We start from the raw sequence: 142,894 nt of genomic DNA, 5'->3' as shown, positions 1-142,894 counted from the left end.
GTTGACATGATTTCTTCACGCATTTCTTCTAATTCTGCAGATTTTTCAGGAGGAGCCTCTGAATCTCCTGTTCTACCACATTCTGCCAAAGGTGTTCAGCTGGACTGTGAAGACCACTGGGGAACACTGAACTCATCGACCCTGTTGACACCTGGTCACTTCATCCGTCTTGAGTGTCAGGATATACACATATCGTCTCTGTCCAGTGCTGCACCTTTAGGTTGGAAGGTGGGGCAGTTGTGGTCAGGAAGGGATGCACATGGTCCCTATGATACTCAACTCGGCTATGGCATTCGAGCATTTGAGCAATGATTGATTGGTACTAACCGGACCAAAGTGAGCCAAGAAACCATTCCTCACACCGTTACACCACCAGCCTGGACTGGACGGTTGACACAAGGCAGGTTGAGTCCATGGATTTATGCGGTTGGTTCTGTGAGCCTCAGCAGAAATCGAGAGTCATCTGACCAGGCTACGTTTCTCCAGTTTGCCTACTGCAGCCTCAGCTTTCTGTCCTTGGCGGAAATGAGTGGAACCCGACATGCTCTTCTGCTGGTATCTGCCTCAAGGTTTAACATGCTGAGCATTCTGAGATCTTTTCTTATGACTGGAAACCACCCCAAAATGAGCGACAGCTGGAAATGACCTTCTTCAGGTCATTTTCTTGGAACATGACCCATAATTTTGACATAAAGGCCGATAACATGCAAAGCTCATTCTAACCATGGCCGATTGTCACCATGGCCAATATAGAGACAGCCAAGTTGTATTTTGCACGGCTTGTGTGCTTTCCTCCCATCAGCTGTTATGATATAGATTTGCCCTGTATCGCCCCCTTGAGTACTGAGGGTTTTAACCACCACAGTAACGTAAGAACACACATTGAGTTTGTACAGCAGGACCGTGTGTTTGCAGAGCGTTGGTGTACTTGTGTTGATTTTGGGGGGTTTTTTAGGCCTTAGAGAGAGGTTTTATAAACTAGGCTGGAATAAGGCTAAGCCTGATCCTAAATTAAATGATACCGCCAGTGGAGACTCTCTAATCTCATTTTTAGGTATTTAATGGGCTTTTGCGCTTGTATATGTCCATGTCCTAATCCGTTTCCCTTGCATTTATTACCCTGTTATAAATACTGTAATATTTTGGTCAAATAAAGTGAACGGGTGGTAATTAAATATCTCAATAAACAAGCATGTTAAGAGGGCCACACCCAGCAAAAAGACATCACCCATCTTAGCAATTGAAATCCTGTTAAATTTGACTAAACTAAATAAAATAAATATCTGACATTTCTTATTTTTACATTTTTACAAAAAATATGATCAAATTATTCAGCTAATTAATCATATTTTTGATGTTTTGAGTAACTGTATCTACAGAAAGTGTCTTATTCCACTGGTGTGCTACTTCTAAGCATTATTTCTGGACAGAAGCTGAAGTATCTACTATTTCTTAAATTGAGCAAAATGATCTGCCAATAGAAAACAAGTACAAAGGAGGAATGCAATCATCTCAAATGAGAAATATCAGCTACATCTCGGCTACATTTTGCGAGGAGCTCGCTCACACACATACATCTGAACATATCTACAGACCATGCAGTCGACAGCATTCTTCAGCTGGATTGCCTTAAGGCGCTGCTCCTCCAAGCAGCAAGACCAGACAGCTCCTGGACGGCTGCCGTCATATTTTCTAGCCCTTTGGTGTAGAAATGAAAGCCAGACGCATCCAAAGCCAAACACAAGACACAACCCTCTGCTCTGCACACAGTACAAAGCTCTTGGTGTTTACTCTGAACATGGCATGTCCATGCTAGCACCCTAACTGAGAGTGCTGAGACTTGCTCATTAATATGCAGATGCTAATTGTACTGGATTTTGATGAGCTTTTACGGAAGAATAGTGAATAATAATAAATATACACCAGGGGTCAAGAGGTGATCACGCTATGATGCCTGTAGGCCTTCGTTACCATGCTGCTACCAGTCGCCGTCCAGTTTCAGGATTCAGGCCCACAGCGTGTCTGAAAGAGCTCAACTCGACGCTGATCATATCGCATGTTCTTCAGGAACGAGTTATAAAACTCCCAGAGAACACGCTGTACCTAGAACCGCATATTTAGAGAGTGCAGCACTGTACTTAGCAATTAGCGCCCCTTAGCAAACCTACCGGAAAGTCTCTGCCTGGCCGATAAGACGAGCGATGACCATTTACTGGTGCATTCCTGGCCGTATGTTTGGACCGTGTACCATGTGCTCCTTTTTTGGTCCTTTGAGCTAACGTCAGAGAGGACCCCGGGACCCCGGCTAGAGGAAAGGCCACGGTTAATGGTCCAAATAGCTTTTTGAATTCCACTGAAATAGCCCAGATTACGATGTAGCCAAGATCTGGAAGTGATTTATAGAGCACATAACAAACAAGTGTACGCACAGCGAGACATGGACAGCGTTTCCAGCGGCGCCCCTCGAAAAATTGTAGACAGAAGTCGGTAGACTTAAGAAACGGGCCTGCGTTGATCTTAGTAAACACTAAACAGCGAAATCCAAAAAATGGCCTGCATCATGCTGAGCTGAGAACATAGCTCTTGAGGCATCATCGAGCTCAGGAAAAGAAAACAACTGTGGTCAGAAACTGTGAAAGCTGATGTGAAGTGCTGTGGTTTACCTTTCTTTAGCACTACTTCAGAGTTAGTCTCCATTTAACCATAACTGGAGGCTGCTAATCCTAACTGTTTACTTATTTGCAGGGGCCGTGGCGGTTCATCATCTCAGAATTAGCTCAGTTTTATCTGCAGAACTGCAAAAGTGATGAAGTCACAGCCAGGAAATGAACGAGTAAACAGTGGACGCCGGCAGTGGCAGGAGCCTGCTATATAGCATTTACTGTACATACACTAGGCCTGCATATTACACATATGTATGCTCGACCAGACATATACACCAAATATATATGTGTATATATATGTGTCATAGTTCCACAATCCACCATCTAATGTCCAGGCTGATGTTGCAGCAAACGTGGACAGACTCCCTATTACTACCCTTGATTTCAGCAGAAATGTGGAGAATTGTGGGTGAACAGGTGTCCACAAACATTTGGACAGGTTTTTTTTTTTGTTTGTTTTTTACTTTTTTATTTTCCCACCTATATTCCTAAAGGCCCCACCTCCTGCACTGTGATTGACTTAGTGGTCCACCAAGTCCACTTATCATGCCCTTTTGGGCGTCAGTCCAATCGCGCCCATGACGATGGTTCTGCTCTCTGACTGGTGTCAGTCCAAACCAGGGGTGGTCATAATGTTCTGGTATGACTGTGACTTCTATCTATCTATCTATATATAATGTCCAAATGTTTGTGGACACCCCTTCTAATATATGCATTCAGCTATTTGAAGTTGCACCACTTGCTGACACTGATGTGCAAATGCACACACTTGCACACACTGCCAGTAGAATAGGACGCCCTGCAGCAGATATGCATGAACCTATGGTCACCATGCTGGTCACCATGCTGTGGTGAAGACCATCCAGCATCCTGAATGCCTCTGAATGCAATCAATCAAATCCTCGCAGCAATGTTCCTCCAGATCCAAAATCTAGGAGAAAGCATATAGACAGCCTATAGGCTAGCAGATAGGCTCGTGCGTCTGAGCTCTTGGGCGACCTTACCGTAGCCGCCTACCTATCTGCTCCTGGCCAATAGCGGCGCAGAGGAGGCGGGGCTTGCCGGAATACGGGTGGAGGGGACGCGCACGCGGCAGGACCAGTTTAGCAACTCCGTCTCAGTAGCACGAGAAGTCGGAGCAGAGCAGAGGAAGTAGACGTTTGTCTCCGGAAAACGAGATGTGTCTTCACTTGATGTCCCTTTGTCCTCTCAGGACTGCTGTTTCGGGACAGGGATGCTAACTGGACATTTCCAGCCGCCCACGATCAGACGGACGTTTCACGGTCAGGGAGGAAAGTGGAGGATCGCCAGTCCAGCCTCACTGTCAAGCCTTCACGAGCTGGGTAAATATGAACCTATGAACTGTTATCACTCTCATAGATAGAGCTTTATTCTTATTGGCTGCATATGCAGACCTGAGCCCCCAGTCAATCTCTGGGACGACCCCCCCCCCCTCCCCCCCTTATTATTATAGCACCTGTCTTACATTTAAAGACACATCAGAGACTGGGTCACTGCAGGGATTGGGCTGTGGTGGACACCGTCTGGGTCCAGACCTCTCCCAGTTGGAGAACTTGGAGCATTATTCTCTGGTCTGCAGTCTGGTGTCTGGTTGGACTTTGGTCTGTGGACCTTTGGTCTGAAGCTGCAGGATGTGAGAACCTGTTGCTGAACCACTTTCAGTTCTCAGTCTGCGATGTTCTCCATTCTTCGAGCAGATGTCTGGCTCTTCTGCTTCCCTTCCTGTTCATATGTTGCACTTATTCAGGGACCTTCTGTGATCCTTCTTCTGTCTTGCGGTAGCTCGATTTGCATCTTATCACTGACACTATCGACAGGTGTTAGATCTGATCTATTAGGCCTACAACCACAGGATAAGGTGGTGCCGAAGTAAACATCGCTGGAGCAGAAGATATGTCAGAAGAAGCAATGGAGCATTTCTTTTCCTCGAATGTCGAAATATTTTGCATATGTCCTTAGAGACTGTTTTTCTGTTCTCTGCAAATAGACTATGTGCTCATATGTTTGCGGACGCCCCTTCTAAATGATGGATTCGGCTACTAGAGACGCTAGAGGTGTGTAATGCCGCCCAGTGTTGAGATCTATGTTCTCTGGAATGTTGTTTGGTTCTCCACCCAGGGGGTGGGGGGTGGTGATCGTCATCCAACATCCTGACCTCACTAACAAACACTCAGTAAAATCCTCACAGCAATGCTCTAATGTAGAGACAGCTACTCCAACAAAGGCAGGAGAAACATTGAATGAACCAGTGTCCCAATACTTTTGTCCGTTTAGTACCTCTCCACCATTTAGGAGTTTTATAAAAATTAGTTTTAAATGTACCTGAAAACCTTGGTAAAACATATCTCAGGTGTCCGGCGTCTGGGTGGAGTTATCACTCTCATAGACAGGGCTTTATTCTTATTGGCTGCATGCAGACCTGAGCCCTCAGTCGATCTCTGGGACGACCTTCCCTTGTTATAGCACCTGTCTTACCTTTAAAGACATTTGAGACTGGGTCACTGCAGGGATTGGGCTGTGGTGGACATCTTGTTGCTGACTACAGTAAAATCCTCATTGAATTGAATGAACATCGAATGAACCGGTGTCCCAATACTTTTGTCCATTCAGTAGAGAAGCATTTTCTCTCCAAACCAGAAGCCTTTATTTTTACCAGTGCATCATTACTGATCACCCTTGAGTTACTGCAGTTGCTAACCAAGTATCGGCACAAATATAGCCTACTGGTCAGTGTCGTTTACAAAGGAACCATATTTAGAGACTACTGAAGGCGAGGTTGCTCGTACGGAGCAGCTCCAGAAGCTTCTGACTGGCCTGCAGGTTTGTTAGATCCACAGGCCCTGGTGTGGCTGATCCTAGTTGGGTGAAGCAGCACTGGAAACATGCAGGAGGTGTGGTTGTACCAATATGGATGCCTCCGAGGGATTGGGAGGTAGAGGTTACGGTAGGTCAGGCCGATGTCTTGCAGAGATGCAGATGTCTTTGCAAGGGAGAGGAGCTTTCAAGTTGATATACCCCACACACACCAACACACACAGGCTTCTTGGTGGTGATGGTGGTGGGGTCTGCACTGATAGACCTGGTTTTCCTTATAAAGTCAAATTGTACCATTCAGTCCCAGTCCATTCACTTTCTACATTGAGCTAAGCTAAGTGAATTCCCTGGTTTGTGATGTCATGAAACCTGATACATTTACATTTAGCCAGCCAATCAGCTTACAGCAGTTTAGCCTCACCCATTCACCAAGTCTTTCAGTCTGGTTTGCTGGGAATTAGTTAAAGCAATAGAAACCTGTTGTAGTGGATCAGATCAGTGCTGCTCCAGGCATGTTTTCATGGGTCGGGTATTGGCTATTTTAATCCCAATCCAGTCCGATTCTTTGTTTTAACCACAGTGTTGAGCAATGATGGATGGAGCTCCATCCAGTACGTTTTGGGCTGATTTGAAGGAGTTGTGGATGAGGTGGGCTGGTGATCATCCAATATCCTGACCTCACTAATGCTCTTGTCGCTGAAGGCAATCAAATCCACAGAGCAATGCTGCTCTACAACCTAATACAAAGCCTTCTTCCTGGACAGTAGAGACTAATACTCCAAGAAATTGACTTCAGAAAAAAACAGTGAACAAGCAGGCGTCCCAATACTTTTGTCGACCAGAGAGCTGCATTGTTTCCAGCACTGTTTGGTGAGCTGTTTGAGAAATCCTTGCACATGTCCCAAACTTTCTAGATTAATGAGACGTATTGAAGAAGAGAAATCACCAAACTATGCTGAACACCAGCCCGCTGCGACCTACACTGGGCTCCTGGGACTTATACAGGCCTCAGTTTTTCTCTGCTATTGATGTGCTGATTTTGCGGGCGGACGTCCTCTTCCTCCTTCCCGTCATACAATGAGCCCCTTTCATACACTATGAAAGTTATACTCTATGCAAACTATCCAAACGTCCAAATTAGCAGTCTATTAGTTGGCACCAGTTTGTTTAGGCCTGTCGGTGGGCCAGTACCACTTTTAGGGGGCTAGAATTTCTGATAACTGGTAATATTGGCAAATATCATTTTAGAATTTCAGAGTTTTTGAATTAAATTTGTTCAATTTAGGCATAGAAACTTATATCAGATATTGTAGCAAGGAGGTGGAGCTTCCCATAATCCTCCACCCAACCCCTAAAATATCGGTTGTACCCCAGCCCTCGGTTTTACTCTGGAGCTAATGTTGCTAACCTGGATGCTTGTACTGCAACTCCTCCTCATCCTCTCTGTGTTTGCCTTCTCTACCCTTCTCTTCCCCGGCCTTGGTCCAGCACCGCTTGCTGTAGATGGTCTGCAGGTGAGGGAGTTGTGTCCGAATGATGTGCTGATCAGTCTTGAACTTGTCCGCTCTTTCCACCGCAGCTCCTCTCTTGCTGTGCTCCAAAGTCCAAGCTGACGTTGAGGAGCAGACTAGTATCCTGGCCCCAGCTCTCCAGGTGTTCAGTCTTCTCCAGGTAGGCCCTCTTAGCGTCGCCAAGAGATCAGACTGACCTCAACAGTGTCCTCACTAATCTTGCCAATGGTGGTAGAGCTAAAAGTCGCAGTTATTATTGTATAGTGAAATCAGCAGGGGGCTCAGGAAACACAACCCTGGGGGGCTAGGTGGTGAGTTCACCCCTCCTAGTGTCCAGGTGAGTCAGTGTTGTGTGGAGCAGATGTGTGATGGCATCATCTGTAGAGCTGTTCTGGCGGTATGGCACTCAGTGGGCGTGGCCGCAGTGACCACCCCCCCCCCCCGCCACTTTTGTACATTGTGGCCCACTCTGCTTTCAGCTCCACTGTTCATAAACAGTAGGTGTTGGAATGCTCTGGTCTTTTGGAAGACTTTGGAATCCTTTGAACCCTTGGGTTTGAGCATGACCAGACAACACGTGCACGTGTGTGTGTGTGTGTGTGTGTGTGTTCTCCTGACACTGCTGCTTTTGGGGCGGTGGCTGATAAACGGGGGGCTGCTCCCTCTCTCCCTGCTGCCTGTGTATATATTTATTGTTACAGATCCTGCCTTTATGCTCACAATCTCAGCAGGCAGGACGGAAAACCGGGAGGGCGAGTGAACGCGCCACTAACGGCCTCTTTTGTTAACCGCCATTCATCGCACACACACATTCCTGCTTTCCAGCTGATTACAGCAGCCGGGGAGGCTTCTCACAGCGGCGAGGCGCGGCGTTTACTATTGCTGTTGTTTATTTGTCAAAGCCATCTTGAGCACGTCAGCCATGATTCCAAGGCAAGGAATCGTTTGGAAGACCACAGATCCACTGAGGTTTTGAATAGACAAAGCTGTGTATCCAAATGTTTGTGGACACCCCTTGTAATGAATGCAGAATTCAGTCACTTTAAGTTGCACCCATTGCTGAATGGCACGGATGTGCAAATGCAAACACATGCAGCTCGTCTAGACCCTGTAGAGGGGTGCAGGGCTTTATAGGTGCCAATAGGTTTATGATGTTTATCTGCTCCAGAGAGTCTTATTCTATTGGCAGTACTTCTCTACAGGGTGTGCATTTGCACATCGGTGTCATTCAGCAACAGGTGCAACTTAAAGTAGCTGAATGCATTCACTAGAAGCGGTGTCCACAAACATTTGGACACATGGTGTAGATATTGCATGCTCTACACTAGGACCCAGATGATGATCTTATGCCAGGCATGGGCTAGTGGAGGGGTATACAGGCCCCCAGCGTTGAGCCATGGAGCAGTGGAAGTGCATGTACATGCAGTACTTTTGGATGGGATAAGTTGGGAAGTTGCGGATGGATGATGCGGATGGTCATCCAACATCCTGACCTCACTAACAACGCTCTTGTCGCTGAATGCAATCAAATCCTCACAGCAGTGCACCTCCAAAACTGAGTAGAAAGCCTTTAAGCCTTCCCCAGACAGTAGAGACGGTAGTTACACCAACAAAAGCAGGGTGAGCTATTTCTTTATACCTTTGATTGGCAAGAAATGAATGAGCAGGTGTCCCAATACTTTTGTCCGCATGATATGATTCCATTTTTGCATAGAAAAGTGTCTGTTTTTGGGTAGGTTGGGTGAGTAATGCCCCCTAATGTTCAGAAATCCCCCACTGTTGTTTCTCCATTGACTTTTCAAACGTCAGCACATTCATGAAGCAATGACGAACGCTCTAGAAAACATCAGCTGGCAAACAAATGGTTTACCTCTTAGCTAGAGCGCTTCGTCAGAACAAATGAACATCAAATGACTTACAGATGTGCTTTTTTTGAACAGCAGAGCGGTGACAGGAAGCGTAGCCATTTTTGCGGCTTTCCCAGAACATGCTGTTCATCTTCTAAATGGTCCTTTTCCTGTTTCTTGGAAAGTCATGCCTGTCCTGCCATTTCCCCAAGTTCTAATGCTGATGCTATCAATAGCTCCAAGTGCATTGTTTGTTAGCAGAGGGCTAGTGTTATTAGCGTGTACTGTAACTCTAGCCTGGGTGTCAGAATGCTGGCTGTAGAGATGCTGACCAGCGCTGACCAGCTGGATGTTTCCGTTCAACAACTGTTAGTTGTTGTGAGTCCTGATATGAAGTGAGTCATGCCGGCTGTTTTGCCAGTTAGCGGCCTAACATCTGTAAAGAATCAGGGAGAGGAGGTGGACGAAGGCTTCAGAGCGTTTAAGAATCCGGCTGTTTCAGCACCAAGAACGTGGATAGTTTGGTAAAAACGTAGAGTAAAGTTTATCCCTTGCGCCGTGTCTGCTAATGTAGCTAACCAGTCCTGCTATGCCAGTAACAGTAAATTAAGCAGACTTGCTTATGAGTATGCTTATGTGACCAACATCATGACCTCACTAATAAACACTCTTGTCGCTGAATGCAATCAAATCCTATGACGACTTTTAGCCTATGACAGTAGAGACGGTGACTCCAACAAAAGAAGAATTCACTCTCTTTTTACATTTACATTTATGGCATTTAGCAGACGCTCTTATCCAGAGCGACTTACAAGGTTACTTGTATTACAGAGGAGGGTCAACCTAGTGTTAGGAGTCTTGCCCAAGGACTCTTATTGGTGTAGCGCAGCTCCCACAGTCACCCAGCCCGGGAATCAAACCCCAGTTTCCCACGTGGTGTAGTAGCTCACTGGCAGGTAGTGTTGTTACCTGTTGCGCCAGGTACCCTTGATTTCAGAAGAAACAACGAAAGAGCAGGTGTCCCAAAACTTTTGTCCATACAAGACTGTCCATTTTCCATCTTATTTTCTTCCTCTAAACGTTCCATCTCTCTTTCCATCTCCAGTGTCTCAAAATTCCAACAGTCTTCCCAGTTTTCCTGCGATAATATTGGACCGTTTTTTATTTTCCAGCCAAGATAGCTACGAACGTCTGACTGTTGACGTCTGCCTAGGTTGTTTTCGGTCAGTGGAGCTCCTGTATTCCATTGCTGAGACAGCAGTACGGCAGAAATTGACCCGACCATTTCGAGACCACAACGCCCATCAGCGTACATCAATTCGCAAGCAGTGCTGCTGTAAACACGACATAGACGGAAGGCGTGAAAATAGACTGTTAGCTGGGTGTAAGATAGTGATAGGCATCACAACACTCTTTGCTCAGGGTGTAAGATAGGGCCCATATGCCCATTTCCTGCAGAAGAGGGCTGGTTAGTTCTCACTGTGGGCTTGCTTGTTGAGTTCTGAATATGAACAGTCTGTTGGATGTATTGCTAAGTGTTATGCATATTGAAATGAGAGGCTCGAATTAACCAATCAGAGTCTCTAAGTGTCAGACATCTCAGTCTAGCGGCAGTATCTGTCAGTTACAGGGATGAAGTCAGCCATTCCAAAGTGCAAGGCCAGGATCTGAGCGCACTTCCAACAATCTGGCACAGAAGCCTCTGGAGCCACTGTTTCACTCCCTTACACCTCTTTAACACGACACCCCTGGCTTTCTCTCTGTTTGCAAAGGATGCAGGACTAGCACTGGTGGGACTGTAGAGTGGACAGAAGGTCAGCGGTGCCATGGCTCAATTCAAGCTGCAGAACGTGGAGGATTTCTATGAGATCGGAGAAATACTGGGCAGGTAGGTTCGACATATGCAGCCACGTTCTTTTTAAAATGGGCATTGCCCTGCATGTTTGAGTGGTTTTCCTGCTTTAACACACCCAGTTTAACTCAATGGGCTGGTATTCAGATGACTAGTTGGGTCGGGAGTGTTGTGGAGCAGGGGGGCAGGGGGGCTCCAGGACCAGGGTTGAGAAATACTGATTTTTAAAGATCCTAGCTGGAAAAGGGAGGCAACAAGATCACCCCAAATGATCTTTTACACAATTAAGTAGTTAAGAGGACTTTTTTTCTTTGATATTTTGGAAATACAAGGTTTTTGAATGATAGCAATGATATAAAAATAGCATTTGAGGAAAGCAGGTTGGAATCCTAGTTCGGTCATGCTGCCTGCCATCAGCAGCCGAAGCCAGAGGGAGCACAGTTGGCCTTACTCTCCAGGTGGGTAGATGGCCCTCACGCTTCCCTCATCACTTCAGTGTCATGCTGGCCGGCATGGGCGTCTCTTAGCTGATGTAATAAGCCTTTCTGCAATAAAGGGGTTCAAATCAGCTATACAACATGTCCAAATGTTTGTGGACACTCCTTCTAATGAATGCATTCAGCTACTTAACGTTGCACCCATTGCGGACACAGCTGTGCAAATGCACACACATGACCCTATTGGCACCATGCTGCCTAATTGCCAGTAGAGCTAGTGGGCTAGTAGAGGGGTATAAAGCCCCCCAGCATTGAGCTGTGGAGCAGTGGAACTACTGTATTCTCTGGAATGATGATTGGTGCTCCATCCAATACGTTTTGGACTAGTTAGGCAGTAGGGGGTAACAAGGCAGGGTGGTGATCTTCCCTAGTCGATAGAGACAGTGACTCCAACAGTAGCAGAACAAACTCACAGAATGAGAAACAAAGAATGAGCAGGTGTCTCAATACTTTTGTCCATACAGTGTATGTGTCAAATATGAAGTGACTATATTTTCAGAGCTGTTTCCCCTTACATTTTTATTGTTGTATGGATGTATGCATTCTTCTTACTGGTGTAACCTCTCTGCATGTTGCTGGCAGTGGTCACTTCGGGCAGGTACGGGAGCTGCGAGAGCGGGCCAGTGGAGTGTCCTGGGCAGGGAAGTTTGTGAAGCTACGGCGGAGCGTGAGCAGCAGGCTGGGCCTGGAGAGGAAGACAGTGGAGCGCGAAGTGGAGATCCTGCAGGCCCTGCAGCACATCAACATCATGGCCCTCAAAGACGTGTTCGAGAGCAGGGCCGAGGTGGTCCTCGTCGTAGAACTGTAAGTGTGTGTATGGAAAAGATCCAGTGAGATCCAAAAGCGTCCAGTGGTGGTGAGCCTGTGCTGAGCCGCTGCAGCCTCAGCTATCTGGTCTTGGCTGATCGAGGCGAAACCTGACGGGGTCTTCTGCTGTTGTAGCTCATCCTTCTCCAGGTTGGACTTGGTGTTGTTTGGCTAGAATTTGGGGAACGCTCCACGCAGGTGTATTTTTAGCGCCTGCGCCCTCTCACATAGACGGCTAATCTTTCAGTCAGACTATTACTGTAGATTAGTGTTGGGACGGGATAAAGGAAGGATCGGATAGCAGCATGGGACACGTCGTAGCCTGATGAACATGATAGGAAGCATGTAGGCTTCAATTTTCCACTGGAGAACCTTTAGCCGGGAGGACCGGCATGCTCGTGCACAATGTAGCCGATACCAAGGGGCCGATGGGACTGACTATTTAAAGACAAAGGATTTGTCAGTGGTGAATGTGTTTGTGTGTGTGTGTACTTTATGTATCACCTTCTAAAAAAACATTTGAAAGAGTGTGTTGATGTGATGGTTTTACAGCGAACGTCTTGAGGCAGTTCAAGTGCAAGTGCTCCTGGATTGTTTGGCTTTGTTTGTAAGAAGTTTCTATGTCCTTATTTATAAGGAGGACTGTTTATAGCTGTTGCTGACAACCTAAATCTAAACCATCTATGGTATCCCGGGGGATTTGTGGACGTCTTGGCTCCAGAATGCATCTCTCGGGGACAGTGGGTTTGAGATAGTAAAGATCGGCCTTCTTATTTTGCCTTTGTGTGACATTCCCATCAAAGTACCATCAAAGACGGAAGGAAAAGCGGCATGGGACTGTTGACTCGGCGTCCGGGGACAGGGTTTCCGTCTTTTCTGTTCATTTTTGGCTGATGTTTGATATGCAGAACCCATCATGTGTGCCTTAGGGATTAAAAGGTTAATGGTGGACCATGAGAGAAAAACACCAGAGTAAGGTTTTTATGGGGGGTTATCCTTTACAGCTTATTCCAGATCTTCCCTCAGGTTCAACCTTGTCATACCTGCCATTTCAACAGCAGTCCATTCAGAGTCTGTTTAGTCTCTTTAACTGATTACAGTCTGCCCCCAGAGCAGCCGATGACCTGCATGTCCACAGTGGTCAGTAAAACAGATCAGCTTGTGGAATGTGAAGCTTATGTGAGCTACTGTGTGTAACTCTTACACTGTATGTAAGAGGCTCCATGCTGTCCTTATTGTTGGATGTCCTGCAGTATTTCGCCTACATTTACCTTTTACTTAGAAAAGAAACCTTTAAATATAACTTAAGTTTTTTTTAGTATATTGTATGTAATGTGTGGTATGTATATGTTATTTATTATACATTATTATTGAATATGAATGTATTTGTTTTTATAGTACTTATAATACCCTTTAAGGTAATTAATTATTTTATTATCGCATTGATGTTGCAGAGGTCTCAGAACCTGGAAAATGTATGAAATATGATGAATCTAGTAAATAAAATGGCCAAGAATTATTGTTTATATTTGTTTTAGATATACCAATATCAGATTTTCTAAAATCTGCCGATATTGAGTACCGATCTCTGACTTAAATACCCCAAAGATGGCTATAAATCCTGATGTTATATATTATATTACATTATATTTTATTATATTATATATATTTTTTTTATTTTATATATTATTATATTTTAATAACTTGTACTTTTTTATATCTTATCCCAAATAAGATAAAAGCTTGAAAGAGTAGGGTTTACTGGTTGAGGAACTGAACATTTTATATCAGTATCAGTGCAACATTTGTTAATTTGGTTTATATTTGTTTATTTATTTATTTTTAGTTTTATATATGCTTGAAGAGTACTAATTTCTGTTTACGCCCCCTCTTTTAGAATCCGAGGTGGGGAGCTCTTCGACTTCATCGCGGAGAAGGAGAACCTGACAGAGAACGAGGCCATTGAGTTCCTGAAGCAGATCCTGAAGGGAGCTGCCTTCATGCACAGCAAACAGATCGCCCACTTTGACCTGAAGGTGAGCAAGGACGACAGTCTCCTCCTGACGTTTATTACAAACCTCAGCACATCACCTCTAAGACGTTCACAGAGCGTGAATACAGGTTTCTTAAAAGTGCAGGGACACTGAGTACCCTCACTGAGCCCATTTAGCTTTAGCCTGATTGAGCCTGATTACAGCCTATGGGCCGCCGGCGAGGCGAAAGTGTTATTACAAACCTCTATTACCAAAGAATAGCCTCACCAGTTTGCACATGTGTCCCTATAGTTACTGAGTAATACACCTTTTCAGTGTGTAATACGGCTTTCTGCATTAAGGGATTATATATATGTATATATATATTTCTGCATAAAAGCACTTTTATGACTTGATTTACCCCAGGAGGTACCACAGGAAAAAGCCTTAGTAGTGATAACCTGCAAATGGATGTGCTTTCAGCTTTAAGCTTTGACCTGGGACCTGGAATGTTTTGCACATCTGGCTTTTTTATGATGTGAAAATGAGTTCACGCTGTCTGCTTTCTAACAGCCCGAGAACATCATGCTGTCAGATAGGAAGGCAGAGCACCCGGAGATTAAGATCATTGATTTCGGACTGGCCCAGCGCCTCACCCCAGGAGAGGAGTACAGGAGCCTGTGTGGAACTCCTCAGTACATTGGTGAGAGGCATTTGGGTGCATTTCTGGGTGTTAGTGTGGGCCTAAATGCTTCTGTGAGCCCAAATGGTTTGTTTGGTTACTGAGGTATTGGTCAATGGAAAACCCCCAACTGAGTGTCTGACTCAGAGGTCTAATACTTAGTACAGAGGAGAATTCTGCCCCAAGTACAGCTCAACGGTGGCTCTCGTCATTACACACCAACACACTAGACATAGCGGTTGAGAAAAAAGTGTTGCATTGTTAGCAACCAAGACCAGCATTTAGATATGATCTGAAATTATGACTGTTATGACTGTCGACCGCCCATCTTATTACGACTCGAGCGGCAATCATCAGGGGCCCAAGCACTATGCACCATTAGAACACCATTAGAGCACACATCATTTCAGCTGGGGTGGAACAACAAAGACTCAAACTCAGAGGCAGAGCCAATCAGAATATCCATTTTAGTTGGGGGCGGGACATCAAAGAGTCACACTCAGAGGCTGAACCACTTACAATTTTCCTTTTAGCTGGGGGCGGGACATTAAAGGGTCACACTTTGCGGCTGAACCAATCAGAATCTCCTCTTAGCTTGAGGTGGGACATCAAAGAGTCACACTCAGAGGCTCAACTAGTCAGAATCTCCATTTTAGCTGGGGGCGGGACAACAGAGAGTCAAACTCGGGGGTAGAACCAATTAAAATCTCAATTTCAGCTGACAGCAGATAGTCGAACAGACAGAACCAGTCAGAATCACTAATTTAGTTGGGGGCGGGACATCAAAGAGTCACACTCTAGAGGTTGAACCAGTCAGAATCTTCCTTTTAGTTGGGGGCGGGGCATCAAAAAGTTTCGTCTATACTTTTCTAAAATCGTACAGAACAGAGCAGTACCCATCGGAAACCGTGGGGGGAAATTTACCCAGTAGTTCAAGCGAACACAACCACTGCCATATGGGCACGGACATGTAACCTTTACACCGTTTTAGCCGTTTACTCTACTGCAGCTTTCCCCTTCTTTGTAGTAATAATCACGAGCCCCTCCTCCGTCGCCATGCTTGTTAATGTCTTCAGAAACGCTTGACTCTGATCTGCCCTCTAGTGGACGTGGATGCCAACATAAGGGACTCATAGAGGTATATGGACTCTGCTTCGTTTTCACCCTTGGTGTGATTCGTTTGGGCAGGTGTGAACACAGTAAATGCACTCTTATACGGACCCTAGCGAGGAGGCGGTCTCGGCCTGGTCCCAGTCGAACTCTGGAGCTCAGTCTGGCCCAACTGTCAGGTGTTGACCTGATATACTGCCCATACAATTACTACAGGACCTTCTTCCTGGATTTACTTTCTTGCTCCCGCCCCCGGACAGGTCTAACCAATAAGCAGAGAGAACGCTGCCACATGGTTTGTTGTGACACCTTTAAAACGCTCCAAATTTACAAACTCAGCAACTGATTCGGACCAGAGGAAACCAGCTGCAGGTGTGAAAACGCCCTTAGTCAGTTTGTCAGCGGCCCAGCTGTCTTTTATTAGCCTGAAAGTTGCCATTTGCAACACTGTACTGTACTATTCAGCCTGATATGCCTAGCCTGAAATAAAACTTTAAGCTGTGTTTAGAAAGAAATGGACATCGTGTTGGGTTTTCTAACTCTAAAAGGTCCGGCCCTTGACCTCATGCTGTATGTAATGTGGCCTGCTACCTCAAATGAGTTTGCCACCCCTGCTCTAGCATGTGGTGGTTTAGGACAGGATGTAGCAAGAGTCGAAGCGAGCGCAGTTGGGGTGTTGTAGTAGGGACAGCGATGAAACCACAAGGCATCGCCAGTGAGAGTCCTCTCTTTCAACTTCTACAGGAAGTTGCAACAATAGTTGGCTGCAGCAGCAGTGAGGGCCCACCAACAGCCCGCGAACTCGCCCTGTGCATGATTACTCATGTTTTTGTGCAGCTCCCGGGTCACGCTGCTGCTTGGCCTTGCTCTCTCAGGGGTGGGTTTATGCTACCTGCTCCCCACATCCCTCCAAGCGCGATGTTGGTCGGCACAGGCGTCTGTTAGCTGTTGTATTGGAGCTGGGGAGCCACGCTTTTTCCTCCGAGAGCGCTGGGTACCTAGCGATGCGACATCAGCAGCTGTTGGAAAAGAGGCAGGGACTGGCTTCACATGTGTCGGAGGAGACATGTGGTAGTCTCCAGCCTCCTAATGCTGGGGGCATTGCTTGTGATAGGTGAAGTTCACATGAACGGGGATTGCGTAATTGACCTTCCAAATTATGTAGGAAAAATGGGGTGTTTAAAAATGTGGGGTTTTTTATATATATTTTATTTTATATAGAAAAAAATAATTATTAGGATTATTATTCATTTAGGATATCATTTTGTTTGTCAAGTGTTATTACAAATATTGTTGTATATTTTAATATATAAATATTTAATATTTTAAAATATTCTAAAAACTTTTTTCCAAATTTGGTACTGCCAGTTAACCCACCAGTTCCTAGCTCCCCCTAGCACTAGCAATGCTCAGAGGCTATTCACAGACACGTGTAAAGCCAGCCACTTGTTTTCAAACATTGTCGGGTCCCCAGCTCCTGTGCCGGCCAACATCGCTTTAATCATCGGTTCCGAACACGCTTTTCGGTTTGGTTCAAAAACAAAGAAAGGCATGTGGATTTTTTTCTGATGATATTTATATCAACATAATAAAACATTACTGTTTCATTGATTACAATTTTAATTACTATTTCCTTTGATTATATAAATATATTTATATTTATATATTTTTTTACTACAATATTTATTATAAATACTAATATAAATAGTAACAGTATTAATATATCTTAATACAAAAAATATATATTTGTAAATATTAACATAATAAATGTTAACATTAATATTATTATTCTTTTTAATAGTTTATTTATTATGATAAAAATGATGAAAAAGAAAAATAATAATGCCTTAAATAGTATTTCATTTGATTTGTTCATTTTTGTGTTATTTAAGCAGAGCGTATCTGTGATTATTTTATAAAGGGTCAGATATTATGGTCTGTTTTCATGTTCCACTGTAAAATAGCTTCACACTTCAGACTCTCAGCTCCTTTATTTACCTTCTGAGAACGTCCGCACTGCATCAGCCGGCTGGGGATAATGTCCATTTGTGGCGCCTTAAGGACACCAGAGGACATCGTGGTTATAACAAAGCGTGGGAACTGGATCAGGGATTAAAATAGCCGATACCCGATCCATTACAACATGCCGGGATCGCCCCAGTCCTGATCCACTGGGTCAGATCGGAACATTCCTATTACTGTTATACTATTGAGGTTCACTAGAGCTGATATACATGTGTACATTGTGGTCACACTGTTGTTCTCTCTCTCTCTCTCTCTCTCTCTCTCTCTCTTACTCACTCACTCTGTCTTTCCGTTTCTCTTGATTTGGTTTCTCTCTCTCTCTTTTCTTCTTTGTCTTCTTGTATTTCGGTTTCCTCAGCTCCTGAGGTGATAAACTATGAGCCCCTGAGTTTTGCCTCGGACATGTGGTAAGCAGCCTTGCACTTAAAACCCTTGCCTTAAAGACAGCCTATGCATACACTTCATAACACATGCATAAGTACTGAATAGCATTTTTTATTTTATTATTATTTATTTTTTCATGAACTGCTTATGCCTGTAATCACAAGATGACGTTGGATTCACAAAAGAGGCCTCAGGCTAAACTGATGAGCATTGACTCCATTAATAACACTGTTATGAAGCATCGTTACTAAGTAATGGGACGAATAAGGCTCGAGGCCTCTAAATGAGCATGTCATTTATTTCATAAGGCATCCTATGTCATATTGTGATTAATAGCATAAGCTGTTCAGATGAGTATTGCTTTATTAATGTGTCACTCCAGGCTTATGCCTGCGTTATTATGAAGTCCTTATGTAGGAAGCAGAACGGCTGTGTATAATGGAGATTTCTCAGCGTCGCAGATTTCTATTCTGATACCAGTGCTTCTGAAACCTTGAAACCCACAAAGCTTTCTCTTCCTTTACCATGAAGCGCTTACACACAGACTGCGACACAACTGTCGGCTGGCATGCTTTACTTTGCCTTTTGCTACAAGCTAGTTTGTGATTTTTCAGGGTAGATCTGATTTGATCTAATCTTCTATTTTGGGAAATCCAATTCAGTGTTTGCTCACTGACTGACCCACGTGTTTGTGTTTTCTCATAGGAGTATCGGCGTTATCACCTACATCCTGTAAGTTATTCAGTGTGACAATGTGATTTTTACGTTATACACTACATGGACAAAAGTATTGGGACACCTGCTCATTCATTGCTTCTTACGAAATCAAGGCAATAAAAAAACAAGTTTGGAGTAACTGTCTTTACTGTCCAGGGAAGTTTTTTTTTTTTTTTTGGGGGGGGTGGGCATTGCTGTGAGGATTTGACTGCATTCAGCAACAATAGCATTAGTGAGGTCAGTATGTTTACCAGGATGATCACCACCACACCTCATCCTAAACCAACTCCTTAACTCATCCCACCCAAAAGTGTTGGACGGAGCATCACCATCCATCATTCCAGAGAACACTGGAGTTTCACTGCTCCACAGCTCATTGCCGGGGGGGCTTTATACCCCTCTAGTCCACGCCTGGCATTAGGCAGAATAGTGCAGATAGGTTCATGATTATTATTCAAGTGGTAGTACCTCTCTACAGGGACTAGAAAGCAGTGGGTGCCGCATCAAGTGAATGCTGAATGCATTCATTAGAAGGGGTGTCCACAGACTTTTAGGCCCTTTATGAACCTTTATAAACCTTTATGAAGCCCTATATGTATTTGTATGCACTTTGTAACAGCCAGTCCTACTCTCGTCTGTATAGATTAAGTGGCATGTCGCCGTTCCAAGGAGACGCGGATGAGGAGACACTACGAAACATTGTAGATATGAAGTATGAATTTGAAGACCAGTACTTTAGCCAAACGAGCGACATGGCTAAGGACTTCATTCAGAAGCTGCTCATTAAGGATCCCGGGTAATCTATTTTATGCAGAAATGTGCATATTTACCTCATATTGAGCATAAAGACTGATGGTAGAACCTGTGATGTTCTCCACACAGTGAGAGAATGACTGCTGAAGAATGTTTACTGCACCCCTGGATCAAGGTGAGATGTGATTTTTACTTAGTGAACCAGATTGCTCTCAAATTGTTAGCACATTTTTGTGGATGCTGCTAGAGGGATGTTGTCGGTGATCGGTGTGTTAGACATTTGCTTCTCTCACTCACATTTCCTCTCTTTCTCAGCCCTTGACGCGCAAGCAGGCAGCTAACAGGAGTCGCTCGTCCATCAACATGAAAAACTTCAAGAAATTCAATGCCAGGAGGAAGTGGAAGGTATGTGTTTGAGTGTCTCAGAGTAACTGTGTTGGTAGAACACTGCCATCTGTCAGCCAAGACTGGTATAACAGGTTCTGGGGGCCAGAATTAAGCCTTAACTGTTAAAAGAGGCCCCAGAGAACATTGTAGGCCTTGTTCATTGTCTTGGTGGGTAGGAATCCCCTCCCTCCCCTAACATCACTCAGCACAGTATTAGCCAGTGTGGGTGTTGGTCAGCTAGTTCTAGAACTGCTGAGGGAACTGGGGGAGTCGTAGCTACTGGATTCAAACTGGAAAATGACTAAAATTGGGAAGAAAAAAGAATAAGGCACTGTCACTATGACCAGAATCACGGTCATGCTGCTAGCCAGGACCCCAAAAGAGCCTTGTTCTCTCTAGGGTGGGTAGATGTCACTTTCTCCCCACATCACTCCAGTGTGATGCTGGCCAGTACCGGCATCGTCAGGTCAGAAAAAGGTGGTTCTTCTAAGGCATCGCTCCAAAAAACATTTGAAGCACCTTTAAAAGCTGAGCCTTCTGCTTGTTTTCAGATGTCCTATAACATGGTGTGGGCGTGCAACAGGCTGTGCCGTCTGCAGCTGCTATGTAAGAGGGCCAAAGAGGACGAGGAACTGGTAAGACTCACCTGGATGGTTGAGGTGTGGGGCACAGGTTTCAAACCCACCCCTTGAGACCCTCAGTCAGTCTTTTTTGTTTTTGTTCTAAAGCATTTTATAGACACCAGAAATGTTGGGTACTCCTTGTTCTGTACTTGTTAATTTGCTTTAAGTGTAAGGGACAAACAACCTGTGGGCTGACTGGGCTTCATCGAGGCCTGGGTTGGAAGCCAGTGGATTATGGCATATTCTATAACAGTGAGAATATATATATATGCATGTATAGAGATACACCATATGCTTTTGTTTCTGCCACTATAGAGAAGCTGCGAGAGTGACCAAGAGGACACAGCAACCAAACCGGCCTCCCTTATCCGCCGCAGACTGAGCAGCAGTTCCTGAGCTTCACCTCTAGAGGGCCTCATCTGCCCATCGTTATTCGAGGGTCATAGAGCAACCCAGGGTTCCTTGAGGAACGCAGGCGTACTTGTAGAGTACCAGTTGGTCTGACGGTGTGTTCACAGTTTACTGTCCAGATTTGTGCCAAATTGTCACAAGTGCTGCAGTACATATGGTAGCCAACTGTCATTACAATTTTTGTGGACATTTTTTAAAGGATTTTAACATTGCACAAGTTTTTGGTTAATTTTGTGAACATCATCATCATCATCATCATTTCAGACACCAAATTGTTAAAAATACATAGAAAAAACAAACTTGTTGGATGGATAATAAGTGAACGTGTACGGGAAACTATATAAACTATATGAAAATGGGATGCAAAATATAAAAAAGTCAAAAGCAAGAGGCTTAAAATTAAATGTATGTAGTAATTCTGTGTGTGAGCTTGTTGAAAATGAGAAGAACAGACCCCACAGTAGTTAAAAAACAGAGCTAGGATTTACAACCCTCAGAGAACCTGAAAATGTGCCTCTTTAAGAACTAAAATGAAATTGTTGTACATGTTTTTTTTTTTTTTTGCCTTGGTCTTGAAGAGTGTCTTCAGTTTACATTTGCATTTTATCTTTAGTATTTTACACATTATATTTTATATGCTGTTTGATATGTGATATTATCTCAATGGCACGTTCATTTAGAGGGCAAACAAAAGCCTAGCATGCCAATGTCTGATGCTAATTTTCACAAAAACCCTAGTAAAGTTGTGGTTATCTTAATCTTCTCACGCGAACAGAACTGATGAACTGTTTACCTTCTTTACACGTCTTTGTACTAGAATAAAAGGACTGGGGAATCACACCCTGTGCATTTTGGTGGAACCTGAGTTTTCATACTCGTAGCTGGTATTTGTGTAGAGCTCAGCTGATTGCGTGTTAGCCAGATCTGTGTCTCGGTGGGAAAGCTTTCATTTTATATGTTTTAAATAAAATATTTGTGGACAATTAACAAGTTTAATGAAGGTTTTTTTGAGAAATGACACTACTATAAAATCCAGCTTTTGCTGGGAGCTGGTTTCAGCCGGTTTAAGCTGGTCTTTGATGGTCAAGGTGAGTGAAAAGCTGGTCAACCAGGGTAAAAACACTGGTATACTGGTAATCCATATGGTTTATCTGGTTGACCGGTTTAGTTCCTGACTAGCATAATGGTTTTATTGAAGGTTGGTAGATTAGCTGGTCTATCAGCTTGTTGACTAAAAAATCGAGGGGTGAATAGAGGCATTTTCTTGTCTAATATTCTGCTTAACCACCAGCAGACCACCCAGAAACCCTTGAGCAGTGGACTGCAAGCTTTCACGTTAGTGGGCCATATGTGGTCCATTGTCTGCTTGCCATCAGTGCTATTATTACCTTGGTATAGCTTAATATGGGTATGACATTATTCATTTTTACATACATTCTTTTACTCATTAGAATAAAATGTTTTCTGTTCCTTTAAAATTCATATATTATTATTTTATTTATTTATTTTTGGATGCCTGTATTAGGTATTTTGTACATTATTGGCCCTTTAAAGTTGCACTTTGTGCTTTTAAAGGGCCCATATTTATGTGTTGTCCATTGGTTTTCCATGATACTGAAGTACAGTATGTAGGGCTTTGAGACAGTGCTAGTAAAATGTGCTCTTGTTCATTGAAGTGAACGTATCCTATAGTGTGGGAAGACATGAGGATGTGTTGGATGAAGATGGCAGCATGACAGCTTCGGATATGGAAGGGCTCAGCATTCTTTCCTAAACAGAGGGAGGAGGAAAGAAATAAAGAAGCTTTTCACTGGAGATTCCAACTGCTGCCCATGCTGGAGCTGCACCGTCCCCCACCCTGAGCGTAAAGGGCAAGGAGTGACCACAGAGCTGGGCTGCACAACTGTTGTGTGGTCCTGGGGGACAAGAGTCCTGCACAGTTTGGTTTGGACTTTTCAGCTCAAACTCACCTGATTCATCTCACTGGTAAATGATCTAACTACTGGGTGTGTTTTAGCTGGGAAATCACCAAACTGTTAACGTAACCTGAAAACCCCCACAGGGAGTGGAGGCAGTCCTCAGGGGCCGCCAGCCGGGCCACATTTTTGTTGGATTCCATTTCAGCGATGCACTGCCAGAAAATCAGTGGCAATGTGGTCATTGTAGCAATTCTCACAGAAACCTAAGCAGCAGCTGCAGCAAAGCAGTCATACTATTAAATTAGCGAAAGCTACTAAAGACCAGGGGCCGTGGTTGCTGTGTCAAATTATATGTAGTCTATTTTTTTGTCAGTTTATCAGTTTGTAGCTTTCTTCAGGCCCTGAAGTTTTCCCCTCAGTCACTAAGTGTGAAGATGAGCCTACAGCCAAGAACTAGTATTGTATTGTTACTAGTACTGTAAATATAATAAGAATATTATATTTATAATTTATTATATAATTGATATATTATATAATAATAAAACGACTCCAGTCAGTTGTGAACTTTAAAGACTGAAATACCTACTATACCTCAAATGGATTTCTCACAATGCATGATTAGCACAAATCAATGTGGAATAATATGAATAATAATAATTTTCAAAAAATTCGGACTTTGTTTACCTTGTTTATTTATTTAATTATTATTATTATTATTATTATTATTATTATTACTACTACTACTACTACTACTACTTTTATTGGATGTACTATATTAAAGCCATATGATATTTTTAAATGTAGTGTTATGATCATTTTCTGTGTACTTAAGATAATAAATATAAAAAATAATATATATATTTATATATAATTTTTGTATATATATATATACATATTAAATGTGTGTGCTTGTAATGTATTTTTGTTATTATTATTATATTATTACATTTATTGGATGTACTATTTGATGTGATATTTTTTAATGTAGCATTATGATCACTTTCTGTGCACTTATGATTATAAAAATAAAAAAATTATATATATATATATATACATTAAATATGTGTGTTTTTAATGTATTTATGTTATTATTATTATTGTTATTATTACTACTACTACTACATATTATTATTATTACATTATTATTACATTTTACACTTTCTGTCCACTTAAGATTAAATAAATATAAATGTATATATTTCTTATTATTTTTTATGTATGTATTTATTTTTGTGATCTAAGATCTAAGCTTGCATTTGTTATTCTTATTCTGACAAAACAATATTTGTTATTCCCACAAATCAGCTTCTTATCTTGAGATCACAGGAAATGACCTCATGGCCTTACTGACCTTCTGCAGTATCTCGAAACCAAAGCCATAATCATGCTTTTCTCGAAGCTCAGCCTCGTTATTTCGGCACAGTAAGTCATAATTTCCTCTAAATTAATCATTAATTAATTAATCATTAATGAATCATAAAGTACTTTTCTCTTTTCTCTGGCTGCTCCAGGTTCAGGCGCGCGCGGTACTGAGTAAACACAACCGCTTGCCCTTTAAGGTCAGCTGACACTGGTTGCTTGGTTACCGCCACCAGGGCGTCGTAGGAACAAGTGCGCGAGCGAGCGAGCTGCCTCGCCGCTGTGGGCGCTCTGCCTGTTTTCCCTCCTAGTGCGCAAGTGAGGGAAGGAGGGGACGAGCGCCGGGTTTAGAGCGCAGCCCAAACTGTTCCGCCCTTCCAGTTGCACCTGAGCGCTCGGAGAGGAACCGGTTTGCGCGAGGGGATCGAATGACGCGCGCAGAGACACCTGAGAGGAGCGGCAGTTTCGGCCGGCCGGAGTGCGGAGGCTGGATCTGCGGAGGCGGTGTTCGCTACTGAGACCGGAGTGGGCTTCAAAATGCTGGCGAGGTCCGAGGGCAGCAGTCGCGGCGCCACTGTTACCCCTGAATGGAGCAGCTTTGGGACCAATACTGCTGCTTATAACAACACGAGCTCGAGCTGAGAGTTACTAGCTAGCTATACCTCCCTCAGCCTCCCACCTTACACCCACAGGTGAGTCTGGGGTGAGTCTGGGGGTGAGTCTGGGGGTTAGTCTGGGGGTGAGTCTGGGGTTAGTCTGCGGGTGAGTCTGGGGTTAGTCTGGGGGTGAGTCTGGGGTTAGTCTGGGGTTAGTCTGGGGTTAGTCTGGGGTGAGTCTGGGGTGAGTCTGGGGTTAGTCTGGGGGTGAGTCTGGGGTTAGTCTGGGGTTAGTCTGGGGGTTAGTCTGGTGGTGAGTCTGGGGTTAGTCTGGGGGTGAGTCTGGGGGTGAGTCTGGGGTTAGTCTGGGGTTAGTCTGGTGGTGAGTCTGGGGTTAGTCTGGTGGTGAGTCTGGGGTTAGTCTGGGGTGAGTCTGGGGTTAGTCTGGGGGTGAGTCTGGGGGTGAGTCTGGGGGTGAGTCTGGGGTTAGTCTGGGGTAAACTGGTAGACTTGTGAGGGGGTTAGCTTGCTAACCAGGTCAAATGTCAGGTATTAGCTGGCTTAACTTTATAAGAACTGCTGCTTTATTGGCTGTAATATAGAACAACATTTCAGTCACTTCAGATAATAGTGTTGATTTAAGGTGTTTAATCCATAAAGGGCGTCAAATGAACCTTTAGGAGTTAGGGCTATTTCAGGACGGCTGTAAAAATGACCTCAGACATGCCACCACTACTGTGCAGCCAGCCTCTGTGGAGCTGTCTGGATCCTTGAGGAATAAGGATGTGATCGTTTACCTGCACTGTTTGCTCTCAGGCCGAGTCATGGCCTAATTGGCAGCCTGTCCCGAGATTTGTTTGCAGGAACAGCGGCTGCATGACTGCGGAGCAGTTGCGTGGGCACCTGGTGTTCTCATGAGGGGCTTCATGATCCCTCAAGGTGGGACGGACCTGCTCTCATCTCATCTTCTCATCTTCTCATCTTCTCAGCCTCGAGTGGAAGTTTGCAGTCAGGCAGAAGGTGGAGGTCTTGCAGCCGGGACCATAGCACAGAAGACGACCCGGCGATACGCTTCCTGCTTATCTGTCATTATATGTGTCAAAACAGCCCTTGTAGTCATCTTCTCACACACACACACACACACACACACACCTACACACACAATCATCATTCCTTTTGTGGCCAAACATGCTCACATGCTCCTGCTTTCTTTTCTGTGGTTCTTCTGGGCTGAGAGACAACAGCGCTGAATTTAGGTCCTAAACATCTGCGCATCCAGCGGTTCTTCTGAAATCAGGGGTGTTGATCGGAGGTTTGCCCCACGTTTGCTGCAGTAACAGCGTCTAATCTTGTGGAAAGGCTTTCCAGTAGGTGTTGGATGGAGCTCCACAGGCTTTGTACCCCTGATGGTGGTGATGCTTCCCAATGCTGTTGCCACCAGCCTGATACCGTGGTGGTGGAGCCGCGGGTTCACCGATTGTCCTTCCTTGGAACACTTCTGGTAGGTTCTGGGAACACCCCGCTAGACCTGCCTGATGTTTTGGAGATGTTCTGGCCCGGTCGTCTAGAACATCACAGTTTGGTTCTTGTGGGAGTGGCTCAGATTCTTACGCTCGTCCAGTTCTCCTGCTTCAACACCTTCATCCCCTTCACGGACTGACTGTCCAGTTGCTGCCTAATATGTAGATCCAGCTCTTGAGGAGCCACTGGAACCAGATCATCAGAGGTGTTAGACGTTGCAGCTGAGAGCTCAGAATGGAACGGTGTGAGAAGTAGAGTTACGGCGGTATGAGAATTTCACAGCATGAGAACCGTCATGGGGGAAATATCCCGGTTATGCAGTATTTCACCATTTTCCCCCTGTTCTTGTTATTATTATTAATATTATTATTATTATTTGTTATTATTGTTATTATTATTCATAGTAGTTATTATTATTATCATTATTATTATTATTTGTTATTATTTGTTATTATTATTAGTAGTAGTTTGGTTTTATTATTATTATTATTTGTTATTATTATTAGCAGTAGTAGTAGTTATTAGTAGTAGTAGTAGTTATTATTATTATTATTAGCAGTAGTAGTAGTTATTAGTAGTAGTAGTAATTATTATTATTATTATTAGCAGTAGTAGTAGTTATTAGTATTAGTAGTAATTATTATTATTATTATTAGCAGTAGTAGTAGTATAATATATTGACCCTTAAAGTAATTTTTTAAAGTTTTTTTTTCATCAAAATCTTTACTTTAGTTAAAACCTGAAACTATTTATTATTGGAATTAAAAATAAATAAAGAAAGAAATTAATTAATTAATAAAATAAGTTACATAAAAAAAGAAACAAAAATAAAATAAATCAAATACATTTAAAAATTAATTAATTAATTACATAAATAAATAAGAAAGCCGGTTTAAAGTGGGGCTCTTTTTTCAATTTTGTTTCCAATCTTTTCTTTTCTTTTTCTTTTTTTTAAAGTTTTTAGGAATTAATCTGCTGATTATTGTATTTTCTTATTAATTGATTTATTTTAAATTCTGAAAATAGTAAGAAACTGGTGGTATTCTCTGATTCTCTTTTCGCATTTAGTTTCAGTACTGGTACGACGCAAATGTACATAGAATGATAACCATTAATTTACATACCATGTAATACCTAACTACAGTATCCCACTGCAACCCTAGTGAGCAATCTATATAAATTTATAAATATTATTTTTTATGTACAGTTTTATGCAGATAATTGTATATATTTAGGCTGGAAAGCTTGGCTGGAAGCTGGCTCGAACAATATATGACTGCATTGCATCAATTTACCAGATTTCTTTCTGATGCAACCTGCCCCTTAATTGGGCAAAAACCGTTGGTGCTGTAAAAGGAGGTGTGTTTTCATTTAGAGCAGAGCTATCACAGCATTGTAAATCGTGCACCAGTGGCTTTAGACGTATTCAGCAATAACCCGAGTGGGTTTGGGCTGTGTCCCACTCTCTCCTACTTCTTAGAGTCATAAGCATTTCGCTTGGCCTTGCCGCGCTCAATCTTCACATTCCACAAGGAGATTCGTTCGGCGTAGGAATGGGACACTGAGCGGTTTTAATAAGATGCCGCAATATAAAACCAGTCATTATCATTCCATCTAAAATGTTTGTAATTCCTATAATTTTTTAAAACCTCAACAGTTTCCACACACAGGGCTCATTAAACAGATACTCTTGCTAATTTGGGGAGAACATGGGGCATTTCTAGTTGGTCTTATATACAAAAACATTCAGTGAAAAGGTTCAATATACTGTCATTTCCTTTCCTTTAGGAAATCATCAGGCCTCGCTTTCTCTGGGTGGGTAGGGCGGTCCTGCCTCCCCTCCTATCCCCCAGCGCCAGATGCTAGTCCGTGTGGGCGTCTGTTAGCTGATGTACCACAGCTGGCAGTTAGTGTTCTCCTACAAGCGTGTTGAACCTGTCCTGTGCCTGATGTTGCATTAGTGGCAGCTGGGATAGCAGCGGTGTGCAGGTTTTAGGTGTACAGTGGTATGGAAAGTGTACAGTGTACAGTGTACAGTACCAGTCAAAAGTTTGGACACTCCTGGTTGCTATTGTGCTAGGGTGAGCATGTTTTTGTTTTCATCCGGGGAGCCATCGGAGTTAGGATGCTGTGGCCGAGGGGTTCCATGTAGGCCTAAGTTGTAGGACCGTAGCAGTGGGTGGAAAAAACTTAAGACCCAAGTCTTTTGAAGTGCAAATCTCTTGGGGTACCCAAACTTTTGCATGGTGTTCCTTCTCATTTAACTGCTCAAATGATCTTCCCTTAACCTCATATGCACTTTGTTGGGACTGTCTCTACTGTACAGGGACGAAGGCTTTCTACTAGAGTTTGGAGGAGGAGCATTGCAGTGAGGATTTGATTGCATTCAGCGACAAGAGCTTATTAAGAGCTTGTTAGTGAGGTCAGGATGTTGGATGATGATTACCACCTCACCTCATCATCATCCCCAGCTCCACAAACCATACATCTACAGAATGTTAATGAACTTGAATACATACCAAATCACCTCCTATCAATCCCCCCACCCCCACCCCCCCAGCCACGACTACCATCCTTACTACGGTGTGTCCAAACTTTTGACTGGTACTGGGCATTAAAATCTCAAATCCAGCGCAATCCTAGTGGCAGCCCAAGAAGCCATAGACACGAGCACACGCTAGCCTTCACCCTCCCAGCACTGGAAGCATCATGTGACCTGGGAGGGCCTAAGTTTTTCTCCTGCTTCCAAATCCCAGGAGAGTAGAGGTAGCGGCCGTGCTGTGCTCTGAGGCCGAGTTACTGGAAGGTAGAGACACATGAGAGGCAGATTACAGGCAGGTGTGATACCTTACACCGCGCTTAGCTCCGGCCTTTCGTCTGTTCACTTAGTCCTATTACCCCTATATAAGATGCTAATGGCCTGTACAGTTTTAGTATTATGTTTCTGTGTCACGTATCTATTGTTATTCACTGCAGTTGTGCGTTAGGGTTACTGTACACACGCAGAGCGTGGTTGTACGTCTGCATAATACTCGTATATCCGCATATGGGCCTTGTTTAGCCTATGAGTAATGCTTAGTTCCGGTCTTACCTTCCAGTTAAAAATACCTGCAAAAGTATTCATTTAGCAGAATCTAAAGAACTCCAGAGATAAACCCACACCTACTTTTGTTTTGCTTTTTAATTTTGTTGTTGTGCTGCGGAAAACTCCCACGTGAGATCATTTCTCAGGTTTCAAGCTAGATGCAGCTTCAGCAGGAAGTCAGATAAACCAGTTATGCCTCCTGTATGTTACGATTTTGCAAAGCAAGCAAGGCTATTTTGTTTTGCAAAGATTTAGCAAATCGAAATGTCCACAAACTTTTGACAAACGTGTATATGATTCCGTATCGGTTATATCCGATGGACCAGGTCATACACTCAGACACCAGGCCTTTTCCTAATGATGATAACAAGCTAGCTGTAGCCCTAACAAGCTAATTAAGGTCCTATGAAACGCAAATCCTTTGAGGGTGCCCAAACTTTTGCATGGTGTTCCTTCTCATTTAACCACTCAAATAATCTTATAACCACATATGCACTGTATGGACAAAAGTATTGGGACACCTGCGCATTCATTGTTTCTTATCCTGCTTTTGTTTGAGTAACTGTCTCTGCCGTCCAAGGAACTAGATTTTGGAGGAGCATGGCTGTGAGGATTTGATTGCATTCAGTGACAAGAAGTGACAAGTGTTTTTAGTGAGGTCAGGCTGTTGGATGATTTTCACCACCCCACCTCGTCATCCATAACTCACCACCTTCATTTCAGGGAACACAGCTGCTGGCATCAGGCACAGTGCCAGTAGGTTCCTGTTGACCTGCTCCAGAGAGTCCTATTGTATTGGCAGTACTTTTCTACAGGGTCTAGACTAACTGTTTTACTGGAAAACATGAAGTCTACAATCTACATGAATTGACCAGATTCTTAAAAGACTGAGGAGACAGCATCAGACATCAGACACAATAACATGTTTAGCATCAGACTGTTGAACTTTATTTTTATTAATTTTATTAAATGTGTGCAAATGTTTGAATAAATTGTCTTTGTAATAACTGCCCACAGATAAATCATTATAACATTTGATTAATCACTCCTTTGCTCTGTTTTGGTCTCTAGGAACCTTGCAAAATGATCACTAGAGGGCAGCAACAATCTCTCATCCATTAAAACTCTGAGACTGGACCTGCATTAATGCACATGGTACGTATAGTGTAGCACATTTATTATGTTGTGCATGTTATAATAGTCATGAATGTAGTACCTTAAATTAAGGTAAATTATGTTTCTTAACTGTATTGACAATATACATATAATCAGTGTATACTATATAAAATACAGTGGCAAGAAAAATACATTTTCTGCATTAATTTGTCATAAAACGTGATCCTTATCCAACCAGCTATTAATTCCAAGGGTTCACTTACTTTTTCCACTTCCACTTTGAATGTTGAATGAGTGTGTTCAGTGCAAGATCATTTTTTGTGTGTGTTATTAATTTAGGCAAGATTATATTTGTCAATACGCTTGACTGGGATGAGGATCCGATCACATTTTATGATAAATTAATGTAGAAAACCATAAAATTCCAAAGGGTTCACATACTTTTTCTTGCCACCACTGTCCCAAATGCCGTTAACTACTCCAACTGCAGGCTTATCATTCAGTTACTGTGAATAATAAGTTAATAATAATTCATAATAATTTTGCTCTAATGCTTTTCAGATGATCAGCAGCCCACACCCTCACCGCATTCGTATCCTGGACTCTGCTATGGCCCATGGCCACAGCGCGCCCTGTCCAGCGGCTCCTCCTGCCTCGCCAACCTCACCCACCTCCCCTCGATTGGCCCGCCTGCCCCACGCCTCGCCTTCGCTCCCTGTAAGGAAAATGAGCCTGAAACTGTCCCTCGCTGGCCTTCAGGCTGGAAACCCCTCCCGTCACCGCAGACACAGCTGGCAGCCCGGGGCAGTGTTGAGTGCTGACCCGCAGTATGAGCAGCGCAGGTAGGGGGCAATACTTGTAGGACAAGCTGTACTTTGTTCATTGCTGCAGTATCACTGATACCACTAAACAGTACATACTGGCAGTTATACTCCCATTGCAGCTCTCTAACCACTGAGCCACCACATCCCAAAAGAGGGCCTGTTGTGACATTTACCCCACTCTTCTCCCCCTCTGGTCAGCCATGTTATGTTACCCCTGAAGCCCTAAAAAGTGACAGCCCTGCAGGCATGGGTATCAAACCCACAACCGTATGATTAATAACCTAGCATTCTAAACACAAAGCCACCATATCCCAAAGCAGAGGCTGCTGTGACGCAGCTTAGCATCAGTTTAGAAGACATGGGTACCGAACCCACAACCTTGTGCTCAAAACCACTTAGCCACCACATTTGACATTGGCCCCGCTCCCCTACCCCTATGCTCAGCTATGTTACAGTGCGCCAGGAGCCGAGAATGTTAAGTCCCTTGCTCAAGGGGCCAACAGTGGTAGCGTAGAAGACATGGATAGCGAACCCCCAACCCTGCGATCAATAACCCAGCGCTTTAACCACTGAGTCATCACATCTACCAAAGGAGAGACTGCTGGGACGTAGCTTAGCCTCAGTTTAGATGTGGTGGGTACTGAACCCACAACCTTCTGGTCCATAACCAAGTGCTCTAACCACCAAATTCCACAAATGTTTCTGTAGTGACTTTTGCACCACTTTAGACAGCCAGGTCCAACCAGGTACTTTCTGGCTTGATGTCAGTCAACAGTTACCTTTCTGTCAGCACCTGGTTCACTGACTTCCCTGCACACTCTTTCCTGCTCATGTCTAGAGCTGGGCAGGGCAGAAATGAGAGAGCGAGAGATCTGTGTGCCTCCATTGTCCACCTCTGCTCTCGCGCTCCTTTGTTCCAGCTCACATTGAACTCTATTGTCAGCCTGAACAGAGGTCAAGCTTTGTGCTGCCTCACGCAGGCCGAGACAGAGCAGCAGTGTTGCTTTAGGACACAATGGAGAACATCCTATTACGGGTCGTGGTTGCTGGAGTTGCTGGAGTTGCTCTCGTTGCAGCCGCTGCTCTGGGTGTTTTGATTGCGTTTGCCTACTTTGTGATATCCACAGTGGTTTGTGTGGCTCTGGTGATGTTGGCAGTTGGAATTTGTGGATTTGTGGTTCTATGTAGGGGCAATGTGTGGCAGCAGGGCCCCTACTGTGTCTATGTGAGTGCTGTTTAGAAGAGTTTCTTAGAAGTGGAGTAGCTGGCGGACAGCTGATGGAGGAGAGGTTCAGCAGGGACGGAGGATGCAGTCACATGAGCGTGGTGTGTTTGTTTTTATGGTGCCTCGTGGATATCGGCCTGCTTGTAAAGACCAGAGCACATAAAAAGGCTCTTATTACTGTCTTGTCTCACAACATTTTTGTTTACAAACATCAGGAAACCCAAATATCACAATACACAAGTGCTGGGACATGCTGTTTTTACCGTATCGCTTATATTTTACTAAATAAACCATAATTCTCATAAAACTCATTTTCTCTCCTCTTCTCCCAGCGTAAGTCTGGAGACTCTGGACCCGATGGAGATGGAGAAAGTTCGGTATGGAGGACTGGGGAGGCGGGACCCACGGCGGGCTCCGATTACCCACTATACTGAGGATATGGAGTCTCTGCTGTCACTCACTGAGGAGGAGGCGGGTTCTGACTCTCAGATCTTCTCGCTCATAGAGGTGAAGCATAGCCAATAGTACTAGCTGCACTATATGGACAAAAATATTCTAGTGTAATAATATTACTGTAGTGCATCAGTTTATTTTAATATTAATGTTAAATTGCTATATGAGAACAAAAATTAGTGGTATCATTTATTTTCTTTAACCACTCTTTTCACAAGCGTAGTGCCTATTTCACATAAAGTCCGCCTGCGCCAGCTGTCCCAGGGTGGGATCTGGGAGTGAGGTCTTGTGAATTTGCTGGTTGGTCAAAGTATTCCATCCTAAGCCAAGAAGTGGCCACTAGAACCTACACTACATGGACAAAAGTATTGGGACACCTGCTATGTCATTGTTTCGTACAAATTCAAGGCTATTAAAGAGTTTACTCTGCTTTTGTTGGAGTAACTGTCTCTACTATTCAGGGAAGAAGGCTTTCTACTAGATTTTGGACGAGCAATGCAGTGAGGGTGAGATCGGGATGTTCGAACTCATCCCAAAAGTACTGAATAGAGCACCACCACCATCATTCTAGAGAACACAGTTCTTCCACTGCTCCACAGCTCAATGCTGGGGAGCTGTATATCCCGCTAGCCCACAAATAGATTGATGTTTATCTGCTCCAGAGAGTCCTATTCTATTGGCAGTACTTCTCTACAAGGACTAAACAAGCTGTGTCTGTGTGTGTGTGCATTGGCACATCTGTGTCAGCAGCAGGTGCAACTTAAAATAGCTGAATGCATTCATTAAAAGAGTGTCCAAAAATAATTGGACATATAGTGTATCTTGCCTGCAAAGTAGTCTTACAGGTAGGGCCTCCTCTCGCTCTCAAAACAGCCTCAGTTCTTCTTGAGACAGTCTTCAGAGTTTTACAGCCTTCTGCTATATCAGCATTACGCAAGGCCAGTATTGTGGTAACGGTTATTGTATATGTGGGAAATGATGCATTGTTCAGCCCTGGTCAGCAGTTGTGACAGGAGGAAGCTGCACTCAGTTAGATTGTTTTACACAGATCGGCCATAACATTAAAACCGCTAAAAGCTTAACAGCTTAAGTGAAAAACCTTGATTCTCTGGTTCCAGTGGGATCTACATATTGGACAGTAAAGAATCTGAGACATTTTGTGGATCAGACCAAGGTGAGATGTCTAGACATGTGGATCAGAACATCCTCAAAACATAAGGCAGGTCTTGTAAGGTGTTCCTGGCATGGTACCCACCTGGCATGGTACCTACCAAATACCTACCAAAAGCACTCCAAGGAAGTGCAACCGGTGAACAGGCCTTAAAGGATCTGCTCCTAGCATTTATATTGTTGCCAGATATCACAGGACACCTTCAGGACCACAGGCCTTGTGGAGTCCATGCCTTTACAGGTTAAAGCTGCTTTTAGAAGCAATGAGGCGGTGGTTACATTTTTGTGGCTTATCGGTTTTAATTTCTACGTTAAATGTTCTGCACAGATCAGAGAATGACCACATACACACATAGACACACACACTTTTACATAGAAACCCTCTTCCTGTCAAAGCTCAGGCCACAGGGGTGTGTCTATATGTGTTTGTGGTATGAATGCACTGTGTCTGTGTGTGTGAATGTGTGTTTGTGTGTGCTGAGTGCGATCATGCTTGCAATCTTTCTTGTGTATTCTAGGAGCAGTCCATTCTGCCGCAGGGCTGCAGTGTATCTGTGCCTTCCCTTTGTGCCATACCCAGCAATCGCCAACCGACCCATGCCAACCAGCACCAGCGCTCTCACGCCCAAGGTAAACCAGACTCTGTGCTAAAGTCAACAGTGCAGACGCAGAGAGTGGACCAATAACACCTCGTTATGAGTCTATATAAGCCACTGCTTTCTACAGATGACATTGGTGCTCTCTCTCTCTCTCTCTCTCTCTCTCTCTCTGACTTTTAAATACTGTACATTCTTCAGCTGGTTATTTGAGCCATGCCGTAGGAGCACCACCTTTTTTTCCATAAAGAAGCATGTTTATAATGGAGATGAGAAGGAACCTCTAAACATCTCACTTACTCCTTGAAAATGTATTCTTTTCTACCAAATAACCATCTGAAGCCTCTTTATTTTTAAGAGTTAAAGCAGCATTATGCGAGAATTGGTTGCATATCTAATAATGTTTACTTACAGTATCAGACTTTTATTTTGTAATATAATCTTCTATAATAAGGGTCCTTTAAATGTCATCTGGTGTGAAATATCACCCATCACCTTGTGGCATCCCTCAAATAACCATTTGAAGCCTCTTTATTAATTAGAGTTAAAGCAGCATTATGTGAGAGTTGATCTCATATTTAATAATGTTTACTTACAGTATTAGACTTTTATTTTGTAATATAGTTTTCTATAATAAGGGTCCTTTAAATATCACCCATCACTTTGTGGCATCACTTAAATAGCCATCTGAAGCCCCGTTATTTTTAAGAGTTAAAGCAGCATTATATGAAAGTTGATCGCATATTTAATAATATTTACTTACAGTATCAGACTTTTATTTTGTAATATAGTTTTCTATAATAAGGGTCCTTTAAATATCACCCATGATTTTGTTGCATCCCCCAAATAACCATTTGAAGCCCTGTTATTTTTAAAAGTTAAAGCAGCATTATGCAAGAATTGGTTGCATATCTAATAATGTTTACTTACAGTATCAGACTTTTATTTTGTAATATAGTTTTCTATAATAAGGGTCCTTTAAATATCACCCATCACCTTGTTGCATCCCCCAAATAACCATTTGAAGCCCCGTTATTTTTAAGAGTTAAAGCAGCATTATGCAAGAATTGGTTGCATATCTAATAATGTTTACTTACAGTATCAGACTTTTATTTTGTAATATAATAAGGGTCCTTTAAATATAACCTGGTCTGCCAGTCCACCCATCTGCCATAACATCAAAACCACCTGCCTAATATTGTGTAGGGCCCCTTCTTGCCACCAAAACAGCTCTGACCCCTAAAGGCATGGACTCCACAAGACCTCTGAAGGTGTCCTGTGGTGTCTGGCACCAAGACTAATGTCAGCAGCAGATCGTTTAAGAAGTCCTGTAAGTTGTGAGGTGGGACCCCCTTGAGCATCGATGAGCTTGTCATTGGCTGGTTCACAGATTGTCCTTCCTTGGAGCACCTTAGGTGGGTACTAACCACTGCATACGGGGAACTGTTCTGACCCAGTCTTCTAGAACTTGATTGGCTCAAATTCTTACGCTTGCCCATTTGTCCTGCTTCCATCACTTCCGTCACCTCCAAGAAGGCTGTTCACCTGCTGCCTTGTCTGTAGAGCCACTTTATGGCAAGTGCCCTTAGAACCAGAGCAGTGGTTTTAATGTTATGGCTGATTGGTGTATCAATCCCTTTCTCTCTTCGCAAGATACTCAGTGAGAGATGTGGCCGTGGTTCTTGGATATCAGCCCGTAGATTCATACAATGTCTTGGGACAGTGTGTCCGAGTATCTCAGTGTGTGTATGTATGTGTATATGTGTGTGTGTTTAACGATGAGAGTGTGTGTGTATGTGCAGTTATGCGGAAGCGGTCTTCCTGTATTTGTTCTGCTGAGTCTGTCATTAACGCTCAAAAGCTATGAACAGCACTGTGGCTATAAGTCACATCCCTCTCGTTCTCCTTTCTCTTCTCTAATAACGGAGCTTCTCAGGCTTCTCCTCACCGCCACGTCCCTCATGTGTCGCATTTACGTTCCATCTGTAATGTGTAGAAGAGTGATTCTGAGTGAACTTCTGAACAGTTGAAGGAGCAGACCGAGGGTGTAGGTGGTTCACTGTGTTTTAAGGACCTAATCTCGGGACTGAACCGGAGGTCTTTTTTTTTTGCCTGTATTCCCACAGCATCTTCCCTCACCTCTCTACTTGGAGGATCCACACAGAGGTAAGCCCCAGATTTTGTCAGCCAGATCAGAGGCTGTAAACCCAGGCTATGGTAAGCCATTGCTCTCTGATAGCCCGACTGAGGATATGTGCATGCGCGTGTGTGTCGGTGTATGTGTGTGTGCCTCAGTGTGGATGCGGACTTGGGCGGCGAGCTGTGGGGGAGTGAGGAGAGGACGGAGGGCAAGGGGGTTCACAGGGTGGAGAGTGGGGAGAGGTCCGGCAGCCTGCGCTCCCTGGTGCGCTCTCTCAGCTTCCTGGGCAAGATGGCCGGCAACCGCAAGGTAAGACGAGATGAAGAGGGTTGGTTTGGAAGTTTGGACCGGGCTGGTCTGCACTGTTATTGGAAGTCTATTGCTTATTTATTCCATATACTACATTGTACACAGGTACAGTGTGTGTATATATATATATATCAGTGCGGTTATGCAAAAATTATCCGACATAATGTAAATCTGGCAGTTGTTCTTTGCATTCTTTCCAAATTCCTTGATGATCGGACCAATAGAAATGCTCTAAAGTGTCATTTACATTATATATATATATATATATATATATATATATATATATATATATATATATATATATATATATATATATATAAAATATTTAACACTGACCTCCATTGAAAGTTAAAAAGATGTTGTAACAGTGTAGCGTGTGACTCCACTTATAGACATAATTGATAGATCAATCAATCAATCAATCAACCTTTTCTTTACATTTAATGTACATTGAGAGTGACCCTCATTTATAGTGTAGCTGAGCTGATACATTAAAATATGGATGGAGAAATAAAAAGGAGGAATTTCTATATTATAAAACAAATCAGATACATGTTAGCAGTTAAATCCTAAAGTACTAAAAACGAATTGAAACAAACCACAGAAACAGCAAAAATTAAAAAACATTGATCAGGACATCACTAGCAATTTATATATATATATATATAAATTGCTAGTGACTCTCAATTTACATGAAATTAAATAAAAGATCGATGATTGATTGACTGATCTACCAATTATGTCTATAAGTGGAGTCCTACACATGTTACATATATATATATATATATATATATATATATATATATATATATATATATATATATATATAAACATTGAAATAAAATAATAATAAGCTGTAGTTATAATAAATAAATTAATTAATTAATTAAAAACTAAATGAACATGCTGAAATACTGTCAGCTTAAATGAGCCTCATCCGTCCTTTCCATCTCAATAGGCTGGGATACGCTGTGTATGTATAAGCTGATTTCAGTGCTTTGGCAGTTCTGTTCCATGAACTGAACTGAATTGAGGGGGGAGGGGGACTTCCCCTTCCCCAGTGTTCGGAGTGCAGAGGAAGCTGTCTGGTTTCTTTTATACTGTGCGTGGGACGAAACAATAAAGAAAGGAAAATCAGAAAAGTCAAACCACAGTCGAACTAATAGCCCTGATTAATTGCTGATGAACAGCTCAATGCATTGGCTGTACTGTGTTCCCCATGTCCTGAAGGCATGAGTGCAGACTTGCAGTGTCTTGATGCCGTCTGTACAGTCCTGGCTCTGCTTTAACAGCCACAGAAAGGTTTGATTTCTTGTTGAGGGAACAAGCTGAAGGCCTCGCGGTGTTGGGTTATCAGACATGAGGATCAACCCACTGCTGTTACAGTGGAACGGAACGGCAGTGTGCTAAATGTCACTTAGCTTCTCATTCATAGCCCATTAGTTCCATGTAGGTTGGATGCATTGGCTTGGTTTGGCCAGAAGGGGGCAACCATGCTTCTCTTTTGTGAGGGTTATCAGTGGACTAACACCCTGAACCAAGGGACTGACACACTGGCACCTTTACTTTCTATACTAAGCTAAAATGAGTTTTCAGACACCTGCTTAACAATAGTATTAATAAGGGGTTTATCCCCACTTATTCAAACTATATACAGTAGAAATAGTATGTGACTTTACAAGCCTCTTATTTTACTTAAAATAAGCTAAAATTTAGCTTTTAACCGTGCCCCCGCTCACTTCCCCGGGTTTGTCCTTCACTTAAAGTCTAACCCTAAGCGAAAAGCCGGTGCTTTCCCTTCTGACGTGTGTTTGGCTCGAGTTTGGTTCAGCTGTGGTAGTCTGGCTTATCTTTGAGGAAGCCGATGATGGTGAGACGAGATGGTAAAAGCGAACGTCAGCTAGTGTTAGCTTTTAACCTAGTGTGGACCCCTCTCTCCCCCCATATGCTCCCCAGACTTTTTGTCTGCCGAGTTTGAGCTCCCCATCTGTGAACACTGGCCCAGGAAAATCTGAGGCCTGGTTTGAGTTCGGAGGTGATGAGCTGCTCTCCAGTAGCAATGCCATATTCTCCTAAAGTCCGTTTTACCAGGTGGTGGGATTTTGTAAACATAATGACTTAAGACTGTGATGTAACAGTTTTAGGGTTTTGGAATCGGCCCGTTTTTAAGCACTGTTGTGGTTTTGCTGGATTTTTATTGAAAGAGGAACGACAGTATTTGAGGTTCTCTATTTAACTACCCAAAGGTAAAGACAGTAGAACAGTCCAGGGGCCAATATTAAATCTCTCTCTCTCTCTCTTTCTCTCTCTCTCTCTCTCGATTAATCACCTAAGTAACCTATAGATTACATGCTATATTATTATAATCGATAGTAGCAAACTGATTGGCAGTTCAGAAGTTTTAAGGATGTACTTTAAAGAGTTATTGTGTGTGTATTGTCTAAGTAGGTGCTGAATTCTCTCATAAGAGGATTTGACATTCATTGTGCTCTGTTAGTGGTTTGCATTTTCAAGTGCAACAGTGATATCATCAGCAGCAGCAGAACGGGACTGCAGTAGTGAGATTACTGTACTGGGTCTATTTCTAGCAACTGACAACATCCATCCAGTGTGTTTCTATGTGTGTGTGTGTGTGTGTGTGCGTGTGGACTAGGCTTGATTTGACAGCACTACTTACAGTCTCCTCCCACCCGGATATGAGCACATGGAGTCTGGTCAGAGTGCCGGCTTGCCACATATTTCACTGCCTGTGGACAGTCTGTCTGTCTGTGTGAGTGTGTGTGAGTGTGTGTGAGTGTGTGAGTGTGTGTGTGTGTGTGTTTGCATACAGCCACATCTGCTAGGAGCATTGGTGTGTTTCTGTAGCATTCTCAGTCTGAAAGAGTGTTCCAAAGGCCTTTTACTGTATCTGCCCAAGAGAATCACTGCAAGCCATGGACGTCATATCTTAACTATTTGGAAGAGCCTACGATCCTTAAATTGTTCATGTACGCGTCAACCGAATTTGAGACCCCTGTGACAATGTGAATGAAAAGCTGCTTATCTGGGCAGTAATTGTGTGTTTGCTCAATAAAACACTGATATTAGATTTAATACTAAAGATAACATGCCTACAGAAAGTGGAGGTGGTGGTTCTCCATCACTGTGTTCATCATTAGAACATCTCCAAAGTTCTCCTCTCTCATGGAGTCTAGTGTTATTTAGAGTTCTCCTCAGATCAACACCTGGTTTGGTGGTAAATCAGGGCTTAATGATGGTAAATCAGGTGAGCTGCTGCTGCTGCTGCTGCTGCTGCTGCTGATGGAGTTGAACACATCCTCCACGCTGTGCTGGCTGGACTGGACTGGGGGGCGCTCAGGAGAAACCTGGAGGAACCGAGCTCTGTTCTTCAGACTAGCTCACCGACAAGATCTCACTACTTTCTTTCTTCAGAATGAGAAGCTCTTGTTTCTCCTTTTTACTGGATTTATGATCACCCGCATCTGTTCTAACGTGATCTGGACTTTCTACAGTAAAAAGTTGTCAGTAGAATGGGACGCTCTGGAGCAGCCACACAGGAGCTTGAGGTCACCATGCCCAGTGCAAAGCATCAGCTAGGGGAGTATAAAGTCCACCAGCGCTGGGCTGTGGAGTAGTGGGAGTGGGCTCTCTGGAGTGACGGAGCTCTGTTTAGACTGGCTGAACGAGTTGGAGAGGTGATAAGAATAATCCAACATCAACATGTGACCTCAGTGATGCTCTCGGGGCTAAATGCAATCAAATATTCACAGCAATGTTCCCACATTTACTGCAGTAAGGGGGTGGAGGGCTTCATGCTTACTGAATATACATGAGGAAAGTGTAGTACTATAGAATACTATATAACAGTAGTGCTTTATACTCAAAAATGAAATTTAATGAATGTTATTAGTTAATTTTGAATGTTTTTTTTGTTGTTTTTTTTTTACAAAACTCGACTAAACTATACATAGAAACCCGGGAGGTTACTTCAGTGCTTTGGAGCCACGTATTCATTTCACGAACAGACTAGTTTCAGATTCACTGGTGCCACTGGTGCCATTTTTTGCCTTGAAACTTGTACACCTCACCCAGTAGATAGGGAGGAGCTTCAGTCAGCTTCAGTTTTCTATTTAGGAAGTATTTTCATCTTAAAATCTTTGGACTTGGACCACTTTACCTACCTAGCTAGGCACTTTAGTGCCTTTAGTTAGTTACTTAGTTAATCAATTGTCCTGGCACCCCAAAAAGTGCTGGAATAACCTTACCCTGGGTGTCCGAATGGCAGAGGTGCTCACTGTCTTCAAATGCTGACTGAAGACCCTCCTCTTCCAGGAGTACTTAGGCAGAGTGTAGAGTATGTCGAGTATTGTGCTCTCCAGACTGAGTTAGTATCTAAGCCCAGAGGGATCCTCTGGATCCGAGCCTCTACAAACTAGAAAAGTATTTTCTGAGCAATCAGGTAAACAGTGAAGCTCTTTTGCACGTCGCTCTGGTTAAATGCTTTAAATTTCAGTTAAAATATAATTACACGTTCCACAATTCCAGATCAGAAATCATGGGGCTCAGAGTAGCTCAGCGGTCTAATGCACTACTATTATAGCCCGGGGAGTCGTCAGTTTGATTCCCGAGCCAATGCTAGTTAGTTCAAGCAAGGTCCACAAAGTATGTAAGATGCGAATTGGACAACCTTACCTAGTTAGTTTGTTCAAGCCAGGTCCTGAGGTGTTTGCGTCTAACATGATCAGATTTGGACCACTCCATCTAGGTAGGTAGGTAGGTAGTGCAGGCCAGGTAAATGACCTATTTGTTTAGTTAGTTAGTTAAAGCAAGGTCCACAAAGTGTGTTCATCCAACAGCTTTACCTAGTTATATAGTTCAAGTCAGATTCATGAATGTTTGCATCTAAAATAATCAGATTTGGACCACTTTACATATTGTTTTCTTTAGTTTAAGACAGATCCACGAATTTTTCGCATCTACCACATTACGGTTTGGACAGCTTGGCCTAGTGTATGAATATTTGATGTGGAATATTTATGTATTCCACATAAATATTTGTACCACTTTACCTATTCATTCATTTATATATATATATATATATATATATATATATATATATATATATATATATATATATATAACTTCACCTAGTTATCTTTACCTGTTTGCATCTAACATGCTCAGATTTGGACCACTCCATCTAGGTAGATAGGTAGTGCAGGCCAGGTCCCTGTGGTGCCCCCCCCAAAAAAAATATTTTACCTATTCATTTAGTTAGTTAATTAGTTACTTGAGTCAAGGTCCACAAAGTGTGTTCATCCAACAGCTTTACCTAGTTATTTACCTTTACCTAAGTCAGATTCATGAATGTTTGCATCGATCAAAATAATCAGATTTGGACCACTTTACATCATTTTTCTTTAGTTCAAAACAGATCCACGAATTTTTCGTATCTAACATGTTACCTTTTGGACAACCCCATCTAACTCCTTCAAGCCAGGTCCCTGTGTTACTTTTTAAAGGTGTTTTCCACCTTAAAAAGACAAGATTTTAAACATCATTTACCTATTTATTTATTTAGTTAGTTAGTTTGTTAGTTAGCAAGTTAGTCCGTTCATCAATGAAAAATGATGAAAATGATCAAGGTCCCACAAAGCAGAAGTGAAAGTAGGTGCCACATGCTTTTATTGAATTGATTAATGGGCTCAAATATCCAATCAAAAACAGAGCTCCAGTGACACAAAAAAGTCTAGGTCGCATTCATGATGTATTTTTTTAAAGTGCCGAATTGTTCACAGCTCTGCTCTTAAAATGATCAGATCAGATCAGAATGATAAAATTTGGACAACTTTACCTAGTTATTTACTTAAACATTTAATTAGTTTACTTAAACATTTAATAAAGCCTGGACGCGGAAGACAAGCGTCCAGGCTTTTTTCTGTCCTGGCACCAAAGTGGTGGAACGAGCTGCCCCTGGATGTCCGAACGGCCGAGTCGCTCGCTGTCTTCAAACGCAGACTGAAGACCCACCTCTTCAGAGAGTACTTGGACGAATAGTTCTATGGTCGCCTTATTGTATTGTGTTTAGTAATGTCTAAGCTTGGAGGTATCTTTTGTACTAGTCTATTCTAACTAGCTGAGGTTTTCTTGGGTAAATAGCAAAGCACTTTGTAAGTCGCTCTGGATAAGAGCGTCTGCTAAATGCCGTAAATGTAAATGTAAATGTAAATGTAAATTAGTTAGTTTGTTTAAGCCAGATCCCTGTGGTGCTTAGCATCTAAGTAGATCAGATTTGAACCACTTTACCATGTTAGTTATTTAGTTAGTTTGTTCAAGCCAGGTCCATAAGGTGTTTGCATCTAACATGATCAGATTTGGACAACTTCATCTAGTTAGTTAGTTAGTTAGGTAGGTAGGTAGGTAAGCAGGTAGGTAGTTCAAGCCAGGTCCATGTGGTGCTTTGCATCTAATAAGATCAGATTTGGACGACTTTCTCTAGCTAGTTATTTCGTTTTTAGTTACTTAATTCAAGCCAATCTATGTAGACCAAATGTTTGTTAGTTACTTAGTTGAGAAAATGAAGCTGTTATTATTAGGTAAGTAAAACCCCACAGTTTCTGATAAATATTCAGCATAAAAATGCAGTTTTATTGCCTGTAAATGAACAGTCTACTCGAAATATTACCATAAAGAATTGAGCAGAATACCTCAATAGCAAAGAATGTGATGCTAATAAACCTTCCCGCAGAAACCTACCGCCCAGAAAGATCTCCCATAAAATCCAAAAGTCAGGGGGTACCTCTCTAAAAAGGCACCTCTGTTACACTGAAAAACTCAGAGCTCACTGATGAAGTGGCAACCTTAAAAAAGCAGGCAGAGCTGGTGGCTGCACATCTGGAGAACATGTGTGCATGTGTGAGAGATTTATGCGTGTGTGAACAAGTGCGCGAGTCTGTGTTTATAAACGACTCAGTGGGTCTTAAGATTTGAATCCTTGTTGTATTTACAGGGAATAGTTTATTCTTGCTTATGTGGCGTTTGCCCACCGTTCAACAACTCCAATCTGGCAACCCTGTGACCTGACAAGTTCATGTGAGAGTGCCACGGCTGTGTGTAAACGAGTGTGCCAGCCCCAGACTGTGTGAACTGTCAGAATTTGTGTGCTGAAGTTAAGCGTTTTCGGCTGGAGACGGGGGTTGGGTGGGACGGGGTGGCGGGGGGAGACTTTCCCCCCCCTTCTCAGCTCTCTCTCCCAGCTGGGCAATTTCTTTCTCGGGTGGCAGGATTGCATCAGCGGGGCGGACAAGTCCCAGCCCCCTCCTTCCTTCTCTGTCCTTCCCTCTCTCTCTCTCCCCCTCATCTCATCTCCTCCTCTCGGTTCGGCCGGCCCCCGCCTTGAATCCTCCACCCAGGACTTATCTGGACGCGGAATGCAACACGAAACAAACCCCAGCGTCCAGCAGCGGATATTAAACGCAGTAAAGGCCGTTTCAGGACATGTACAGACAGCCTGTACGCTATTATCTGAGCAAATGTACAGAGTATTATCGGGCAGAACTGCTTCATTTTCCATTGCGTAGCAATAAATTGGCCTGTTTACTCGCCTCGCTTCAGTATTATAGCTTCCTTCATAAAAATTGTGCAACAATCCCACAAATTGAGCCAATAGATGAAGCAAATGTTGGCGCCAGATGCTTTTATTGAGTTGGAATAGATGTGCTGAAATATCCAATGAAACCAGAGCTTCTATGGATTCTGTAACTTTTTAGGAAAACCTAAGAATTCTCTTACAGTTTTTCTAGAACATAAAAAAGTCTGGGTCGGATTAATGATACGATTTTAAAGTGCAGAATTGTTTACAGCTCTGCTCTTATAATGATCAGATCGGATCAGATCAGAATTCAGCAGTCTAATGCGCAACTGCCGGGGGGCTTTATACCCCTCTAGCCCATGCATGGCATTAGACATGGTGCCAATAGGTTCATCATGTCCATCTGCTTCAGGGAGTCCTATTCTATTGGTACTACTTCTCTGCAGTCCGTTGATGTGCTCAGGTGTACTGATGTAATCGTAGATAGGCTTATTAATACTGGTTAATAGTAATAATAATAATAATAACTGCAAACTTCAGTGTAGAACAAAAGCAGTATATTTCCCCAAAGCTTTTTTCCTTATTTATTTATTTAGATGTTACCTCTTCTATCCTTAACAACACACCCTGTAAAAGGACATCTGCAGATGACTGTGTAAACCTCTGTCACCCTAAAGAAAGGCCGAAATATCAGAGAGCTTGTTGCGTGTTAATGATTAATGATTGCTGACAGGCTCTCAAGAGACGTGACCATGACTGCAGACTCTCAGCAGGAGGAAAATAGGAAAGCCGGAAATAGGATCAGGACAGAAACCCCGTAGAGAGACGGAGTCGCCCCTCTCTGTTTTTCTACACACACACCTGTCTCACCTTACCTCCGCTGGTGGATGTGTGGGCGTGTGAGAACGACGTTTTCAGCTCTCGCCACAAAAGAGGAGGATGAATGGAAAGTGACTCATTAGAGAGAAAACGAGGAGGGAGGTAATCTGTGCACTCGGCAGCTGTGGGTCAACGCGGGGTTTCCGTCAGACAGAAGAGCCGCAGCCAGACTGGAGTGGGCTGCGCTGCAAGAGAGGACCAGCAATGTAAAGCAAAAGTCCACCCCCAAACACAACACGTCATCAGCAGCATCGTCAGCAGCAGCAGCATCGTCAGCAGCATCAGCATCGTCAGCAGCAGCAGCAGCAGCGGCATTATCATCACCTTCATTTAGGGCACACTGGGTTATTGATGTTCTTCAGTGGTTTCTTATGTGGGATGTGTTCAGTTTAGGAGGACAATGGGGTCATCGTTATACAAGCAGAGCTCATATCAAGACAAGACAAGACAAGCATATTCACCATTACTGCTGGACACAGATGGATTTTGGCCTCCGTGCCTGGGGGGTGGGCAGCCATTGCCATTGCAGAGCCCGGGGAGCAGAGACAGTGAAGGGCCTTGCTCAAGGGTCCAACAGTGGCAGCTTGCTGAGCTTGCTGAATCTGACTTAGACTTTCTGTGGAGAACTAATCAAAAATATCTTAGGATTAGATTTTAGATATTGGGGAATTAGGCCCCAGGTTCCTAGCTTACCTTAACGAAGAAGGTGCCCAAACTAAACCAGAAAGATTCAGACATAGATGTTGAGCCAGGGGTGTTTCAGGGGTGTTGTACTGGGGCCCACACAAAATATAGAGGGGCCTAATAATATTACCAGATGTGAATAATAATAATAATAATTAGATTGTATTAATATTATTATATTAGTAATATTCCTTTTACACTCATGCATAAAACTATATGTGAACTATAGCTAGAACTCATAGTTGCATTGGCTATTGTTATCATGATGCTCATTTTGCAGGCCTGTGTTATCAAGGCCTATGCTAGCATAAGTGCTGCCTGTGCTAGCTTAATTAACGCCTTTGCTTCAGTGGTCTAATGCGTATTTTTGGTGGGATATACGGTCATAAGTGGCCTTTACCGCGGCATATAGCTAAGCTATCATTACCTCGCCTGTTCCGCGGCTGACTTTCTTTTAATATCCGTTACAAAATACACCGGCTCTGACTGAAAGCGTTAGCTGCTCAAGCTTTTGGAAAGACGCTGGGCATTGTGAAGAATTTAGCTCATACAGTGGATTTGTGTGGCGTGTCCTGTAGTTCTGCTCAGCAAAGCAGGATAAAATGGACTTTTTTGTAGGACACACCAATGTAATGAGTGTAATGACGGCCCTGTGTTGAGGTATTACTGTGGTAATTATGGTTTAATTACGTAGTAAATACATAATGGACTAGATAAGCATTTCCTGAAGGAGTGTACTGGAGAACATAGTTCTTCCACTGCTCCACAGCTCAATGCTGGGGGGGAGGCTTTATACGCTTTAAGCCCATACCTGGCAGTAGGCAGCATGCTGCCAGTAGGATCATGTTCATCTGCTCCAGAGAGTCCTATTCTATTGGCATTACTTCTCTACAGGGACTAGACAAACTGTGTGTGTGTGCATTTCCACATATGTGTCAACAATAAGTGCAACTTAAAGTACTTGAATGCATTCATTAGAAGGGGTGTCCGCAAACTTTTGGACTTACAGTGCATGCTGGAAAGGCGCCTTGCTCTTGTTGTCGCTGGTGATAATCGCTGCTTCATGAATGATAGACATGCAAATTCCATCTGCTGCCAGTGGAATCTGCTGATGACCATGACCATCACCTGAGGGGGGGGGGGGGGTGTGTGTGGGGGGGGGTCTTCTTCCCAAACACAGTAGAGCAGTAGTACAGATTTAGTATTTCATTTTATGGGCCTTCTATTAGAGCTCTATTGGAGCATAGCTGTGATGATGTGATTGCGTTCGACGACAAGAGTGTTAGATGATCATCCCCCGCTCCCTAACTCACCCCAAAAGTACTGAATGGAGCACCACCTTCATTCCTGCCTTCACATGTATCAGAGGAGACGTGTGTTAATTCCTTACCCTCCTGATGTCGGGAGCGTTGCTAGTGCTAGTGTTGCTCCTAACTTCAGCCTTGATCAGCTACTCACCCGTAGCTGCTGCCAGCATCAGATTCAACCCCCTGACTCTGGCCTACAAAGCCAGGCCTGGACCAGCCAGCCCCTCCGTACTTGATGGCGATGGTCAAAAGCCGATCTGCACCGAGAGCCCTTCCAGCTTCAAGTACGGCTCGGCCCGACCCGCCATCCTTTAAGATCCACGGAAGACGAGCGTCCAGACTTTTCACTGTCCTGCACCGAAGTGGTGGAACGAATGTCCCCTGGGTGTCCGAACGGGCGCTGTCTTCAAACCCAGTAGAGTAGAGTATTGTGTCTCCAGACTGACCTCTGTATTTAGTAGAGTCTGGAGAAGAGTGCCTGCTAAAGACCTTCACTGTGAATGTAGGTGGAGTTAGAAATGGGGGGGGGGGGTATTAAGGGAAACATTTGACAAACAAACACACACACACACACACACACACAAGAAATGCTGTGTACATGGTCTTGGACTCTGAATTTGTCATGGAGGGATTTGTCAAGTGATGCTTTCACAAACCTCATACACTGCAAATTCTTGGCTGACTTCATTTAGAGTAAGGGAGGAAAGCTGTTCCTCTAATCGGGCCCCCAGAGCAGCCTGCTCCTCTCCTCTCTTGCTAGTTCCAGTCTGTGCAGTAATAGTAAAATTGTCACAATTTCTTTATTATTTTTTTATTTTGTCCACAAACTCTGTTTATTGTGTGTGTTATATCCTGCTGAACTGTCCCTTTAGCCCCTTCAACTAATAATATATAGCTTAGTGTATAATAAGGCTCGCTGTGTTCAGGGGTTAAGTGAAGGAATTGGAGATGAAGAGGTGCAGAATGTGAGGAAAGCGAGAAAAATAGAAGAAAAAGTTACAGACAGGCAGACAGACAGACGATCCGCCTTCACCCAGCTGTAAGGAACACATCAGCGCACACGTTCACACTGTCGTCCACCTCGCAGTTCTGCAGATTCCCAACGAGAAGTGGCTTTTTGGCTGAGGCTGTGTGGCTGCAATGCAGGGCGTTCCCTCTCTGGCTCTCTAAATTTAGATGAGGTTGTGTTTTGTGTTTCCTATCAGTCTCACCATCATCCTTTTATCGTGTAATCCTTACCGACCTTCTCTTCTGGTCCTCAGCATATCTATCAGCATATCATCAGATAAATGGACACATTTATCCACGGTCTACATCCACGGTCACTGTTACTAAAACTCACATATGGCTTCAGCATTATCCAGACTGACCTACCAGACTGAAATTAAAGGGCCCGTATCATGAGCAACCAATGTTTTTCTCATAAAAAAGTGTTTGATGTAGTCATGGAACATGGAAATATGGAAACTAGACTGGAAAAGTAGCCAATTTTATATTGATTTGTTTGGTTTTTGGGATCGTTTTGATGGTGATGTCACGCAAACGAATACATTATGTATAGCTGCACTTTCAGTCCAACAGCATTTTGGCTTCGTCCATTCATGTTAAAGGTAGAGGAATTAAGGTCTTCTTTATTTATTCCAGTCTGTTTGGTCGCGGCACTTTTCATTATGTTGATTTTAATAAATGTAGAATTATATACATATAAAATCAAGCTTCCCACAATCATGATGAGTATTCTTGTGCAAGGATAAGACAGACGATAAGTCACTGTAATAAGACATTAAAAATAAATTAATGAATATATATAAACTGTAAAATAAAATATTCAAATATACACATTTTTAAATATCTTATAAATGTTTATAATTGAGTAGTAATTATTATAACTAATGTATAGTGTAATATCTTATCTTACAAATATTTAAAATAAATTCACATTATATATATATACACACACATTTAGTTGATTGTATTTCCTTAGTGAAATACATTTTTTTATTACGTATTTTATATTTTACTTTATATTTTAAATATTTTATATCTTAAATACATAAAATAAATGCACATTTTTTGGTTTTACAAAACAGGCAGGAATAAAAACATGTTTTCATGTTAGATATGTATTCTCTTTTCTAACTATTTTACATTATTTAATTAATTAATTAGTTATTAATTTTTGATGTTTCTTGAATATTGATTCACATTCACTTTAACCTATAAACAAATGCTGCTTTTTACTCTCTCTAAACCCCATCCTCATCCTCATTCACTGCACACTTACATTCTCATTACAGTCTATTTTTAATAGATTTACATAGATTTACATGTTTACTTATAATCCTTCACTTTATATCATTTATTTTTAATCGTTTAAATTGAGTTCTTTTTGATTTCTTAAATTCTGATTCCTTTTAATCTAATCAATACTTTTACTTATACTTATACTTAAATACATGCAAAAAAAATAATACAGTAAAATAAATAAAAGTAACTGCATGGCTACTTGGAAACCGACCAGGCAGAGTTTATAAGTGGGCGGGAATGTACGAGGCAGAGCACGAGAATACGATTGGACCAAAGTGCGAAGGGGGCGGTGCCTACGGCGAGAGGGTGTGGCTTGGGGCGAAACGCGGTGCTAACCACGCCCCCTGTGGGAGGAGGGAGAGCGAGGCTGCCGGGGTTTCCTGTACTGAAGAAAAGTGTCTCAAATCTACGGCTGCCTTGAATCGGTGATCGACTCGGATACAGCGGAACAAAAGTGGATGGAGTCCTCCTCTATACGTGTCCTTCTGTAACAGCAGCCGACCACACTGGATATACGCTCTCCTCAGAGGTCCGCGCTGAAATAGAGTCCGAAGGGGTCGGAAAGTAGGTTCACCTCGAACCTGTAGCTGTGTTTTCGGTCCAAATGCTCGGCATGTCCCGCGTTACGGACCCGTTATCGAAAACGCGTCAGGAGAGAATGAAAGAAATCAACTCGAGGGTGAGTGATGGTCTCCTCTATAGCGCTGCAGCGTTAGTGCACGTCCCCTCCTTCCCTGATTAGGGTCTACATCCGAACCGTTTCTGAGGCTTCATTTTAAATCGGTATTATTTTAAAATATTTGTAAAAAATTTACAAGTTAGTTTCAAGGCTTTTTTTCTGCTCTGCACTTTAAAAAAAAAAAAAAAAAACGACCGCACTTTCTCTTTCCGAGCGGTGTGTTTTTATTTTTTTACATGTTTTAATCCAAATATATGGATAAAAATATTTTTTTAAATTTTGCTGGTCTTATCTGAGTGGTTTTGGGGGTCTTTAGCCATGCCGTGTGGAGCAGCATGGCGAGGAAGGACTCCCCGCTCTCTCCGCGCTCTCTCTTCCATTGTTATTTTTTTTCCCACTCCTTTTCCACCAAGCCCCGCCCTCTTTCCTCGGATTGGCTAGCGCTTCGTACTCGCACGCAGTCAGCCGATTGGCGGAACGCTCACGAGGAACACGCACCGCCCAATCCTCACTCACGGAGGGGAGGCGATTCTAGCCAATCCCGTCGAAGAAGGGCGGGACTTGCCTGAAAACGGGTGCGGAATCAAAAGAACGGCAGATGCACAGCACGTTGTTGGGGGAAGGAGCTGAAGCTGGATTATGAACCGTTATTATTAACAGTTATTATTAACAGTTCTGCACGTTAAACTCATCAACAGGCTGGTTGTATTTTAATGAAGAGCTTCCCAACTTTAAAAGTAATTTTTTTAAATATTTTTTTTAATGTATTAAAATACATGGTGGTTTCCTCCCTCCCTGGGTTAGGGTTGAGTTAAGCAGTATGAGTCAGGACTGGGTGATCTGGCTGCTCCGTGATATCATATCTCGATACTTTGAGGTGTTTTGACTGAGATGATACTCACTCAGTGTTTGTACACAAGGAAGTGTGAGTGATCGCTTCTGTGGAAAATCTGCGAAGGTGTCTGTCGAATGTGTGGAGGTTGTGCAAGCTTTGTATTTCAGGTCTACAGACACTGAGATCCATTGATAGAGGACAATGCCAGCATGCCAGGTGATGAGGTGTGTGTGTGTGTGTGAATGTGTCTATCTAGAAGTGTAAGACAAGAGGAAGTAAGGGCCTACAGTGGCTGTATTGCAACATGCAGTACCTGTATAACATCCCCTGTTGACTGTTAAAGGGGCCCTCCGTCATTTTCCAACCTGCGCTGTATTTGCCATATCTAATGCATACTGAAAAGTTAGCCAAACAATGGCACTGTAATTGAATCCAGTGGGCAGATGCTTTGACCGTAGGCCTAGAGGGCTTAGATGTTGCAAGCAGAGATGCGTTGGAGTGATCCTTTAATGTGGCCAGAATAACATAAAAAAAAAATTAAAAAAAACGCACATGCAATCACACCCACAGACCCGCCGGTGAGGACTAATTTTAGTATGGTCCGCAAAAAAGCATGCACACTGACTGCGTTCAGCTGATGTCATCGTGAAACTGGCTTTAATTCAAGGAAGCCCTGTATAAATAACCCTGTGCTTTCTTTAATTTTGCCGCACTAGGTGACAAAACAAACCATCGCTCTCCTCGACTGCCCTGGAACACTCTTTTCACTTCCCATAATGCACCCCCATACCCCCCACCCCTCCCAGACGGCGCACCCAGACACTTTTCTGCTCAGGCCGAGTCCTTTTTAGCCCAGTTTTCCTAAGGGCAGAGAGTGGAAGGGTAGAGAACGTCGTCCATCGGGGACACGGGAGACACAGAAGGGGGATTGTACCCAGGGCCTGGGGCTGAGACATGAGACAGTAGGCATGCACACACAGAGAGCTAAAAGAGGGCTAACAAACCTCTTATTATTACTGGAGAGCTTGCCGCGTTGACTTCACCTCTCTCTTGTGCCCAGCGCTCCATTTCAGTGCCATGCATCATCTCATAGAGCACCTCCTGAATCAGCCCTCTATTCCCCTCTGAGCTACACTTACGGCCTTGTACCAGATATAATAGTGGCACTCGGTTCTATTATGGTGCACAAATGGAGCATGGTAGTATGCAGCTGAGTGGATCTACTGGATCCTACTGGTTCGCAATGGATGAACTCCATTCGAGCTGGGTGGATTTACCTTACAATACAGTAATTATAGTTATTACTGACGGGATCTGGCCTGTTAGGACTGGACAGAAGTCGCAGCTTGGTTCATCCACACCACGGTTCGATAACTTGGGGTAGTCAGTACAGCCTGTAGAGTGTACACTAAGATGCAAACAGTGACTGTCCCATAGGTCATAGATTAGTTTGAGTAGGTGTGCGCCAAACAAGCAGGCCGAGGCCTCTAAACGATCACCATCGCCAAAGGTCATCACGGGGGGATCTCCAAACCTGCCCACGTTTCTGTGCTTTAACCTCATCTGCCTGGCGCTTTGGTTTAGCGGGGCTGTGTCCCAAACCACACACTACCACACTACTACACAGAGCTTTAAAACTAGCCACCATTAGAACTGCATTCATCAGTGTAGTGGCATCAGTAAAGTGAAGACGTGTGTGATTTGGGACGCAGCCACAGTAAGAGGACGGGATTTAATAAACCAGGGTTAAGGATCTAGCGGTTCGATTGTAGGTTGTTTACTTGCTTGATTCGGACCAAGGGAACCAAGCTGCAAGTACAAACACGCCCTGAGGCTCAGTGTAAGCGTTCAAAGCTTAAGTCCAAACTTCCCAAGCAAGCAGGCCGGTCTTCTCACACCTGTGGTTCATTGGCACTCGCCATAGTCAGACGCCAGTCAGCTTGAGCTAAACATGGCATTTCATGGTTTAAAGTTTGTGAAATTTAACACCGCACATAAGCTAACGTGTTACATCCCTACACCCCTTTACAAGGGCCAAATTGTGATGGCTAAACATCTGGGTTAGAGCATCTCCAGAATACCAAGCAGATCTTGTGAGGTTCCTGGTCTACAGTGGTCAGCACCTACCAAAAATGCTCCATTTATGCTTCGGCCTATGAAGTGCCTCGACAAGTGTGGCACAAGGGGGGGGCCTCACAATATTAAGCAGGTGGTTTTAATGTTATGGCTGTTGTAACAGTGTATAACAGTATTATTACAACACACTAATTCTAATTACATAACTTTATATGTGTCAGGGTTCATGGTTACCAACGTACCAGTCCTGAGGGCCGTACAGCAACGACAAAGCATACGTTACCATCAAGATTGCGTAAACATCAGTTACGACACACAGAGGGTGATATATTTAGCCAGCCTCACTTAGCCCAGTGACCCATGGGCAAATGCCCCCTTTACCCCCGCAACAGTTACGCCTCTGTTTGCTTATGACGCCGTGGGGATTTTGTTTGGGGTGCACTTTCGCAGCCTCCTTCAATGTAGGAGGTGGTTTCTGTCTGTGGCCCAAAATAGCCTGATTTAGCGGCAATGAGTCAAGCTCTACTTTTTGGAAAGGAAAACGGGTTTGATTACAGAGCTGTAACCCCGTGTGTTGGGGTGTATACATGTGTGTGTGTGTATGTGTTTAATCAGCCCTTTGTCTGTCTATTATGTGCTTGAACGACTGGAAGCGTCAAGAACAATAACCGAGCGTTGGCTTGTTTGGCCCAGGCCTCGTTAGCGCACGCTTGATAGCCACCTTTGGCCGTAATGTCAGTGACAGGCGAAGCGCTGCCGTTTAATCGCTCTTTAATTCACGCAGCAAATCATCCCTGTCACTTCCTCAGGCCCTTTCGTCGTGACAGTATAACAACACAGTCGGTTCCTGCCTCAGATACGTAGCACGGGGAAGTGGTTTTACCCCAGTCAGAGAAGTGCACACTCAACCGTGGCTTTGAAGTGCTGTCTCCATTACAGAGCAACTGCGGGCCGGTGCCGTGTGACCTTTGACCCGGTCTCACATATGGTGTGATGTAGGGTTATTACTAATAGAACACTCAGTTTGACCCCAGAGCCCCCACAGGCTACAGCTGACCGACAGGTGCCTTCAATCTGACTGTGTTAACATTAGCGAGCTCACGCAAGCTCCTTTTTTCAGGTGTCCATTGCAAAGTAAATAATGTCCTAATAAGAAGAAGAAAGTCCTTAAAGGAACGCCTGTCCACTTGGTGGTCACCTCGGCGACACATACAGGCAGTTATTCCTAGTCTTACAAGATTAGACTCCTGTCTGTAAGATAGAGCCTTGCGCAAGGGCCCAACAATTGAGCCTACAGTGGCTCAAATGGAGGACAAAAGATGTGCTTTATTCGGGCTGTCGTAGCTACTAAAAGTTTGCCAAAAGTTTGTGGACAAAGTTTGTCGGTTCGAATTACTGCTCAATAAATGAACAGTGAGTTTGCCCAAATCGTTCAATTATTTGCTATTTTCATTAATTAATGTTAAGAAACATTTCGGACAAAATTCTAGTTGTAATGGCAACGGAAAACAGGAACATTTCTAAGCAACAGACTTTTTCTTAGCATGTTGATGGTTCATTTGCTTGGTTGCTCACCTGTGACATAAGCCTGCTTTGTAAACTTTGAGTAATTCTATCCTTCTCCATTTCCAGCCCTTCAGAGCTGCATGGGTGAATAGCTCTAACTGGAAGTCCACTTCCCATTGTGTCTAATTCTCTGAGAATTTACTGTGCTTTTGCACTCTGGACATTCACCCACCCCTCCAACTCTGCATGGCATGTCCCATAAAGCTTCTGCTCCACGGCGTCTCTGTCGGAAACAGTAAGAGGAGACGGGTGAAATTGTGCAGAGCAAAAGAAAGGTGCGGGTGGGGTGGAGGGAGAGCCAGGTCAGGTTGCCATGGGGCCTGCAGAATGGCCGAAGGTTAATGAGGATTAAAGAACAGACTAACAGAGGCACAGTCTGGACCTATCTGGCCCTGCAGACCCAGAGAGGTTGCAGAGTAAGAATGCCGCGTAGCTGTACCGGTCAACAGGGTAATGGATGTGTGATGCGCTTTAGCCTATTGATGTTCTTTTGGAGTGGGGGACTGGAAGGCACCTGTGCAAATAGCAGGGCCACAAAGCTGTTTGTGTGCCGTTATCTGTGATGCCTGATGGAGAATAACAGCTGAATAGACTTCAGTACACAGGAGAGTGCAAGAAAGGCAACAGAATGCAGGGGCTGAGGGGGTTGGGTATAACTGTACACAAACAGGCCTCAACTCTTCTCACAGGCTGAGCACCCTTGTTACGGCACACTGATAACAAATACACTAATACGACCCAACCCACCACAGTAACCACTTGAAATAGCATAGAAAGCCCCATAAAAACATGTACAGTACCATATTATCCACCAAAAAACGCCTTAGCAACCATCCAAAATACTAGCAGTAGTCTGGACTTTACTGAACTGTGCCTTTAAGCTCGTAATGGGAGTTTGTGAGTGGAATGGAATGCAGTTTCTGTGATTCATTAACCTGCTCAAGCGTTATGTTTAGAGGGTACACCTCTTAAGTCGCTCTGGGTCAGCAAGTCCAGTTGTGTCTATCTTTGAGTCTGGGTCTCCGTGGGAGGACACTGACTAACGAACCAATCACAGGAAGTGACCTCACTCACTGGTCTATCCACATGTCTCGTTCCCACAGACCACACTCACAGGGCAAAGAGTTAACCTCCCCTCGGGCACACCCATGAGCTGTTGTTCAGTTCTCGTTACTGACACAGTTTTAACTTCTGCATTCGGACACTTAAATAGACAAAAGATGAGGAAAACGTAATCAAAGGTCAGTTCCTAGGCACTGGCCGAGATCTGTACTGGTGTTGGTGTTGCACAACAAGTACAGATTTTTAGTTTTAGTGAAATTAATAAATAAAACTGCAGATAACTGCACTGCATGATGTTTGATGGGTACTACAGAACACATAAGGAGTGCATGGATAAATAAATAGTATGTTTTTATTCTGGAAAAGTGATTTCTGTGTGGCTAACATTTCCAAAATTGTGTAAGCTTCCCTTTGGCGTCATAGAAAGAGAAGTAAACAGAAGAAAACAGTCCAGACAAAACAACCTGGATCACTTTTGGTAGACATCTTTTTATAATAGAGTTACTTTACTATAATGCTTATGGTTGCGCTTTGCAAATTGGTTATCAAATTTAAATATTTTTGTAACTTTCTTGCATTCTTATTTTATTGCCAGATTTTTACACATTATCTCATGTCACAGCTTATGTGATTCAGGCTTGTATACAGCTTTTGATTGAATGTACTGTTTCCGCGTAACAATTGTATGTGTTTTATTGTTTTTTAACAGCTTTTTATCCATATGAATGAATGGAAAAAAACTCCTTACCAACCACCTGAGAGACCATAGCAACCACTCTAGCAATCACCAATACATTAACATTTTACAACATTGACCTGACGCTCTTATCCAAGGTGACTCGTATTACAGAGATAGACCAATGTAGTGTTAGGAGTCTTGCCCAAGGACTCTTATTGCCTCAGATGTCTCCCACATGGTGTGGTGGTAGCTCAATGTCAGGTACTGATGTTATCCGTTCCACCACACCAACCAAGAAACACCTTAAGAACACCATAGCGCCCACTTAAAACCACCTTAGCGGTCACTTGTGACAGCTTAACAACCAACTGAAATACTGTAGTAGCTGCCTGGTAGTAACCATCCAAAGTATGGTAACATAGCTACCAGCTAGGATACTATCACAACCATGTAGCCAAAGTGACCACTTAGCACCTTAGTGACCAACCAGCTACTAACTACTGTAAGCAGAGACCACTTCAGCTGCACAACTGTTCATAGTGGTCCCACGCTTTGGCATTGCAACCACCCAGAGGATGGATGGGCTGTGTCCCAAGTTTTAAAACAGTGGTTTGTCCTCAGATTCGTCATAAAACTTTTGGGAATTTTGAACTAAAGTATTTAGTTTGATGGAGAACAGCACCTGTAAGCCACACCCACACTTGTAAAGAAAAAGTATTGTTTGGAAATCGGTGCAAAGCCAAGGCGTTGGTATCCGGACTCATCCCTGATTGTGAAATCTTTGGAAAACAGTCGTGGTGCTTGATCGGTAGAACCTAGCACCAGTAGTATTGTTTGCTTAGGGGGGGACTGTTCTTGTTTACAGTGTAAAACTTATGGTGGGCCGACTCAGCCACAATAACAGCCATATTTACAGCAGAGCGGATCATCAGAGGGGATTACGGTTTGCTTTGGATAATCCCTGCTCTTATTTCCTGTAATTCCAACGAGGAAGCCCAGCAAAGGATACCGCCCCAGTCCCAGGGAACGGCGGTTGAGTAACCGCTGATACACAAAGCACACTGGCTTCGCTGCAGCGTCTACATCGCCGCCTCGTTTGCTTTGTGAAGTCGGACAGGTGTGTGTGTGGGTGGGTGGGGTGTGTGTCATTATGGTTTGATCTCTCTGTGTGCTGTCTGCGACGTCCTCCTGGGTGTATTAATTAGCAGTCCTGCTGCTCTCTGGGGACGGGGAGTTTGCACTCTGCAGGAGGGCTAACTAGATTCCGCTCGTTAGCCAGTCGCCCGGTACCCTTTCAACGTCGAGGTCAGAGTGCGCTAAACCGCAAGTTGCCCACCATCTGTCTCAGACCAGGCATGCTCACTGGAAAGCGTGTGGAGCAGTGGTTACCAGACCTGATGCTGGAGTAGGCCGGCCCCACAAATGTTAGCATGGTGCTGTGTTTGCTCCAATGTTAACTTCAAGGCTCGTCTAAAAATGACCTTTTTTCTGGACTCTTTATTCTACTGCTGTATTGTTACATGATGCGCAATCCGGTGTCGCCCAGAGGAGGATGGATTCCTCTATTGAGTTTTCTTCTTGATTTTTGATGATTTTTTTTCGGTGTCGCCGTTGGCTTACTCAAAATAGGCTCGCACCCGGATTGCTAGAAAGCTGCTGTTTGACAACATCCGCTGTGAAAAGCTCAAATCGGAGCAGTTAATGTAGCATTAGTGTAGGATACCGGCTCACCCAGCATTTTCAAGCATTCTGTTGGGTTTATTGGTGGGAATTAGGGATGCACCGATACCACTTTTTAATTTCCGATACTGATACCAGATTTTGAAGTACCGATACCGATACCAACTCTGACTTAAATACTCGATAGACAGCTATAAATGCTGATGCTTCTTAAAAAGAACAGCATGTACTGCTTGAGGAGCTGCACATTTCAACAGTTTTTAGAGATATGGAACAATGAAAAAGCAAGTAGGGAAGCGTAATCTTGCTAAGCTCGACCAAACAGCTTTTTATGCAGTGTTTAGAATTCACATTCCATTGCAAGTAGACATCTCCATCTAGCCTTAATAACTAATAATTAATAACTATTGAAGACTGGCTGTTTACTGGATTTTTAAACGTTAAGGTAAAAAAAGAAAGTCGTATCGGTGCTCTCTGTTGCCGATACCGATACTGTGGGTAAGTTCCAGTATCGGTACTGATACTGATACAGTTATGGGAATACTGGTATGTTGCTGAATTCCAGGTTCAGGCCTGGAAGTAAAGTAGTAAGTAGTTAGATGACGGCCGACTGTGGATCCCTTTCAGAGCAGGACAGGCTGTGTTACACTGCAGCTTGCATTTACATGGGAGATCGCCATCAAGGCCTTGCTTTGCCTACAAGGACTTATCTCTCAGCCAAACTCCAAACATCCACTGCCTTAATAAAGTAAGTCGACTCTTCCGTCTTCCTTTTTCCACAACATCCTTCTTCAGTTCCTAACGCCAAGCTGGCCTAAACCTCTCTCCCTTATCCCCCCCACCCCCACCCCTCCCCCCGACTGCTCCTCTTCCTTTCTTTGTCTCCTCTTTATCTAATCTCTCTCTTTGTTGGCCTGTCAATAGCCTCTGAAATCAAGTTACCTGCTCCACTCTTTCTTCCCTCCCTCCTCTTTCTCTGTCAGGCGTTCTCTCCTGCTTCCTCAGCACACCGGTCTCTCGGGCTTTCTCCTTTCTCTCTCTTCATTTCTTCATCTGTCTGCCCCCATGTCTCTAATGCCCCCACTGGCCCTCACCATGCGATTTGCCTGCTTGCTCGCTCTGTCTCGTTCTCTCTCTCCCTTTCTCTTTCTCCATTAGAGGTTACCCTGTGGGAATCCCGACTGCTTTCTCTCCCAGATCATCTCTCAGTTGTTGTTGTTTTTTTGTTCCTGAGGACAAACGGAGGGTTCTGAATACCAGCTCTTGTATATGTCCATGAATACCAGGCCCCCGTTTTGGACTCCTCAGGTTATATGACCCTGTTGTTAGCTGCCAACGGTGACCTCATACCTCATGCGGGCATTTTGGAGAAAAAGTGGCCTCCTGGCTTGGGTCGGATGTCAGAAAAAGCAGGCTAAGTCAAGGGGTTTGCACTGACAGTAAAATGAAGGCCTATCTGATTCCAGTGGATCCCGACATGATGTGGGATATACAAATTAGGCAGGAAGTGAACAGCCAGTTCACAGTTGAAGTTGATGTGTTGGAAGCAGGAAACGTGGGCAAGCGAAAAGAATCTGAGCCAGATAACTGGGTCAGAACTTCACCAAAACATTAGACAGGCCTTGTGAGGTGTTCCTGGTATGTAATGGTCAGTACATACCGAAAGTGCTCCAAGGAAGGACAAGCAGTGAGTCAATGGGGCCCGAGGCTCATTGGATTTTTCTTATGGAGGCCCCACCTTACAGGAGGATCTGCTGCTAGCGTCTTGGTGCCTCTATATATACCACCAACCTCTACAATTACACCACTGTTCGTATATAATCATGGGGAGCACCGGTACGTCTAGAGCACAGAAAAATTGCATGTATCATAAAAGACACACATTTAGACCAAGCCTGAGAACCGGGGTGTTGCAACTGCAAAAAACACGTAGTAGAAAGCGTCTGATTGGCTGTCAGCCCATTAGGTCATTATCTTCTATATTTGTAACAATAATTCAAACCAGTAACTAACCATTCACTGCAATTGTGCTGATAAATTGTGTCCATATTCAACCCCCAAGAACATGGTATATGCACTATATGGGCAAAAGTATTGGGACACCTGCTAATTCATTGTTTCTTCTTGAGTTAATCCTGCTTTTGTTGGAGTATCTGTCTCTACTGTCCAGAGAGGAAGACTTTCTACTAGATTTTGGAACAGCACTGCTGCAAGGATTTGATTGCATTCAGTGTCAAGAGCTTTAGTGAGGTCCGGATGTTGGAAGATCACCACCCCACCTCACCATTATCACCCACCTCCCCAACTCATCCCACTTGAAAGTATTGGAGGGAGCACAACCACCATTCCAGAGATCACATGTAGCTCCACTGCTCCACAGATCAATGCTATGGGGCTTGAGACCCCTCTACTAGATAGTAGGTTCATGTGTGTGTGTGTGTGTGTGCACTGAAGAGTCCTGGTCTATTGGCAGTACTTCTCTACAGGGACTAGACAAGCTCTGTCAGATGAATGCATTCATTAGAAGGGGTGTCCATAAGTATTTGGACATATGGTGGAGGGATACTGTGTTTTCTACCACATCATCCACCTTTACTTCAGTCTTCATACCAAACACTCTCTCAATCATGAAAAGCCCAGCATTGGGAATCTGATTCCCTAATGATTCATGTGATCTTGCATCATGGAGCTGGAGCTCTGTTGACATTTCAGATCTGATAATCCTGGATCATCTAGAAGCATCTAGGAGCTTTTGGTAAATCAGCATCTAAGGTAGTTTTTTATTGTTGTTGTTGTTGTTGTTGTTGCTAGCTAGTGCATCTTTGCTGGATTTCAGGTTAAGATGGGCTGCTGGCACTCACCTAATAACTGCAGAGGGGATTTCAGCGCCAGACTGGCATTAAAGCAGATTACAGTCAGGTGGACAGTCAGGTGACGGTAGCGTTTGACTGTGGGCCAAATGTTGTCCACAAAGAGGGTGAGCCTGTCCTTCCCATCTGAAAGAAAGGGCCTACTGGACGAGAGAATGGCTAATATCATTATCTGCTAAGGGACTGTACTGCTGGAAAACAGTGGCAACATATAAAATCACATGACCCAGCAAGTATAGCTAAGTGTTAAGTGTGGCCGCCACACCTGATGCTGTTTACACAAATACAGCATAATAGCTTAGCCTGTGGTTGGTTGTGGTGGTGATGATGGCCCTTCATCACTGATACATTGCGATGAGATCATGAGGTTATCTCCACTGTTTGCAGTCACGGATGCTCTTTAAACTCCAAAACATTGGTAATTAGCTGTTCTTTCTTGGGTCAAGCTCCATTTCATGGACGTCCAGATTAAAGCCTATTTTGATTGGATTAGTTCCTCCTTTGTAATGTTTACAGGATCACTGCCATGCACTCGTGATCCCAGAGCAGATATGAGCTCGGTCCAAAGTTCAGAGCCACTGATTTCATCTCTATTCTTCACCCTTTATTGCATTCAGGGACCGTGTTTTGGGTCAGTCTGGCCTGAGTTAGCCCGAGGAGACTATGCTATATTGAGGTTAATTGAAGTGTAATTCGGCCGCAGATAAGAAGACCCTCATTCCGGCCCAGTGAGCTGCCTGAAAGCACATGATGGCCAGACCAGTGTGTTTTCACGGAGACGTATAGAGGGCGAGGCCCCCGGCAGACACACCCTGCCTTACTGTAGAGCATTCAGCTGGAAACGAAGTCACTGGAGCCCGTCTGGGCGTTTCAGTCTTTGGCCCACCATGCACTTCAAGGCTAGTGGGCCTTGACTTTATGTATTCATGTATGGTACAGTTACTGATTAAAGCAATAAGTCTGCTCATTACTATGATTTTATCATCGTTAAAGGGCTGTAATGACATACTGCTTTTTTAAAATGGCAACTTAAAGTAATACGATTAAAATATAATTAAAATATAATGATTTTTGCACTAAAATGCTCATCACTACTATTCAATTCTGTTCATTTCTATATTGTTTACATTTAGTGTAAATATTTCTGTATTACATTTGTAGATACATTATTATCTCTGTATATGTATTTATTATTCTTTATTTTAGGTTATTTGGCATTTATTGGTGTTTATCGTTATATTTTATATATACTATCTTTTAGTTTCATCTGAACGGAAAGTCATCAAAACATGTTCTTTCTTTGATCTTCCTTTGATGAATTTAACTTAATTGGTAACTTCTTATTAATAATTAGCCAAGTAAATCATACTTCCGCCAAGCAATGACTCATTAACGGGAACATAATGGTCAAAGATTTTTCAACAATCAGCAGTTGTGGTTTAATAATTAGTTATTTATTCGTACTCAGGGTTTTACCAGGTTACATGTAGAAAGAAGAACATCATTTTCACTAGATGATTTTCTATAGAGTTCCCACTGAGGAACAAGGCAGGATACATGAGAGTTATCATTACAAATAAGAATAGCAATACAAAAAGTACAAATACAGCAAACATGCATGAAATATTAAAAGACGAAGAAGAAAATAATCAAATGTACATAGATAATAAAAATACATTAACATAATATATGAGTAAGTGATTCTCATAACCCTATCCAAATATGTCCATGGAACAAAACAAATCTGCCAAAATATTACAGACGTTTGGTTCAAATCTTATGTTATTTGTTTTTACAAAGGTTGGTGACTTTGCAGGTGCTTGTAGTTTTAATGATTTGGCACAGACACCCCTTTCTAGAACACACTTGTGGTTTCTGGATATTTCACTGTTAGAGACTGAATGATCTGAATGATCTCTGTTGAAAACAAAACATAATAACATTAATTAGTAAAACTATCAAAATATATTATTAAAAGTTTTTACATTTAATTAGAAAATTAAGGCCGGTGTCTTTGCTGACTGCTGAAAACACAGTGTAATATAAAAAATATGTTTTTTAATTTCATTAAAAAAAAAAGTTCTATCACTGGATCCACTGCTGAAAACAAAACCGTAATGAGTCGAAACCAACACAGATCAGTCAGTCCAGGACTGAAGGGTAGATGCACACTGAAGCCGTAACAGCCTCTGTAATTATGATGCTAAAAAATAAACCTCTCTTCATAGACACTATTTTGAAAGCTTCCCATTTCATTAAAATATTAAACTGAGGTATACTTAATAGTGAGAAATGACAGAAAGAGGAACGGCTAAGTGCAGGTTTGTTTTACAGGTTTGTTCGGCCTTTATTTTGACTTCTAATCAACAGTAAGAAAAAAAATGCAGACTCATCTGTCTGCTAATCTGATTATTAGCACCCCCCAGATTCTACTGAAGGCTGTTAACCTTATTTTTTCATTATAAAAAGAAATGTATAAATGTGTGAAACAATTTTACACATTAAAGAGTATGTTTTTTTATTAAAATCCTAATATCTTACAATATATACAACAAAATAGTTTTCAGTATTTCAGTATTTTTGAGTATTCAGGCTGCTGTGAGGTATAAAAGGTTAATGCAGAATTTAGCTGATGGTTAGAGTAGAGGTGGGTAATCTAGTAAAAGCTTATATCACAATATTTAAAGACATTTTTACAATATGTGATATTTATTATGATTTAATTTGATAAAATTGCAGCAGTATTCTTAAAAAACACTATTCAAATACTCTCCTATTGTTAATATAGTTAAATGAACATCTAATTAAATTATCAATATTCTCATAATATCATATTGTGTATCATAATACAAAAATTCATCATATGAATGTTTTCATGAATGAATTCATAAAACATTTCATCATATTTCCCACCAGTTTAGAACCATATCACGTCTAGCCGACCAAACTTCAGAAGTAGATCCATCTGTTTAACCCATTATGCTGTAAAAATGTATGGGTGGGTCACCAAACACATTGTTTATGTCACAACTACATAACTTTATACATTTATGACATATTAAATTTATAATAGTTGCAGAATAATTAATAGTAAGCTTATCTTTAAGGGTTTAATTAATATATTAATCGTCAGAATTAGCATCAGAAAGGGTCAAGGAGCTCTTTTTTTTAGGGTACTATATAGGACCCTTGTTGCTGAGAGTGCTGTCACTGAATAATCAGATTAATAACTGAATAATGGGTTAATATTTTGAAAGACTTGTGTTGGGACTCGTTTCAAGGAGCTCGCTGAAAATCGCGCCTTTGCGCAACAGCTGCAGTAATTCTTTACTCAATAACTTCTGGTCTGTTGTGTCACCACACTCCCACATGGTTCCTTGGTAACCCCAGGGCTCCACCCCCTTTAGCCCTATTAGGGGAAGTTGTTGTGTGTACTTCTCTTGCAGGATGTCATTTGTGATATATATGTGATATATATATATATATATATATGGCACCAGTCAAGAGGTGAGCTACACATGTGAGGCAGTTCTTGAAGCTGATGTGTTGATGTGACACTTTGACAGGGGCAGGTCTTGTGGGGTGTTCTCAGTATGCAGTGGCCAGTGCCGACGACAGGGTCATGAGCGCCCAAGGCTCATGGATGCACAAGGAGGCCACACTTCACGACTTACTTACGTTCTGCAGGTGAATGATTATGACAGTCCAACACATAGGAGCTGGTTATGGTCGTAGCTCTAGCAATTAGACATCTGCAGATGTCAACAGCTAAAGGCACAGCTGATAGGGAAAGCCTGAAGAGGAACTGAGACTTCCTCCACTGCACTGCTGGACTCAGATAGCAAATGCATCAGCAGGCATTTTATGGACATTTTTTTTAAGCTCCCGGCTCTCCGCGTGCCACCCACTGATGAGGAAGCCTAACCCTGAGTTAAACTTCTTTACCGGCACTGGGTCCAAATGGAAGAGCAGTGGTGTGGTTCACGTCAAACATTCACTCAGATCAGTAAAGCAGTGAAGAACTGCTTTATCACTATGGGAATTTCCAGGTGTGATTAACTCTCTGAACAAAAAAAAAAGTGTCGGCTCCTGGTTCCCAGCCAACATGCTTATCTGGGGTTTACATGGGTGGAACATGGGCTAGGGGGGTTCCAGGTGGGCGTGGGCTCTGAGTTGGGACTCAGTTGGGCTTCCCAAATGGGCACCATGATTTCAGCCCACCTTAATCCCATATGGGTCCCAACTTGGCCTGATGAGCAGGGACAACCCAGATGAGGCACAAGTTTAACCCATCCGGGTCCCATCACTACCCCTGCTGGGCATCCATATTTGGGGCTAACATGGAATTCATGGACAACATTTACTGGTTCCTAGTTGGGCTCCTCATGCAATTTTTTGGGTTGTCACTAAAACAACTCAGAGACTCCACAAGACCTCTGAAGGTGTCCTGCTCTGGTATCTGGCCCAAAGACTAACGTTAGCAGCAGATTCTTTAAGTCCTGGAAGTTGTGAGGTGAGGCCTCCATCAGCATCAGTGAGTCTTGGGTACACTGGTGCACCACTTGTCCTCCCCTTGGAGCACTTTGGGTAGATACTGAACATAGCACCCTGCCCTGGCTTATTTTCTGTGTTTACCCCAGCAACCAGCATAAAACACCCAAGCATCCACCAAGAAAAAACATAGCAACACCATCGCACCCACCTGAAGCACAATAGTAACCCCCCTAACACTACCTAAAATACCAAAGCGGCCACCGAGAATCACTTTAGCAACACCATGGCACCCACTTAGCAACATCTTGGCTTCACCTGGTGCACTGTAGCAGTCAGCTGAAAGACCTAGCAACTTCCATAGCATCTATCCAAGCATCCACCAAGAAACACCTTAGCAACACCATCGCACCCACCTGAAGCACAATAGTAACCCCCAAAGCAACTACCTGAAATACCACAGCAGCCACCAAGAATCACTTTAGCAACACCATGGCACCAACTATGTGAAGCTGTGTGGGGCATCTTCCCAACCACCTAGCAACCGCTACCACAGCCATGGAAGGAACATTTTAGCAAGCACCTGGAATGTCTTACACCATAGCAAACACTTGACACACCTTAGCAACCACCTAGGGACACCTTAGCAACCTTGGCAGCACCACATTTTGACACTCACTACTTAGAACACCTTAATAATCCCCTGAAATGCCATAGCAACATATTAGCAGCACCCTAGCACCCAGCACCTAGCTGATTTTAGCAAGCACCTGAAACGCCTGGCCTATTTTTGCTTCTTCCAACACACCACCTCCCAGAACTCACTGTTCACTCGCTGCCTAATATATCTATACCCCCTTGACAGGAGCCACCGTAACCAGGACGATCTATCTTCATGTCGGTTGTTAAAGTGCTGATCTTGCTGTCGTATTCTCCACTTGTCATGTGCCGTCACTAGTCCTCCAGTTTAGTCGGGTAGAAAAGGACACATCATTTCCATACAGTGTCCAGCAGCTTAATGCGGAAACCCGAGTTCCAGGGAGCTGCATGGTGGTGGGAGAGACGCCTGTGGAGAATGCTCTGCTCTGGTCAGATAACAGCGTCAGAGGATGGAGTGTTTACATTAACTTCCCCCACTGGACCAGGCATGCCTTAGTCCACTACAAAGGCACGATCAGCACTTTAATAAACAGCGGGATGACAGATTTGTACATCTCAACGGGGAAAACATCCCTCGCTTGTCGGAAGCAGTTATAATATGACTGTGAAATATATGTTTATAAATGCAGGACGCAATCGTGAACATGGACCAGAATCTCGAAGAATTGCTTCTCACATCTTGAGAAATCCATGCCGTGAAGTAGGGCTGGGCGATATGGTAAAAATACAGTATCACGATATTTAAAGACTTGCGATACACAATATTTATCACGATACAGACTAAAAACATCGGCACATCTACTATTCAGATCCTCTCCTGGACTGAATACAGTGATTAATACTCTTCATCTAATTAAACCTTCAGTCTAATTACACTGTTAGTAATGAAACCTGCAGCTGACCAGTGTTTATTAAGCAGTAATAACCGTCTCCACCATACACTTCACGCATCAAGGCTATTTTGACAGCAAAAGGAGGCCCAGTAATACCCAGTATTACCGGAGTGTTCCTAATAAAGTGGGCTAAGAACCACCCCCCCACACACACCCCCCTCGGTCTGTTTAAACAGGACTCCTTTCTTCCTCGTCGTGGTTCTTTGTGCTGTCAGAGATGTGCTACAATGATGGATTCAGCTTGATGTGACACATTGCATGAAGATCATATCTTCACAGGACTGCACACAATGCAGACCCTGTCGCAGAGAGCTTCCTCCAATTTAAACAAATCCTCGTGGCCGCCCGGCACATGACAATCACACACCGAGAGACAGGCCGAGAATTATCGAGCGAAAAAAAAAGCCAAGCAGTCTTTGGAAAGGCAGGGGAGCGCACGGGTGGTTGCTATAGAAATACCTTAACAAGCACTTTTCCAGCCTATAGCTGCGAACGCCGGCCAGGCCGACAGCTCTCATCTCTGCTGGAGTCCAGAGATTAAACCCTGGACTGTCTGGAGGTTCAAACAAGCGTCTTGCGCAGGCCCGATTCCATTAGTACCATTAGTCCTAAGTGGTTTTTAGGGCTTGTTGTTTTTTTGTGTATCCATTTTATGGCCCCACTTGCCCTCTTATCATTTATAGTAACCTATTCACTCAATTAACGCGTGAAGAAAGGCGTCTCGCTGGTATTACGTTTGTTTGGCCGTCACCAATTGGCGTAAAAATGTGGACACAGTACTCCGGGGCACGGAGCGGCTGTTTACAGACGATGTCTCCTTTTGGATTTATTGGATTTGAACTCTTAGAAGCACAAGAGCTGTTCGTTTATGATACATCATCGTTTTCTGCTGGATTTTGGCCAGCTAATTTGTCCCCGTCATTGCAACTCCCGCTTGTTCGGGCTGGTCTTGTGAGTCATGCTTGTGTACAGCTTTTTCAAGTGTGCGGTTTCCGTGTGGCAACGGATTTCGACAGACCTTTTTCCCATAGAAATGAATGTGGTGCAAAGACGGCGCACCCTTCCATGTCACAGTGATGCCAATCACTTGTTCTACCAGTGCAACCACCTGAAACGCATTAGTGCTTACCTGAAATACCCCAGCAACCAACATGAAACACCTTAACAACACCATAGCACCCACTTAGCAACATCTTGGGGCACCGTAGCAGTCAGCTGAAAGACCAATGCAACTATCCAAGCATCTACCAAGAAACAACATAGCAACACCATCGCACCCACCTTAAGCACAATAGTAACCCCCATAGCAACTACCTAAATTACCACAGCAGCCACCAAAAATTACTTTCGCAACACCATAGCACCCACTTAGCAACATCTTGGCTTCACCTGGGGCACCGTAGCAGTCAGCTGAAAGACTATAGCAAATTCCATAGCATCTATCCAAGCATCCGCCAATAAACACCTTAGCAACACCATTAGCACAATAGTAACCCCCATAGCAACTACCTAAAAATACCACAGCAGCCACCAAGAAACACTTTAGCAACACCATGGCACCAACTATGTGGAGCCATGTGAGGCATCTTCTAGCCTAGCAACCGCTAGCCTAGCAACCACCTAGCAACAGCTACCACAGCCATGGATGGAACATTTTAGCAAGTGTCTGGAACCTCTTACACCATAGCAAGCACTTGACACACCTTAACAACCACCTAGGGACACCTTAGCAACCTTGGCAGCACCACATTTTGACACTCACTACTTAGGACACCTTAATAATCCCCTGAAATGCCATAGCAACATATTAGCAGCACCCTAGCACCCAGCAGGAATACTACAGCAACAAGCTAGCAACCGCCTAGGATACCATAGCACAGCACTTGGCAACAACTATCTAACAACTGTCTGGGAATGGAAACTGCTAAAGCTCTGCAGCTTGCCTTTTTCCTTCTGCATTTCAGCTCCAAAAATCTTCTCATCTAAACAAACTACTGCTCACAAAGGAAGCGCACCAGAACACCACCTCCTAAGATTCACGTCCGTCTTCAAAAGATAGGTCAAGCTTGTTGCCGTGAAGCCACTTAAAGCCTGAAAAAGTCATCCCTTTGTCCAGCGTGAAGCCGGGCGCTCAGTGCGGCATGCATTTGCCGGGGAGGCAAATGGGAATGTGCAGGATAAGGAGAACCCCATGCCAGGAACAGCTGGAACAGGCATTCACACCTGGCCTACTTCAGCCCCCCCCCCAGACTTTGCCTTCCAGTGAATTACAGAATTACAGAACCAGTCCTGGCACTCAGCCCATCTGTTTACACAGTCCTCCTGCTGGGTATACTGTGTGCTTGGTACTAGGGCTGGGCGATATATTTACACAATATTTATCACAATACTTGTAATTTATCATGATACATCTGCTGCTCTTCATCTAATTAAACCAGTCTAATTACATTATTTTAAGCTGATCAGTGTTTATTAAGCAGTTATAACAGTATCCTCTATATGCTTAGAAAAGCATAAGCAAAATTCATCACGATACGATAAAATATCGTCATATTGCCGAGCTCTACTTATAACACTATACTGGTTCCATTTGTGATTTTTTCCGATCTGTCTGCGAGCAGTGCTGCAACAGCAAGTAGCCAGGGGCGGTTACTGTAGATGCAAGTGCAGCCCTGCTTCATCAATGCTTTAGGGCTTCATCAATAGGCAATAGATAGCAGATAAGGCCAAAGCGATACAAGGCCGACCCCATTCAGATCCACTAGGTGCTGGATTGAAGCTTACCTGCTCTGTCTGTTTCTCCTTCCCTCCGCAGAATAAAGAGAAGGAGAGGATGAAGGAGCGGGAGAAGGAGGCGCGGGAGAGGGAGGCGCGCTACAGTAACGGCCATCTCTTCACCTCCCTCACTGTGTCGGCCACCACGCTCTGCTCAGCCTGCAACAAGAGCATCACCGCCAAGGAGGCACTCAGCTGCCCCAGTGAGTCTCATACACACACACTTATACTTAAGCACACACGTAGTAATAATAATAATAAGCTTCAAGAGGCTATAATTTACAACCCTTTAAACTGCCAGGGTCCTTCCCTTCATCATAACTGCATACTTTACATATATACACTGTGTGTCCAAATGTTTGTGGACACCTCTTCAAATGAACTGCAGCTTTCATTTCTGGCACAGATGTGCAAATGCACACACACACACACTGCCTAGTACTGCCTATATGACTCTCCTGAGTCTACCTGAACCTACTGGCACCGTGGCTAATGCCAGACGCCGGCTAGAGGGGTATAAAGCCAAGCCCCTCTGCAGCATTTGCACGATACCTGTAGGATGAGTTGGGGATGATGGGGGTGGAGCGGTGATCTTCCAACATTGCTGATCTCAGTAGCAATGCTGTGAGGATCGTGTAGAAAGCCTTCCTTAGACGGTCGCTCCAACAAAAGCAGGATAAACTCTTTTTAATACCCCTGATTTCCGTAGAAACAATGAATGAGCAGGTGTCCCAGTACTTTTGTCCATGTGGTGTACATAGCTGATAATGTAGCACCATAAAAAGGCACTCAGGCTTTGGCTTCTAAAGCCCATTTCACACCAGAAGCAGTAAATGCACCACTTGACACACTGCACCATGAGCCATGCGCTCCTATATTAGTCAATTTAGCCTTTCACACTGGACGCGCTGCGTCTCACGAGACCACAGCAGTAACAAAAATATCCTTTGGGTCTATTTTTGATGCACGCCATATGCGGCATCTAGCGGTTTAAGGCAGAAGCCGTGCAAAATGTCGGATTTGCAGTATTGTATATACAGTAATCTTACTAAATGTACAATCTAGGCCAATATGTATTTATTTAAATGTGTTTATTTATTTACATTCCACAACAATAAGCTTTTTTCCACCTGACTTTTAAACAGAACAGCTGGCTAACAAATAAAATCTGCATATGTAAGCAAGAATAAGGGCAATACACAGACAATAAAGGCATGTAGCTCGTGTGCATATCAGGAAAGACTGAAAACGCTTGCCCCTTGCGACGCACGTGTATGCCGGGCTCGGTGTGAAATGACAGTGACAATGCGCTAATGAAGTTTAGCTCCTAGCGCAGGTACCTCTTCAGTACATGAGAGTGTTAAAGCTTGCAGAATAGCATTTTAATGAAGTGGTTGTCAAGCTCGACTACGCTGAAGATTCTACCAGTGTGAATTAATCAGTGGTATGCTGACTGTGTTCAAGTGTGTGAGTTAATCAGAGGTGTGCTGACTGTGTTCACACACACGGGGTGCAGGGGAATTCACAGCCCAGGCAAGAGCGCTCTCTCAGAGTGTGCCACGTGGCCAAGTGCAATTTATCATCATCCAGTGCAGCCAGCAAAGCCCTTTTACCACCCAAAGGAGAGTGCCAGATTTGTGTGCTTGTGCATGCGGGTATGTGTGTGTGTGTGTGCATTTTTGTACAATTTCAGGACTAAAGGGTTCTGCATTTGCAGGAAAAATGAAACTGTCAAGCACACTTATAATATTTATGCTACATATTGTTACATGGGGTACTTACATATGTATAATACATATGGTACTACTACATATAGGAGCTTACAGATATATATAGGGTGTATTGCTGTTATATACACATATATAATACATAGGGGACATATTGTTGCCTATATAATACATATGGGACATATTGTTGCCTAATACATAGGGGACATACTGTTACATAGTATGCATAAATATGTATAGTACATATGGGACTATTACATAAAGGTATGTAGATATACATAACGCAAATTGTTATATATAGATATATAATACATATATAATACATATGGGACATATTGTTCCCTAATACATAGCGGACATACTGTTACATAGTAATCTTAAATATGTATTGTACATATGGGTACTTGAATACGTATGTGTATATATATTGTTTATTATTGTTAGATATAGATACACATATATCTATATGGGACATATTGTTCCATATATAATACATATGAGGCATTGTTACATATAGATGTCCTTACACATGATTCATAAATATGGGACTACTTATGGTTACATATTTATACTTTAATTATATTATATTGTATCCCATATATAATACATATAAGACGCTTTACATATAGATGCCATATACTTCATACATGTGGGGACTTCCTATGGGTAAATAACAGATGTAAATATATATGTGATTGTTACCTTGGTAGGTACATATGTAATGTATGCTGGACATTTGTGTTCCACTGGTCCTGACATTGTGTGTGTGTGTATGTATGTGTTTGGGTAGGGTGGGAGGGTAAGGTGATATGAAACCCACCCATACAGAATAAAAATTGTTTAGGGGAAAAGAGCGAGAGCGATCAAAAGAGAAATAACAGCAGATGGGAGGAGAAGGCGAGACGTGTAGGCAGGAGAGCTAACTGCAGGGATTCTCTAACTAACAGCCTTCTCTACTCTCTCCTCCTTCCCATCCCCCCATATGTACCCCCCACCCCTTCTGCCCCCCTCCAAAATCAATCAGCTGCTGACTTCCAGCACCACCCCCACCCTCCTGTACCACCCAGACAATAGTGTCAGTGTGTGCAGGGAGAGCTGAGCAGCCTCTCCACCAGGCCAGCGGAACAGCTGGAGGATAGAAAAAAGAGAGAGAGAGAGAGAGAGAGAGAGCAAACAAAGAGAGAGAGAGAGAGCTGTAGCAGTGTAGAAACGCAGTGAAGGTGAATGTGGCGCTTGAGCTGCATTAGATTTGGAAACATAGAATCAATTATAACCAATAATAATCAGTGAAATGTGGAAATTTCTGCATAACAATCCAATTAAAGCGTGCTGTGCTGTTTGCATTGTTTATATTCCGCTACTGTGTTCCTCCAGTGTCCTTCATACACCCATACAAATGAAGCTTCCCCTAGGGTTATTGGCTTGGCTGTTAGCGGTTCTAGGGGTAGAACAAAAAAAACCTTAACTGGTGTAATATTTTTGCAGTTAAGCTGCTACAAAGGGTTAATGAGCGATGCCGCAGACAAACCGAAGGACATTTTTGCAGAAGAGATGCTAAAAGGTTTAAAGACCTCAATGCAAAGGTTCTTCACCCATTAAAAGGTCCTCCACACTCGCATCTTTTACAGAAATGCCTCTTAATGGAGCCACCATTTATGTTTAAAAGTGCATATGGAGGTTCTCCAATCTCCAATGGTTCTTTAAAGGACCGTTTCTGGAAGGTTCCTTGCTGGTGCAGCTTCTAGATATCTTCTAAGCCTATCTCTGGATGAGCGCATCTGCTATAGGAATAATATGTAAATGGCTGCGGTAGAGAGGAGAAGAGGATTGGAAGGTGGGCTGATTTATGGGCGTGGAGGTACGGTTGCATCTCCTAACTGGCTGCTGGAAGACACTGCTGGGTGATTCTCGTGTCCTTGCGACTGCTGAGATCAGCACTAGCTCTCCTAGCTGACCTTGCAGGGGAAGGAATACCTCCACTCTCCTCCGCATACATGCAGCACTGCGGCTAATGGGGGGTTGGGGGTGGCTTGGCGGTGGAGGGCGTTGGGCTTGAATATTATTAATATTATCTGACATATTAATTACTGTCGATAGGCCAGTGTTTCACTGTGGCAGGGTAATAGGTCATATCTCTGCAGAGTTGAATGAAATTTTAATGTTGGTTAATGAATTAATGTATTATATATGACTCAGATTTTCATATTTGTAGGTTATCAGTTGGGCCTGTGTATTGGCAAGAACCTGGCGCCGTGATGCGTATCGGGATAGAGGGGTTTTGATTTGATATGATGTGATATATTGCGATACTGTAATTAAGATTATATACTGAATGCGGTATTACCGAGGTAGTGAGGGTACAATCTCACCCTACCTTATTTTAAAACCAGAAATGACCAAATACAACGGTCAGTTTGCTCACAGGGTGATGAAGTGAACACTGCACAGCTGCACAAATTATTTATGCATTAAAAAATATTAAACCGTCAATCCGACCAGTGCTAATGCTAAACTGCTCTGAATCAGGAGAGAAGCTGGTTAGCATTAGTCTAGACGTCGGCTGCTGTTAAGTTTTCCCCTGTAGCCCAGTCACTAAGCTAACCTTTGCTTAACTAGCTCAGCTACAGCTCCACCGAGCATCAGACAGCCCAGAGCTGAAGTCTGTGAAGTGGAGCGACTGGTGTTGGGAGGAACAGAAAGGAGAAATGAGAGGCCGGTTCTGCTGGGTTTGGACTCATAGCGGCTATCCAGGCCTTAGATAAGTTATCTAGCAGCCTACACACCACAGCACAGGCCGTGTTCCAGCGAACTGAGGCTCAAATCACACAGGATAGAGGATAAGGCCACATGCTTGAGAGCACAGAGTTGAGGGAATGGTCTTGAGGCCTTACCGCATTCACAGCGCCCCCACCCTGTGGCTCTTATCAGAACAGTTGGATCTGAAGACTAGTCAAGTACAAGTCTGGGTTTAAACACTGCAATTCTTACACCCCTGCTATCAGTGAGGTTCTCACAGAGCAGGGTTTGGGAATGGGGCAGGCTGTTCTGAGGTCAGTCCGAATAAAGAGTGATTCACGGCTCCTGATAATAGCACTTAATGCAGTGTTGAGTTCACATTAATTGTGCTGTGACATGAACCGCATGTGTGTTGTGACATTTATGTCAAGTGCAGCGAGTCATGCTGCCGCATGCTGTTTCAGTGGTGTCGAGCTGAATGACACCAGCATTTTGCGTCCCAAGTAATTTGCTGACCTATCCTCGCACCCCATGCAGAGTGACAGCCATCAGACCCGACAGTTGAAATGCTCATTTGCACAAGCTGGTGAAAATGGCCCAGAGCAAACTCTCTGTTACTTCTAGGGAAAAATAAACTGTTATGTTAAGGAGAGCATATCATATCTCTCTATGTTATAGTAATAGTCAGGGTAATAGTTCTATATAAAACAATGACAGCTCAAAGAACCATTTAGGTGCTTAATGTTTTGCTTGGTTTAAAGGTCTGTCAAAGACAATAAAAATAACCTCAGACATTTCTGTAGAATACCAAAAAGGCTTTGGTTTTGCAGAACTAGTTAAGAGTATTTTTTTATTTATTTATATTTTTCTAAGGCATTTAAATGATGTTATTGATTATATTTAAGGTCATATATTTAATTATATTCATTATATTTGCATTTGATTTTCCTTTGTGTGTTGATATTGCGATATTTATCAAATAAAGGAATTTCCACCAGAAGTCAATGATCCAAACATGTTAATAACAATAAATAATGTTCATATTAATAAAGCACTCCGTATGTTCAAGAGAAATTTGTCAAAGTAAATAAAAAAATTGGGCAGATATGATCTGCGTCTGGTATGAATGTCATACATATATATGACATACCTATCAGAGGCAGATTATATCTGCCCAATATAATTTATTTTACTCCTATCTTGGATACATGGAGTGCATTATTAATATTAACATTAATTATTAACATGTGAAATCATTGATTCTGGCAATAATTCCTGTATTATATATATATTGCATAAACTGCATTTTATATATTATATTTTTTTATTATAATTATATTTACTTATTCAATTTATATCATATATATATATATATATTGCATACAACCACAGTCTCAGTGAGCTACGAGTAGGAAATAATGAATATCAAATGACAGCATGCTTTTGTTATGGATGACTGCAGCCATAAAGGGTTAACACCTTCCCCATATACAGTCTTATCTCTCCTAATGTACAGTTACACCTTAAATAAGCCGCCTGCATCACAGTGTGCTGCAGTGTGCACTTGAGGTTCAGCCTGCCCTCATCACCTTGACATGTGGTGGTTTTGTAGTAGGAAAAAGGGAGAGGGAGGGGGCGGGGGAGTTCCGGCCGATGGCAACGGCAGTAATTGTACGTGTCTGCTGCCTGAAGGACAGAAAGAGCCCGTGTAGCCATGTGCTGATGCGGGACCGTTCAGAGGAATTGGAGCAGGGGCACTTGGAGCAGTAGCCATGGCCCAGAGCAGGCTATTGATTCTGCACGGAGGGTGTAATTAAAATTGGAAGGAGGTATTGGACCGCGGATGAGGTTTTGGGGGGTGGGGGGGGGCGTTGTGAATACATTATCATTGATAATGACACTGGAGGTTATTGGAGGAGAGGGGGATTGAGATGTGGATCAAGTGGGATAGAGTGAGAGTGTGATGTTGTGATGTTGGAGAAATGATATGATAGATCATATATAGCAGAGGTTTTAGGCACCTAAGCACATCATTTAAGCATTTTACAGTAGAAGCTCCAGATCTCATCAGAACTGATAAAGCAGGTAAACAGAAATCCAGTAAAAAGGAGAAGCAAGAGCTTCTAATTCTGAAGAAAGAAAGTAGTGAGATCTTGTCGGTGAGCTAGTCTGAAGAACAGAGCTCGGTTCCTCCAGGTTTCTCCTGGACGCCCCCCAGTCCAGCCAGCACAGCGTGGAGGATGTGTTCAACTCCATCAGCAGCAGCAGCAGCAGCAGCAGCAGCTCACCTGATTTACCATCATTAAGCCCTGATTGACCATCAAACCAGGTGTTGATCTGAGGAGAACTCTAAATAATACTAGACTCCATGAGAGAGGAGAACTTTGGAGATGTTCTAATGAACACAGTGATGGAGAACCACAACTTTTATTAGTTTGTATTCTAATATTAGTGTTTTACTGAGTAAATTATCACTTTCTGTCCAGATAAAGACATTTTTAATTCTACAATTTGTTCCAGAAATGAACTGTATCTTAAAGTAGACTTAATTCCTAGTAATTTAATTGTATTAGTTTTGGGGAAGCCAGTTTTGAAATTGACTATATGTTTTATGTTGAAGAAGGCCTTATTTATAGTAGTTAAATTATATAAACTATATAAAGAGTTTGAAGAAATGATTAGCTTGCAAGTTTAGCTTTTTCAGTCAAGTTATAAAACAAGGTCTAAGGGTTTTATAGAAAAACAAATAACTGTAATAATTCAATTAAAATAATATTAAAATGAACTTTCTTCATTCTGTTCCCTGTTCCATGTAAATCTCAGTTCATTATATGATATTTAAATATATATAGTATAATTGTCATTGTATTGTATAATTCGAATTCAATAAATATAATAGTAGTATAATATAATATAGTATATAATAGTAGTATAATATAATATATAATTATATAATTAAAATATATTACTGAATGGATCGATAGAAATGACCCAAAATTACCTTTTACATTAACTTCAATTAAATAGCATTTCTGTTGGTCCATACATCATATATATATATATATATATATATATATATATATAAATAGAATGGGCAATGCTGTGAATCATATTGTATAATTGTGTGTGACTAGTGTGTCATCATGGGCCTAACATTCTGTATATTGACACATGACAATAATATCAGCAACATTGAGCCGTGTCTATGACAACAAAAATAATGTGCAGAGCAAATGACTACGATTATGGAATTACTGATGGTAAATAAGTGATGGGCATAGGGCTCAGGACTTGGTTATAGGGTGTGAGGAACTGGATGTGTGGAAACTGTATGGAAATTAAAGACGACTCTCTTTGTTTACCTTCTTCTGTATATTTCTGTAATAATTCCAACACCGAATTTTAGACCAGGTGACCTTTTTATGACCTAATACCATTTACAGTATAGCACAAATACAAACACAGCTCACGACCACATACATAGAATAAAGGAGGAGGTCTTAATGGGGCCATGTTAATTGTACATACTGTAGGGTCCCATTGAGCTGGCACACGTTGATAATAGAGCGATTATGCATGGCTTTATAGTAAAGTCCTCAGCTTTAATGCAGCATGTGGGTCTTTTGTTTCCAGTATCTCAGAAGCCCCCTTTCCTGCACAGTTCACAGCTGCTACCCCCCTGTACCCCCCCTCCTCCTCCCCCCTAAACTCCAACTGTAATCTGGAATTAGTGCATCTGGGGATAGGAAGACGAGTGTGAGAGATTAACAAGCTGTCTGTCACACCAACATCCTCCAGCTCTGTTGTGGAGGCAGGCAGACAGGCAGGCAGGCAGGCAGCTAGGCGCCCACATGCAGACACAAAACCCCACACACTCGAACACCCAACCCCACATGTTACTGTAATAGAGGCACTCTGCAGTCATTTTCATCACCGCCTCATCATCTAGCTGTTGGATAAAAGGAAAGGCGTGCATTGATTGACTCTATTTGAAAAGGATATTGACATTCAGCTTTTGTAGGTCAGTAGGATGTGTTGTAGCTAATGGGTATGAATTGCTCCCCGTGGGATATGGCCTGACAGCGTCTGCGGAGTTAAGTCATTGTCTGACAAGGCCTTGGAGACTGCCTTCTTGTGTTAGCTCCTCAGTTTGTGCACTTTTTACGAGGTTTAAATTCGGCATTTAGAGCTGAACTTATGTGACCTTTCTTTAAAAAAAAATAAAAGAAAACTGCTGTGAAAGATCTTATTAAATATTAAATCTTAATATCCTCACACTTTCTTTGGTAGTAATTATTTTTATTTAATTATTAAGTAAGCTGTTGTATAGTGTAGATTATTGATTACAGCCTATCATCGACAGCTCCTGTTACTTTGCATGTTTAACAAGCTTTAACTATTAGTTTATTTTAGTTTATTTGACATAAAAAAAGAGAAAGAATAACCCAACATTTAAAAAAAAATGTTTTGCTCGTTACTTTAAAATTGGCCAAATTTTAGAGAACACCTTATTTGTAGCACCAGTTTTTTTTTGTGTTATTCAGCTATATGAACTTTGATGTAATTGGTCTCGAAACTCACAATATGATAGAGCACACTTAATTCCTTGTAATTAAACTGTATAAACGTAGGAAAGCATGTTTTGAAATTGACAATATGTTAGAGAAGGCCCTATTTCTAGTAAATAAACAATAGAAACTGTGACAAATGTGAGCTATAAATCAGCTAAATGTTAAAGTAAACCTGATTTGTAGTAATTTAACTGTATAAATTTTGGTAGTGTCAATTTTGAAATTGAAATAGTTAGAAAATACTTTTTTCTAGTAATTAAACCATATAAACTTTGATATAATTGGTCTTGAAATTGACTGTGTTAGGAAAGGCCTTATTTCTATTTGTAAATAAACAAAATGAAGTTTGATTAAATTAGAAACTGTCTAAATGTTAAAGTAGTAAATAAACTATAATTTTATTAGGTAAAGCCAGATTGAAATTGATGGTAGAAAAGGCCTGATACTATATATTTTACTTGGATATGTCCCAGGTTATTGAAAGTAAAGTGGGTTATGATTTCCGATTCACATTTAATTTCTGGTCGTCTTTAAATTTCCATTTTTTTTTATTTATTTATTTATTTATTTTCAAATTTTATAATTTTTTTCATCATTCCTTCAGTCCTTTTCGCAAATCTGCTCTCTGAGTTCTAAAACGAGTAAACGTACCAACTCAAGCCGCTGCTTGCATCCCGACAGCCTGCCAGCTGACCAGCACAATGTCCAATCTGCTGGCCACATGGTCAGTGGAATCAGGTGTGGCAGATTGGAACTGGCACAAAGAGCAGATTAGATTCCCCCGCCACGTACTAAAGTCCTGGGGTTTAATGAACCAGTTCCACACCTCCTTACCTCAGAGACAGTTTCTCACACCCCGTTCCTCAGTTTACACCATAAAGACCGTCCTACCAGTCAGCAAAAGCAGAGCACCGATTGCAGGGTTGTCAGCTCTGAGCCCAGAGTATAGCGGTGCGGTGCTGTGTAAGTGTGTATGGGATTATCCCCCCAGACACTGATTACTGCTCAGATTATGCAGGATGGGCTCTTGGCTCTCCATGACCTAATCCCTCTGCTTTAAATTATACAGACATGCAGATTACAGCAAGACCGTGATTTACAGCAAAACGTACCGCACTGTAGGTATATGGCATATGATACTCTCATGCTTTTGGACACATATGGTTGATCCTTGAAATTGACAGTGGAGTCGACCTTATTTCTATGAATTATTGAATATATATTTGATACACATTTTCAATATACATTACCCCTTGTCTGGTAATTGATTATTGTTATATTTGTCTATTATTAGTATATTAGTACTAATATATATTTGTCTATTATTAGTATATTAGTGTATTAGTACTAATATATATTTGTCTATTATTAGCGTATTAGTACTAATATATATTTGTCTATTATTAGTATATTAGTGTATTAGTACCAATATATATTTGTCTATTATTAGTATATTAGCGTATTAGTACTAATATATATTTGTCTATTATTAGTATATTAGTGTATTAGTACTAATATATATTTGTCTATTATTAGTATATTAGTGTATAAGTACTAATATACATTTGTCTATTATTAGTGTATTAGCGTATTAGTACTAATATATATTTGTCTATTATTAGTATATTAGTGTATTAGTACTAATATATATTTGTCTATTATTAGTATATTAGTGTATAAGTACTAATATACATTTGTCTATTATTAGTGTATTAGTACTATTGTATTTTTGTCTATTATTAGTGTATTAGTACTATTATATATTTGTCTATTATTAGTATATTAGTGTATTAGTACTATTGTATTTTTGTCTATTATTGGTGTATTAGTACTATTGTTTTTTTGTCTATTATTAGTGTATTAGTACTATTATATATTTGTCTATTATTAGTATATTAGTGTATTAGTACTATTGTATTTTTGTGTATTATTAGTGTATTAGTACTATTGTATATTTGTCTATTATTAGTATATTAGTGTATTAGTACTATTGTATATTTGTCTATTATTAGTATATTAGTGTATTAGTACTATTGTATATTTGTCTATTATTAGTATATTAGTGTATTAGTACTATTGTATATTTGTCTATTATTAGTATATTAGTGTATTAGTACTGATATATTTGTGCATTATTAGTATATTAGTGTATTAGTACTATTATATATTTGTCTATTATTAGTATATTAGTGTATTAGTACTAATATATATTTGTCTATTATTAGTATATTAGTGTATAAGTACTAATATACATTTGTCTATTATTAGTGTATTAGTACTATTGTATATTTGTCTATTATTAGTATATTAGTGTATTAGTACTATTGTATATTTGTCTATTATTAGTATATTAGTGTATTAGTACTAATATATTTGTGCATTATTAGTATATTAGTGTATTAGTACTATTATATATTTGTCTATTATTAGTATATTAGTGTATTAGTACTAATATATTTGTGCATTATTAGTATATTAGTGTATTAGTACTATTATATATTTGTCTATTATTAGTGTATTAGTACTATTGTATTTTTGTCTATTATTAGTGTATTAGTACTATTGTATTTTTGTCTATTATTAGTATATTAGTGTATTAGTACTATTATATATTTGTCTATTATTAGTATATTAGTGTATTAGTACTATTATATATTTGTCTATTATTAGTATATTAGTGTATTAGTACTAATATATTTGTGCATTATTAGTGTATTAGTACTATTATATATTTGTCTATTATTAGTGTATTAGTGCTATTATATATTTGTCTATTATTAGTATATTAGTGTATTAGTACTAATATATTTGTGCATTATTAGTATATTAGTGTATTAGTACTATTATATATTTGTCTATTATTAGTGTATTAGTGCTATTATATATTTGTCTATTATTAGTATATTAGTGTATTAGTACTATTGTATTTTTGTCTATTATTAGTGTATTAGTACTATTATATATTTGTCTATTATTAGTATATTAGTGTATTAGTACTAATATATTTGTGCATTATTAGTATATTAGTGTATTAGTACTATTATATATTTGTCTATTATTAGTGTATTAGTGCTATTATATATTTGTCTATTATTAGTGTATTAGTGTATTAGTACTATTGTATTTTTGTCTATTACTGTATATCTGTCTATTATATTTGTCTTTATTAATCCCACTGAGAATTTCCCCACTGTGGGACTAATAAAGGATTATCTTAGCTTATCTTATAATAATTGTAATAATTCTTTATATTTGTGCCCAGTAGAGTTATACTCAATGCTGATGTTCTGGTACTGATACCGTGAACAATAACGGTATGCTTTATTGAACCTCTACAACAGTTTCTCCTTGTGTATGGAAAACCTTTTAACCCCTTCAACAGTCTATGTCCCGCCGGCCAACGCACCTCTGTTGCCAGAGAATAGCCCCACCAGTCTGTACAGAAGTCCCTGTAGTTACTGAGTAATACACCCCAGTGTGTGATAAGCCTTTCTGCATTAAGATGCTTTTAACAAGACAAAGATTCACTAATATACATTCGAATGGTTTTTGAACTGGAATGGTTATATTGGCCCATGGCCTTTACTTAGGATCGCTTGAAGAGCCCTCTCTTTTTAGAGGGTTATGATGTAACATTAACACAAAACAGAGCACATTAAACAGAGGCTGGTTTCCTGGACATTGATTAAGCTTACTGTGAATACAGTGTCAGTGTTGAATAACCGTCTGAAATTGTTTTAGTCTGGGTTTAGCCTTAATCTGGTCTGGAAAACTGGCGCAGAATATTTATTGGATCGAGGACTGAACATATTATACCATATTTTAACCTGCATGAATTATGAAACAACATTTTCCTTAATGAAAATAGCATAATTAAAAAATAAATAAATAATAAATATTTCGATTTTGCTGCCATATGGTAACATCACGCGCCAGTGGAACTGCAGTCTGCAGGACACTGGCCACGGTCCATCATCCAGGTTTGGATTAAAAAAAATATACATGGGTAAAGGCTGTTTATGCATAAGTGGTTTAAGGGCATAGAAACAGACTGCCGTTCCAGCGCAGACATATTTTAGCATTTCATCAACCTGGTTGCATCTAAAGTTGGAAGTTGGAAAAAATGAAATGGCAAAAAATAGGAACTGATTGTGTTTACATTGTTTCAGATGATTTAGATGTTGTTCTGTATAAATATTTATTTATATACTCTCTTCTAGAGCACCATCTTGCAACATGGGATTTGTATAAACTTGGACTCTCAACTATCTGCCACTGTTAATATCACCACTATTAACTGTCTACACCATAATTATTATATTATGATTATGATCAGAGCAGTTCAACAGTATAGATGGTTTGGTTACTTTTATCAATGATTTATGAATAGTTCTGATCAGAGGAGGACGGGTCGGGTCCCCCTTGTGAGTCTTGGTTCCTCCCAAGGTTTCTTCCTCCAGCTCTGAGGGAGTTTCTCCTTGCCACTGTCGCTGTAGGGGCTCACTGGGGGGTCTTGGATCCTTCATGTCTTCTTACGTTATTTCTTTTTTTTTCTGTCTTTTACTAATGACTAATTATGTAAAGCTGCTTTGTGACGACAACAGTTGTAAAAACGCTTTACTAAAAAATTTGACTTTACTTGACTTGACTATAAAAAAAAAATGTAAATGTAAATTGTTTTTGACTGCAACCGAAAAAAGCTTTTGGTATCCTGAAAGAAACTAAATGGAAAAAATAAAGTTTCACATGTTGGTTTCAAGAACTTGAATTTATGCATGTAAAAGTGCAGTAAAGGTATAGTTCAGTCTAAGATTGAACCCTGTGGGACTCCACAAGATGCTGCTAAACCAAACGCTTAACAAATTAGTAATCACAACAGTTTCTGCATCAGGATTAGGAACTGGATAATAAAGCTAGGGTTCGAGGGGTTAAACTAGACAGTTTATTCCACAGTTATGAATCACATGATGCAATGCCTTTTATAAATATCCAGTAAGTCAGTAAGTCTTAAAGGGTTTAAAGGGATTAATGTGGAGGTTTATAGTTGCCATGTAAAAAAAATATTTGCATGTTTGCACTGATAGACAGCAATTATCAGCTACAATTATCAGCTATCATGCTTCCTTACTTGATCCACTGCCCTGTATTTGCATTCAGGTCTTTGTAAGGCCTCGTTTAAACAGATCTGCAAAAATGTCTCGCAACATGAAAGGCTCAGGAGTCGTCCACGTCTCTTCCCAAGCGCTTGAATAGAGAACAGGATTGTTTCGGCCATGTTGATTTAGTTACTCAGGGCAAGGCCTGTTTATTTAGCGTTGGAGGAACTGTGTGTGTATGCGTGTGTGTGAAAGGGAAACTAGACTGGAGGACAGAGAGTGTGCTTGAATGAGGCCTACTGTGCTTGACATTAAGAGCCTCGCAGAAAACCCGAACAGTGGAATCTTGTTTGTTCTGGAGGCCGAGCTTCATTATTGCAGGGAAAGCGTGCCGGCTTGCGTATGAGGGTTTATTCTGGGACGGGTGTTGCCTTTAATGAGTTGCTGGTGGAAATTCCATGCGCTTGGACTAACCTCATGGATGTCTAAGGTCGGGATAGATGTCTTGAGCTAGCGTAGTCGTCTCCAGCTTGGCCTAAACTTCAAGGCGGCCGTAAATGTGAAGTATGTGGCGTTTCGGAGACGCGGTGCAGAGAAGTGTTTGCGTGCGCTTCCTATTTGTGCAGGAGTGCACAAGCTGCTGTTAGTAGGAACAAAGGCCTCCCTGTGCAGAAGAGGGGAGCGCCCAGCCCCTACAAAACACCCTCAGACTCCAATTAGCATGGTTCTGACACTAGTTAGCATCCAAAAAGGGCACAACCCCTCTTTCTTCTGAAGCGTTGGCCGTGCTCAACTGGCCCTGTTGTGTCTGGGGTAAAAATAGCTCCCTTCTGACTTATCGCTCGAGCAGTTGTTCAGGAAGTGACCTCACCAGCCACCCCCGATCTGCTGCGTTCGCTGTCTTTCACGTCGATCCTGTTTTGCCGTCTCATTTATCTTGAACGCACCGTTTCGGTGTCGTCATGGTCATATTTAGCGAGAAGTTTGAAAGCCCAAGTCTTTCTCATGCTAATCATGTGGAGCTTTTCGAAATACACTTGAGTTTTAATGAGGCCTCAGGTTTCCGTTTTTTTGGGGGGGTTTTTGGTGCTGGTTAATAGTTCAGAGCTAAGAGGTGTTTAGAGGTTGTTAGGACTGCCCCTGACCATGGGAAGGTGTGGTTTTTGGTATCAAATGACTTTGGGAAAACTTGGGCTGTAGAACTAGTTTGGTTGACTACTACTACTTTTTTTTAATTTTGCCTCCTTTACAAGGCTTAGCGAAGTAGGACCCATCAGTAATTTACCCTTAATCACAACGTAGCCAAGCATATCGTTGCTTTTTGACACGTGAATGTGAATCTGGCAGCTGTTCTTAACATCATGTCAAAGATCAAAGATTTTTGTGGTAAATAATCTTAAATATAACATAATAAACTATATGGACAAAAGTATTGGGACACCTGCTCATTCAGCGTTTCTTCCGAAATCAAGGGTATGAAAGAGAGCTGATCCTGCTTTTGTTGGAGTAACTGTCTCTACTGTCCAGGGAAGAAGACTTTCTACTGGAGCAGGAGCATTGCTGTGAGAATTTGATTGCATTTGGCAACCTCATCCTCAACTCTCCAACTCATTCCATTTGGAAGTACTGGATGCAGCTCCACCACCACCATCATCATTCCAGAGAACACAGTTCTTCTTCCACTGCTCCACAGCTCAATGCTGGGGGGCTTTATACCCCTCTTGCCCACGTCTGGCATTAGGCAGCATGGTGACAATGGGTTCATGTTTATTAATCTGCTCCAGAGAGTCCTATTCTATTGGCAGTACTTCTGTACAGGGACTAGATAAGCTGTGTGTGTGTGTGTGTGTGTGTGTGTGCATTTGCACATCTGCGTCAGTAACTGGTGCAGCTTAAAGTAGCTGAATGCATTCATTAGAAGGGGTGTCCACAAACATTTAGACATAAAAATTTTAAGACCTTTCAAACCATTAACAAACCAGTCAAATCTTAATGAACTGATAGAAATGCACAAATTAAAATGACAGAAATTACAAATAAATATATAAATGTTATTAAAAATATAAGATAAGCATACCAGGGTCCACTAAAACATAGCTAAGATCAGCTACAACATTCGGCAGCCTGGTTGGAGGTGGTCGAGTGATGCCAGTGACCTGAGCTTACTGCTGCGCTTCAGCTAAACGCAGATCATCCCAGTTGGCCAGCTCCAGTTTTCTAGTAATCATCTGTTTACACTTCATGCTCTACTGGACGTCCCACCCAGCCTGCGCTTGCTGCTGCAACCTGCTTTCACAAGGCCCTCTGATGGATGCCGCTTGGATAGTCTTGACAAATTCCCCAGGCGGACCCTCGACATAGCCACTCCTGACCCTAATCACCCTTTTTTAACTGTGCCTCAGTCTGTGCCCACACACACACACACTTTCCTCTGTTTGAGGACGACTTCCCGTCTACCAAACACTGCGCAGGAAAAGCGGCCCTTTGAAACAATGCAGAGAAACGAGAGGTGGGAAGGTGGGGGGTAGGAGGCAGGAATAGAGCGAGAGTGAGCGAGAGAGATAGAGAGACAGCTAGAGAGAGAGAGAGAGAGAGAGAGAGAGTGCTGAAGAGGCTCTTTTCTTTGTTGCACTTTTTCTCTCATCCAAATTGAAAAGCGACGACTGATGATTTCCAAGATTGCCGCAGTGATTAGGATGAGTACGCAGCTGCACGGAACGCCGAGCGCTGATCGGTGCTGCTGTTTGTGGCCGGAGCGCTGGCATTCGCGAGATGTGACAGTGCTGATAGAGTTTCGACAAAGGCGAGGCCGTACTTTTCAGGAATTGGGCGTTTTGTTGTGTGTGGAAACCTTTTGCTGAAGATACACAGATGCAGATGAAGATCAGAAGGTTCATAATTAGCTTAATTGTAATAGCAAAAGTGCTACAAAGGGTTCTTTAAGCGACATCATAGAAAAACCAAAAGATTAACCCCTGTCCCAATTAATCAACAGTTCCATAGGCCCTAAGATTGAACCTGGTGGGACGCCACATACTCACACACTATATTCAGAGAGTTTGTCCTGCTTTCGTTGGAGTAACTGTGTCTACTGTCTAGGGAGGAAGACTTTCCACTAGATTTTGGAGGAGCATTGCTATGAAGATTTGATTGCATTCAGTGAGGTCAGGATGTTGGATAATGACCACCCTAACTCATGCCCAACTTCCTAACACATCCCAAAAGGATTGCATGGAGCACCATCCATCATTCCAGAGCTCCACTACTCCACAGCTCAATGATGCTGGGGGGGCTTTATACCCCTCAAGCCCACACCTATTCTATTGGCAGTATGTCTTTCTTTACAGGGACTAGACAAGCTGTGTGTCATGCATGTCCAACGAGTGCAACCTAATGTTGCTGAATGCATTAATTAAAAGGGGTGTCCACAAACATTTGGACACCTGGTGTAGAAAGCTGTTGTATGGCAGGACGGCGGGTTTGCTGACAGACAGCAGGCAGCTGTTTTCCTTTCCACTAACACATTTCTGATACAGCTGCAGAAAAGCTGAAGAGCTCTTGAGCTCTTTGGTTCATTCACAGTTCAGGTTTTTCAGCAGCCGTCCTTCCCCCCACAGTAGCTGCGGGGGGAAATCCAGCAAGGTTATTAACATCGAGGAGAGGAGATACGATCAGTGTGTTTTTTAGGGCTAAATTGCATGCTAATTGGCCATTGTGCTTTGCTTGATATGTCAATGCAATATCCAATATTCACTCTCCAAATAGAGACTCGCTTTCTGGGGGAATAATAGTCTGATCTCAGACGGATCCCCAAGGTTCCTGATTTAGCAGTAACATGAACAGGCGACATTCCAGGATTTTGGAATTTTGAAATCCTTGGCCTAAAAGACTGTTAGGCAGACTATCTTCTCACATACATCATGCACTGTACGTCCAAATGTTTGTGGACACCCCTTTCTAATGAATGCATGCAGCTACTCTAAGTTGCACCCATTGTTGAATGACACATATGTGCAAATGCACACACACACTCTATAGAAAAGTACTTCCAATAGTTGGCTCTATGCCTAATGCCAGGCGTACACTGGAAACTGCTGTGCTCTCTGGAATGATGGATGCTTTCATTGGAGTAACCAATGCTTTTGGGATGAGCTGGAGAGTTCAATCAAATCAAATCAAATCCTCACAGCAATTTTCCTCTAAAATCTAGTCTTCTTCCCTGGACAGTAGAGACAGTTACTCCAACAAAACTCAAACTCTAAACTCTGTATTAATAGCCGTGATTTCAGAAGAATAGATGAATGAGCAGGTGTCCCAATATTTTGTCAAATTTAAGAAACATGACATGTCTAACAAAGGGCAAAGGGAAATGTGTATGGCCTACATCTAATGGGTAATATTTTGAGAAATGATGTCTTTGTAAAGGTGACTATCCAATGTGACGTTCCCATCCCTAGGATTTATTCTTTGGACGTACTGACAGTCCCTTAACCCCTTAACACTCCGAGGCTTATTACACACCAAGGACATACAGGGACTTCTGTACTTCTGTACAAACTGGTGTGGCTATAACACGCTCAGCTCAATGTTCAATCATTCTAACTCTATTAATATTTTTCTTTCTGTTTTTTTCCTTCCAGCCTGCAATGTCACCATCCACAACCGTTGCCGAGACACACTGGCCAACTGTGCCAAAATGAAACAGAAGGTAAGAAATACTGCACACAAGAATCCATACTGTTCAGCTCTAAACCAGTATTAGAACTAGCGCCGCACGATATGGACAGAACACCAGTATTGTGATTATATCGCTGAATATTTGTGATTGGCGTATCGAATACAAAAATTCCAAAAGTTTGTGGACACCTGCCACTGTTGGGCCCTTGAGCAAGGCCCTTTACCCTCTCTGCTCCCCGGGCGCTGGAGTTGGCTGCCCACCGCTCTGGGTGTGTGTGTGTACTCACTGCCCCTAACACGTGTGTGTGTGAGTGTGTGTTCACTACCAGATGGGTTAAATGCGGAGGACACATTTCGCTGTACAGTGTACAGTGACAAATACGTGCACCTTTACCTTTTTACCTTTATATTAGTAAATTCAGCTTGCCTAAAGTGGGCTAATTTCTAAGGTCACCATGTCCAATGAGTATAACATCCCTTGCACTGGGCTGTGATTCAGTGGAGCAGTGTTCTCTGGAGTGATGGAGATCCATCCAGTAAATTAGGAATGAGCTGGAGTGGTAGCATCAGCACCTGACCTCACTAATGCTCCTGTGTCTGAATGCAATCAAATTCTCAACCAAAAACAGCAGTGTTCTGTTCCACAGTCTACTGGACTTTTAATCTACAGTGCACTTTTTTTTTTGCACAGTATTGAAGAAGATCTTTTGAAAGAAACATTGCATGAAGCAAGTGTCCACAAACTTTTGACTATATATTGTAATTTATTGCACTGTTTTACTGTCTGACTGTGTTATTCATACATTAACTACACACACTCACTCTCCATGATTGTCTGTGGTCCTCTTGCAGCAGCAGAAGTTAGCCCTGGTGAGGAACAGCTCGGCTCTCCAGAACGTGGCCCTTCGCAGCAAAAGTGAGTGTAATTTTCACTGCTTTCTACAGGCCTCCCTTCCCTTTCCCAGCGGATGACTTAGTTTTCCTGTGTTTACCTTGTCTCCTCCCTTCCTCATGGCTAGATTTTAACACCTACTTCTGAGACCAATGCAGGTAAGCTAGAGGAGCGGCGCTGCCTCCTATTGGCAATCTAACGTCTCTGCAGCACAGCTGTTTTTTGTATACTCTATATGGACAAAAGTATTGGGACGCCTGCTCTAAGTGGTATTAAAAAAAGAGTTTGTCCTGCTTTTGTTGGAGTAAGTGTCTCAACTGTCCAGGGAAGAAGGCTTTCTGCTAGATTTTGGAGGAGCATTGCTGTTGGTGGATTATTGCCACCCGTTCCTAAACCAACGCCCCCAACCTCAGAGAACATGGCCCCACTATTCCACAGCTTCTTTCCTAGACAGATTATGATAAGAAACACAGTCAGCTGCTTTTGTACCTTTAGCTCAGGTTGTAAAACTGAAGGTCTGCAAAAGCAAGTTGCTTTAGTTAAGATATGAAAGCTAACAAAGGTCTCTCTCTCTCTCTCTCAGCTCCCATGATAAAGGAAAGGCCGAGCTCAGCCATCTACCCCTCCGACAGTCTGCGGCAGTCTCTGCTGGGCTCACGCCGGGGACGCTCCACCCTCTCCCTCAACAAGAGCGTGTCCACCAATAACATCGCAGGGTGAGAGTGATTGATGAAACCTATTACGTGGAAGCGACCTGAATCTGGAGAGCAGCAACACGTTTTTCTTATTTACCTGCATTGCCTTTATCAGGCAGCTGCTTTATCAGCAGTTACCACCATCCAGTCCATCATCTATACCACCATCACCATCATCTATATCAATAATCTATTACAAGGATTTAAACAGTTATGAATCCCAATGCAGAAATTATATTGCAAATGATTTGGTAGCTGTTTGGTTTAGCGCAGCTTGTGGAGTCCCACAAGGTTCTATTATAGGACCCATGAAACTGTTGATGTTATGCCTGTGAATAGAGTTCGAGACACGGCCTGTCCTTTTTCTTATCGTTCACTATTATTAGCTTTTCAGTGCAGGACTCACTAAGCTATCCGCACCATTTACGGTCCTGCTTGTTGTGCTGCATGGAGCTACCGAGGCCACCTATAGGAGCACAGTTAGAGCCATAATAACAAACATTACTTGAACCCTGATTATGATTAAATGGTGTATTTCTTCACTGATGTGAAATGGACCAATCATGCTGATCAAGTTAAAGCTGTGCAATTTTAGAAAGAAAAAAAGGAGCACCATGCAAAAGTTTAGGCACCCCAAGAAATATAATGCGTTTTGATGCCCCAGCACTCTCAAACTCTAATCCCAAAAATCAACGGCCATGGGCTTCTGAAACGCCAGGTTCTCTCTACCCGATTGTCAGATGTCAGAATCTTTTAGTGGGTGTGGTTTCCACACTATACATGACTGATCAGCGTCACAAATGATAAGATCTTTTTTTCTCGGGAGAACCCGCGACTAGTCTGTCTGCCATCCAACATCACATTTGGTCTCAAAGACATACAGAAGAACTGATGCGATGCCGTGCACGAGACGTTAATTTTTATAATTTTTATTAGATTTTTATATAATTTTTATCTTTTTTCCTGAAATGTCGAGAGCGATACAAGCTGATTTGCAGTTAAAAACTCACTGAAGAAAAAGATAAAGTCCGCCCCCGGCTTTCTCCTCACTCCGTGTCGGATGCTCTCATTGGATGTGGCCAGTTGCTGCACTGAGCTTCTAGTCACCACACTTTTTACACTAACTGGATTTAGTGTCGCGACAGATCCAGATATTAAACCTGCTAGATATTTGTCGGGAGCTTGCGAAGCATCTGTGATCACTCGACAAGCTCTTGGATTTGCCTTTCATCTGTTTACACAAAGCGTCCGAGTGAACACCATTTGCCTCCAACCTGAGGCTTTTGCCTGCAATTCCCAGAAACAGTCAACGATTCAAAAATCAGGGCTAAAATCGAGTGGCGTGAACCTGGCATTAGCAGCTGCCGAGCACTCTGAATGTTACGATAACTGACGCCCCCAAAGCAGAGAAGACTCCTGAAGCTCCTAATGTAATTAACAAATGGTTATAGGAACAGTGGAGGTCAACAGAGAGAGAGAACTGCTCATAGGATTGCTAGAAAGGCTCATCAACCCTCCGTTTGACTGCAAAAGGCCTTACTTAGCTAAAGATTGAGCAGACCAGTGAAGGTGGTGCACTATTCTACTGTGCAGCGACTCCTGGACTTATAAGCCCTTCAAAATAGAATCATGAGAAGGATTTGTTAATGATAAGGCGAAGGTTAAAGAACCAGCCCACCAACTTCCCACCAACCCAACTTTCCTCTTGTCTCTTCTTACTTTAGTACTGTCAGTTTAAACTTGCTGTTGCTTATTTCTGTGTGTTTGGGTGTGTGTGCACGGACAGGAATCTGAATGACGACTCTCCGCTTGGCCTCAGACGAATTCTGTCCCAGTCTACAGACTCTCTGAACTTCAGGAACAGGGCTATGTCCATGGAATCTCTGAATGATGACGGTAAGACAAGTGAGAGGAAATGAAGGAAAACAAGGGCTGGTTATCTGTTCTCTAATAAAATTTGAGCTTGTCATCGTCGTTTCCTGTGCTTACTTTAAAGCAGCACTATGGAAAATTGGCATTTCTTGCTCCTGGGCTCCCCCTACAGTCTGGAAGTGTTATATAAGCCCTGAGCCACTTTATAGACACACATATTTCTGGACAAGCTGAGAGATACAGACGTGTCACTGAAAGTAAAAAGCATGTGGACTGAGCCGGTAGAGTAATATTACAGGATCTTACACTAATGTATCGGGCTTCACAGCGCTCCCGCTGGCATTTTCGTGCTCGCTTCTTCAAAGTTACACAGTGCAGTTAGCAGCGTCCCAAGCCCAGAGCAGCAACAACCGCCACAATGTTCTTCTTGTTACAGTCAGCCTTTGAAGCTGTTGTTTTAAGGGAAGGAAATTACATAATGCTGCTTTAAATGCAAAAAATATATATTTTTATTAATGTCACAATGAAATCTAAAGGTTTTTAGAGAGTAAGTGTGTTATTCGGCACTTTCCAGGCATGAATCTGTAGCTGTAAAAAAACCCTGAATTTTCTGTGGTCACATATTAAATAATTGATCACACATGTTATTACCTGATCCCCCCCCCACACACACACACACACACAGGCGAAGTGTATTATGCTTCAATGCTGGAGGAGCTGGAGAAGGACGGCCGGGACTTTGAGGCCGATTCGTGGAGTTTGGCAGTGGACGCCTCATACCTGCAGACTCACCGCAAAGACGTGATCAAGAGACAGGACGTCATCTATGGTGAGGCCTGTTCCTGCACTTCTTCTGCTCTTCCTCCACATACACTGAGGGGTAGTGTGCCTAACCCCAAGTTCTGCTCCTTTCACGGCAGAGCTGATCCAGACCGAGCTGCACCACGTGCGGACTCTGCGGATCATGGAGGGCGTGTTCCGGCGTGGCATGCTGGAGGAGGTCCTGCTGGAGCCCGGCGTGGCTCATGCCGTCTTCCCCTGCCTGGACCAGCTGGTGGCGCTTCACTCGCGTTTCCTCAATCAACTGCTGAGCAGGAGAAACCACAGCCTGGCGCCAGGCAGCACCACCAACTTCACCATCCAGCAGCTCGGAGACGTGCTGGTGGAGCAGGTGAGTACCGTCCGATGTTGACGGATGGCTGATAACATTGTAGACCAGGGAAAAAAACAGGACGTTTTCTTGAACATCACCAAGCTCACACAGGCTCATCTGTGCCATTCCTCCTCCATTCAGTTTTCAGGCCACAATGCTGATGAGATGAGGAAGTGCTACGCCGAATTTTGCAGCCGTCACCTGAAGGCCGTGAAGCTCTACAAGGAGCTGCTGTCCCGGGACAAGAGATTCCAGCACTTCATCCGGGTGAGTAAAAGGAAAACTCCACGATATTGAAATGACATATGTATACGGACAGTAATAAGATCTAAAAAGTGCTGATTTAATGTGAAATGAGCATCTGAATATATATATATATATATATATATATATATATATATATATATATATGAACTATTTCTAAAGATTTATCTGTTTGTCTGCATAGAGAGTGAGCAGAGGTCCCCTGCTCCGTCGCCATGGAGTCCAAGAGTGCATCCTGCTCGTCACTCAGCGCATCACCAAGTACCCAGTGCTGATCCAGCGGATACTGGACAATACGAAAGGTGAGACACAGATACCTCTCCAACACCTCCTCAAATATCTTCATTTTCCCACAGTAGCGATCTGTTTGTTCATTTAATTATTGATTGTGTTTATTGATTGGTTGCTTGGTTGGTTCACTGCTTCTTTTAATGAACCCCCGAGGGGTAAATTTGATCACTATGCTTATAAACCAACAAGCAGACAATTTATCACATTGCCACAATGGACACACTCCAGTCCCCAGTGGCATGGATTACTGGTCACTTGAGACATGGTCAAAAAGATAGACTGAGAGTTCATTTGATTGACAGATTCAAACACACAGTTAAGGCGTATGATATGTAAAGCTTTAAGTGGTTATCCAGATGCTTTCCAGAACTCTGCTAGAACTCTGCTAGTGCTGTCCAGAATCCGCACTAGTTGTACCTTGTGTTATCAGTCTGCCTGTCTGTTTCTAACCAGCACTATATATGTGTATGTATGTTGTTTCTCAGGCAGTGAAGAGGAGGCGGAGTCGCTGAGCCAGGCCCTGGTTCTGATCCGGGAGCTGCTGAGCTCAGTGGATCAGCAGGTGCAGGAGCTTGAGCACACACAGCGGCTGCAGGAGATTCGTGGCAAGCTGGACCCTCGGGCTGAAACAGAGGTGCGTGGAGGAGGCGTGTTCCGGGGTGGAGAACTGCAGAGGAGGAGGCTCATCCACGAGGGGACACTGCTGTGGAAGACTGCACAGGGCTCCAGACTCAAAGGTAAACGGCTGTGAGGGTGAACGTTGGTTGATAGGGATGTTAAAGTGCACCAATTCCTAAAGGTTTGTGCATCATTTTTGATAGGTCCGAATCAGTCATAATACACCAAATTTTTTTTTTACAATTTTAATTATAATAATTTTATATATATACTAAATAAAATACAGTGATTTATACTCAACACCTGCTGCTCTTCATCTAATTAAACCCGTCTAATCACACTGTTAGTAATGAAACCTGCAGCGGATCAGTGTTTATTAAGCAGTAATAACAGTCTCCTCCATATGCTTAGAAAAGACTATAATTATCACTATAACAAAATTTTGCACGATACGATAAAATATTGTCATAGCTCTACTTGTGATACATCCTATACTTTTCTGAGCATATCGGGGGTATCAGGGAGTGAGACTGGAAGTCCTGTACTGTACTGTACTGTACTGTACTGGGTATTGGAAAGTATTTGAATAGCAGTTTTTTTACTGATGCATTTTTTTTTACTGATGCATTACTGATTTTTTTACTGATGCATTACTGATGCATTTTGTCTGCATGATATAATATCACAACGAATATTATATGATATGAAATCTGCACAATATCACCTAGTCAAAGTGTCCAAGTCATTTGTACTAGTTCTAGATAGTGGTTTATGAATGCGCCACTGCTATTTTTAATGTCAGGACCCCAAGTATCTCCCACCTATAGTAAGTATTCATATTTATATTTTTATATACTTATTACCTTTACATTTACTTTAGTAACCATTAAACACAAGCTTTATTATTTACTTATTCATCCCACTGCAGAAATGATTATACATTTTTTGGTAACATTTACTTCCCACAGAGTTCTATTTTAGGGTTTGTGAAATTGTTGCTAATTGTGGAAGTCATGTAGTTAGGTGTGGGTCTAAGCTCAGGGTTTAAGAGGTTAATAGAGGATACTTCCAGTGCTGCTTAGAAAAGCAACATGGTGATCACTTCTGGTTTGTAATTGCTTGCATAAACATGATTTTGTACATTGACTTTCTTTCACAATTAAGAACCTTAAACGTGCTTAAAGAGCCTTTAGGAGTGCATGTAAGTGCTCAAATTTGTTGTGTGTTTAGTGTATTAAAAATGACAGATCTCAGTCTAAATAATTTTATTGTTGTTAAATTATGATTTTAATGTAAATAAATTGTTGTGAACTCCCAGTCTAGCACCCTTAATGTCTGGGCATTCATTTACTTGTACTTGTATACGTGCGTGTTACTGAAGCTACTAATTGGGCCTGTTTACGTTCTCGACTAACAGCAAGCTGTGTTTATTTTTGTAGATGTGCAAGTCCTGCTGCTGACCGACATCCTGGTGTTCTTGCAGGAAAAAGACCAGAAGTATTTTTTCCCCTGTCTGGTGAGTCACAGATTCAGAGCCCTCTGAATTCCCAGCATTATTGAGAATTATTTGGCAGGAATCGTCATTGTCCTCTTTACCTGTTTCTGACACTGGTAAATGAAGTGTGCTTCATATGAAGCTTCATATGATGTACAAAGTGTATCAGAAGGCAGCTCCAGAAATCACTGGCTGCACACAGAGCAAGAAAAAGCCTTCATTCAAACCTCTTTTACTCTTGTCTGTCTTTGAAGGACAAGCCTTCAGTCCTGTCCCTGCAGAACCTGATAGTCAGGGATATAGCCAATCAGGAGCGAGGGATGTTCCTCATCAGCAACTCCAATCCTCCAGAACCTCCAGAGATGTACGAGCTGCATGCCGCCTCCAAAGACGACAGGAACAACTGGATGAAGATCATTCAGGAGGCAGTGAGGCAGTGAGTGCACCCTCTCTCCTCAGCTCCACCACTAGGGCTGTTTTTACAAATCAATTGATATTAGTAATTATTATTATACACATTTTCTGATACTTTTTAGGCCATATTTTGGATCCTTAAAATAATAACCAAATGGCCTATTGGTTTGTCATATACAATATTATTAAAAATAAATATATAAGAAAATTGGCCTGGATTTAATTCCGCTTTCTAACTGTCCATCTGGTTTGTGCTGTTGTGAGTGAATGGCTAGACTCCCTCCTTGTCCAGCACTTAAAAGGCTGCCGCTGCCGCCTAGTGTACCAAAGTAGTAACTGTTTAAAGTTAATACCGGAGGAACAGAGCAGCATTTGTGTTTCTGTTCTGTTTAAGAGAAAATACCTTAAACACACTTTATTTTATTTTATTTAATATGAAGAAAATGCTGGATTGTTTTTTTTATTAGTAATTTGAATCTGCTGTCCTCCTCTTGTAATGTGATTTGTGATAAATAATATGATCTAAAAAAAAAAAAAAAAAAGGTAAAACTGAGTAATAGCCTTATTTTATAAGTTACTATTTATGCAAAATAGTAAAAAGGGCAAATACTTAGTAATAGCTGAGTACAAAAATACATCAGTCCTCTTTTATTGTTTCTCAAATTATAACAAATAAATAGTCAGCACACTCAGTCATGAACTATCCCAGTGCATCCAACAATAAAGGCAGCATGGAGTTTCTTTGAACACAGTAATAGAAAGAGGGTAGCACACAGAAAGCTCCAGTTCCACATAGCGATCCAATTTACTGTGGACATTGTGGACATGCAGCTTACCCATAAATCCAGGCTCAGATTTAAATGAGTTAAAGGAGATAAAGACAGAAAGTGACTTATTTGCAACAATAGGTAAAACTGGGATAGTGCCACACACACACACACAGGAGGTCTCTGTATTCATTTCCTCATCCTCTCCGTCCCTCACACAGGTGCCCCTCCAGGGAAGATTTCCCCCTTATTGAGACGGAGGACAAAGCCCTTCTGCGTAGAATCAGAGGTCAGTACCAGGACGAGACCGTTTTCCCATCATTCAGCGCTGTTCCATTTCCTGCTCTCACTGCTTTATCCACCCCGCTGTTTAAACCTTCCATGACCTCTGAGGAATGGGACTGGGGTAACATTGGTCTAATGTGGTGAATGTTCTGGTGAGCTAAATGGATTGTCTGTAAATTTCTCTCTCTCTTTCTCTCTCTCTCAGCTGATATTCAGCAAAAGGACCGGGAGGTGCTGGAGCTGCTACAGGAACGCGTGACCCTATTCTACGACCTGGCAGAGGTCACTGGAGGTCAAGAAGTCACCCATCCCACCAACTGCCGCAATGTGTTCCGAGCAGACACGCCTTACGCACCCCAAGCTGAAAGATTACTGAATAATGCCATTGCTGAAGGTATGACGGGACACCTGAGTTACCGGAGTTTCCTTTTTACCTGACTTCAGGCTCTTGCAGATGGCGCTACACGAGAATGATGGCGCTGTAAGGTGTGTGGCAGGATTCATAGACTGAGAAGAGGTGGTACAAGGTTGGTAATGGGTCTCAAAGCAGATACAGGAGGGACTGCATTTGGGCGTGGCCAAAGACCACAGTAGCTGAATCTGCAGGTGTATGGAAGCGTACGGTCATACGGGTCTACCAGCAGTGGCAGAAATCCCAGCCTACAGGAAATTCACTCTTGAGCAGAAGTGTTGATGGTCTGCAGCTCCCTGTGGAGCGTCCTTTCAGAAGTTGGTGGTGAAGGACCTGCGTGGACTTCTAGAAGCAGTTCTGTCTTGGAAGTGAAGCGACTTTCGGCCACAATTCTGTGGAGAATTCCCTGTAGACTGTAGATTGTAGATTTCTGCCACTGCTGGTAGACCCATATAACTGTATGCTTTCATACACCTGCAGATTTAGCTACTTTCTTCACTCTATGGCCTTTGGCTACGCCCAAATGCAGTCACTCCTTTCAGCCAATCATTAACATCTGCTTTGAGACCCATTTTCCACACATCCAACGGGACCCTCACTGCACTGTAGCACCTTTTCTAAATCTTTGAATTCCAACACACAACCTGCAGGAGCCTGAAGTCACTACCACCTTAAACTCACAAGGTGACTGATTTCTGTCCGGGGAGCTCATGGCACACTTAATGGTCTCTTATTGTTGATATTTTTTTGGTTTCAATATGTTACATTAAGCTATTGTGGTATTTTGGGGTGCCAAAACTTTTAAAAACCCTTTTAGCCATAAATTTTAGGTATAATTAGAATATGAATATGGCAGTTGTTCTGTACCAAGAACCAAGAAGACATTCTTTTGCTTATTAATTCATCTGGGGATAAAGTCTAATAATTTTTCCCCTGTTCCTTAAATTAGTGGACAGACTGAGTGAACTGCTCCTGGGCTCCAGCATCGAGCTTCCTCAGTCCTGCAGTTCCAACAATGTGCAGAACCACATGGAGGTGCCAATGAGCAGTAAGTCTTCAGCCTTCTGTGTTTGTTTACAGAAGACATGCCTTTATAAAAAGACTCCCTAATATTCCCATGCTTCCTATCTCTGCCTTTCCCCTAAACACAGATGGAGAGACCGTTTCGGTTAATGGAACTCATGATGGGAACAGTCCATCACAGAAGGTAAGGCGCTGATTTTGGTCATTCAGGGCCAGATAGTTAAATGATCAAACACTGGTGTCCCTCCTTCGAAAGAACATCCAGCAGAACCAAAAACAGAGCTGTAAAACTGGCCGATTTCAAAACCCCAAAACTGTTACATCACAGTCTGTACTAAAAGACGACGATGGCTTCAGGAGAAAACGGTGCTGCTGATACTGGAGAGCGGCTCTTCTCTCTTGTTACTGTGTTAAACTATGCTATAATAGGTGGGTTCTGTGGTCAGTCGCTGGTGGCATAATCCAGCTTCTCTGTAAAAGGAAAATCAGTGTTTAAATCTCAGGCAAATAACAGGGTGGTAAATAGGCTTGTACAATTGCATCAGAGTATTTTTCACCCCTATTTCTAAATTAAAATACAAATTAAATACATGCTTAAATAAGTGCATCCTATGGCACCTTTTTCAGCAACTAGGACGTTAAAGGGGAGAATTCACATCAACATTAAGTCAGAAAATCAAGCCACTGATGAATTATAGTATTTTCTCATTTCTGAACCATAATTGCCCTCCTTTCTATAGGACAGAAATGGCAACCAGCTGCAGGACAGGACTCCCAATGAGGTGCGGAATGGTTACTGGATCATTCATCTATCAAAATGCAACCTTATTCAAGTAGGACGCCCCAAGCTAACTCTCTACACTGTTCTGTCTGTGTTTCAGGATGTATGCCAAAGACTCGTCAACCTCAGCACTCATCTCCACGCACTACAGGTCAGTCTCTGAGACCACCTGCGGCTACGTAGCCGTCAGCATTCTGCTGTCCGTTTTCTCCTCCTTTATATAATTTGGCCACTCTCTCTCTCTCTGTCCCTCTCTAGGCTGCTGTAATAAGGCAAGACTCTATCCTGGAGGTGTGTCTGTGGGACAGCGGTACACCCAGCTCGGCTCCACCCACCCCGACCTCCGTCCCACTGGGCCCTTCCCCGGTGCGGCTGAGCCGCTCCCTGTCCAGAGACGCCCTGCTAGAAGGCATGAGCGGTGTGCCAGGGGAACACACGCTGCTGCAGCGGCAGTTCTCCCTGCTGCAGGAGGAGGTGGGGCGACTGCGCCCCCTGGAGAACAAGCTGCGGGACAGCGAGAAAGCACGGGCACAGCTGGAGATGCAGCTCAGAGAACTGCAAGCCACACGCAACGGCAACAACACACAGGACAGCACAGATGCAGGTGCAGCACAGAAGGTGAGCGATTAGGCCAAAAAAAAAAAAAAAAAAAAAGAGTGGTATCACTGTTTTCATATATAAATATATGATATAAAAGCATATGATATAAAAGCTAAAAAATGACTAAAAAAGTTTAAATATATAAAAAAAAACAATAATGTAATAAAATATCACAAATAATCAGCCTAAAATATTTTTTTAAATTTCAAGGATATAAAAAAACAGTGATGTAATAAAAGAAAACAAATAATCTATATGAAAATGTAAAACTAAATAATACATTATTTTTAAATAAATAAAAGTGGATATCAAATAAAATATTCAGGCAGATTTAGACAAAAATTACAGATAATTACAGTATATTTTCTGTTATTAATAACTTATTATTTCTAGGTTCTAACACTGAAATATTGAATACATCTAAACATATATTCTGGGGACTACATTATATTTCAGCATATTGAAATATTACTGAATAACAATATTTATATGTATATGCAGTCAACTAAACAATTTTCTGCTTTTCTGAAGCTTATTAAATACATCATCAAGTCTCGGCCACAGAGACCGACATCATCAAGTCACAGCAAAAAGTGATGGAAAAATAAAAGAAAATATAATGTTCAGTTAACTAAAACTAAAATCAACAAAGGTAAATAAACTAATTAAGAACATAATATAAGATAGAAACAAATAAATAATAAAAATAAATGAAAACAGAATGAGAAAATAATAAGACAGTCTGACATAAATAAAACAAGAATTAGGAGATAAACATATCAGTCACATTTAAACGTCTGACCGATGTTGATAATTTATCATTATGTAATTATCTGCTGATACAGTTATGACTCAAATATCATTGTGCATTTCCAGTTATTAGCACATTCGACAAAAGTATTTGGACGCCTGTTAGTTAGTTAGGTAGCACCATCATTCCAGAGAACACAGTTCTTCCACTGCTCCACAGCTCAATGCTGGGGGGCTTTATACCCCTCTAGCCAACGTCTGGCATTAGGCAGCATGGTGCCAATAGCTTCATGTTTGTTTATCTGCTCCAGAGAATAGTCCTATTCTACTGGCAGTACTACTCTACAGGGACTAGACAGGCTGTGTGCAACTTAAAGTAGCTGAATACATTTATTAGATGGGACGTCCACAAACATTTGGACACATAGTTACACACCAGTGGTACTGTGTGTGTGCATTTTTTCCACGTGGTCTTTGTTTGCAGTGGTACAGTATGGTGCTTTGTAGTCGTTGCGGCTCTTTATTAACGCCTCTCTTCGTTTTTTCCAAGACTCCGACTCCGAGAAGAGGAAGTGACAGCAGTCAGGGCCCCCTCGCCCCGTTAGCCTGCCAGGAAGACGGCGTGCAGGAGGGCAGCGAGGAAGAGGATTCTGAAGAAGAGGAAGAGGTTCGGATTTCCCCACGCTCAGACAGCCCCAGAGGTGAGGCCCGCAGGCTAGTGAAGGATCACGCCATGACCGGACAGAATCAGCCATTCTATCAGAACTCCATTCTGCCCTTCCCTCTCTTTACCTTTCGCTCCTCTCCTATCTCTCGCGTTCTATCTCTCCGTCTCTGGGTGTGTTAGAAGGTAATATCCTGTCTGACTCTCTTCCCTCTGTTTACACTGCGGGTGGGAGTCGCTGTACTCTGACAATATTTAACTTTCTGTCTCTGTGATCTCCTCTTTAAAGACTGACAACACACTACATCATTACCTCCTAAACCACCCTACCCCCCCCAACCCTACTACATAAGATCTCTCCCATAGAGAGTAAAGCAGACAAGCTTGTCCTGAAGAAGTGTGCCCACATGCCAGTTGAGCAAGATTTTGAGTCATTGTAAAGATACATTATATGTCCAAATATTTGTGGACACCCCTCAAACACTAACGATGCATTCAACTAGATGTGCAAATGCATAGACACAAACAGCTTTCCAGTTGTCAATAGAAGAGACTCTATTGGAGACTATCAGCACAATGCTGCCTAATCCCAGTGGGCTAAATAGAGGGGTATAAAGCCCCCCCCCCCCCCCCCCCCCCCCCAGCCGCATTGAGCATTGAGTAGAGTGGTGCAGCTGCTGTGTTCTCTGGAATGATGGTGGTGCTCCATCCAGTACTTTTTGAGATGAGCAGGCAAAATTGAGATGAGGTGGAATGGTGATCATCCAACACCCTGACCTTACATACAACGAGATTAGTGACGGTCTCACTCCAGTGCTTGTTAGCAACATTAGCCTATCATCTCCTATTGTAAACTATACAAGCACATGTCAGATAACGAACATGACTTGGCTGATTGACTGTATCTGGGGTCAGTGATCGTTCATGATGTATTATGAAATTAAATAAACTATCAATAATACTAACTCTCTGTTTATAGATCTCCAAGACATCCCAGAAGAGAGCGAGTGTGGGACCGAAGCCCCGGATGGCGAGGCAGGATCGGACGCTGCTCATACCTAACAGCCAGCCAGCCAGCCAGCCAGGCCAGCCTGCCCACCCACCCCGACCACAACATCGGAGTCAGCCGCAGAGCCGAACCTCCTCTGCCACTGGACGCTTCTCAAGCCTCCTGTTCACCTCAGAGGAGCATATGCGGCCTAATACGTCCCGCTATAGCTAGAGCTAAGAGAACTCGAAGGTTGATTGAAGGTTTTTAGTTTTTTTAGCAGTCAAGTTGAATCTCATTTCATTCGTGTGAGTTCGAGACGCTTTCCCTTCCTGTTTGATACGAGGAAAAAAAAAAAGAGAGGGAGAGTTTAAGGGAAAAAGGAAATGTTCATGTCAGAAGAAGCACAGAGGTAATAACCTGCTGTTCCAGCAGCGTTCTTAATTTATACGCGGAGAGTAACGTCTTATCTTGATCCGTAGCCTACTACTGCCTGCCGTTTTATGTTTATTCTGTTGTTTGTGTTGTTGTTTTTCTATGGTGCAGATGACTGAAACTGATAAAAGGCTGAAAATAAAAAGATAGGAAGCGTTGATGAGTTGAGGATGTACTGTATACAAACCTTAGAAGATCCAGGGGTAAGCTTGCAACCACAGAGCATTGTAACTGAAAAGAAAGTGAGTAGTGCTTTGTACACGCCTACTAGTAGTAGTAGTAAATATAAAGGAATATCTTAAAGGAGCATCCCAGAGCTTTCTAACGTAATCTCCATCTTCTGCATCTGTACTGTGCTTGTTTTCACTTGCACTTAGAATTAAAAACCAAAGGGCAGATGTTAAAGCAGGTGCCTGCTGGCTTCCATTATTAGTGTGCATTGAGTGCATCACCTATTCTACCTGGATCATCTTGTTAGGATGTTTGCCATGAACCGTTTCTACGATGCTTGTCTGTACGTAGCAAAGGAGAATCCAGTAGAGTAGAAGCCAGTGGGCATTGAGCTGCTGCTTCAGCATCTGCCCATTGAATTCCAGTACTAGCTCGCTTTGCATCAGCACATTTTCCGGCCTTAACAAATTATGGGAAAGCGCATCGAAATTACTGCCTGTGCTAATCGGCCGCACCATACCGACGCAGAAGGTGGACACTAGGATGAAAATCATGGACTACTCCTTTAACAGTATGAAGCTCATGGGAGACTTGAAACCTGCATTTATTCCCATTGGCCACAGGGTGGCGAATGCGGGTTGTTGGTTTATTACCAATGGAGTCAAAGAGGAGAAAGCATGATAAAGAACTGCGAGAGACATCGATAAACGACCAAAGTGGTTAGCTGGTCATTAATATTCTGTTAAATTATGCTTTATTTGAATAGAGTAGATGAGAACTGCTGTCATGGTTAGGCCGTTCGCTAACGATGGATTGTTACTTGTAGGACATCAGGTATGCGTCGTTCCCTCACCCTTCAGAGCCATGAGTTTTGCAAAGACGGTGGCTTCGCTCTTACCCACCTCATCCTTCATCATTCACATAGCTGCGTACAAGACAGGCCGTCAGCAGACCAGTCGTAACTGAAGTCCACTCCTGGACGTAGAAGGGGTTTTTTTTCTCTCTCTCTCTCTACTATGTATATTATGTATCTGTCTGTATAAATATTTGGAAAGTTTTGAAAAAGGAAAAAAAAAACTAAAAAAGCCCTTTTAAGTGTAAACCTTGTAACTTTTTTTAACTTTTATGTTGTAATTTTATTATTTTTATTACTTGAACTTACTGCCTGTTTGTATTGTGTTGGTCAAATATACAGTAGCAATACAGAATTATAAGGTTTCTGCTTCCTCGTTGTTCCTCAAACACATGCACACATACGTACACATGCAATTATCTAATCAGTGAAATGCATTAAAACATCTACCATCATTCGTACCAACCAATAGAACCAGGACAAAAATCTGATCTCAGATTTTGGGTGTATTGTGATTGTTGGTGTCAGAAGTGGCTGGCTTGAGAATTCCTAGACCTGCTGAGAAAGGCTACAGTAGCTCACATAACCACTCTGTACAGCTGCGATGAGCCGAAAAGCATCTCAGAATGACCATCAACACGGCCGAATTTAAGGAGGATGAGCTACAACAGCAGAAGACCACGTCTGTCAGCCAAGACCAGAAAGCTGAGGCTGCAGTGGCTCAGCACAGGCTCACCTACACCGGACAGCTGGAGAAGCGTAGCCTGGTAGGGTCAGAAGCTGGCGCCGACAGCCTAAATCCATGAACCCATCCTCCCTTTCGTCAACAGTCCAGTCCAGTCTGGTGGAGGAGGTGTTGTAATGGTGTGGGGAAATTGTCTCTGGAGGTTCTCTGGAATGATGGATGGTGCTCCATCCAGTTCTTTTGCGATCATCAAACATCCTGTCCTCACTAACACTCTTGTCGCTGAGTGCAGTCAAATCCTCACAGCAATGCTCCTCCAAAATCTAGTAGAAAGCCTTCTTCCCTGGACAGTAGAGACAGTTACTCCGACCATTTTTAATGATATTGATTTCAGGAGCAACAAGGAATGAGCAGGTGTCCCAATACTTTTGTCCACACTATTCTGTTACACACTCCTACAACCTTCTAAATGACTCCTACCTTAAGCCCATCCTTAACAAACCGTGTTTCTGAAGCGCCTCAGGCGGTCATTGGAGAGTCCAGTCATAATATTTGTCAGCAGCTGAGTCTACATCACACCCTTATCAGCAAACGTAACGAGAGACAGCTCCAGCTCAGGTCCAACAGTCATTCACTCGGCAGGTAGAGCAGTGTCCTACAGACAGACACAGGCTGGTCAATGGAAAAGCTGGAGGATCCACGGTAAGTAGCCAACTGGGGTGGCCTAGCTGGCTCACCTCAGGGTTGTTGTTTTTTTTTTATGCTAAAATTTCTACAATTAATTAATTAATTTTATTATTTCTTCTTCCTTCTACCTCTACTTAATTATCTCTACTCACATGTACCTACTTCTACCATTCTTCAGCTCCATATTAGCTCTTCATGTTAAGTTCCTTAATTAAAATTTTCTTTGATTTTCTAAGATGTGAACTTTTCTAAGTGGTTTCTTAAGAAACATACTGGTGGTGAACGGATCCAGGTGTTGGAGCAGTTTTACTGTTTCACAAAATTTTACACATCTAATGGTTGGGACGTTCTTTTACGCTTGGGCTTGTTGAGGCCCACATGTGCCCCAAGATCTGCCTCCTGTTTGCCTGGAAAAGAGATTTTCTGGTACTGATGGTCTGAGGGCTACATTTAGCCACAAAGCTAGCAAGTATCTGAGCTGCTGAGAGGAGCTGTGCTCTTAGGTTAAGCTGAGGTTGGCTCTCCATGCTGGAAATATGACTGTAAAGGAAAGTGGTGTGAAGACACACTGTGGCATTAATGTGTGTGAAAGTCCGCAGCGACTGCATGTAGACTCTGCTACCACAGCATCGCTACCACACTGTTAGACTGCCGGCTGCTGGACACCGGCCCCACACAGCATTGATGTAACCGTGGCATTAGCATCGCTGAGGCGTTAGTCCTAAGCCATCTTCATGAGGTCCTGGGCCCTCTACATCTTAAGGCTCTAAGGGCGAGGCTTGAGTCCCGTACAGGAAGCATTATAGAGGTCAGTGTAGGCCACAGAACCCTTTTCACAATAAATAGCAGATGTTTTGGTCCCAAACACCCCACTGTTGAAATCCTATTGACCGTCCTGTGCAGCTGCTGGTGGACCGGTAAAACTAGGCCTGCCTGTTTTTCTGTTTTTTCATGTTTCTTCACAGTGAACCACAATTTCACACCAAACCCCCACACTCTGAACGACTTTCTTTACCGTGTGAGCAATGTTTTCAGAAATCAGTGGAAATTGAGAGAAGTGTTGAAGAACTTTCCACACTGACATCCCGAACCGTCTCTTTTTTCACCAATCCGCAGTCAGTACTTAGAAATGGAGAGTCCAGTGGACAACATCGAGTACAATCCAGGGAAAGAGACGGTACGTAAGCTGCTGTGTATGGATTCCTAACAGCCTGCTGTTTACATTTTCTTCATTCCTTTGTTCACTGAGTTCATTCTTTTCGTTTGCAGATGTGGTGGGGAACTCTCGGCACTATGCGTCCGTTTCAGCCTTTCGATCCAGATCTGGACGCTCGTCAGATTTTTGTCGCGCTGGAAAACAAAAGTACTGTCACACTCTAGCATGTGGGTCTGTAGAGAGAGAGAGAGGGCGAGAGAGCAAGAGAGTATGTGTGGGTGGCGCGAGAGAGGGAGATAAAGAGATGAACTCAAGGTGAAGTAAATGGAAGCTGTAAATGTAAACAAGCAAACTAATGAGAATAAACTTAGAAGTAAAGTCTAATGGTGCTTTCAAGTGCATGTTCTCCGAGGTGGAACTCGCTCACCTGACTTATGTGGTTTGTGTGGGAAATTAAAAAAAGAGGCTATTAAATGTTTTTATAAATATTTGGGTTTTTTTTTTTATATTAAAGTTTTTCATTTTACGCCACATAAATGCTTTGATTGTAGATCAAAGTTCATGCTGCCCAGAAGTTTATGCTGCTTTGAAAAGTTTGACGTCTGCTTTTGACTTCAGAGGGGGTTCATCCTGGTGGGAAACTCCAAAAAAAAAAACTCCAATAATAGTCTATTGCCGTGTCACTATTCAAATCCCGCAAGTTGAAATCCCAAGTCATGCTGCTTTGCCATCAGCAGCTGGAGTCTGAGAGAGCACAATTGGCCATGCTCTCTCTGGGTGGGTAGATGGCGCTCTCTCCCCTTGTCACTCTTAAAGCTATGTTGGCCGGCACAGGCATCTGTTAGCTGGTGCGGTGTGTCGGCTGCTCGACGATGTCGCATTGGCAGCAGTTGGAAATTTGCTAGTTGGTATTGCTTGGGGTTGTTACGAACGTGTGGGGGGGTGTAGGGGGTGGGGTCAGCAGTGGGTCATTATCATTTAAAGGAACAGGCACTCAAATTGGCCGTTCCCAACCGGGCTGTTTAGACAGGGCTTATGACCTTATGACCTTCAGGATTAGGTGCTAAAGCGCCTCCAACAAAGAATTGCTCTGTGGTCTGAAGCCAGACTCTGACAGGTCCAACCGGTCTCAGTGTGTGTGTGTGTGTGTGTGTGTGTGTGTGTTCTTAGCTGTTGACATGATGACCTTGACCAGGATTCTTACTAACAGGACCAATGCCCAAAGACAGAACATTGCTGTGGCCTACCACACCCTCGCACACAAGGTGCGCAGATGCCGCTGAACCACAGCTAAAACGGATTACATTTTAATTTATTAAATTAAATTTCATTATTTGTATTTTTTATATACATATCATTCAATTCATATCTCAGGATCTGAACACAGTTCTGAAGAAAGCCCTGTCTGGGCCCGTGCAGGAGCTGCTGCTGGCCCTGCTAATGACCCCAGCTCAGTTCGATGCCCATCGCCTTCGTCACTCCATGGAGGTGAGCCAGGAACCTCAACCACTCAAGTAGGAAAGTCAGTGCCATGGATGACTTGGATGTTTGTGATGTATGTGTGTGTGTGTGTGTGTTTGTGGCTGGGCAGGGTCTAGGTACTGATGAAGAAGCTCTCCTGGAGGTGTTGTGCACCAGATCTGCTGATCAGCTCAGAGACATCACAGTAGAGTACAAGCAGGGTGAGTGTAGAGATTCAGGGTTGCCAGGTTTTCCTTTCCACGCTTTCCTCTGAAATTGGGCGGGTTGCAAAGCTAACACTGATCAAACCTAAATCCCAACAGTAAAACATGGGGGTGGTAGCCTCATGCTGTGCAAAGCTTTATATATATAAGCTAAATATAGCCATAAGGGTTCAGCAATACCACACAAACCTCTTGATGATGGTCCTTTATTGAACCTTTATTGAACCTAATGGCATATATACACTACATGTCCATATGTTTGTGGACACTCCATCTACTGAACGCATTCAGCTACTGTAAGTTGCACCCATTGCTGACACGTCTAGTCTAGGGCTTGAGGGGTATAAAGCCCCCCCAGCATTGAGCTGTGGAGCAGTGGGAGTACTGTGTTCTCTGGAATGATGGTTTGTTGGTGCTCCATCCAGTACTTTTGGGATGAGTTGGAGAGTTGGGGATGAGGAGGGGTGGTAATCGTCATCAAACACCCTGTCCTCACTAACACTCTTGTCGCTGAATGCAATCAAATTCTCATAGCAGTGCTCCTCCAAAATCTAGTAGAAAGCCTTCTTCCCAGGACATTAGAGACAGTTACCTCAACAAAAGCAGGATCAACTCTTTCATAATGGCCTTGATTTCAGAAGAAACAATCAATGAGTGTCCAAATACTTTTGTCTGTATACTGTATATAAATATAAGTGATATAAATATTACTATATATAAGTATTACTCAGGTAGAAATAAAATGATATTTCCAGCAAACTTAACTAGAAGTAGAAAACCAGCAGTAACGCACTCTGTGTTTTCGGCCCACAGCGTACGGACGTTACCTGGAGAACGACCTGATCAGTGAGACCAGCAAAGACTTCACCAAGCTGGTTCTGGCCATACTCAAGGTAACGTGTGACCAGGGTTCACTGGTCAGTATCTCTGCGCTGGAAGCTTAGCCATATAGTTTGAGCCGAATACTTCTAATCTGCCAAGATCCCAAACATAAAAAAAACAGCTCTAAAAATAACAAGGTTCAAGGGTTCTTTAGTAAAGGCAAAGGTTCTGTAGAGCGGCCTGATAAAGATCCATTTAAATGCTTAAATAGTTTGTTAGCTGGTTAGTGTTCTTATATCTAGGGAAAACCTTTTCTAGATAGCTCTTCAAAAAACTTTTTGAAAAGGGTTCCACTATTGCTACGAGTCAAAGAACCCCTTTTAGTACCATATAGAGGGTTCGGATTGCCATTATAACTAAGATCCGTTTGAATGCATCAATGCTTTAAAGCGTTCTTCATATCCAAGAATAACATTTTTTAGAAGGTTCTTCATAGAACCACATAGAACCTACAAGATAAGATGGTTCCACTATTGCTATGAGTCAAAGAACCCTTTTCAGTATTATATAGAACCCTTTTTTGCTTTGAGTGTGTAGGTTATCATGCATACACACAAGCATTTGCTACGTTAAGGGTTCTTTGGTACAGGCAGTGGTTCTGTATAGCACCATGACTAGTCACAGATCCATTTAAATGCTTGAATGGTTCTTCACCTGGTTGAAGTCTTCTTAATATCCAAGAAAAAATGTTTGTAGCTGGTCTTATAGATAGAACCCTTTAAAAGAATGGGTTCTACTATTGCTACCAGCTATATAGAACCCTTTTTCGCTCAGAGCATGTAATATATCAGGTATAAAGGTTTTTTTTTTTTTTTTTTTTTTTTTTTTTAAAGGTGCACATATTTGTCACTGTACACTGTACAGCGAAATGTGTCCTCCGCATTTAACCCATCTGGTAGTGAACACACACTCACACACACACATGTGTTAGGGGCAGTGAGTACACACACACACCCAGAGCGGTGGGCAGCCAACTCCAGCGCCCGGGGAGCAGAGAGGGTAAAGGGCCTTGCTCAAGGGCCCAACAGTGGAAGCTTGCCGAGCCCGGGAATCGAACCCACAACCCTGTTATCGATATCCCGGCGCTCTAACCGCTGAGCCACCACTGCCCGTATACAGGTGCTACTACTAAAGGTTCTTCAAGGGTTCTTTAGTAAAGACAATGGTTCTGTTTGTTCATTTGTTCATATCCAAGAAGACCTCCTGTAAATGGTCTTGTAGATAGAACATTTTAAAAAAGGGTCTTTACGCACTACATAGAACCCTTTTTGTTTAGAGAGTATAGATTTTCAGGCGTACAGGTCTGATTAGGTCTACTACTACACCCTAGAAGTTGAGGGTTATGTAAGGGTTCTTTAGAAAATGCAGTGGTTCCCTATAGCACCATGGCATCTTAAAGAACCATCTGAATGCATGAATGGTTCTTTACCTGCTGAAATGCTTGTTCATATGCAAGTAAAATGCTTGTATATGAATGGTATATACCTGTGTTTCTTTACGTTTTGGTTTATATATGGTTCTATTTAGCATTCAAAAGGGGGTTCCACCACTGCAACAAGTCAAAGAACCCTTACAGAACCCTTTCGGCTTCTTTCTAAAGGCTGATTATAGCAGATAATAGCAGGTTGTCTGCTGGAGGAAGTTAATGATTGAGCCTGACTCTCCTCATCTCTGTCATATCAACAGAAGGAGGAGCTGAACACACCCGGGCAGATTGATTACCAGCTCATAGCTCAAGATGTCAAGGTGTGGCGCTATGGCTATCTCCCTCTCTCTCTAGCTCTCTCTCTCTCTCTAGCTCTCTCTCTCTGCTCTCTCTAGCTCTCTCTCTCTCTCTCTCTCTCTCTCTCTCTCTCTCTCTCTGCTCTCTCTAGCTCTCTCTCTCTCTCTCTCTCTCTCTCTCTGCTCTCTCTAGCTCTCTCTCTCTCTCTCTCTCTCTCTCTCTCTGCTCTCTCTAGCTCTCTCTCTCTCTCTCTCTCTCTCTCTCTCTCTCTGCTCTCTCTAGCTCTCTCTCTCTCTCTCTCTCTCTGCTCTCTCTAGCTCTCTCTCTCTCTCTCTGCTCTCTCTCTGCTCTCTCTCTCTCGCTCTCTCTCTCTCTCTGCTCTCTCTCTCGCTCTCTCTCTCTCTGCTCTCTCTCTCGCTCTCTCTAGCTCTCGCTCTCGTCATAAAGTGTATATGGCCTCATTCAGGAAGCCGTATCCTGGCACTAATACTAAAGCTCACTGAACGTGTGTGCAGAGTCTTGAAGATGCCGTCAGGGGAAAGAAACCTGACCCTGCCCCCTGGATTCAAGTGCTGACCTCTCGCAATTTGGACCATCTCAACAGAGGTATGACCTTTTGACCTTAGACTCTGCCTTTGCTGTGCATCGCCGCTGTCACATAAAAACCTCCAAAAAGGCAGCTTATTTTGGAGCATTTCTATTGGTCCGTTCATCATGGAATTTGGACACAGAATAACTGCCAGATTCACAATTATTATATAAAAAAGTGAAAAACTGCACAAATGGAGATACAAGGTTTTTTGTGTGAGAGTTCCAAACCTGCTGTTAGAGCTCCAAGGGGGGACCAACTCCATATTAATGCCTATGGGTTTAGAACGGGATGTCATGAAAGCTGCTGTAGGTGGAATGTGTAGGTGTCCCAATACTTTAGTCAATATAGTGTAGTTCTATCCTTCCTTCATCTATCATCCTCCTATCCATATTATCCACTTGTTCACTTTAACTTCGCTTTTATTTAGCAATATTTAAAACTTAAAAATGTCTGTAATCCTAAAAAAATATTAAATGCTGGTGCAAATAGCACTCAATAATCGTTTGCTATGTAAGAGCACTCAAAACAACTGGACCAGGACCTCGTAGTAGTAAGCACATCTGAGTGAATACCGTATTTTGTTGTTTGCCGTATTTTAAAATATTTGTTTTAAATATGTAATGCCTAATTAAAGCAGCAATATGTGAAATTTGGTATTTCTTGTTCCTGGGCTCCCCCTACAGTCAGGGAGTGTAATTAGTACATTGACTCTGTGTTGCTGTACTCTGTGTGTCTTAGTTCTCTCTAGGCTGGAGGACGTGACTGGAGAAGTGGTTGATAAAACAGTCCAGAGCCACTTCTCAGGAGACCTCAGACTTGGCCTGCACACTTTGGGTGAGTAAACGACCAACGCCCTCATTCTACCTGGGTTTCATTGAGAATAGCGGAGTTACCAGCGGAGTTACCAGTTACCAGTTTCTTTTGTACTACCTGGCCAAAACTAATGAGCTCCATCAGTCCAAACCTCCACAGACTACTGTTAGGGGGCTGGACACCTCTCAAGTCAATGCTGTGACTTTAGGCTCAAACTGTATGTGTCCCATTATACTGGCAAATAATCCTCGTCATGCTGTAGTAATAAAAGTGCTCCTTTCTGTACAGTCCGCTCAATCCAGAATACACCACTCTACCTGGCCCAGCGCTTACAGGCCAGCATGAAGGTGAGGACATAAAGTCCCAAACTCTTTGCCCCATTTGTCGGCAGTAAGGGGACGGGGTGGACACAACACTGTGCTTTTGTATCTGTGCTTCAGAAAAATGCTGTCGTACGAGGCATCATGGTGGGAAGGAGTGAAGAGGACCTCTTATGGGTGAGGGTCTGTTTCCGCAAACTGGCCAACGCCTCCCTCTACTCGACCATACAGGTCAGTTACACACTTCACGCACTGACCAGTGCACTTAAGCTGCGCGAGAGTTCCAGATTAGAGAAAACGGGTCGATAACAAGACTTGGTCGGGAAACTAAACACCATCAGTAATGTTAAATCAGGACCAAAGTTCACATACTGTATCAACTTACAGTACATGGACAAAAAAAAGTATTTGGACACACCACACTTAATCATTGAATTGAGTTGTTTCAATCAGTCTTATTGTCACAGGTCACAGGTGTATAAAATCCAGCCTCTAGCCCTGCAGTCTGCCTTTCTTACACACATTAGTGAAAGAACGGGAGGTTCTGAAGAGCTCACTGAACTCCAGCGTGGTTCTGTATGTAATAGGAGACACCGCTGCACCAACAACAACAAGTCAGCTGGTGAAGTTTAGACCTTCCCTCCTAGATCTTCCTCCATCAGCTGTGAGTGGTGTTATTATTGAACAGTGGAAGAGTTTAGGAGGAACAGCTCACAGAGAGCAGCTCAGCTACCGAGTGTCTGTCAGACCACGTAAAGCTACAGAGCGGGGTCAGGGCCGAGTGCTGAGCTCAGAGCAGAGTGCAGAAAAGCCTCCAACTGACTCAGTAACTGCAGCAGAGCTCCAGACCTGCTGCTGCTGTTAGAGCTTAGAGTAAAGGGGGACCAGCTCCTTATTAATAGAGCTTATAGGTTTAGAACGGGATGTCAAACAAGCTCCTGTAGGTGTAATGTGTAGGTGTCCCAATACTTTTGTCCATATAGTCTGAATGTTGTTGCTCCAAACAGCTCTCTGTGAGGTTTCTGTGGTAATCATTGCTGTGTAATGGCACTCATGGCTAGCAACAAAAACAACTCGACTAGGGTCTCGTTGTAGTGAGCACATCTGAGCACATCTTTTTTTTTTTTGGCAGTATTTTAAAATGACACTAAAACAACAGAAAATACAGAAAATACATCTGTTTAAAGCAGCAATATGTGGAATTTGGTTTTTCTTGTTCCTGGGCTCCCCCTACAGTCAGGAAGAGTAATTAGCACATTGAGCCACCATTAAAGGGCCTGTTACTGTCAGTGGATCATCTCAGTGATTTAGAAGCTGCTATTTTATTCTAAAAGATGTTACATATTGTTGCTTTAAACACACACTCTATGTGCTGGCATTGTATATGAAGCGCTATGTGCCTTCTTCTGATATGTTTCAATTTACAGAAAGAATTTAAAGGGGACCTGCAGCTGGCTCTGCTGGGTCTGTGCCGATCTGAGGACATATAGGGGAACCGGCCCTTGGACTACTGGAGCCGCTGTGGATCTGCGTTAGACTGTTCCTATCAGTTTCTACTGTAAATGCCCCGTTTCTGTCACAAGCTGTGTAAACTTCCTACATCTGCCACTAGGAGGAGTCAATGTCTGCCATAAGACACATGAACACTAGTACCTATGAGGTGGCCAGTGGTCTGGATCATGGTGTTTGGATATCCAGTATAAGCTTAACATATATATATATATATATATTTTTTTTTTTCATTCTTACATTTGTTTAATATTAACAAATATTAAAATCTATACCTAACCTGAAGCTAACGAATGCATCCCTTTATTTTCACTGTCCACTTCTTCATCTTTAAGGCCTGGGTGTCAATGGCTGGGGCATGTATGCTGTGTAATATCTGTTGTAGTTTAATTGACCAAATTCAGCCATAATTAAGGCAGGAAGGCCCCTATCATGTCTGATCCTAGGGTTAGTAATCTGGCCTTCCGTTTTATGGGGTAAAAACGCTATGTATGTCCCCCTTCACTCACATTGCGATGTTCTGAAGCCCGAAGATGGCTGAAATGTTAGCTGCCTTTGCGTTTGCGGAGCAGAGGAAAATTGGAGGCGAGTCTGAAGGCAGTCGGCAAGTCTGTGTGACCGCTGAACCCCACCCATGTTTCTTAGGGGTCTCATGAAGCTCCACCAAAGCTCCATAGTGCAGCAGCAGCGTTCCGGCCTGGAGTGGGAATGACAGAGACGCCGTTCCCCCTGTGGAATCGTCCCTTAATATTGCTTTAAGACGGATAAATGCAAATGTCCTCTCTTCTGATTGGCTGCTGTGTGTTGCGCCTCGTTTCAGCAGCAGTCTGGGATTAGGCGGGTTTATTTAAATGCATTGGGTTTCGTGACATCGGACATTTTTGTAGCTTCCGTATATGGACTATATGTGCCCTTTTATATGTAGGCCTATCACTGCAGTGCGCGTCTGTAACCCCCCATCTGAAAACGGCTGTGGACAGAGACTGAGCTGGACAAGTGTTCTGAGGCTCTAAAGGAAGTCATGTAAAAGCCTGAGCTGACCGACAGAATGGCTGTTGCTATAAGTGACATACAAACAAACACACATGTCCACACACTTCCTCACACACCGCTGCTTCCCGCTTCCTCTTTCCTATCTAGTGATTCAGTGCTACTTACCCTTCGGCCTTCCTTCTCTTCTTTCCTTGTTTATCTGTCTTCATTGTGTTACTTAATTTGACTGGATGTACTTTAATCTGCATGTTACAAGTAGACCCGCCACTGTAAAGAGCTCTGATTCCTCTACAGTTCACCGTTTCACACTAAACCACTCTGAATGACTTCATGAACATTGTGAATTTCTGAAAGATATTTTTTCGGTTCTCTTGGGAAAAGTGCGGGCTGGAGCATGTCAGGCCTACAATGTGAAGAATGTGATTTTTTTTTTTACGCATTAGGGAACAAGGACCAGGCCACATTGCTCTAGGCTGTCTCCACCTCCAGGTCTCACAATGCTGATTGCTTCATTTCAAATCTGTTGAGGTGGTGCACCTCCATTTGAGCTTTTTGACTTCATGGGAATCTGGCGGTTGTTGTTTATTGTGGGGCAAAATTTCATGATGAATGAAACATCATGCTCTTTAATGACATACTATATATATATATATATACCACCAAGATTAGACAATTTTGCCTAATGTATATACATGTATACATTAATGTAATATATATAATATATATATATAAATTAGGCTAAATTGCCTAATCTTGGTAGTAAGTGTAATAGAATAAATAATAATTTCAATACATTAAAATAAATTCATAAAGAAATTAGTATTTTTATGTCAGTATGTCACTGACATAAATTATTTCTTTTTGCTGGGAAACATGTCTTTAAATAATGTAAAGGTTTTTTAAAAAGGTTTTTAATTTATTTATATATATATATTTAATTTAATTTATATATATTTACTTTGTGGGGCAAAATTTTATGATGAATGAAACATCATGCTCTATAATGACATACTATATATATATATATATATATATATATACCACCAAGATTAGAGAATTTTGCCTAATGTATATACATGTATACATTAATATATATATATAAATAAATTAGGCTAAATTGCCTAATCTTGGTAGTAAGTGTAATAGAATAAATACAAAAATTCCAATAAAATAAAATAAATTAATAAAGAAATTAGTGTTTTTATGTCAGTGTGTCACTGACAAACAATTTATTTTTGCTGGGATAAATGTCTTTAAATAACGTGCTTAGGTGCCTAAGACGAAGTATAAATAAATGTTTAAAAGGTTTTTAATTTATATATATATATAGATATAATTACTTATAACAAACATGTTATCAATAACATAGCATATATTTGTTTATTTATTTAGATTGTTTATAAATAAATAAATATGTTTATATTCTGAGAGACTTTTAATGACATAATTAAATAGGAGAATGGCGCCACTTCCGGCGTACAGGGCGGGGTAGAGCGGAACTGGCCTCATATGAGAGAGAGAGAGAGAGAGGCGGTTGAGGCGAAGAGCAGGACAGGACTGGAAGACTGCGTCTGAGTTAGTTCGGCTCCGGCTCGCTTATTTGGACCTGTTTGAGAGACAATAGCGGCCCCGTGTTTCTAAAAGACGAGGAGGAAGCTGAGGCTCTCTGCGCGCCTGCTAGCGACGCTGCTAACGGTCGGCTGAAGCTCGGGTCCAGCCCAGAGCTCTGACCTTCTCGGTTAAACGCGAACGGGTCTGTTGTAAGGTTGCTGGGTTGGTTAGCTCCCGGTACCACCTCCTCCACCACCTCCTCCACCTCCTCCACCTCGTCCTCGTCGTCGACGCCGCTTCCTCAGCTAGTAGCTAGTAGCTAGCTAGTTTGTTAGCTTAGCTCGCTAACCGGCTCGCTCGCGCCCGGTGCTCTGATTCGGGGCCGCTCCGCCGCTCCGCCGCTAAATCGCGCATCCTCGCTGAATCTTGGCCAGGCAGCCAGGCTGTTGGAGGTTTGCAGCTTTTACTGAAGTCAGAGAACATGGCCGGAGTGAACAGTGTGGAGGCGGTGAAGCGCAAGATTAAAGTTTTGCAGCAACAGGCGGACGAAGCTGAGGAGAGAGCCGAGGTCCTACAGAGGCAGGTCGAGGAGGAGAAACGAGCCAGAGAGCAGGTAAACGACGGGAGCACCACACTAAACCCCCTGATAGGCTCTTAAATCGTGTCTAATGGACGCATCTGGCTTAATAAAGCAATGGATGGTGTCTGGGAAGGGGGTAGTCCCGTGCTTCGAGGCCCAGACGTGCCCCCAGGCTCCCTCCGCTGTTCTGGGGTCTGTCCTAACCGGTAGATCCGTGATGTTGGGCTGAGGCTGTAACTGAGGGATGGGTTTGGGGTTTAGGCTCAGGGGTGAGTGTCCAGTGGGAGGGAGGGCAGCAGAGTGGTCATTAAGGGCCAGGCCGGCTGGGATGGGTCACTTTTTCCACCCCTTCTAGTGTGAATGCAAAGATCTGGTCTCTTCAAACTGGATTTGACCAGATTTGTGCCTGGATCTGGTGTCTGATGTGTGAACGCAGTCTAATCCTGATGATTCACATTACTGAATGGTAAAGTGGGGCAGTGTGATGCAGATTTGTGCCCCCCCCCCCTTTTTTTAGAGATGTGAGAAATCGGATCTCTTCAAGCCAGATTTAAACCACTTTGACAATAAAGTGAATCAGTTTAATTGATTCACTTGATTTTGTAAGTTGATGTAGGGTCTAATTTTGTGTGAACTCGATTTCTACACATCAGGCAACCTCAGCCATTTCAGCACTTCACCCTTTTTTTTTCCGGAGCTGTGTGAACGCAAAGAAATCAGATTTTTTGAAACCGGTTCTGAATCACTTCGTCCATCCATCTTTTTATTTATTTTTAATTTTGCATTTGTTTCTTATAAAGTCCAATCTGAAGATTAGACCACCTGAGCTGCTTGGACCACTATTCATATTACCAAATGGAAATGATTTGGTGGCATGATCCACCAGATTGTGGCAGATTTAGGTGAAACATTTTTCTTCTGTGTGAAAGTAAAGAAATCACTTAACTGTTTGGTCTGAACTACGTCCCCTCTTTTTTGGGGTAAAGCTTCCTGTCTTTTTGCCTTAATGCCCCCAGATCTAAGGTAGGTCTCTTCAAATAAGCTAAGCCACATTTTTGTGATCCTAGATCTACAAAAGATCTTAATTAATGTGCCTTCCCCTCGTCGTGGGATCAGCTTTTGTCTTACAAGGATGCACATCTCTGAAAATGGTGTCTTTCTGGCCTGGTTTGGCCGTTGGTGAGAAATTTCATTGTAAGGGTGATGTGTAGTCCCCATGGAGTCGTGCTTCAGCTGCCACAGGAAGTGTGCTTGCCAACTCATTCTGGGCCCTCTTTTGAGCGGGAGCCAGAAAGGAAATGATGGTATACCGTGGTGCTGTCTCTAGGTTTGAAAATGTCCTGTACTGTACTCGCACCTTCAGGCCATGATGCAAAACCTGGCCTGTTTTTTTTTTTTAGAACGAGTAGCAGCAGTAGATCTTCTGCAGGCATGTGTGTTTCAAGTAGGGAAGTGCACATCTCCATGGAGATGGTGTATGAATCAAGTGGGGTTGAGTTGCGTTGGCGTTGGAGCACGGCCCTCACATGCTGTCATATGGTCCCGTGCCATCGCCATGGCAGCAGAGCTTCGCCTTCCTGCTCGTGAGGGCTCGCTCATGCTGGCGTGGGGGGCTTACCCTGTCTCTTTTGTTTGTATGTAGTACTTTTGCTTGTGTCCAATTCTGGGTTGCATATTTTGACCTACTTATGCGCATACCAGCGCCTCCCATCTGCTTGGGGTTTTTTTTTTTTTTTTTTTTTTTTTTTTGGCGGTAGCAGTTCCCCCAAATAATTCCCTTCCATCTGGCTTCCATTTTCGTTCTGAAACTCCCTCCTTTTGTTCTTAAGATTTCTGTGCATGCTCTTCTTCAAGGCATGACTGAGTACTGGTGTAGGTAAATTCAGTAGGTCTGCATAAATGATGTAGGGCGGGCTTGTACAATTTTTATTTTTTATTTTTAGGGTAACTCCTAGTATAAAACCCCATCATATGCATAAATTGAGTAAGATTTTTTTTTTTTATATCCATTCATAACGGTGGCATCTAAAGTGGGGGTGCAAAGCTGCAGTCTAGTGGCCAGGGTTTAAGCACAACACACGTGGAACCATGTTGACTTGCACCAAACTATTAAATACCGATACACATTTATGGACCTAGCAAGGACACGTCGATTGGAACTGCATGCATAGGCCAGGCGTGGCTCCGTCCAGGCTGGTGGTGTGCCCCCAATTAGTCCGAATCGGGTTACGAGAAGCCCTCGGCATGTCTGCCAGAGTCCAAATGCACATCAGTCAGGCTTGGCAGCCTATTCATGGAGCTGACTGCCTTGGATGACTGGTTTTGACTTGGGTGACTGATTATTTTGTACATTCTCAATTATATTCGCTCTCCCTCTCCCCTTCTTGCTCTCTCTAGGCTGAGGCGGAGGTGGCCTCTCTGAACAGGCGTATCCAGCTGGTGGAGGAGGAGCTGGACCGGGCCCAGGAGAGACTGACCACAGCGCTGCAGAAACTGGAGGAGGCAGAGAAGGCTGCGGACGAAAGCGAGAGGTGCGTGTGGGCTTGGATTGGACAAGCCAGGCCCGTAAGCACTGGGAATGCTTTAGACAATGGCAGCAAAGGCTTGAAGCAAAGTCTGTTACATGATGTTGGATCCTGTGGGATACAGCTAAGTTTCGATGACTCAAGCTTGGATGTACTCCAGTGCAGAGCCCCCTCAGCTTCATTCCACTCTGTATTAGAGACCTACAATGCTGAAGACTCTTGCGTTTGATTCAGTGGGAGTAGGAGTAGTGTGTTTTTTGAATAGTGCCCGACAAGCTAATTGACGGGTTACCTAAGCAGTTTAAAATATAAAGGTGAAGCTTGGTTGCATTTGTAGTTCTTCCCTTGATACCTATTGTCAATGGTTGGACCTCCCTTTGGTCATGAATGCTTTTAGGTACATGCAAACAGCTAGACATGCCCCATTTTAGAGAACAATTGACAAAATAGGACTCTGGAGCAGATAAACATGAACCTATTGGCACAGTGCGTAATGCTAGGTGTGTGTTTAAGGAGTATAAAGCCCCCCAGCATTGAGCTGTGGATCAGTGGATGAACTGTCTAGATTGATTGGTGCTCCATCTTATACTTTTTGGAGTGAGTTGGGGTTGAGGTAATCAGCCAACATCCTGACATCACTAATGCTCTTGTCTCTGAAATGCAGTCACAGCAATGCACTTTTAATTTATAGTAGAGACAGTTACTCCAACGAAAGCAGGAGAAACCTTTGGGAGAAACTGCAGCACAAACTTTAAGGCATGTTGGTGACATTTGGAGCTTGAGTAAAGTTCCTTAAAGTCATGGTTAGTCAATGCTAGGTATGTTTGGGGGAAAAACCTAAGCTGTTGATGTTAAGATGTTTGTCCTGTGGCCATATCTTTAGGGGTATGAAGGTGATTGAGAACAGGGCCTTGAAGGATGAAGAGAAGATGGAACTGCAAGAGGTCCAGCTGAAGGAGGCCAAGCACATCGCAGAGGAGGCTGACCGCAAGTATGAGGAGGTGAGGCCCATCCCAGCTCCTCAATTGCTTACTTGGTCTCTTCCCCCACTTCTGCTTCCTTCTGTAACCATGTGTATGTCTTTAGGTGGCTCGTAAGCTTGTCATCATCGAGGGAGATCTGGAACGTGCAGAAGAGAGAGCAGAGCTTGCAGAAGCGTGAGTCAGGCTCTTAACCCGAACACACCCCAGTAGTTTTCAGTGGCCAACACCCTAGATCATACACAGCTGGGCTCTCCGCCGCCTCCTTTTTCGAACAGCCAAGCCGTTATAGCACTGTACACTTCATACTCTGCTCACTGGGTGCTTTGTTGTAAGATGGCAGTGCTTCGTGTTTGTTTTTAAAGTCTAGTGCGCTGAAGTATGCCATGAGCCTTTAATTAACATCTGCATTTCCACCATCATTTAGAAGCTTTTTAAAGCACCCTCGACAAAGCTATCAGGTCCCCGGCACAGCTGTTCTGTCTTGCAGTGCTTTTAGACTAGGGGTTTTGGCCCTAATTGCATGCTGTTTCTGGCACACATCAAAAGCAACCCCACCTTTATGTCCCTCTCTAAAAAAACAACTAAATAAACCTGTGCTTGCTTCTGAGCTTGTAGCTTTAAAGCTTAAAGTTCAAGCAATTATTTGTTAAATGCCACCTGACGTGTCTTTAAATACTTGCAAAGTGTTACGGTTAAATGTAATTGCCTACGGGTTCTTTGTAGACATCATAAAAGTGGGAATGCCATATCATGACTAAGTTACCTGTGCTTCCTCCTTTCCCCCATCTGTGTGGCTGGTACTGGTCTGGTTCATGTTCTGAAACACCCTCACCCCTACCTACTCATCCCAACCTGCATGCGCTTTGGGTCACCTGACTGCCCCGCCCCTTTCACCTCCCTCCCCTCCACAAAACAGCAATAAACGCCGTTTGGAGGAGCTGCTGAGGAATTACGACCAATCGCTGAAGAGTCTGCAGGCAGCTGAAGACAAGGTACTGGCCCAGTTCTGTTACCCAGCGGGTTCCTCTTACAGGCCGCGGGGCTGCATATCTCTCTGTCCGACCTGAAAGGTGGCATCGGTGCTTTGCTGAACCGCAAAGGACTGTGGTACTAAGTTGAACTGAGGGCTTGTTATTTTGGGTGCTGTATTTCAAAGATGAGGGATGATGTAGAGGCCTCTTGGGGAAGAAGCTCAGAGTTTAAAATCAGGTGTTTGAAAAGCCCGCCCACCCACCTCCCCAACTTACCTGGCTGTTCTCTATCTGCGCTCGTCCCGTCACTTGTCCCTCCTGCTCTCCCACATCCGTCCTTCCTTTCGTCTTCTCGTCTGCCTCCCGGCTAAGTGGATGATCTGTGTGCCGTGTGCATGAGATTACCTGCTCCTCAGAACCTTCACAAACATACTCCTAACAGATTCACTGCATGAATTTGGTCTGTCCACACCTCCATTATCCAGTTCGTTTGATCATTTTCCCATTTTGAGTGGTTTTCATCGATGCCTAGTGTCTCTTCCTGTTGCCGCTCTACAGTGGGACCCGCTTGAAGTGATGTTTGAGTGTTTTTGTTGTCCTAGGTCAAATACGACTCCTTTCTCTTGAGTAATTCTTGGTAATTCCACCCAGATCATGCACTAGCATTCCACAGTGGTTTCGTTCATGCCTTTCTCAATTTTATTTGTAAATTTGTCTCTTTTTGTTCCCTCCCCTATTTTCCATACCCATTTCAACTCATCTGCATTATACTTATTCTTATAATTCCTTCACCCCTCCCTTTTCGCTGTCCTCTCTACTCAACCCCCCCCCCCTCCTCTTTCCTCACACTTTGACTCCTTATGTTGCCTTTCTCCCCAACCCCACTTCTCTTTCCCATGTCAAACACCTAAACGCGAAATTATAAAACTGCAGCAAATGTGCGGAATTGGAGGAGGAGCTGAAAAATGTCACCAATAACTTAAAGTCCTTGGAAGCCCAGACGGAGAAGGTAGGAAAAAGGGTGGAAGGGTGGGATGGGTGTCTTTAATCTGCATGCCAGTGGGTCTCACAGGGCAGTTTCTCAAAACTATTGTAGTGGTTTTAGATGGCATCCAAGCTGGAAGCGTTGAAGTTGACCATTTCGTTTAGGTCTTACAAGGAGGGTAGTTACTGCATGGTGTGGGTTTTTTATTTTTTTTATTTTTTAAAAAGGGTGCATATCCAAAAGTGGTTAGCGGGGCCATCCCTGCATGCTTATCAGTGCTGTACAAGTGACTGCTGGTTTTATCAGAAGACTGCCTGGTTACAGTAGCACAAGGCCAAGGAGGGGCGGAGTCCAGCACAGTTTGCTGATTTTTCCCTGCTTTAACAGACCTACTAAACCTGGTGGCTGAATCAGGCGTCCTGAGCTGGAAAAGCAAAAAAAATGCAGAAATCCGGCCCATCCAGGACCGGCACCTCACAATTTCTTGGTTAATTTTAAGTTTATTAACCGGACTATGAAGCTGTTAATATTTAATTTTAATTACTACTTCTGTCATTATTTTGGTAAGCAGCCCCTTGTATCTCTCTAGCAAAGACTAAATGCATTTCCCTGAATGTCTGTCGCTGAAAACATTTAGCAACCAGATAAGTTGTCATAGAAACTGATAGGAGTTTTACACACCACGGATGGCTTTTGTGCGAGACGGTGTTACAAATGTGCTAAGCTTGTGAGAATAACAAGGGATGTTCTTCTGTGGGGTAGCTGGGTGAAATTCAGGGCTTCATATTTTGCATTGTAACAATTTCTCCCCCACCCCCCCCCCCCCTTTTGTTCGTGTCTTTAAATATGTGCTAGAACCTGTTTGTTGAAGACCCTGGGACATTCTTCTGCCCACATAGTCATGCTTCTCTATCACTGCGCTGATAACGTCCGTGCATTTCAACTGTGAATAAGCACTGTGGCCTTGTCATGACCTAGTTAGAGGTCCCTTAGCTCTAGCAGGTCTTTGCCTCCTTGTAATTTAACCCTTTAGTGTCCTCAGCTGAGGGTTGTGTAGACATAAACACAGGCTTGTGGTTTAGTACCCTTGCTGGAAGAGCAGGAGACCCGGCCAACTCCCGCCCAGTGCAGCTGTGCATGCGTATTTGCATAACGGCACTGTTTTCATAGCTCCAGCCAGCCCAAAGAAAGGACACTTTTCAGCTCAGGCCCCTGACATCACTAACAGTGATGTGAAGCAGCCATGCGCATGCTTGCAGTGAGGGCAGCTCTAGGTTTTGCATGGGGAAAGTGTGCTAGATAACTTGGGCTTCTAGGGCGTTACTGATGCTTGCTAGAGCGAGCCCGCTCCGGCTGATTCAGCTCAGGCGGTGGACGTTTTTGTACGCCAGCAGGCCTCCCGGGGCTCGAGGGAGCCCACGTTTATTAATAGCTTGGTTTCATTTCTCTGACTTTTAACCATCCCCAAAGACGCCTAGGAAAGTAGTGCACTTTTGGTTGTACATGTACTTTGGCTGTGGTACAGGGATATAGGGTGGTGTGTGGTGTGTGTGTGTGTGTGTGCATTAGTTCACAATATCTGAAGGATTTGAGGTTCTGGGCCGTTGGGTTGAAATGTTGGTTCAGATATATTAAGTTTTTGATGGCAAGAGCGTGGTTGGAATGGGCTCTAGCTCTCTGAATGCCTGGTTCTTTGATTGGCTTCTTTTGATTCTTTCTCTTGCAGTACTCCCAGAAAGAGGACAAGTATGAGGAGGAGATCAAGATCCTGACTGACAAGCTGAAGGAGGTGGGGGAAGGTTCTTCACTGGAATGTTAAATGTGTGCTAGTTTCAGCAGACCTGTGCTTTTGAGTTGTCTCTTGTTGCAAAGCATGGCTGTCCTGTACCTCCCAACCATGTCCGAAGCACATGTACGCAAGCCGGAGGCAATTTTTGTAGTCCTAATTTCTGCAGCTAACCAGAATGTCTTATTATAACGAGTTTGGTCTCAAGTAGATTAAAATTAAAGCCCAGAGGTCATTCCCCTGACTTATCTGTGGGAAGCGCTTAATAAGCAGTGTGTCGCCTTCATGGATCCAGGAGTTGGAAGAAAACCTACAACTGTTTGGTGTGAAGTTAGTAAATCCTGTGGTTCTGTCTTGTTCCTTCTGCAGGCTGAGACCCGTGCCGAGTTTGCTGAGCGATCAGTGACCAAGCTTGAGAAGACTATTGATGATTTGGAAGGTAGTATACTCGTCCGTCAGTCCTGAGAAACAGGTCTTGCCTTTGCTGGAGCTGGTCTTCACAGGCTTGGTCCACACTTGCTTGTTGACTGTTCTGTATGCATCCACAGATGAGCCATATGAACAGATGCTGAACTTCAAGGGTTTTAGTAATTTGGAAGATTTGGACCATGACCTTAATGACTTGCCCACCATGTAAATACCGCCCTGTGTGAAATGTGTGATGTGTGCAGTGATGTGAGCTGCATGCATTTTCCTTTTTTTCCCCTCTGAGACTTTCACCTTATGTGCGTACCACCGTTTAAGTTTAGTTGGGGTAATGGTGGAGTGTTCAGAGGCTTACTTTGAGCTCTTCTATGATTTGTACCTTTGACTGCAGTGTTGTACTTCTGGGCTGTTGAGCCTGAAGAGGTCATGAACACCATGGCTATTGATCTAACTGTCTGGTGTTACTGACTAGGAGTGTCCTGATAATGAGGCAGATGTTTACATATGTACTCATCAGGGTGGTGCTGTAAAGCTCTTCATCTGTCTTTTAGCAGAGTCTCCGGTAACCTTGAATTTATCCAGCACTTCCCTCTTTAGTCTCTGCAGCTCAGGGTCCCCATGACAACTGCATAATACCAACAAACACGCCAAGCCCCGCATGTCTCGAGTGTCTTGAGACTTGCAGTGTGTTGATCTAGGATCAGTTCCTGTCTTCAGTAAGTAGTGCATTCTGCTATGAAAGATGGGAGCGGATCTACTGAGGCTTGTTGGGCACATGACCCAACTTCTCTGTTTGAAAGTCCAGTGTTTCTTGCATGAAGCAGTACATGTGAGCGTGAGTGGTACGAGGATGTTCTTCAGCTGGAAAGGATGAAAATAGATTGTAGTGGGTGCCCACCTACACATTCAGAACACTTTAGAGACAGTACAGTTATGGGTTGCTGTGGTTTTAGATTTGCTCGTGATGCATCTGTGTGCAGTGACCGAACTGGTATGAGTGGGTTTGCTTGCATGGTTTTGGTAGTCTTGTAACTTGTGAGATGGTTATTAGGCAATTTATGGCTGAACTTTCAGTTTTTGCCGCTTGGGTATGTGGTGCTGTGTTGCAGAAACCAATGTAAGGTTTAATCTGGTACCATATCTGTTTCAGAATAACATTTGTAGTGGTTGGTGTGGCGCCAGTGCGCCACCAGTGAGCCAATACACCATGTGGAAGACTGGGTTAGAGTCCCAGTCGGGGTGCGCTACACCAATGAGTCCTCGGGCAAGAAGGGTAATACCAGTAACCTTGTAGGTCAATTTGGATCAGAACGTCAGCAAAGTGCCATCAATGTGGTGTAAATATAAATGCTTACTTGGGCTACGTTGCACTACAGGCCTCATTATAAATAATACTTCTGGTCTGGCTGTTTTCGTAAAGGTTGCATGGTCTGGAATCGGATATGCATCTGATTCGGGCTGCATATGAAAGTGGCTCAGATCTGATCAGCCTTGTAGCTGGTAGCACAATAAGTGAGATTTAATATTATTCAGTGTCAGGCAGAACTAGTCAAGTCATGGTCATCCATTGCCCACTTGGTTATCTCTCTGTAATACCATAGGGCAACATCTCTCCTATTAATGCAGGTCAGTGATGGCTGTTTAAAAAAAACAAAAAACAGTGAAGTTGACCAGTTTCTCATAAGACATGGTCCTGATCTAGTTAGATTTGAGAGGCTGTAAGAAGTTTCTAAATTGGGCATCTGCTCCTGTTGCGTTCAGTTAAGATCTAAGAAACGTCAAAACACTAAAGACTGGGTGCTTCTGTAATGCCGTTTTTGGAAAGTTGTCATTCTTGCTGCTCTTAATTTCCAGGCTTGTCCCCGAGTGTGAGGAGCACTGTGCTCAGTGTTTACTCTCCTCACGCTCTGCTTTATCTACTCTTGTCTCACCACATTCTGTCCTGGTATGTTTTCTATTTACCCCCCACTTTCCCTTTTCTCCCAATCCTGTTCTCTCATTCTTTGTTCTCTGTATTTGTCTGTCTTCCTCCCTATAATGCTTTGTCCTCTGCGTCCTCCCTCCCTCTTTCTCTCTGGCACAGAAATAGTTTGCTTGGTTGGGATTCTGGGTCACTGTCTTGTAATTGTCCCACTTGTCCGCTCCCCCCTCGGCCGTGCCTTGCTCTGTCTTCATGCACTACATTCCAATCATCTATTGAAGGCAAAGGGGATTGAAAGCCTGGAAATCCATGAGCTTCTGTTTTCCTACTGTAGCGTGTCCTCAGAATTGGGGCTGTTCATTGGCAAGTAGTGGATGCATGATGCAGGGGTTTTAGGATTTTAGGACCACTGTAATGGTAGTAAAAACACATTATGCAAATCATATGGCTTGCTTTCATTCAGGACGAAGTACAACACTAAACAGCTAGATAGTGGTTGGTGCTTAAATGCTAAATTAATAGCTGTCTGCCGTCAATCTTTACACTGTATTTATTGTACATATTTAATACCCAATGGCACAATCCACCACGCATGGAATGGAAAGGGTCAACTGAAGACCTGGTCAGGTTATTATAAGTGCTAATTGATGGAATTTGGGAACATGCAGTAAAGAGATTGTTGTTGAAGTTGCACAGGAACAAAGTTGTCTTCACTGTGGAAGGAGTTTACAATACAATGAAATTGGACCTCACTGTTTTTAGAGCACAGAACCAATGCTGATACTGTTGTCTGATTGATACCTTGATTAAATGCTTCTGTTTTGTGTCCCAGTTAGCCAGTTCAACCTGTAGTTAAGCTCTGATTGTCTGACTTGTGTTGCTGAGCCCCTTGTGGCACAGCTGCTTTAGGCTTTCATCAGGAGGCCATCGGTTCATATCTAATCAATGCCTTGAACAAAAGTTGATCACTGCATAATTGGTTATTTCTGATGGCCGATCAAAACAATGGGTCATTATCAGTATAGGAGAATTCTAGGTCATTCCTTGGTGTGTTCTGGTTGGTATTTAGCCAGTTAACTTGACCCTGAAGTCAAGCGTGTCCAATCGGAAAGGAGCCGAGGGATGTATCTTTTGAAATGTCTAACTTTGGCCTCAAGTAGTCAAATTAGGCTAAAGGCAATTTGGCTAGTAGCAAGAACTTTGTGGAATACCACCTCTTAAAGTTGGTCATTAGGCTCTGTAGAGCTTCTCTTGCCTTTCTTCTAGAGTAATTATGGGAATAGGAATGAAGACTGAATTTGGGCAGATATTCAGTATCGAAATGAAGATGGTGATACTTATTAAAAACCTTGTTGGAGCATTAATTCATGGGTTGTCTCGAAGCTTAGTGAAGAACTGCAACTCCGCAATCGTGTTGCACTGTCGTTGCATCATATTTTTATTTGGCGTATGGAAACGTTGTGGCAAGTGAGATTTAACTCACTTGGACCCAGCAGAGGAGTTTGACCCAGATTTAGGTCAGGCGCAACAAGTTCCTTAGAGCAGATGTTAAATGTGCTAAGCCACATTTAGACGTGCTTTGAGCTGTTGGTGAACATTAAGTTGAAGCTCTTTCCGAGACGAGGAGTTCCTGTTATGTTCCTGTCTGTTATTTAAAAACGGATTTGTTTGGATCCAGAGCAGTTCCTTAGAACAAGCTTTTAAAATGGACAGTAATGTGCACTTTGGGTCCTGCTGGTTAGCTCCTTTTAGAACGTGGCCTGGCAGGCACTTCCTGACGATTCAGCACTGCTGTCTTCCTCAAACCCTAAAAATAGTTTATCCTCTTCTGGTTAACTTGATTTTATCCAGTGTGCCTTAATGTACATGGATTTAACATTGCCTTTAGTTAAATACACGGACGTAAATATAATGAACCACTGTTCAAGGTGTGCTTTAACGTCTTCTGATCTTGCGGTTCACACTAAACCAAGCACAGAGCACCCATTGAATCTCTGTCAGGCAACAGCTTGAGGCGATGGCGTGCTTTAAACGTGTGGAACAGGTTAGGTAAGCAGACATTGCTGTGCTGTAAAAGGCTGACCTGGAGAAAGTAGCCTCTGTGGAGTCTTGTGGTGACTAAGACCTAATGCGATGATTGAATTTGTTTCTTGCAGGCACTGTAAAAGATTTGATGCTCGTCGAGCGATTTGGAATTTTTCATTTAATTTAAGGTTTAAAGGCTGCTTCTGTACTGCGACAGAAGAGGCCTTCAGTGCCGAGCCCGATGGATGTTTACCATGCCTCAGGCATTTGTCAGGGTATGCCATCTGCAAGCGCAGGCCGTTGTGAAAGGAGTGTCTCTTTGCCAGTTGGTAGGGCTGTCATGATGCATTTTGTGATCTGAACTGGTTCTGCTGAGGTCCTCCTGCACAATACTGATCCTAAACTCTATGCAATATAGACAAGCAATGCATACTTCAGCCATAACATTCACACCTGATTGGTGAAGTAAAACCATTGATTAACTGCACCTACAGTGACCTGTAGCAAGTGAACAGTCGGTTCAAAAGCAGGAAAAACGGACAAGCATAAGAATCTGAGACCCTTTGGGAAGACCCAAACTATGGTGGCTAGTCTACTGACTGGGTCAGAACATCTCCAAAACATCAGGTCCGCAGGTCCTGTGGGGCGTCCCTGGTACGTAGAGGTTGGTACACACCAAAAGTGCTCCAATGATGGGCGACTGGTGAACCAGGCCCATTGAACCAGTCCAAAGGACCTGCTGTTAAGGTCTTGGTGCCAGATACCGGACGACACTTGCGGAGTCCCTGCCTCGAATGGTCAGATCTGTTGTGGCTGCGCAAGTGGTACTCGATATTAGGCAGGTGGTTAGTTATGGCTGGCTGGTGTACGCTCGTAAAAATACAAGTTCTACAAAGGGTTCTTTGAGGGAGGCCTTAGAGGAACCATTTTTGTGAAGGGGGAGAGTGTGAACTGTAAGCTTGGTAAAGAACAGTTTTGTCCTTCTTTTAAACCTAAAAAAGGGTTAATCTTTATTTGCAAATGGTTCTTCTATGGAATCACTCAAAGAACCCATTGTAGCAGCTCTACTTTTAGGAGTGTAGGATGCCCTGGATGCTAAGTTGTGATTTCTGACCCTAGTTTCTTCAAGAGAGGGTGAAGGAGACTCCATTGGAAGAAAGGCATTCTATATGGCATGAAATTCCTACACCCTTAACCATTTTTTGTGTTTCTTTCTTAGAGAGGCTTGCTACTGCCAAGGAGGAGAACATCAAGATCCACGCCACTCTGGATGCTACCCTGCAGGACCTCAACAACTTCTAAAGTTTGCAGAGTTCCCCCTCCTCACCCCGAAACTTCCCACCTATACCTATAATTTTCTTTCTTTTTATTATTTTTTTCTACCCGCTCCCCCACCCTTGCCATTGCTGGGCGGCTCGGTCTTGGCTGAGCAAGGGCAAGTTGCTTTTTTTTGGTATAGGTAGCACTTGGCTTCTTTCCTTAGCTTCCTGGCCACAGCCCTCAGTATCTGAAGGCCCCAACTTTTGTTTTGCGTCTAGCTCTTTGTGTTTATGCTCGTTCCCCCTTCTTTCTTTAAATAGGACAGCACATGCTGAAGCACCGATGTCTTAAGCTTTCATCTGTTAAAATTCCTCATTTGATTCATTCCTGCAATTATGTGCAATTAAGTAATTGGGTAACGTGATGTGTAACAGAATGGCTCTCGCTTCTGATTGCCAGGTTGCTGGGTTTGCTCTTTTTTTGCTAGTTTTCCTGTCCCACAGTGCAATATTAATACAAAGGATAAAGAATTGGAAAGGTCCCAGTGCAAAACAATCTTCCTACACCCCTTTAGTTTTTTTTTTTTTTTTGTTTTTTTTTTGTTTTTTTTACAATGCTTGTATTTCCAGTCACTGCAGAGCTCCTCCCCCAAGCCCACTTGTTTTAACACTTAGTAAGCACTGTGCCAATGCAGGACCATTCTATTGTTTTCTTAGCCGTATATTTTGTTCAAGGGTTGCCCTTTATTCCTTATGGAAGTGGTGATTAATCCACAGATTTATTTTCTTCCTTTTCCCCTTTTCTTTTTTTAAAAAGTCCCAGAAAGAGACACTTCTAACGGTTTTCACTTTTACCTTTCCATTTCTTTTCAGGACTGATTCATGGTTTAGGTGTAGAACAATTCCAGGGGTCAGATTTATGATTTAAGTGTCAAATTCAGTTAAACCATGTTCAGTCAGCAGTCTTTGTCCTCTTGAGGTAAAGGCTTTTTACCCCCTCTTTCTTGGAAGGTCACTAGCGAGAGAGAAAGAGAAGGGGGCTTCACATTCCACTGCCAAAATGGAGGTTAAAGGGCCAATAAGGAGGGCAAGAGGGATGAACTTTAAAGGTATTATCTGAGCCTCTCATCAGTGTAGTTTCTATTATGCTCTGGAACAGAAAACTGAAACGATAGAGTTAAGTAAGGACACCGAAGCACCAAGAACCTTTTTAACTGGAACCTAAATTGCAAAGTTAAAGATGTAAACATTTTGCTATCTACAGTGTTTCATTGTAATAATGACACAAGATCAAAATTCTTTTTTAAATAAAGTACCATAATACTTATTAACCTTCCTGACTTTGTTCTGCTTTGTTTTTAAAGGTGATTATTCTAAAAATGTGACTTTGGTTTGGGTGTGTTTCCATTAGTGCTCAAGGGAAAAGGTAATATACGATCAGTGTTAAGTACAGGTACTTTTATTTGTAGCACCAAAAATGCAGCCTGCTGGGTCTTTGAACCTTCACAGGTTTGTGCTTTCCCTGCCCAAGCACACCTGATTCAGCTCACATGTTAATTGGCAGCGTTAGTAAGCAGGTTGGAGCAGGGAAATCTGCAAACTAAATAAGAATTCAAGTTTATAAAACATGACCGTTGCACTTGTGATATTTCACTGACCCAACAAACTGCAGTGAATTGATATGATGGAAAGTCACCATGCTACTAATTGTTACTACAGCATAATCAGCACAAGGCTGTAGCCCGAGGGTCCTCACTCTGGAAACCAAATCTTCCAGACAAACAAATGGTACACATTCTAGTGGTTTTTGTTGGTGTTGGGCTGGGATTTTTAAATGTTTATTTTCTTAAATCTTGTATAAAATGGTTTAATATGAATTCCCTTAACTAGTCTAGAGGTGATTTAGCTGTACCAGTATCAACCCTGCCATATTTTCCTGAAGTCGATTCACTCAATCTAGTTTAGATGGATGCTGATTTAAATATACTTTGATCCATGACCCTGCCAGAAATTTGGTACCCAATAATCCAAATGCAACAGTTGCATGTAACTGTTTCAGAAACTGACTGCAGATTTAATGGGAAACATGACCCCCAGAATTGATTGATTTTTGATTGCATTTTGAAATGAAAATTTGAAGGGGAAATGATCATCACCTGGGAAGGTCCTCAGTGGCTCTGAGACTAGCATGATGTCTGGGTTTGTGATCTTTATGGTAATATTCCAGCTGGTGTATTAAGTTACTCTCTTTTTCTGTACTACCAATGTTCCTGAAATGTGGTGAAAGATAATCAATAGATAATCACTATTGGAGACCAAGGGGGAAAAAAAATACATGTTGACAGAGAGACAAGCCTTATAGAGAATTTCCCCAAGCTTTCTGTGTGAAGTTATTGAGTTTGGGACTCTAGATACACTACATGGGCAAAAGTACTGGGACACCTGCTCGTTCATTGTTTCCTCTACCAGCTAGGGTCCTGGGTTTATCCTGCTTTTGTTTGACTCTACTGTCCAGGGAAGGCTTTCTATTAAATAGTGGAGGAGCACTGCTGTGAGGATTTGATTACATTCAGCAAAATGCATTAATGAGGTATAGGATGTTGGATGAAAAACTTCATCCCAGAAGTCATTCCAGAGATCACTCGTAGTTCCACTGATCCACAGCTCAATGCTGGGAGGGCTTTATACCCCTCTAGCCCATGCTTGGCCTTAGACATGGTGCCAGTAGGTTCAAGTTGGGTGTCCACAATTATTTGGACTTGTGTTCCATTGTTCTGAGGCACCATCATTTGAAATATGGCTTAGAGGTAGTGTTTCCTTACAAACACAATGAGACCACCAAAGTGACCACCTCTTAAATTTAACTACATACATTCAAACTACTCTGAACTATATTCAAATGAGCAAGTTTATGATCACATTCTTAAAAAATGAGAAAGCAAAAAGGCACAGAAGCATTACTTGCTTTCATCCCACACACATGCCCATCATTCCAGAGGATATCCAAACATTTGACTTTTCAGTTCTGGACACGCTCTATAATAGCAGCAGCAATTTCCCCAGGGGTAGGTCCAATCTTCAGTTTCATCCTCTTATTCAGTCTGATGCTATCTTTTGGTCTTGGGTTCTACTGTGATCTCTCCTTAGCCAGTGATAACAGCTTCTCGAGCTGGCCTTCAAGAAGAGCGGCGTCTCCGTCATTGCTTATGGTCCAGTCAAAGTTCACCCCCTGGTCCAGGCCACATTCAGACTCTGCGTCGTCTACTCCTGAGGAGCAAAAGGTAGAAACGGTCAGCTGTGGTGACACTAAGGTGGTTTATGTCTTCAATTTAATGTCTGACATCAGCTTAGGAAAACTGTGTGGTTGTAGAATTGGTTCTTTATCTTGGGCCATAGGTGTCGGTTAGCTGGCCCCTTCCTGCTCCATCAAGCAGGACTTGTGGAGTGTTCCTGCTCTGCAGTGGTCAGTACCTATCACAAGTGCTCCACGAAAGGACAACCACTGAACTGTCGACAGGGTCATGGACACCTAAGGTTTACTGACACAATCCATGGAGGTCCCATAGGACATGCCAAATACCACTAGACCCCTTCCGAAGTCTTGTGGAGTCCATGGAGTCCTCGAATGGTCAGATCTGTTGTGGTGGCACAAGCGGGACCTGCTTGATATTGGGCCGGTGCTGTAGTCAAGGGGTTGCCCGTTATTTTGTTCAGCACAGTTGTAACGTGTTGGCTAATTGTTGTCTGTGGTAATCGACTGTATGCTACACACATGATGGATTTCAGATGCAGCTCTTTCTCCTACCTGTAGTGAACTTCCAGCCTCTTTGCGCTCTGGTTTGCTGAGAAGCTTCCACTCGAACGCTGACGCACTGCTGCGGATACTCCATCCAGAACCACTGCAGATCTGACATCCGCCTGCAATCGCTCACAATCTGGACCATGGAAGACAGACCACATCATGTAGTAGTAATTAGAATAATGGTATGTCTATTAATACAGCGCTTTATTCATTTTCAATCCCATCGATCCCTGTCGATGTTATGACAGCACTTACAGCGCCCCCTTGTGGAGGAGAAACTTGTAAGTGTGAGTTAGAGGACCTAAATCCTACAGCACTGCCCAGGCCAGTAGTCTCAGGAATGAATGAGAGGTTCTGGTTGTCAACAAAACACAGCCCCCCTTTCTGACCATATTTTAATAAAGGGAGGAAGAAATTTGCTCAACCTATTGTAGGGTACATGCTTCATGGAGGGCTGTTTCCAGCTAGCTCATACTGCTGCTTGGAAGCTGATCAACACGTCGGTATGTAACAGTTAGTAGGAATGTCCTGATTCAGTCCAGACATATGTAAATAGTTTGGAGATCTAGAATTTTAAGCTCTGATCCTTTGTTTTTACCGCTGTGTTCTAGCAGATTGGCCTCTGGTGTCCTCTAGACACCATTAACGGACAATATTCCCAGCTCGCAGCAGTGAGGAACGTTCTCTGAAGGTCATAGCACAGTTTAGGGTCTGCAGTGTGGAACTATTTTACAGTGAACGTGAGAAGGTAATGTACCATCTGTGGTTTCAGAGCTTTGACTGTGTTTGAGCTGCTTTCGTCTAGATGTTTATCCATTATTTTCCACAGGGTTTTCCCACAAGACCAAAACTCCCTCCACATCTTTACGCTTGGATTACGGCTAATTAGAAAAAAAATCCCTTTAGTGGAAAAGCCCTGCTTTACCAGCGGGAGCACTGCATACCTGCCTTTGGTTTTAAACTATAGTCATTTTGTTCTCCAGAAAAATTAAGCAACCCCGCTGTAGTCCTACTGTGAAATCTTCAGATTGCTCTGGCTGGTTTTCTGGCCACAGATTAAGCTCAATCCTAATTAAAAAAGGGATTATTAATGGGGATTATCCATGTGGTGAGTCATTTAGTCCAAGTCTAGGCCTTTTACGTGTCTGGAAACCTTCTAATGCTTCTAATGTGATCATAGCAAGCGTCTTAGCGTACAGTCCTCACTCCTGCTCAAGCACTGTGTTTAAAAGTTTGTGGACACCTGCTCATCCAGTGCATCATCTGAAAGCCAGGGTGTTATTACAGGGAGTTTTCCACCCTAGGCCGCAATAACAGCCTCTATTCTCTAGTCTTAAAGGAGGGCGGAAGGCTTTACATACACTGAATGCTGGACCATTTCTGTGAGGATCTGATTACATTCAGCCACAAGAACAACAGTGAGGTCAGGTACAGATGTTGGGTGGTTATAGCTCTGCCACTCCAGCTCATCCCAAAAGGTTTGGACGAGAATGCACTTCTGCTGCTCCACAGCCCAAGGATGAGCGCCTTCATACTCCACCAGCCAGCACTTAGCACTGGGTATGAGGACCTTAGGTCCAGAGCATCCCATTCTAAAACCAGTACTAGCCAGTGGTTTTTAATGCTTTTAAGGCACCACTCACCCACACTGGTTGGTTTGCGGCGCGAATGGCCAGACGGCAAAAAAAGCCAGGGTCCTCCTGCCTCTTGCTCTCGCCCCACTGGATCATATCAACTCGGTACTTCTCCTTGTACTGACCGGCACTCAGCAACTCTGTGTAGTCCAGTCCGTGGTCCTGGTGATCGAACCACATACAAGGCTGTACTAAAGGGCAGAGGGCTCCAACCCACCTCTTGAACATCTACCTAAAGTTTACCTCCAACCCAAATCTAACAAAGTGCAATGTTTGGGGACCATATATGGTATATGAGTAAGAATTACTACATTATATTTTGTGAGTAAATTTATTGTGAATAAAATATGTATAGTATAAAATTACATTTCACATTTTGCCTAAATTAAAATCAGATAACCTTAATTTAAATAAATATAACAAATAAATAACTAAAATAATAATGTAATAAATCAAATAAACAAATAGTTTTAATGTATATAATGATCTGTATGTATTCCAGAATGCTGGATGCCTCGCAGATTGATATTAGTTATCTATATATATTATTTTTCTTTATTAAATGTCTATAAATGATCATAAATAGGGTGATTTCGCTACTGTTGGTACTTTATAGGCCAGATTACAGCATAGAAAAGCAGTCTCTGGCATCTCCTCTGCACACACTTCTTATCTAACATATGATCTATGAATACTGGACAGCTCTGGACGTGCAGGCTCCAGGCGGTGGTCCTACCTGTGCATACTGTGCTTTCAGGGGAGCAGAAAGGCGGAGGATGGAGCACGCATGGGGACCCAGTCTGCAAAACACAGCACCGTTACCGCAGCAGAAAGCAGAAGCACGAGGGTCGAATAAAGGTGCAGAAGATGCGCCTCACCTGTCCTGTATGGCACCAGTCACGTAGTCCTTCCCCGACTTTCGCTTCCCGCTGAATAATAGGATCAGCCTGGGCTGCAGAGCTGCCATAGCGCGAGCAGCACCTCCAGCGGAACACGCTCCCCGTGCTGAGCTCGTTGGACACGCCCATTCGGGAGTTACCGTAATACACAGACGGGGCAGAGAAGCCCGTGTAAAAATGTCTGTGGCGTGTTATAAAGGCGTCTGTTAATGGGGCTAGACACGGGGGGCGTTTACTAAATTAACCCCCTCTTAGATTCTACGTGCGGACGTTTCACGAACGTAAGCCTGTGAATCAGAGGAGCTGGAGCACTTTGTTAGGTGAGCGCGTTTCTGCCGTTACGGTAATCGGGTGAGCGTCACGCCATGCACGTCAGAGCTGCGATAAAAGTCCTGCTTTACTTTTGTGCTTAAAAATATTTCAAAACTATTTAAAACTATTTGAACCGTTAAAAATACAGATAATATAGAATACAGAAATATTAAAAAATATGGTTTGTACCTTCTGTGGTTTAAAACATTTATTGTATTGAATTTACCAGTGTTTTGAAATTGTTTGGATTTATGTGCAACATTTATTATTATTAATAATATAATAATAATAATAATAATAATAATAATAATTAGATAATTGTATGCCCTGATGATGTTGATTCTTTTATACATAATTACAGCTATGTTCTAGTACAATACGGTTTAAAGATTGTTTGTTTATTGATTTATTTTTTAAAATAAATTAAACATTAAAATATTAATGTTATTGTCATGGCAACCTGAATTATCACATAGAGAACAGATGTGGTAAAGGTTTGTTTTTAAGTTGTTCTTGGTTTGTGCCGTTTGTTTTTCTTAAGGACTTTTATAAAAGTCAGATTTCTATAAAAGTACTTGAACTGTAGAAAAATATCCTGCTTCTGTCAGAAATACAGAAATATTTTGTGGTTTAAAACATTTAAACAGGAAACTTTTTAAAATTGTATTGAATTTTAGAGTCTTCTGAAATAGTTTGGATTGATGTACAACATTTATTAATGATATAGCTACATTAATATTGTTTTAGTTTTAAAAAGTATAAATAAAAACAATAAATACAACAAGGTACAATGTATTAATATAAAACTCACATCATTGCATTAAATATTAATATTAAATATGAAATAAATACAATAAATATAACAAGGTACAATGTATTAATATAAAACTCACATCATTGCATTAAATATTAATATTTAATATGAAATAAATACAATAAATATAACAAGGTACAATGTATTACTATAAAACTCACATCATTGCATTAATATTAATATTTAATATGAAATAAATGCAATAAATACAACAAGGTACAATGTATTAATATAAAACTCATTGCATTAAATATTAATATTTAATATGAAATAAATGCAATAAATACAACAAGGTACAATGTATTAATATAAAACTCACATCATTGCATTAATATTAATATTTAATATGAAAATACCTAGCTACCTAATTACTTTTTATACTAATTAAAACACGTTTTTTTTTAACGTTATTGTCATGGCAACCTGAATTACCCATAATAAACAGGAGGTGCTAGGAGCACCGCTTGTTTTGGTGGGGACTTTTATTCGGGCAGCTTGGACAGCGTTGCCCCGGAAGCTTTTAGGGATCGTAATATTTGTCAACAAGCTGGTCTGTTGTTGTTTTGGTCGCGTTTAAAAGCTTTTTATTCGGAATCGAGACTTTTCGGAAGCAGCTGTTCATAAATGTAGGTTACGGGCGTTAATCGCAGTCATGAACGGGAGCTCTAATCCTCTCTTGGACAAAGAGGAGCATGTCTTAAAGCTTGGCGAGAGCTTCGAGAAACGACCCAAATCCTCCTTCCACACGATCAGGTGTAAGTCCAGCGCTGCAGCTCCAGTCCTGCAGATCCTTTACTCAGAGCTTTCCCACACTCGTTCCAGTTGAGAGGGATTAGACGTGAAAGGTAGCCAGTATTCCCCTGTGTGTTATTTGCAAACTCATCATTTAGCAGGTAGGAGGGAGACTGTAAAAAAGGGGGAATGTGTAAAACAATAAAATGCAATATTTATATTTATTAAATTATTTTTTGAATTAAAGCTGAAATTGCTTCATTTTAAAGCTGCTGTAGTGATGTACAAAATAACAGAAAATAGTCTGACTGTCCACATACTTATGGACCTGCCTGCAGTGCACTGCATACTGCTGTTATCTATATCCAGTGAGAAGGGACTTTTCTTTTGAAATCAAGGTGCATTAATTGGGGAGTTGGCCTTTCCTTTGTTGCTGCAACAGCCCCTACTCTTCTGGGGATGCTCTGCTCTGAAATGCTGTAGAGATTTGATTGCATTCAGCAATGGCTGCACCTTAGTGTAGATCAATTATCAATTAATTATTAAAGTATTTGTTTGTTTGTTTGTTTGTTTGTTTGTTTTTCCTCTCCAGATGATTTCAAACCAGCATCCATCGACACCTCCTGTGAGGGGGAGCTGCAGGTGGGGAAAGGGGACGAGGTCACCATCACATTGCCGCACATACCAGTAAGAATCCCACTGTTTTCCATAGCTTAGCTGTCTCTACAGCTATGTCCTTGTCCTGGTCCCCGTCCTCGTCCTCGTCCTTGTCCCTAATCACTGCCTCATTCTTCATTTTCTGTTTTTGTTACAAGGGCTCCACGCCTCCCATGACTGTATTTAAAGGCAACAAAAGGCCATATCAGAAAGACTGTGTACTGATCATCAATCATGACACTGGAGAGTTCATGCTGGAGAAGCTGAGCAGCAGCATCCAGGTCAAGAAGACGAGGTGAGAGATTCTGCACTCCTACAGTTATTATATACTAAAAATATTATAATAATAATAATATATTATATTATAATATTAAATACATTTAATTAGTAAGTATAGTAATTTAGTCATTATTAGTATTACTGTGTATATATACACTAATGGTGTGGGCCAGTACTAATAGCTAGCGCCCCCATGTGGCGAATTCTGCTGTGAGAGATGGAGGAAGCAGCTTGACCCATGAGGTTCTATGAAATATAAAGGAATGGCTGTGAATGTGCTTGAGGAGCTGGCGCGCTACTGTGGTTGTCGTCGTTGTCGGTTGTTTGTTGGTTGGTTGTTGGCCTTAACCCCTGTGTTGGTGTGCTAGGGCTGAGGGCAGCAGCAAGATCCAGGCCCGGATAGAGCAGCAGTCGGTGAGAACCAGTCAGCCGCCTTCTCAGTTCCGCACGCCCACCAAGCCCGGCACTGGGGCCAAAACATCCCCCACCAAAGACAACCCCTCCCCTGAACCCCAGCTGGATGATATCAAAAGAGGTACATTTCTACACCTGGCGTTCCTGCAGTCTTGCCCCCCCCCCTGTTTTTCACTTATAATGTGTGGACAAAAGTATTTGGACTCTCTTCTAAAGTCAATTGGATGAAAATTTGAGGAACTGAATTAGACTAACAGCACTTCAGCTTTAGGAGGTGCAGTTGTTACAGATGTTTAGGCAGGGGAATGTTGCATTGCAGCAACACATCTCTCTCTCTCTCTCTCTCTCTCTCAGAGCTGCGAGCTGAGGTGGAGATTATCGAGCAGATGAGCAGCAGTGGCAGCAGCAGCTCTTCGGATTCGGGCAGCTGTTCGGGCAGCGGGGACGACAGCTCCAGCAGCGATGGAGAGCATGAAAGCCATAACCCTCATGGCCACGCCCACCTCTCCCCCAGCCGAGACCCCATGGCCAATGGCACAGACAAACCCCAGGGCAGCAACCAGCTGATGAACACGCTCAGTACGTCTGTAAACACCCTAGCAACACCTTAGCAGCCATCTAGCAACCACCAGGGACACCACTGGAACCATTTAGCAACTTCACAACCACCACCACATGAAATACCCTAGCAGCCACATAGCAACCACATAAGATACCATAGCAACACCCTAATAGCCTAGGATACTTTAGCAACCACCTAGCCGTGCCATAGCAACTACTTGGAATGCCTACAGTAAATGTTTAGAAATACCATAGCCACCACCTATAAAACCATAGCTAGCAACAGTAAAGCAACTGCATGAGACACCATTGCAACCACCTGGGATACCATAGCAACACCCTAACAACAACCTAGGATCCTTTAGCAACCACATAGCAACTGTTTAGCAACACCATAGAAAACCATAACTAGCAACACCACAGCAACTACATGAAACCATTGCAGCCATCTGGGATACCATACCCACTGCCTGACAACCACCTAGCAACCACTTCAACTACCAAACATCAAACACCTGGCCACACCATAGGTGGTTGCTAAGAAGCATTGTTGTTAGGGGGTTTGCTACTAAAGATGCTAAATGGTTGCTATGGTATCCCAGGTGGTTGCTATGGTGTTGGTAAGTGACCATAGCTACTATCTAGCTACCACTTTGCAACACCATAGCAACCACCTGGGATACCATAGCGGCCATTTGCAGCCACCTAGCAACCACTTAGCATCTATGTAGCAACCCCCTTGTTACCATGCTTCTTAGCAACACCATAGCAACCACCTCAAATATCATTTCAAACACCTGGCAACAGCATAGCAGCAATTTAGCTACCACTTTGCAACACCATAGCAACCACCTGGGATACCATAGCGGCCATTTGCAGCCACCTAGCAACCACTTAGCATCTATGTAGCAACCCCCTTGTTACCATGCTTCTTAGCAACACCATAGCAACCACCTCAAATATCATTTCAAACACCTGGCAACAGCATAGCAGCAATTTAGCTACCACTTTGCAACACCATAGCAACCACCTAACAAAAACAGATTTCACCCAGCTGTCCAGACGTCTGTCCTAAAGAATGGTTGTAAATAAAGGCGTTTGATGTCCTCTCCTCAGGGAACGATCTGCAGCTGAGTGAATCGGGAAGTGACAGTGACGATGACTGACGGCTGCCTTCCATCACCTGCCCGGCGCGGATCTCTTTCCTCTTAGCGACGCGTCATCCTCCCTGCACCCCCCCCTCCCCCTCCTTTAGCATTTTTGAGCTCTGCCAGTCATTTCGTCGTATGTGTTTTCCACATCCTGTCACAATTCATAGAGTGTATTTTTTATTAGATGTATATTTTAAGAGTTTCAGTGCAGAGTAGGCTCTTCTGAGTAGGTGTGGAAAATCTCAGCATCCATATTCAAACAGAAATGTGTTAATTTATATGCAGTGTTTTCATCATATTTACCTTGAGGTTCTAAGACGAGGCCGAGTGGAAGTCAAGAAGGCCGTGTCATGGCCTGTACATCTTCTTCTTAGGTGCACCTCAGTTCTACTGTGGTTTTGATCAAGCGGACACAAACTAGTGACGTCTGGGGCTAAACTGAAATGGAAGCAAAACTGTAACCTCTGGGCAGCTGCAAGTTTTAGCCTAAAATGTAGCTTTTAGCTAGGTGTACAGACTGTAGCCTAGGTGTTTATGGTAAACATGGGCTCCTGAAGTATTGCAAAGGTTCAATTACACGGCTCATGCTGCAAGTTCCTAATGCTTATTGCTGATTCTGCCATGAAATGTTCATTTGTTTTCATGTCTAAATTGCCAGTATTAAAGGAGCAATAAGCAGTTCTGTGTCTTTTGCTTGAATGGTGGCAAGACTTTCTTACAGATGCTTTGGCCTGCAGTTCCTAATCCATTAAACACCATAGCAACCACCTAGAGAACCATAACTGGGACACCCTAGCAACACCCTAACAACCACCTAGCCATACTATATCAACATATCAACATATGCCTTCAGCATATGACCACATAGCCACCGTTTAGCAAGCAACACCTAGAAAACCATAGCTAGCGTGACCACAGCAACTACATG

At 42.7% G+C, this 142,894-nt stretch overlaps 6 protein-coding genes across 12 annotated transcripts; 5 read left to right on the top strand and 1 right to left on the bottom strand.

The window, feature by feature from the left end:
* Positions 1 to 3,795: 3,795 nt before the first annotated feature.
* Positions 3,796 to 22,067, top strand: LOC140545638 (death-associated protein kinase 2-like). 2 transcript variants are annotated; one of them, XM_072668530.1, is made up of 12 exons: positions 3,796 to 4,006; positions 10,629 to 10,744; positions 11,788 to 12,009; positions 13,910 to 14,048; positions 14,559 to 14,688; positions 18,161 to 18,209; positions 18,892 to 18,918; positions 19,547 to 19,699; positions 19,786 to 19,831; positions 19,972 to 20,061; positions 20,595 to 20,678; positions 20,982 to 22,067. In XM_072668530.1, the coding sequence occupies exons 2-12, from the start codon at positions 10,683 to 10,685 to the stop codon at positions 21,060 to 21,062; spliced, it is 1,083 nt and encodes a 360-aa protein (XP_072524631.1). In that variant the 5' UTR covers positions 3,796 to 4,006; positions 10,629 to 10,682; the 3' UTR covers positions 21,063 to 22,067. The 2 variants fall into 2 exon arrangements, with proteins under 2 accessions (XP_072524631.1, XP_072524632.1); XM_072668531.1 differs by lacking the exon at positions 3,796 to 4,006 and adding an exon at positions 7,141 to 7,169.
* A 2,593-nt stretch (positions 22,068 to 24,660) lies between these two features.
* arhgef2b (rho/rac guanine nucleotide exchange factor (GEF) 2b) lies at positions 24,661 to 104,978 on the top strand. 3 transcript variants are annotated; one of them, XM_072668840.1, is made up of 28 exons: positions 24,661 to 25,047; positions 30,629 to 30,712; positions 31,235 to 31,515; positions 33,055 to 33,229; positions 34,864 to 34,975; positions 37,068 to 37,107; positions 37,237 to 37,390; positions 70,465 to 70,627; positions 89,195 to 89,262; positions 90,084 to 90,147; positions 90,707 to 90,839; positions 92,605 to 92,714; positions 93,376 to 93,519; positions 93,611 to 93,861; positions 93,985 to 94,110; positions 94,292 to 94,409; positions 94,884 to 95,135; positions 96,456 to 96,532; positions 96,766 to 96,947; positions 97,914 to 97,981; positions 98,183 to 98,371; positions 99,339 to 99,437; positions 99,541 to 99,596; positions 100,153 to 100,194; positions 100,294 to 100,344; positions 100,452 to 100,811; positions 102,094 to 102,244; positions 103,187 to 104,978. In XM_072668840.1, the coding sequence occupies exons 2-28, from the start codon at positions 30,704 to 30,706 to the stop codon at positions 103,267 to 103,269; spliced, it is 3,558 nt and encodes a 1,185-aa protein (XP_072524941.1). In that variant the 5' UTR covers positions 24,661 to 25,047; positions 30,629 to 30,703; the 3' UTR covers positions 103,270 to 104,978. The 3 variants fall into 3 exon arrangements, with proteins under 3 accessions (XP_072524941.1, XP_072524943.1, XP_072524942.1); XM_072668842.1 differs by lacking the exons at positions 24,661 to 25,047; positions 30,629 to 30,712; positions 31,235 to 31,515; ... (1 more) ...; positions 34,864 to 34,975; positions 37,237 to 37,390 and having other exon boundaries at positions 37,072 to 37,107; XM_072668841.1 differs by lacking the exons at positions 24,661 to 25,047; positions 30,629 to 30,712; positions 31,235 to 31,515; ... (2 more) ...; positions 37,068 to 37,107; positions 37,237 to 37,390 and adding an exon at positions 50,581 to 50,837.
* A 932-nt stretch (positions 104,979 to 105,910) lies between these two features.
* LOC140545603 (annexin A2-like) lies at positions 105,911 to 114,968 on the top strand. The gene is made up of 13 exons (XM_072668463.1): positions 105,911 to 106,041; positions 107,143 to 107,203; positions 107,296 to 107,389; positions 108,353 to 108,447; positions 108,557 to 108,670; positions 108,774 to 108,864; positions 109,681 to 109,760; positions 111,436 to 111,495; positions 111,988 to 112,078; positions 112,803 to 112,898; positions 113,166 to 113,224; positions 113,318 to 113,428; positions 114,625 to 114,968. The coding sequence occupies exons 1-13, from the start codon at positions 106,019 to 106,021 to the stop codon at positions 114,685 to 114,687; spliced, it is 1,038 nt and encodes a 345-aa protein (XP_072524564.1). The 5' UTR covers positions 105,911 to 106,018; the 3' UTR covers positions 114,688 to 114,968.
* Positions 114,969 to 117,226: 2,258 nt separating this feature from the next.
* Positions 117,227 to 132,047, top strand: LOC140545604 (uncharacterized). Of its 4 annotated transcripts, none has more exons than XM_072668464.1 (8): positions 117,227 to 117,863; positions 120,228 to 120,361; positions 121,239 to 121,356; positions 121,442 to 121,512; positions 123,243 to 123,318; positions 125,021 to 125,083; positions 125,450 to 125,519; positions 130,672 to 132,047. In XM_072668464.1, exons 1-8 carry the CDS (start codon positions 117,732 to 117,734, stop codon positions 130,752 to 130,754), a joined length of 747 nt encoding a protein of 248 aa, XP_072524565.1. In that variant the 5' UTR covers positions 117,227 to 117,731; the 3' UTR covers positions 130,755 to 132,047. The 4 variants fall into 4 exon arrangements, with proteins under 4 accessions (XP_072524565.1, XP_072524566.1, XP_072524567.1 ...); XM_072668465.1 differs by lacking the exon at positions 123,243 to 123,318 and adding an exon at positions 122,255 to 122,330; XM_072668466.1 differs by lacking the exon at positions 130,672 to 132,047 and adding an exon at positions 125,629 to 130,664.
* On the bottom strand, positions 132,047 to 137,148 carry pmvk (phosphomevalonate kinase). Its single transcript, XM_072668468.1, has 5 exons — positions 137,026 to 137,148; positions 136,884 to 136,947; positions 136,157 to 136,309; positions 134,517 to 134,646; positions 132,047 to 133,978 (listed from the first exon to the last, which is right to left on the bottom strand). The coding sequence occupies exons 1-5, from the start codon at positions 137,112 to 137,114 to the stop codon at positions 133,839 to 133,841; spliced, it is 576 nt and encodes a 191-aa protein (XP_072524569.1). The 5' UTR covers positions 137,115 to 137,148; the 3' UTR covers positions 132,047 to 133,838.
* A 1,540-nt stretch (positions 137,149 to 138,688) lies between these two features.
* Positions 138,689 to 142,644, top strand: eaf1 (ELL associated factor 1). The gene is made up of 6 exons (XM_072668785.1): positions 138,689 to 138,927; positions 139,497 to 139,591; positions 139,720 to 139,856; positions 140,209 to 140,375; positions 140,609 to 140,833; positions 141,932 to 142,644. The coding sequence occupies exons 1-6, from the start codon at positions 138,825 to 138,827 to the stop codon at positions 141,979 to 141,981; spliced, it is 777 nt and encodes a 258-aa protein (XP_072524886.1). The 5' UTR covers positions 138,689 to 138,824; the 3' UTR covers positions 141,982 to 142,644.
* Positions 142,645 to 142,894: the final 250 nt, after the last annotated feature.

Source organism: Salminus brasiliensis, chromosome 23 (genome assembly GCF_030463535.1).
Source record: "Salminus brasiliensis chromosome 23, fSalBra1.hap2, whole genome shotgun sequence".
NCBI classification, from domain to species: Eukaryota; Metazoa; Chordata; class Actinopteri; order Characiformes; family Bryconidae; genus Salminus; species Salminus brasiliensis.
The sequence above is the reverse complement of the archived record's forward strand: the minus strand, read 5'-3'. Positions and strand labels throughout refer to the sequence as shown.

What these genes read in the sequence shown, in the direction of transcription:
- LOC140545638 (XM_072668530.1), top strand. Translation starts at nt 10,683, where the DNA reads ATGGCTCAATTCAAGCTGCAGAACGTGGAGGATTTCTATGAGATCGGA. An exon ending in GGCGTTATCACCTACATCCT is followed by an intron (nt 18,919 to 19,546) that starts GTAAGTTATTCA and finishes TCGTCTGTATAG; the next exon opens with ATTAAGTGGCATGTCGCCGT. An exon ending in CCAAAGAGGACGAGGAACTG is followed by an intron (nt 20,679 to 20,981) that starts GTAAGACTCACC and finishes CTGCCACTATAG; the next exon opens with AGAAGCTGCGAGAGTGACCA.
- arhgef2b (XM_072668840.1), top strand. An exon ending in GATTCCAGCACTTCATCCGG is followed by an intron (nt 94,111 to 94,291) that starts GTGAGTAAAAGG and finishes TTGTCTGCATAG; the next exon opens with AGAGTGAGCAGAGGTCCCCT. An exon ending in CTCATCTCCACGCACTACAG is followed by an intron (nt 100,345 to 100,451) that starts GTCAGTCTCTGA and finishes GTCCCTCTCTAG; the next exon opens with GCTGCTGTAATAAGGCAAGA.
- LOC140545603 (XM_072668463.1), top strand. Translation starts at nt 106,019, where the DNA reads ATGGAAAAGCTGGAGGATCCACG. An exon ending in ACCACACCCTCGCACACAAG is followed by an intron (nt 108,448 to 108,556) that starts GTGCGCAGATGC and finishes TTCATATCTCAG; the next exon opens with GATCTGAACACAGTTCTGAA. An exon ending in GCTTACAGGCCAGCATGAAG is followed by an intron (nt 113,225 to 113,317) that starts GTGAGGACATAA and finishes TCTGTGCTTCAG; the next exon opens with AAAAATGCTGTCGTACGAGG.
- LOC140545604 (XM_072668466.1), top strand. Translation starts at nt 117,732, where the DNA reads ATGGCCGGAGTGAACAGTGTGGAGGCGGTGAAGCGCAAGATTAAAGTT. An exon ending in TGGAAGCCCAGACGGAGAAG is followed by an intron (nt 123,319 to 125,020) that starts GTAGGAAAAAGG and finishes TTTCTCTTGCAG; the next exon opens with TACTCCCAGAAAGAGGACAA. An exon ending in GACTATTGATGATTTGGAAG is followed by an intron (nt 125,520 to 125,628) that starts GTAGTATACTCG and finishes ATGCATCCACAG; the next exon opens with ATGAGCCATATGAACAGATG.
- pmvk (XM_072668468.1), bottom strand. Translation starts at nt 137,114, where the DNA reads ATGGCAGCTCTGCAGCCCAGGCTGATCCTATTATTCAGCGGGAAGCGA. An exon ending in TGAAAGCACAGTATGCACAG is followed by an intron (nt 136,310 to 136,883) that starts GTAGGACCACCG and finishes TTCGATCACCAG; the next exon opens with GACCACGGACTGGACTACAC. An exon ending in CCGCAAACCAACCAGTGTGG is followed by an intron (nt 134,647 to 136,156) that starts GTGAGTGGTGCC and finishes TCCATGGTCCAG; the next exon opens with ATTGTGAGCGATTGCAGGCG.
- eaf1 (XM_072668785.1), top strand. Translation starts at nt 138,825, where the DNA reads ATGAACGGGAGCTCTAATCCTCTCTTGGACAAAGAGGAGCATGTCTTA. An exon ending in ATCCAGGTCAAGAAGACGAG is followed by an intron (nt 139,857 to 140,208) that starts GTGAGAGATTCT and finishes TTGGTGTGCTAG; the next exon opens with GGCTGAGGGCAGCAGCAAGA. An exon ending in GCTGGATGATATCAAAAGAG is followed by an intron (nt 140,376 to 140,608) that starts GTACATTTCTAC and finishes TCTCTCTCTCAG; the next exon opens with AGCTGCGAGCTGAGGTGGAG.